Raw genomic sequence first — 110,173 nt, 5'->3', positions numbered from 1 at the left:
TTTTAACAACGCCGTAGCCGCATTTCATAGAATGAGCCAGAGAGTATGGCATCATGACGTTATTGAGTTATAGTGATAATACAAGGTGTCTTGATAAAAGTAGAAAAGAAGATCAAAGCATGTCGTTGTTTAAGAAGATATTAGCCTATTTCGTATAATTGGTGCATCTTTTACATGCCATTACCTCCAATTATACGGTACTGGCCTCTTTAAGTCGCAGAATCGTTTATCGGCCCTGGCTCGCGAGGGTGGGCAGAATCACAAAAAAGCGAAATTAGATAAAGTTGATATGGCAGTGCCGTAGACACAAATTATGTTTTAGGGGGCCCTATATGTTCAGTATCTAAGGAGACCCACTGGTTGCGGCCGACGAGCCAGGAAAATTTTGGGCTTTATACCCTCCAGATTGGCTAAAACTGCCTCTCCGAAAGTCGAAAGTCAATTTTCAGGAAAAGGCAAGTAGAAATTGCGTGCATATTAGTATATTTTCAAATCATAACACTATCTTCTTACATAGTTAGTAAATATACAGACACCGTTGATGAAATTTACACCTTTTTAAAAAAAATACCATAATCTAAAAAATGTTTTGGGGGGCCCAAGGCCCCCCGCCCCCCCCCCCCGGTGGCTACGGCACTATTATGGTACAGTATGATGTTATGACAACACTCGTTCCCCCGTCTCTACTTTAGATCGGGTATCAAGGCTTTACTGTCGTTTTATAAGTCTCTCATTTCTATTTCTATTTGGTTGAGTCGCAGGAGGCTTTGAGGCCCATTTTCGCAACTATAGACGCTTTCAATTAGCGCCCCGTCAGCACATTGAACTGACCCGAGCGAAGGTTCATTCACTTGCCAAGTGAATCGCTGCGAGTGGAAATCGAACCTCAGTCACCTGTGCAGCAACAAGGTCAATTACCACTATACCACAGCACCCATTTCCGTACTAAGATTCCTTTGCCACTTTTCTAGCGGAAAAAAACCAGGACTCCGGGTAGTTGAAAAATAAGCTTCGGAAAGTTAGGCAGTTTCATGATTTTCAGTACCTTTAGAAATAAGCCCTCCGGAAGGCAGGAAGAGTGGCATTGACAAGAATCTTAGAGTGGAATTGGGAAACTTATACACAAAACGACGGTATTTCATATCTGATTTTGCAAATCGCGTGGGAATTACTATATGTATATGTCACTGTAGCGAGGACCAAGCAAGGCCAAGTTTTTCAAAATATATCATTTTAACTAATTTAATCCTACTCGTATGACGATGGCTACCGCCGGGGCTATGCCCGGGTAATCTCATAACCGATCACCAGCTAGCTAAGGCAGATGAACCATTCCCTTTAGAGCGCATGCGTGGAATGCGTGGAGCACGAAGAGCTGCTTGGAGTTTAATGCCCGGGCGGCCAGTCGGTCGTCACGACGCCCCCCGGGGCCTTCTTTGAAAAATCTTTATTACGTAATCTTTTGCATCAGTTTTCTGGACGCCATTTTGAAAGAAACATGTGAAAAACTTTGGCCTCGTGAAAGTTCTGGAAGAAACAAAGATTGCTGAGATTTGTAAGTTCTTTCCTTACCATTATATTCCTATTTGCGATTAAATAAAAGACAGAGTAGCTCAGTGGCATTTTTATTGGCAATTTTAGTGGCAATCTCTCTTTATGGTACCGTGAGATTTGGTAACTTGCATCAGTGGAGGCTAACATGCATAGCCCTCCAAATGAAAGACCTGGCTGGTCATTAAAATACAAAGTTTTAAAAATCAAAACAAAAATGGTACAGTAGAGCTGCGAGCGGAGCTGTGTAGTTGTATTTTAATGACCAGCCAGGTCATTCATTTAAGGGCTATGCATGTTAGCCTCCACTGATGCAAGTTACCCAATCTCACGGTATACCGTGAAGCTGGGTAACTTGCAGTTGGGAGCGAGGCCAGTTTGCAAAAGCATCCAGCGAGGTTGCAGAGTATGGCAGAAATCATATCGAAATCTCGGGGGCAGAATAGACCTTTTTTTAAAGAGGCAGCCATGTTGAATAATTATGTACTCCAGCATAAAAACAATGATACAGCCATGTATAATTACTGTATCATGCATATTTAACAAATTATGCATGGCTGTATCATTGTTTTTATGCTGGAGTACATAATTATTCGACATGGCTGCCTCTTTAAAAAAAGGTCTATGTGTAGGGCAGGGGCAAATTTTTGATAATCTCTGGTCTCGGGCAAAATGACTTAAAATACACCGTTTAAGTTAACAGTGTCGACTGCGCACGCGTATGAACTAAGCACAAGTGTTACACGTAAAGCCAAAACGCGTATTACGAACAACCTCTAAATTGCCGAGTACAGGAGAAAAAAAATCGAAATTCAAAATGGCGGCCAAGCCCACGCTGATAACTATCAAAAATCTTCGTTTTTCATTCAGCTATCAGTGTGGCTCGAATCCTTCAGATCCTTGGTTAGAAAAAGCTATACCTGTTTACTTTTTTCTTCCCAGATTCAACAAGCCATCAACCAACAAAATTACCACTGACATCTGAAAATTCACACGACCTTTCCACTAGACACTTCTAAATTATCTGCCATTATGAAGATGTTCCGAAATTAACCAATCGGGTTTACAATCGGAATTCCTCTGGGAGTTAGCGAGTCGGGAAATGTAAAGTTATGTAATAGGTAATACATAATTTTTCCGGGGGTTAAACTTATAAATAAAATTGAAATGGTTTGTTTTTTTCTTCATTATATATTTAAGTTTTCATTATCAAAATTCTAGAAATGCTAGTTTGTAGACCATATTAGAAAATGGTTATATATTTCGCAAAATAAACACTTACAAAAGCTATTACTCACTATTTTTACCCCCGCTTTTTAAACAGCGTCTTCTGTGGGCGTGATATCAGGCGGAGACAAAACGCCCTCATCGTAAGATTCTCGGGTCGTCTTATTGTTTGTTCCTTTTGTCGAGTCTGTCGGTCCTATTGTTCATGCTGAATCCATACACGATGACGTCAATGTTTGGCGGCATACCTGAAAATAAAAACAAAAAGATTATATTTATCATATCATTTTTGCATGAATTACGCTACCTTATACGTCATTATAAAATTATACAAAACGAAAGGGAGTCTAGGTCGCCCGCCTAGAGCGCGGGCCCTAATATTTTTTCTCTCGCGGTCTTCAGGGGAAAACGAAAGTGATGGATATTCTTCGAAGGAAGAATTTGCCAAACAAACCCCTAGACAAAAAGATGTATTTTGAGGTTGGGAATGGATCCTGCGAAGATGAAAAAATTTTGACTAGGCGTTTTTTTTGGCAAAGCCAAAAACTCTAATTTTTTTTTTCCCTCAAGCTAAAAAGGTTACGGGTTTTGGGCAATCGAGGAAAAAATCAGCAAAAAGCTGGTGTTTTCCGTAAATCTGAGAATCGCGATAAGACCCTCACTGGCTATTGCAGCTCAATAAATCAATGAAATATTTTGAAATAAAAAGTAAACAAACCTTGAACCTTTCATGATGAATCCAAATAAATAAAGATTACATTTCAAAATAAAACGATTTCCAAACCAACCTAAAGTCAGTGTCTGCCAACTAAAAACTTATCTGCGGGGTCACTGACAAGGAGTTACGACTTCAGACTTTAGATTCCAATTCTTGTATAGGCTGCAACTACACTGCCAAATGATCTGTATTACAAAGACTTCCAAATGGGTCCATAAGTTAAGAAAATGAGATTATCATATAACACAGGGGTTCTGTTTTTAAAAACAAACTTCAAAATAAAATTGTTAATGAACTTGTTATTTACAGTTAGGAACATTTGGCGAGTTCCTGTACACGGCCGCAATCAAAAAAATCATAACATCACTCATTAAAAAATGGCGTTCGTGTCTTTTCGCATTTTTTCTAGCCTAGACGATCTAGCAAACATAGTAAGTATAAGCACACTGTGCTTTTAATTGGCTGAGATTTTTTTTGCGTCGGAAAAACTTTTTCAAACTTTCAGCGATGATTGACCAAACTGTTACAATGAAAATTATCCAGCGCATTTTTTATCTTCTTACCTTCTTCATTTTCAATGAAGCACTCAAAGTTTACTGAAGGTAAGCACATAAGATATTCTTATAATTAATGATATTCATTGAAACACGCTTCGTTGTGCGCTGCGGTGGAGTGCATGATGTAACTCGCGCGGCAATTAACTCGCCTTCTGTTGGAAGATCATATCGGGCGTTTTGGCGTTGCCACCCTCAAAGCAGCGGGCACCTTTGTCTTTCCGCAACTCTTTCCACCATTTTAGATGGCCTTAACAATAGATCCAAAAGGGCGCCATAATCTTGGAAGATAATTTGTTTTGGTCTCCGGCTTTGGGAAGTAGCAATGTTTTTGGTTGTTTTCGATGGAAGATGGTAAGAAACTTAAGTTACAAGTGTCATTTAGTTTTTGCTGGCTTGTAGAATGGCAGGATCCTGAATGGTTTCCCTAACTGATTTAAAATATCACTTACTTACATAATTCATTTATGATATAACACCCCTTTCTTAAATAAATGGCCTCTTAAAGTCTTTTATGTTTGCCGCAAGAAGGAAGAAAAATTTAATTTGACCCCCGGTTTTTTCTCTCGTTTTCTAGCCATTTCCCGCTTGTTAGTGTAGACACAACTTTAATCCGGGGAAATGAAGCGTTTTCATTGGTCTAAAATCACGGATGGTCACGTGACCAGAATTTTTATCCAGGGAAATGCCGTGGTCGCAATGTTTTGCTTTAGTGAGATTGACCATTTTGTTGTTTAGATTTGAGCGGGCAAAATTTCTGTACAAACCAAAATATGGCTTCGTTGGAATACCGGTTGAAACACTTGTGTAAGATGTTTAAACCAAATCCAGAATGGGCAAAGGTAGTCTAAATAGATTATGATAGGTGCCGTGGTATAGTGGTAGTCGACCTTGGCTTCTGTGCAGGAGGCCAGGGTTCGATTCCCACTCACGGCAGTTCACTTGGCAAGTGAACATTCCTTCACCCGGGTCAACCCATGCCATGTGAGGGAATTGGGTAAGTCATTTCATGCTGACGGGACGCTTTAGTAGCGTCTATATTTGCGAGAATAGCCTCTAAAGCCTCCTGCAACTAGAAATATAAAATGAACACAAATATGCGCAAATGCGTAAACAATTTGCCATTGTTTTGATTTTGGCAACCACGGGAAACTTCACTCTCCCCCGTAAAAAATGGTAGGTAAACATCCAGTTCTCATAAGAAAACCCAGCAGAGAAATGGTAGGTAAAGAACTCCTTTTAATCATAACTTCTTTTCCTCTAGATGAATTTTTTTGAAATTTTCAGGAGAGATACATAAAATTGTCATTAATATCATGTTCAAATATCTTAAAAATTCTCTTTAAAGGAAAGAAAAAAAATGGAAATGTTTACATTTCTCTAACCTTCCACAGTACTAAAGTGAGTATTTTTACCTACCGCTTCTACGGTGGAGATGCGCCAATTTTTGGCCAGCCAGACGATCTCAATCGAACAGAATCGACGATCGAACCAAATCGAACGCAATCGACCGATTGAAATTCAATTGTGGAACGCAATCGAATCTCAATCGAATGTCAAAATTCTGGGTAATATTCGATTGGTTCGATTGTTGTTCGACTGGTTCGATCTTCGATTCCGTTCGATTGAGATCGTCTGGCTTTATTCTTGCAGCTTCCCAACATCCCAGCCACAGGTGTTACGCGTAAGCCAAATCGCGTATTACGAACAACCTCTAAATTGCCGAGTACAAGAGAAGAAAAATCGAAATTCAAAATGGCGGCCAAGCCCACACTGATAACTATCAAAAATCTTCGTTTTTCAAAGCTATTGCAGCTCCAATAATTTGAAAAAAAATAAACAAATGAACCTTTATGATCCAATAATAAAGGTTTCATCTAAAGTGTCATTTCAAAAAAAAGTTTCCAAACCAACCTAAAGTCAGTGCTCCAACTAAAAATTCTCTGGGGGTCACTGGCAAGGAGTTACGACTTCAGACTTTAGATTCCAATTCTTGTATAGGCTGCAACTACACGCCAGATGATCGTTTACAAAGACTCCAAAGGGTCCATAAGTTAAGAAATGAATTATCATATAGCGGGGGGTTTGTTTTTTAATAACATTGTTAATGAAGTTCTTACTTAAATATCACTTACTTACATAATTTATAATATAACACCCTTTTCTTAAATAAATGGCCTCTTAAAGTCTTTTATGTTTGCCGAAAGAAGGGAGAAACATTTAATTTGACCCCCGGTTTTTCCTCTTTTTTTCTAGCTAATTTTCGCGCGTTAGTGTAGACACAACTTTAATCCGGGGAAATGAAGCGTTTTCATTGGTCTAAAATCACGGATGGTCACGTGACCAGAATTTTTATCCAGGGAAATGCCGTGGCCGCAATGTTTTGCTTTAGTGAGATTGACCATTTTGTTGTTTAGATTTGAGCGGGCGAAATTTCTGTACAAACCAAAATATGGCTTTGTTGGAATACCGGTTGAAACACTTGTGCAGCTCTCAAACATCACAAGCTGAATGAAATTACTTTCGATTTCCCGTAGAAATTATGCGATGAACAATCCGGGGGTCAATGAATTGACGATCGAACGCAATCGAACGCAATCGAACATCAATCAAACGCAATCGAATATCAATCGAATCTGAAAATTGCGGTAATATTCGATTGAGATTCGATTGCGTTCGACAATCGAATTTCAATCGGTCGATTGCATTCGATTTGTTTCGACTGGTTCGATCGTCGATTCTGTTCGATTGAGATTGTCTGGTTTTGTTACTTTTTCTGGGTTTTTAGCAGCCTTTTCTGGGTCCCATAATTTTCTTAGGACCCTGCCGACGCACCGGACTTTAACGAACACCGGACACGCGAAAGTCTGGTGTAAAATGATAATTTTTTTTACCACCGGACAATCTTTACACCGGACTTATGGAAGTCGGATATCCGGTGACGGAGAAGGATAATTTTTTCCACCAAACAATCAAAACACGGACATGACCAGTCCGGTGCGTCCAGTGTTTCTTAATTTTTTGTTTCATAAATGTCCGGCGTCCAAAATTCCCTGTATTTAACACCGGACTGACACTGGACTTATTGCGTCCGGTGTAGCGAAAGGATACTTTTTGCCACGGGACAAATACACCGGACAGTCCGGTGCGTCAGCAGGGTCCTATTTTCTTACGTGCACGGTAAACCTCTGAAGGCACTTGAAAATTATACATCTGAGGAAAATAGTCCTCCCGCGGAAAATTTTACAACAAGAATCTTGTTGTGCGCCAGAAAGTCAAAAACTGATACAGCGCCCTATTCATAAACACAATCACGTAACTTTGTTGTCATCCCCAGTCCTTTTAGACGAACGGGGTCCTTACGATTTCGAGATTGCATATTCGTCTGATTGTATGTTTTCACCCATCCCTTTAGAGCTTCAGCGTGGTGGGCAGTAAACAACCACAATCTGATCTCAGGTTATTTTGGGTGGGTTAGCAACTCCAGAAGATTTTTCAAATTTCAATTTCTTTTTCTCAAAACCTATCCTATCTTGTAGAGCTTTGAAAAAGAAAGAAAATGAGGGGTCATAGGCCTCCAGGATAAGTGGTTGTAAAGATATTCAAATTTTAGTGTCAAAAATTTGACTAAAAATGTCAAAAAAAAAGTTAGGAAAATAGCTTGGAAAAATTATTAAAATGTGTCAAAAAAGAAAAAAAAGATATTTCCCAGTCAGGCTTCTTTAATTTTGCATGTCTCTTTTTCTAGTGTAGCTAGAGACCTGAAATTTGGAGGGAGAATTCTTTGATGGTGTTAGAATATTATTATATAAAAATATTTGTAAAATATTTAGTATATTTATGAAAATAACGAAAGATATATCTTTTTTTGAAAAAAGAAGACATTGCATTGTTTTTTTTTTGTTTTTGAAGAAAATTAGCTTGGAAAAGGTTGAAATGAGTCTAAAAAGGCGATAGGACCCATTTTCAAGGGTCCCCTGGAAATGGAGGAACGAAAAGTTATAAATAAAGAATAAGTTAATCTGAAAGGAGAAACCCCAAATGAAAAAAAAATCCATTTTGGCAGAAATATAAAATAAATAAAGAATAAGTTAATCTGAAAGGAGCAACCCCAAATGAAAAGAAAATCCATTTCGGCAGAAATATAAACTTTTTTTGGGACATTCCCATGCTAAAGAAGCAAAAATAAAAAAGTTAAAAAAACTACATAAAAATGAAAAAACTAAAATTAGCGATTGTGATTTTTGAATTCCTCACCTTTTTTCTGATAAACATACAAAGTCAAGTACATTTTCCTCCATTTCCAGAAACATTTGTTCATCGATAGTTGCAACTTATTTTTCTCCCGTCGAAAAACAATTCTGAAAATGTTGCAAAAACTTTCGGCACTTTACCAATTTGCCTTCTAGCCCGAGTCCACAGTGTTATATACTGCTGGAAAGCTAAGATCACAGGCTTTCTTTTAGTAAAAACCGGAATGCTTTAGCATACATAGAAAACAAATTCGAAGGATTCAAAGTTCACGGAAAAATGAAACATTTGGTTTGACGTCAAGGAAAGTTGCCTGACTTCTGGAGTTGCTAGGTGGGTACACAAAGTTTAAGGGCAGGATTTCAATGGTATAATTTTTCCTTGGGGGCAGCCATGACATGCTCTGAAAACTGGGAGCGAGGGAAACTTGCATAGCCATCATATGAATGACCAATCAAAGCAGTAAAATTTTAAAACAAGTGAACTTCAGTACGCAGCTCCGCATTTTTGCTTTGATTTAACTTTGTATTTTAATGGCCAGCCAGGTCATTCATTTGAGGGCTATGCATGTTATCCTCCACAGATGCAAATTACCGGTTACCCGACTTCACGATATCAGTAAAAGTTATTGTGACATGTTATGACAGAAAGTATGATTGATAAACTTGGTGGAGTAGTTATCAAAACAAATTAGTTGTCAAAGAGATTTAACAGTAAGTAAAAATCCAGGGGGGACCCCCGTACCCGTACTAGGGTTGCGAGCTGACGGGGGAGGGGGTGCCGCCCGACTTTCGAACTTTGGACCCTTACCGGGACTAAAAAAGGACTAAAGTTTTTGTGCGCTTCCGTGCGATCAAAATATTGCACTTTGTGACACACTGTTTATTTTGTTCAATCGCAAACGCTTGTGAAAGCGCCAAATATTTTATCATCCAATCACAGCAATATCAATTGTTTTGTTGTCAAAAAATTGCCTTACAATTGTATAAAAAGTATCCAATCAAATGAAGGTAAAAGCGCTTTCATCCAATCGTAACAAATTCTTTGAAAAAATACCTTAAGGGAATTAATTTTAATTTGATAGGATATTACAAAATAAAATCAGTAATATTGGATTGGCTCATTAATTGGCTGTAATTTTTTTCTCCATAGATTAGTACTTTTTATAAATATGGAAGATTTACCTTTTGAGTTACTTTCCAAAATATTTAGCTTCTGTGGAAGTAAAGATTTGAAGTTGTTGGCATGCTGTAATTCTTTTTATAAAAATACTGTGTGCTCTGTTCTTTGGCATAGTGTGTGTTTACCAGTAAACTCATATGAGGAACTTAAATGTAAACCTCTGACAAATCTCTGTCACACCAGAAGGTTAACATTTATTGCTGACACATTCACAACCAATCAAGACTGTCAGAAAAGTTTGAAATTAGTCTTACCATTTTGCAAAGAAAGTATTGATGTTTTATGCCTGAGTTTAATTTATCTCGAGGATGGTACCTCACTAGCACTGTCCCATTTTGATCAAATCAACATGCTCCATTTTGATCGGTGCTACCTAAAAGATGGCAAATCATTATCTAAAGTGCCAATTTTTAATAAATTGAAATTCAAAAATGCTGATTTGGACAACCAATGGCAAGAGACTGATGATATAGATGATTGTAGTGGTTTAAAACGAATATTGAATGGTCAAAATAAAGTTACTGAGGTTTACATTGAGGAAGGATGGTTTGTTAACTCTGCATCACTCAAGATCCTTGGCAGAATAAGCACCTTAACTAAGCTGGAGCTTTGTTGTCATAACAGGGCTCATCACTCAGATCCTGAAACCTGTTTTGACTTTAGACCACTTCATATGTTGGTAAAGCTGAATTATCTAAAATTTGAGTGTTGTTATATTTCTGATGTATCATTAAAGAAACTCTGTGAAAACCTTGTTAATTTGCAAGTGCTTTTGTTTGATGAATCATCATTTGAAGATGGTGGAATGGAAAGCTTGTATATGCTTAAAAATTTGACAAAATTGGAGATATTGCCTCCACGGTATCACTATATGACAACACTATTTTTCAAATACTTTACACCTGTCATGGTTTTGAAAGAAATTACTTTTAATCATTCAATGTGCAATTTCAAAGAAGCAAAAATTCAAGTCGGGCAATTAAATTGTATTTCTACCTTGAGGAAGATAACAATATACAGCCCAAAAGAAAGTATTCATGAAATTACCCAGGAGCTTTCTTCTGATTGGGAGTTGTCAGACTGCAGAGAATCTTTGCGATCGCTTGGTAACAGCATTGGAAAAGAATACATTTATACCTTTGTCTCATGAATAAAGTTTACTTCTTTTTAACTAAAAGTCCCTTTAGCATTTGTAACGAAATGTAACTAAAGTAGTTTTCAAGAAAAATACTTTTCTATCAGCAAATTGATATGTATCAAGAATAATTTTCATAAGCATGAAAGGCTTCATTTCTAAATGAGAATCTTGAAAATTGAAATGTACTCGACCATTTCGAGAGAATGTTTGCCTTGTTTTCTATTTTCTTACTTGTATTTATTGGACCTACCTCCGGGTACCCCGGTGGAGGTTCTATAAATTAACCCATGTCCGTCCGTCCGTCTGTCCGTCTGTTACCAGCTTTTCTCAGGATTGGCTCATTAGTTTTTTCTGATTTTATGCCGGAAAATTCTTATTCGCCTTAAAAAACAGATTTTCGTATTTTAGGGGAAATTCCCTTTAACCAAATAAGAAAATATAGCTTTTCTCAATGTTGACTCATGATTTTTTTCTGATTTTTTGCACCATGATGCAAAATGGCAATGCCTAAAATGTTTTGGAGCCCGATTTTCGAAAAAATATATATATTTGGGCAAATTTGGGCCAAAAACTGCCTAAAAATAGGGTTATTTGGACTTTGTCCAAAATCCTGTCATTACTTTTTTCTGATTTTTTGTACAAAGATGGAGGGCAAGATTCTCTAAAGAATGGCTGAAGTGGTTTTTCCTGGAAAATTCTTATTCGCCTTAAAAAATGGATTTTTTGTATTCCCTTTAACCAAATAAGAAAATATAGCTTTTCTCAATGTTGACTCATAATTTTTTTCTGATTTTTTGCACAATGATGCAAAATGGCAATGCCTTAAATGTGACGGAGCCAGATTTTTAAGGAAATTTTTTTTGGGCAAATTTGGGCCAAAAACAACTTGAAAGGTTTTTTGGGCCTGAATGGTTTAAGTGATTTTCGTATTTGGGGAAATTCCTTTTACCATTTTACATTATTCAACACACAAGCTTTATTTTTGGACCTACCTAAGGTAGTCCTTTAAATTAACCCTTGTCCGTTCGTTCGTTCGTTCGTCCGTTCGTTCGTTCGTTCGTTCGTCTGTTGCCAGCTTTTCTCGGGATCGGCTCATTAGTTTTTTCTAATTTTCTGCACGATGATGCAAAATGGAAATGCCCAAAATGTGACGGAGCCCGATTTTCGTAAAAACAATTTTCCGGCCGAAAATGGCGGAAATATGCCGGAAAAACTGGTTTTTCGGCATTTTCTCGAGATTTCATCATTAGTTTTTTCTGATTTTTTTTCAAAGATGCGTATTAACAATGCCCAAAACATGGTCTAGTCCGATTTTTGAGAAAAAATTTTTTCCGGCCGAAAATGCCGGAAATATGCCGGAAATCGCCGTTTTTTTGATTTTCTGGATTTCATTTTTCCATATAATTGGTTGTTTTTTCATTCAAAAAGATTATCAATAGCAATGCCCACCATCAAGCATGTTTCAATTTTCAATAAAATTGATTTTTGAAGCCGGAACTTTCTAAAAATCGCCGGAACAGCCGATTTTCGCCGGAAAAACGGTATTTCTTGAATTTCTTGAGCTGTACTTTATATTTTTTCATGAAATTTTGCACACTGATGCAAAATGTCAATACCTAAATTGTGACGGAGCCCGATTTTCGAAAAACATTTTTTTCCGGCCGAAAATGCCGGAAATATGCCGGAAAAACCGGTTTTTTGACTTTTTCTCGAATTTTCAATTTTAGTTTTTTCTGATTTTTTGCAGAAAGATGCGTATTAGCAATGCTCAAAAAATGGCCGAGTTCGATTTTTGAGAAAAAAATTTTTCCGGTTGCTGGAAATCGCCGTTTTTGCAGATTTTCATTGGATTTTTTCCTTGTATTTCTATGTTTTTCACACAAAAACATTATTGATAACAATGCTCACCATCAAGCATGATTCAACAATTGTCAAAAAAACTGATTTTTGCGACCAGAACTTCCTATTTATTTTTCCCCTACAACCCTTCTCTCTCCCCCCATCAACAATCAATGATGAATTTATTGTGTTGTGTATTTTCGCTAAATGCTATATTTTCTGACTGATTTTTTTCATTTTTCTTTTCGCATTGCTAACTAACTTTCATCATCAGGTAGGTCCATTCAGCATGTTGCTTGTTCCATTCTGAATTTTTGTACAATTATTGTCACTTTTTTCTTATTTTCATCTGATGTTAATCATTAGGTAGGTCCATTCAGCATGTTGCTTGTTTTATCTTTTAGCTACCAGCTGCTACCAGTCCAACATTTCATCCAACATTATTTTCCAGTGTTGGATGAAATTTTGGATGAAATGTTGGATGAAAAACTAATAACGTTTATCTTTTGAATAGTAAGAATCTTTGATCTTGCCACATATGTCAGATCAAAAAGTGCTTTGTCAAAAATTTACATTAAGTTAAGGTATTAAGATATCGGTCAAAAACTGATTTTGACGTTATAAAATACATTGAAAAAACACGTCATGACTAAGATTCAAATGACTATTGATTATTGAAAAACGGCGATAACTTCAATTCTATTAATGCAATCAACACCAAATTTTGACGTTGTAAATCTACGATTCTGAAATATTTGTTAAAAAAATTTCAGAATATTTAAATGAGGTAATTTGTTGTCAGGAAAAATTAAAATACGTCAAAAAATGCTGACGTCATAACGTCAAAATCTTGAGATTGGCTTAATATCAATTTTTGACCCAGCACTTTTCGAAATCCTCTCGTTGATACGATTCTTTTGAGCTTTATATGAAAGTTAAGGGATAATGGGAAGTGATGCTCGTCATGCAAAATTTATTTTGGACATGCCTTGTTTCACCCGAGATGGTAAACAAATTTCATCCAACATGTTTTTTCTTCTTTTTGAATTTCCTTTTTTTTTAATTTAATTTTACATTGACACAAACCAGTTCAACATTCAGAAAATCACATATTTAAAGAAATGTTGGGTTGGTTTACCCTGGCCCTGGAGTGTTTGATTTGTTTGTTATTACTATTGCATTGGAAGCTATGTACCTGGATAATAGGTTTTTATGTGACAAGTCCTTAACAAAAAAAAAAAACTCCTTAAGTTTATTAGAATTAACTTTATAACTAAAAAATAATTTTTGTGTTTCTATGAATTTAAAAAGATAGATAGATAGATATGCCCTCCGATGCATCGGAATGGGTCCTACCCACGGTGGAGTAGGAATCACAGCGCAAGCAGACATTGCAACCCTGCAGATGCGAGCTGCCGAGCCATGGTGTATACCACGACACTCGAACTACACGGGAGAACGGATGTCCTCGCAGGTGTAGAACCTCCTGAGTGTCACGGCACACCACAATGTCTGAAATATCTACCCATACTCTTGTATCAGAGTTATGGTACCCAATTCCCCTCACATGGCATGGGTTGACCCGGGCGAAGGAGCATCCACTTGCCAAGTGAATCGTAGTGCCACGGTGGGTATCGAACTCGAGCCTCCTGGACAGAAGTCAAGCACGATAACCACTACACCACTACGCCATTTAAAAAGATTACATTAATTTATTCTATGTTAATTTCCTCTTATAGCTTGATAAAAATGGACCATTTACCACTTGAAATCTTATTTAAAATTCTCAAGGCTTGTTCTTTTGATGATATCCAACATTTGGCTTGTAGCAGTCAGTTTTTTCGAAAGACAACTCGCTCAATATTATGGAAAAAAGTGACTATACCACTGAATGGATATGCTGAATTAAAAGACAAACCTTTAGAAGCACTTCAAAATACTCGAAGTATAATCTTCAAGAATGATTTTATGACAATTTCACCTACTGGTGGTGTACAAATGTTGGAAAAGATTTTACCACATTGTAACAAATCAAAGATAGATTTACTATCTTTTAACAGCATTTTCTATAAAAATGTTATTCCATATACATTGGCTTATTTTGATCACGTAGAAACACTTGAGTTTGATTCTTGTAGTTATTTGAGAGATAATTGTCCACCCATTGACAGAATACCAACTTATAAAGTACTAAGTTTCAATGGATATACAAGATTCGATGAACAAATTATTCGACAAAATCATCATTTAGAAGAAATTATAATCAATCATGGATGTAGCATTGATACTGGTGAGATTCAAGTGTTGGGTAAAGCTACTTCACTAAAGAAGCTAGAACTATGTTGTGTAAATCAATATGAACACTCACAACCTGGAAACTATTTAAACTTCAAACCACTTGGACAGCTTACGAATTTGACATTTCTAGATTTAAGTTTTTGTTATATTCCCAAAGATTCCTTCCAGGAACTATGCAAAAAGTTGGCCAAGCTAGAAGTTCTGAAATTATTTCATTCTTCAACGGAGAGTGAAGCTTTGAAGAGCCTAAAACATCTTGAAAGTTTAAAAGAATTGGAAATCGTCCCACCAAGATATCACAATATGACTATCGAGTTCTTTAAATCTTTGAAGGCTTCTACAACGCTCCGAGAAATAACTTTTCATTTTACAATGTGCCGCGGAGAGGATAGGCAGTATGTTGCATGTTTGAATTCTTTCAATTCCTTAAAGAAAATCAATATTCGCAGCCCAGGTGAGATCATTGATGATATTATATTGGACCTTGATTCAGTCTGGGAATACCAAGAATGGACACACGCTGGCATGACATTCTGTAATGACATTGGCACAGAACTTGTTATCATGTTTGCAAAGGCCTAAGTACAAGTTTTAATAACCCCTTCTGTGAAAATGTAAGGGGGTTTTTGTTTATATACCGGGTGCACCAAACAAAGTATACAACTTTGTCGAGATATTGTGAGCTTCAGGATTTAAATTTTTTGTTCATTCTTTTTTTATCGCATAGAGGATGCTCTAACTTGAATTTTGAGCTATCATACATTAGGTTTGAAAAAGTAATTCGAAAATTATTTCAAAAAAACTTACTTTTTTTATTTCAAAAAATCATCGAAAACAGCGAGCAAACATTTCTCTTGACACTTACCTTCTTTACACATAAAAATACTAAAATTTTAAATACTAAAACTCGTTACAGAATTTAAGAATATGGTAAAACAAGCTATTCCCATGTGGAATAATATTTTTGGAAAAGTTGATAAAAGTTTTTAGAAATCTCCAAGAGAGGCTTTGATGTGTGCTATGTGAGAAAATCTTTGAAAAAATAGATCACCATTCCTCGACTAGTTGCTCAAAGAACTTGGGTCTGCATTGAGTTTACTGGTGTCGGAAATGTTCATGTCGTGCAAATAAGATGGAAAAACTGTTAGCAAAATGTAAGATAAGAGAAAAAAGAATTAAAAAAACAATGAAATTGTGTTTTTGTCATTTTGTCTTATTTATATAGCATGATTGCTGTTTTAATAATTTTTTGCAATTTCAAACAGTCAGTTTTTTGGAAATAACTTTCGAACTATTTTTTCAAATTTAATGTATAATAGCTCAAAATTCAAGTTAGAGCATCCTCTACACAATAAAAAAAAGTGAACAAAAAATATAAATCCTGAAGCTCACAATATCTTGACAAACCTATATACTTTTTTTTGGTGCACCCGGTACAGCTGAGAATAAACTTGTAGCTAGACTTAGAGATATACTATTATATAGAATTATCGTTTTTACAGTACTACACAGCTTTATCATAATAGACTTAGGAGAAATTGTGAGTATTTTATAGATTGTCATTTTCTATTCCTTCAGCTGTCTAGCACCGCCTTATTAGTTTTGGTATTATATGGTAAGTCCTTCTGAAGATGGTAGGAAAGTTTTTTGAAATTCAATTGTGTAATTTTTTCTCGATTACTTTTACTTTAGGTGATAAATAATCAATAAATATTAACAGAAAATATATAAATCAATTTGAAGAAAAGCGAAAGATGAGTGAACAGCAACAGAAGAAATTAAAAGACATGTTAAGTATGTCATTAAAATTGACGGCACAGGAAGAACAGTCATACGACGACGTCAAAATTGACGACGAGCGACGTAAATTTCTTGACAGCGCTATCAATGAAGTTCTTGAAAACGACGAAGGGCATCGTATCACATTGATGACTCAGCTCTTTTTAACGTATAAGCCGGACGAGAAATTTGGGGATGAAAAATTAGAAGAATTGCAAAACTTATATGAAGAGTTGAATTATTTAAATGAGGGTTTAGATATTGCAAAAGTCTTTACATCGAATGGTGGCATGAAACATAATATGGCTTTCCTCAAGAAAAGTCCTCATGAAGAGTTGAAAATTGAAGCAGCTAACTTGATTGGAAATTCTACGCATAATAACCCTGTCGTACAGGTTGCCATTTTGGAGCAGCATGGTATTATTTTGTTGCTTTATCATATTAAGAATTCAACAAATGATGGTTTGGTTGTGAAGTCACTTTATGCGTTGTCTGCTTTAGTGGGAGGCAATGATTATGCTGAAAAGGAGCTTTGTAAATTAATTGATGACACGTTTTTTATGAATATTTTTGATCGTGACAACGAAAAGATTCGTACTAAGTCTTCATTCTTGCTTATGAAGGTGGTCAGTAGTGATGCGTTATCATTGCATGCTGTTGAGAGATTAATCACTAATAAATTGGTCTTAAAAGTTTTTGAAATTTTAGAGTCACCTTTACAAGCTATTCATGGGCATATTTTGAATTTGTTGCTGGCATGTTTTGGGAAAATTGAACCTAAGAAATTGCTGACATCGATAGAGATTGAAAAGGGTTTTGAAATATTGAAAAATTCATGTCAAAGGATGAAAAATGAGGATAAAGAAAGCTATGAATTGGAACTTGAATCATGCAAGAAATTAATGGCTCAATTAAAATGATACTCTTGACAATATGAGAGTTTTATTATAGGAATATTTTCTTGAATTTTATAAGCGTAGAATATATAGCAAATTTGTATTTTGATACAGTTTTACACTTTTGAGCCTGGTTTCTTCAGACCCTGTGGGTGATAATTTTCCGCTAAACTACATAATATTTACTTCTAGGGGTCAATACTAAAATCTCAGACACTATGACGATTAGTGACGTGGTTATACAGAAAAAAATAAAAGAATCCATTTAACCTCAAGATGTGCTAAAAGCAAAAAAAATTGTGTACAAAGGATATTAGTTTATGTTATGACTAACAGTAGCCTTCTTTAATTTTCATAATTCTTTCAAAAGATAATATGAGATTTTTCCCTAGAAAAACGGTTTTAAATCTTTTTTGCACCTAAGATATCAAAATATTGATTTATCCTCTAATTGAGTTTTCTTGGGAAATTTTTCCTTGACTAAAATCAATTATCTCTTTTAATGTCAAAATGTATTAAAATACTAATTCTCTACATTAGGATAGTGGTACGCAAAAGAATCACTTTTGGTACCCATGTGTATGTCTGAGATTTTAATACCTCCCTCGAGTTTTTAATTTGATTTCTTTACTTCATCAAGTTTTGATGCCATACTTACTTACTTGAAGATTACTTGAAATTGATTTGTCTCAATATTGAGACCACCCATCTCGTTGAGACCACACCAGTGTTGTTGTAAGGGTGCCTTGACTGCCACTGTGTTTGATTCAGCTCAAATCAAGCCAGTGTAACCTGAAACGAGAGGTTCATCAGACACAGTACACAGGAATTTATCAAGTTGATGTTTGAAGTACATACAGTATCTATTTATTAATCACAAAGTTTTTAGCTGAATTCATGGTGAAAAGGTGCAATTTCTTAATTCACCGTAAATTCATCAAAATGTCAAATTAAGCATTTTCAATTAGTTCATGTGCTAGGTATTCAAAAGTATATGTTTTGGAGTTGTTTCCACTGTTTTGCTACGCTGTTTTTTTTCTAGCTTTATGATCTCATTTTTCTCATTACAGATAAAAGAAACAACAGAAAATTAAAATAAAATAAAAACAAAATGTCATTGGCAGCATCAAACAGACTTTTCAACATTCTGAGAATCACGACAAGACATTCACCAAACAAATTGCAATTTTATCGAGGCTTGTTGGTAAATACAACATTGAGAAGTGAAAGTGCGGCCAAGGAAGAAGAACCGAGTTCAGAGCACGAAAAAATTTTGGCTGAGAAAACCAAAGAGATTGAAGATGCCAAGAAAGAGGCTGGAGATTTTAAGGATAAGTATATGAGAGCGCTGGCCGAGAACGAAAACATCATGAAACGTAACCAAAAATTTTTAGCTGATGCTAAATTATACGCCGTTCAAAGTTTCTCTAAAGATTTGTTGGATATTTCAGATGTCTTGGAGAAAGCAACGGAGAGCGTTTCACAGGAAGAACTCAAAGCCAATAAGGAGCTGAATGATCTATACCAAGGGTTAACTATGACATATACGGAGCTTCATAAAGTTTTTGTTAAACACGGACTCGAAAAGGAAGATCCATTAGGACAGAAATTCGATCCTAATTTTCACGAAGCCGTCTTTCAGATGCCTGACCCTCAAAAGGAGAAAGGCTCAGTTGCAGTGGTACAAAAAGTCGGGTACCGGCTCCACGGGCGAACACTACGTCCTGCTATAGTGGGCGTCGTTCAATAAATAGAACCTTTTACAGATTATTTTTTGGTGCAAATTTTATATGTTATTGTTTTACAGCAATGTGATACTCCGAGATGGACGATTTTGTGCTCAAGTTTCCATTCGAAATCGTTTGGCTAGCACACATCTTTTTCCCGCTCGTAAAGTCAAGATAGCGATTTAATTTTGCATTTAACTTTTAGAAGTTCAGGTTTTTAAATAAAGTTGTTTGCTTATACATTTTTGCAAGAGAAGACATCAGCGACTTGCTGATTCGATTTTTTACAAAATACGAATTATTTAAAAAACCTCAAAAATTATTTCCCACAAGTGAAATCTGATGAAGTCATCATTACCGTTAGACGAATTTGAGAGAGTTTAGGTGGTACCATAATCTTGCTTTTGCTTTTGTAGAAGTATTTGTAGAAATTATAATAATATCTTTATACTTTTTATTTTGCAACTTGGATAGAATGTTTATAAGTTTTCGATAAATTTAATTTAGTCTTATCTGAAGATGTCGAATAATTTAATTCTACCAAAGGATAGATAGCCTTGAATTTATTTTCCTTCTTATTACTCTTGTCTCCCGAATAGACGGGGGGGGGGGGGGGGGGGGTCCGAATAAGCAGGGGGGGGGGTAGGAAAATTTTCTAATAAGCGGGGTGGATGGAATAAGGTAATTTGAAGACATAATTTTTTTTAACTGATATCAATTTCAACAACAAAAGTGAAACTTTAACAAATGAACATGTAAAATAAGAACCAATACTAACAAAAAGGAAAGTTTTAACAAGTTTAAGGTCTATCTACACTGTAATAGAAAATTTAATTATTCAAATTTAATTAGCGGGGGGGTCTTAATAAGAGCGGGGGGGATGGATTTTTTTTGCTCTTAACAATTAGCTGGGGGGACGTCTATTCGGGAGACAAGAGTATTATCATTTCGACCTCTACGGAAAACATTTCTGTATTTTCGAAAACTATTATGTAATTGGAGTAGACTGTTGCGTGGTGTACCCATCTAGGTGATTAAGTAATTTAAATTTAGATGGAGAAAAAAATGTAAATTACAGTCTTGTAAATCTATAAATTTATAATCAAATTACAGTCGAATAATATGCATTTTATCATTTTATAAAATCTTTGCGGAAAGAAGATTTTGCGAAAAAATCCTGTCAAATATTTTTCGACATTCACTATCGGCGGATTGTTTAGCTTTGAATCGAACAGGAGCAAGACACTAGAAAAATGGATACTTTTTGACTGTACTTTTTAACCTTTTGAAAACGCCAACCACACCCACCATACACACACATTGCCTTGGTAATTGGAGATAATTTGAATTTTTTTAGTTTCATTAGGTTAAACAAGTATAAGCCCGAAGGGCTAGAAGGGAATCTTTAAACTTTCTTAGGTAAGAAAAAGTGAAGCCTTAAAAATGTGTGCCGTATTTTTGGATGACGGATTGAATCTAGTGATTTCTTTGTTTTCGAGTGGAACATTTCTGAAAATCTCTTGGTGAACATTTCTGAAAACAAATTTCAGAAAAAGAATTTCAAAAAGAATTCGAATGGAGGTTTCGAAAATAAATTTCAGAAAAAAGAATTTCAAAAAGAATTTTAAAAAAATTTCGAATGGAGGTTTCGAAAGTAAATTTCAGAAAAAGAATTTCGAAACAATTTCAAACGGACGTTTCGAAAATGAATTTCAAGAAAATTTCAAATGGATCGAAAATAAATTCAGAAAAAAGAATTTCAGAAAGAATTTCAAAAAAATTTCGAATGGAATGGACGTTTCGAAAATAAATTTCGAGGAAATTTCAAATGGATCGAAAATAATTTAAAAACATTTTTGAATGGAGGTTTCGAAAATAAATTTCAGAAAAAGAATTTCAAAAAGATTTTGAATGGAGGTTTCGAAAATAAATTTCTAGAAAATTTCAGTGGATCAAAAATAAATTTCAGAAAAAAGAATTTCAAAAAAATTCGAATGGAGGTATCGAAAATAAATTTCAGAAAAAGAATTTCAAAAAAATTTCAAATGGATTGAATATGAATTTCAGAAAAAAAAATTCAGATGTATCGAAAATAAATTTTCGAGTGTTTAAATTTCACTTTAGAGAAGGAGATCTAGCGAGCACCTCACTAAAAACCGGGATTTTTCATCTCGTTTCTTAGTGAGTTCCACTTTGACGATTTTCGAAAAATAGAAGCCTTTCAAGTGCTTTGACGCAAATTCGAAAGTTAAAAGTGACGTCAAAAAATCGAATGTTAAGGCCGGTCTCCACTTGCGCGCGCTTCAGTCGCACTTTTCGAGTCAAGCTTCCACGCTATTGGTCAAAAGAAAAATGAAGCAACTCCATTGGCGCGATCTGACGTAACGGTTGAAAAAAGTTGAAATGTGTTCAACTTTTTTTTCGTGCGCGCGCTACATTTTTATGACGTAATCTTTTTTCCAACCAAAAAGGATTGAAGCCAAAAAGTGCGATTGCAGCGCGCGCAAGTGGAGACCGGCCTTTAGAGCCCGAAAACCTGGGCTCAAAACATTCGAAAAAGTCGCAAAGTGGAATAGACGTTAATTGCGTAAAAAAACGCGGGTGACGTTTAGTATAGGCTAAAGGAGATCAAACTTGATTAAATCATTTGTTTGGAAAATATTTTGCGAAACAAGTTTCTAATAATATTTACATAGTGTTTTGAACTCTCTGAAAAATGTACATTTAATTTTTGCAAAATATTCTGTTATACAGAAAAATTATTACGCCACACACTTTAATTTCCAAACACTAGAAAACTTGGGACAAGCTGGAGTTTTTACAAGCTCTTATTTGATTTGGTTGGTCGTTAAGATGTAATCAAAGAATCTTATTACTTTTTCTAAAGAACGCGTCATCTCTATCACTTTAAATGACCAATTAGTGAAGTATCTTGTAAAAACTCAAAGGCATTTCGAAAACTTCCAGATTCATCACGAACATCACTTGCATCGTATTCTAACAATTACCATGGTGATTAAGTCCCTTGAGACGTTAAATGATTTTTATATGAATAGAAAGTAGTTTTAATAAAATCGGCTGAGAATTAATCATCATGGCAAGTGATGTTCGTAACGTTATTTACGCTATGGGCAGTAGACGTGATGATTCAAAAATGTCCTTGGTCCGAAAATTTAAAGCGTGCTGTTCAGGTTAGACTACCCAACCAAGACTTCTATTAAAAGTGTGTCTTAATTTTGGGAATTAACCCTTAATAACATTAGAGTACCATAAATTAGATAAAAAATCTGAACTATAATATCATGTGTGTGAAAAAATTACGATCCCCAAAAAATACTTTCTAAAAGTGTTTTTTCATAATAGAAATAGGGTGAATTCTTAGGTGCATAATGCCGATTAAATAAAAAATGGAACATCGGTATTTTCATAGACTAGTAGTTACCAAAAGGAACACTTAGCCTTCGCGATCCAGCGCGAATGAGATAAAGTTTTCCGCTAGTCTATGGCTAAATTACAATGTTTCCAATTTTTACACATATTATTCATCTCAAAAATTTGAAATACACGCGCTAATATTACTAAAAATGTAATACCAAAAATATTCCCTGCCCGAACAGGGAGCTTTTTTCAATACAAGGAAAAAATCAAAACAAAATCGCAAAAACAAAATACAAACGAACTTGTCTCGACCTGCTGGTTGCAGGTGGGGCTAAAATCAATGAAGATGAAATTTAATATTAGTAAACTGAAAAAAGGAATCTCAAACGAATTGCAAACAAAGAAACGGCCAAAAAATAGAGAAAATTAAATAAAAAATAAGAAGATATGCTATAGAACTTCGACATTCTGTTGACCCAGGGCATCAACATCTTTAAAAGAAGATATACTTTCAGAAGACGAGCTAACACCAGACTCAATGCCACTAGACTCTTCCCTTGCATTGGGGTTAGACTGTGACGTCAAACGTTTTCGTTTCTGTAAACTACTCGGTTGGTTGCTATTGACACTCGAATCATCAACACTGAGCGAATGTTTATGATGATACCTAATACCAGATTCTTTCCGCTTGTCACGTGTGACGTCTATTGTGACATAAGGGCGGCCACGACTCTCACGCAGCAACGATTGCTCACATAAAGATGACCCACTTTTATAGTGAACCAGTACTCCAGAATCATGCTGATCTGAGCTCTCTTCGTCTGTCATGTAATCATTGTCTATTTGAGATTTTTGAAGCTGAGACGTCGTCACCTTACCTAAAGGCGGAGCATCAGTTTGCTCCCTTAAGTAACGTAGCGTGTCTCGCATCAATAGGTTCGCTTCCGGACAATCATCTATTTGTGTGTCGTCTTCGAAAGCGATACCACTTCGTCTCATTGAATGTTCTAGAAGTGGTTCTGAATCTGATAACCTTTGTACCGTATCTATAGCAGGTGTAAGTACGGGAGGCGTCGGTGATATCAGTTTACCGTTGCACCGTAATAAATAGTCTTTCGGTAGTTCAGGAACGAGACCTTCTTTGTACTGTGATAAATGAGCATGATCGTCTGTAGGCGCGCGAGATATTTCGCGTTCTTGTTTCCGTTTCCGTCGGCAATAACAAAACATCATGAACCATATGAAAGAAGTTACTGTGAACACAATAATAACCGTCATAGCTATAATGGCAACGTTCGGAGTAGCCTGTTCTCGTTCCGTTTGACTTAATTCTAGTCTAGCTGATTGAGAAGCAGAGCCGAGATCATTGGATGCGTGGCATGAATAAGAACCGACATCACGTTCATTGAAATTGTTAATCACCATCATTTGGTTGGAGAGAGTAATCGATTTGGAAGGTCGAAGCATATGGTTGTCTTTGAACCATTGAATGTGTGGACGGGGATTTCCGGAAATGATACAGTCCAGTACGGCAACAGTTCCGGGCGGTACTCGTTTGCTTTTCATTGGCCGGATGAACGACGGTTTAGCTGAAATTAACAAATTTTAAAACATTTTAAATATATATTGAAAAGTTGATTGCTATGATCAGAAAGTGAGACTTAAAGACCTAAAGAAGTTTTGCTAAATTACGTAACTTCCGCCATTATGGAAGGAAAAGGATTCACCTCTACAAATTCGAACGTTTACTTCCATGATAGCGTAAATAACGTGACTTGATAGAAAAAAATGAATAACCTCCATGTATTTGAGACAACTCCGATCAAAGGATATGAATGATGGGAGAGAAATGTGCCCGCAAAAAACAACAACAAAAAACACCTTTTTTTAATATGCCAAAAGAAAAACCATAAGGCAAATCTTTATAGTACCTTTGAAAGTCTTCATTTTAGGATTGAAGCAAAGAAGGAAGGAAGAAGCGAATCAAAGTTTCAAACGAAAAAAATTGAAATGAAGACTCTTTGCGAAGAAGGACACTCTTTATACTCATCCCAAAAGAAGTGTTATGAAGAGTTATGACACCCGTAACAACAAAAAATGACATGAAAAAACACGTCAGACACAGCTAGCAGCGAATTATAACTTTAAAACAGTGAAACTATGGCGTGACCTCGCAACATAAAAGGTCCCAAATCAAAAACAAACCCAAAATGTCAAAAGAGAGAGAGAGTTTTACGCAACAAAATATTAACATATCGTTTTCTCTTAATCACGTCCTTTTAAAGTGATGAAAAAAATATAATTTATGACGGTCTGACTGAGAGGATCCTAGCAAGTTCTTTCGATAATTTGGAGAATTAACATTCCATGTTATGTCCTAAATGATACCTGTTCAATAGACGTTCGAAAGCTTTCAGAATGAGACATCGAATAACATAAGTCAATAAACGGGCTAAACAGCAAAATTAGATGGCGCGTTAAGGGGTTTTATTTTATTGACTCAAAATTACGAAAACAATATTTGACCAGTGAAACGATTTGATTCGTTTCGGAGCAAGTAAGCTGATCTGCAAGCGTGAATTTTGTTTGACTAACGATGAAACAGAATCACTTTAATTCAAGGATTTCGTGGTCAATATCCTCACATAGGGTGAAATAAAAAAAGCAAGGAGTCACCTACCTATTACGACCAGCTGAACTGTAGCGTTCACTTTACCAGCACGACTCGACGCGGAACACGCATAAAAACCGCTATCTTCAACTTTCAAATCTCGAACAATAAAACTAAACGTCTCTTTCTCGTAGTGGATTCTCCGGTTGATCGTCGCATATTTCCACGCCGTTTCGTCACCTGTAATCTTTTTGAAGGAAATGAGTGGAGCCGGGATCCCTTCCGCAGAGCAGGGTAACCGGACATCGTCACCTGTCCGTTTAATGATTTTCGGTTGCGGGCGTTTGGAGATTGTTGGCGGCACTAAAATTAAAAAACGAAATAATACAAGGTTGAAAAATTCCAAAAAAATATTTTTTCAATAATTTGTTGGGAAAATCCCAGATCGAGAGGGATCAAAACTTCCTGAGTTTAAATTAATTACTCTGACTAAAACTAAAGGTCATAATGTTGTTGTTGTCTGGGGAAGAGGATTCAAACAAGAAAAGAGAGTACTATAACATCATAGAAAATAAAGGAATTTCTGAAATTTGATTATATTTTAAACAGGAGATATTCCTGTCGATTTTCAATTGGGTTGCAGTAAATCTTATAAGAGATTTCCATACGAATTTCTCCTGATTTCTCCCCGAAAAGGGATTCTTCTCTGAGGCACTTACCAACTATCGTGACGTTAGCTTCTTTCGAACGCCTGGAACCATAAATATTCACAGCATCACACCAATAACTTCCCCTCTCGTCATGTCTTATATCATTCAATAACAAAGTCGAAGACTTCTTGTAAAGATTCGCGCGGACGTATTGTAGCTTAGATTCCACTGTCTTACGGTGATGTACCGGCTGCCCGTCTAGGTACCAGTTGATGAGGATTAGATTTTCGACCGAGGAGGTGGCGACACATTCTAACGAGACGTTGCCGTGTATCTTGATGTATTTGGATGTTGGTTGGATAACGAATTTTGGACGAATGGTGTAGTCTTTGTTGTGTTTTACTAGAATAGAAAAATCATAAATTCAAATTTTGAAATAAGTTGAAAATTGCATCTTATTTTATCTACCGACTGAGCTACCAGGAAAAGTCGTCCTTACCACAGGTCAACTCGCTGTCCAATATAGTCATCGCGTTCTTGTTTCTCAACCATGGTGGAGATGCACAAACACCTGAGATCGATTTCTTGATCAAAGTGGTTTGTAAAGATAACCAGTCTCGAAACCAAGTGATTGAACAATCACAATCTAAGTCCCTTGTATCGATATTTCTGAGAAGAAAACAACAAGATATTTTTTATTACAATGTAAATTTGGATAAACAAAGAGATAAAGCCATGTTTTAATAAAACTGGGAGTTTGTCTGATAAAATTTTCCCGCAAAGTCCTGGTGGAATTTCAATGATTAAAGTACCGAATTACAGTGTTTGACTGAATACTATTTTCCCCCCTCTCTGTAAAACCGGAACATCGAAATGAAACACGTTATAGCAAGTTTCAAAAAGTTACGAATAGTTCGTGAGCTGGGCAAACAAGAACGTGAGTTATTGATAGGCTTGGTTTTCAAAGAGTTTACACAAGCATTACTTACAGCTCGACAAGATTTTTCAAATTAGACAAGGCGTTTCTTTCAATATATTTGATGTCGTTTCCAGCTAAGTCACTGAAGGGTAGAAAAAAAAGGGATGAAATTAATATGCTGAATAAAAATGTTACACGACATTGAATTATAATAAGTAGTAGATTTTTCGAAATTTTCTGGGTAACCATCTATAATATTCCCATATGTTTTTTATAAGAAAAAGCAAAATGGATGTTCTTAAATATTTTTGAGCTTTTGAAGTATGAAGATGTTCTTATTTTCGCCATTTGTCGAGGGTTTTTGTCCAATTTCATAAGAGTGTTAAATTATTCTTAAACCGATGTTCTTATAGTTTGCTCGTATAAAAATGTGTAATCCAAATGTGCTTTTAATTTTTGGTGCCTAAAAAGGCGTAGTATAGAATGCAAAAATTACCTCTCGAATTTCTTGATTCCAAGTAAATCAAAATAAGATCAGATTAGAACTATACAGTGTCCCCTTTCATAGAGAAATTAGAAAGGTTTGGAAAACCACTAATTAATGGGGTACTTACAGTACTTCAAGAGCTCCTAATCCAGGGAAGGAGTTTGTTGGCAATAGTAAGATCTTGTTTCGTCTGATATTTCTGTAGGAAAAGAAAAAAATGCAGATTACACTCTGTTGAGCTTTTTGAAAACCTTAGAAAATATGTGTAAGCAATTAAAACCTTGTGTAAGATAAGTAATAGCTATTGCACGGTACCAAGACCAATATGGAATATGTTTTAAAAAAAGAGATCTATCGTCAAATTTGCCAAGACTTGAGAAATATTGATTTCTTAAAGTAATACTTACAAAGTTTTAAGGTTTTTCAGCCACAGAAATACTTTATCAAATTCTTTCATGCCAACAGAGATATTGTTTGTGCTCAAGTCCAAGTATTTCAAGTTTTGAAGATACATAAATGAGTTCTCTGATAGGCTTCTAATATTGTTGTTACTCAGATTGCTACAATATAAAGAGAAAGAAATTCTTAATAATTTTTACTAAAAATCTTTTGAAGATTAGTTTTGTTGATTAGTGACAAATTGTATGTGTGATTGAACTGAAAGTTTAGCCAAGAAAACTGTCATTATCATAACTCAAGTCAATGGATGTGGGAACTTTCTTCTCAGTGGTAATCTAAATATCCCAACAAATCAAATTCTTTAAATTTTTCTGAAATTTCGCTGCATTTCGAGATGAAAGTGCCACCTGTTGAAACTTGGGACAACCTGATTTACTGAATAAACAACTTACAGTCGTGCCATTGCTTGAGTCTTGCTGAATAAATCTTTAGATGGGAATTCAATCTTATTACCAGATAGATCCCTACAGTGAAACAAAAGTAAACTTTAATTATAAATCAGTTTAACAATCAAACTATGTCGTCCCCAGAGAGGATTTACCAATTTTAATAAATTCAGTTCAACAATTACAAACACTATCAAAAAACCAAAGCCAATAATATTTCAGACAACAGTGTTATGTTCAGATGGTCTTGAGATATCGACGTTACAGTTCTGGTTTCTTGATAAAAATCTTAACTCCCCTAGGTTGTAATTTACCCGAAAACTACTTACATTTCTGTGAGTGATTCCAAGTAAAAAGCGTCATTTTTGAAAGTTTCTAACCGATTGTGACTCAAATCCCTATAAGAGAAGAATCGCATTTTGCGGAGATTAATTTTTGCAGTTTTGCCCTATTTCAGAGTAAATTTCTTTCATTTTCCTAGGGATTTTTCAAATCTTAATGACAGACGGCCAAATTTGTAATTCGCAGGTTCTAAGCTTTTATTTGAGAATTTCAAAGTTTCATTTAAGAAAATCCGTTCTAGATCAGAACTACTCACAGGAAAAAGTCATCAAATCACACCGGTGTGAAAGTGAAAATCACACGGTGTGAAAGTATACATTTCACACTGCTATCCCACGCGTGGGAATCGGTTCGTTTTTACGCCGGTGGGAAACGCTAAATCACACCCCTCAAAATCACACGTGTATAATTGAATTTCCGACGTGGTTAACGCAGGATCACACGCTTTAAACATTGAGTGCTGAATCGAACAATACACGTGTTAAATCGAAAATCCAACGTGTTAAATCGAAAATCCCACGTCGAATTTCGTACTTCAGGCCCTCTCTCCTCGCGTGTTAAATTGAAAATCCCACGTCGGATTTAGCATTTTACACTCGCTTATTTTATCGAAAACCACACGCAGAAATTTTGATTCCCCACCATAAGTTTTTGGAAAATGGCTTTGATTTGTATTTGATAAATTGTTAAATGTATTCGATCATTCGTGAGCATTGGCTCGATAGCTCCCATTCGTTCTGTCATGTACTTGCGCTACTTTGAGAATCCCGGCACTTTTGTCACAACAGTGGAGCTGCACTAGAGAGCCAATTTAATGACCTCAAACCCGTCTATCCACTGAGCCCTTGCGACGCAAGTCCATTGCGAACGAATGAGGCCGCCCTTGCGGGACGCCTCGCCTTTAGCGTTGTGTTACACACTGATCGAATACACCCTTATAATGTTATGATTTGAATGCAATCTGAACAGTTTTGGCCCAATTTTCACTTGTGGTTTTCTTTACGCATGCGTAGTACAAGGGTGGGAATTGTACCTTCCCACCGTGTTAATTTGACTTTCCCACCCGTGGGAACTAATGACTGTGATTTCTTGTTTCTATCTTGTCCTTCTACGTTTTTAGAGTTTTGTAGTGTAAGTTTTATACTTCTTGGACTATAGTTGCCAGTGTTTGACAAAGTGTTAAATTGGATTTCACACGCCGAATATTTATAGTGGACAACATACTGAAAAGTTTTATTTGCCTGCGGAAATTATATTAACACGTGTGAGTTTGATAAAGCCTTTTCAGCGAAGTTTTAAAGTGTTAAATTGGATTTCACACGCCAAACATTTAAAGTGTACAACATGCTGAAAAACTTTATTTGCCTGCGGAAATTAGAAATCACACGTGCCATTTCGATAAAGCCTTTTCAGTGAAGTTTAAAAGTGTTGAATTGGATTTCACACGCCGAATTTAAAAAAATAAAAATAACTATTTGAAAAATTCCGCAGTGTGATATCGGAAATCACACTGCCAAAACAATCACACCTTATCAGTTTATAAAATCACACGCAAAAATTGATTTTTGAAAATTACGGCGTCGGAATTTAAGTTTTCCCACCCGTGTGATCTGATGACTTTTTCCTGTGACTTCCTTTAAAAAAAGAATCAGAATTATTTACACAGAAAGAATTATTTTGTCACTTACAATTTAATCAGGAATCGAAACCACAGTTCAATAGATTTCAGCAAATTGTGATCAAGATATCTAAAAAAAAACAGGAAAGTGGTCAAATAGCTCTTGATAAAAGTAGCACCCAGAAGCAGTGCGATCCTCTTACATGAAAATCTAATGAAATAATACAGTGTGTCTGAAAAACAAGCAACATGCTGAATGGACCTACCTACTGATTAAAATCAGATGAAAATAAGAAAAAGTGACAATAATCTGTAATTCAGAATGGAAAAATAAAGCTTGTGTGTTGATTAATGTAAAATGGTAAAAAGGAATTTCCCCAAATACGAAAATCACTTAAACCATTCAGGCGGTAACAGACGAACGAACGAACGAACGAACGAACGAACGAACGAACGAACGAACGAACATGGATTAATTTATAGAACCTCCACCGGGGTACCCGAAGGTAGGTCCAAAAAGCTAGATAAATTTTTACTTACAGTTCTTTCAGGTTATTTCTTTGCACCAAAGTGATAAAATGCTCATTTGTCAGTTTTTGTAGTTTGTTGTACGAAAGAATACTAGAGGTGGAAAGGAAAAAAATCAAATATTAAAAAGCAGCATTACCCTAAACGAAAAACACATAAAGTAAGAACATGATAGTTGCTAACTCAGAGGTAATTTAAAAGCTTATATAAAACTGGTTGCTTCAGTAGTCAAACTTTTTATTAGGTCACATCGATTCTACGATTCTATTGTTCTTATAAACAAGAAAACAAAGCATAATTCATTAATTCTAATAATTTGGAATTTTTTTTACATCGTCTCTGTTGATGATAAGTGATCGAAGAAATACTTGACATAGGAAACTTCATTATTGTTCAATGCCCTAAAAAAGAAAATTACTTTGTTTTAAATGTTGAGTTGAAATAAATCAAATTTGTTGTTATAACATGGAGAAGCAATTTTGCTTTGTCTTTTTTCATCATATTCATATTTTTCTTGCAATCTTGGTAAAAAAGAAATCATGTATTATCTCTCTTCCGATAAAAAAAAACAGCTATTCATTGGTGCAGAAAACATGTTTTGGTTAGTTTAACTTTGTACAGTATCTAAACTTACAGGTACTTCAAGTTGGGAAACAGGCTGCGACTCCTTCTACGGGAACCAATCAGCTGTTTAATTTTATTGTGACTTGCATCCCTAAAATGAGACAATGATAAAAAGATTTAAACTGATTTTAGTGAAAGATTTGTGCACTGTTTTTAAGGGAATGCATGAAGTTTAAATAAAAATCTTGGGTAATTTCTCAGTTACTTCACAATCTACATCTACCAACATGCTGAAAGATCATCTAGTTAGATATAGTATTGGCTTAACTGAATCTTGAATTTTTTTTAAAACGGCGAATTTTATAAATACTAAGTTAGGGATTCATTCCAATTATACATTTTTTTACGATCTATCTAAATTTTTCAGCATAAAATCGTAGCATTTGATATTTATCATTTGATAGCTGACAATACGATAAAGATGAAAACTAAATTACTATCATTAAAGTACTATCATTAAAGTACTAATTCAAATTTTTTTTTCTTGTACACTATAAATACAGATTTATAAATTTAAGACTTACAAAGATTGAAGGTTTGGGAAGGAAGACTGAAAGATCTTGTCAATCTTCTCCAATTGATTATGACTAATAAATCTAAATTAAAAGCAAAACTACTGTTAACTTTTGAAACCAAATTTGGTTGTTGGTTAACATTGTATCTTCCCCTAAGAAGATATGGCTATCAACTTTTGTCTAGGAGGGGAATTGAATGTTTTCATCTTGATGAGGGGCTAAGCCAAAAATTTTAAATAAAGTGGGAAGAATTTAGGAGTAGAAAATGTGGGTTTTCTAGCCCTACAAGGGGGAACTAATTATTACCTGCAGGACACCATGGTTGACCTCAAGAGATAATTTTTGGCATATCAAGGCTTATCAGAATGTTAAATGAAAGTTAAATGATATTTTGTATTTTGTTAAAGGAAAGCTTACAATTTTTGTAGTTTTGTGAGTGTAGAATTGAACAATCCATCAAGATTTTCTAATTGGTTATGACTAAGGTTTCTGTAAAAGAAGCAAAATGTTCAAAACTATGGAAAATTTGACAGACACAAGATGACTATTTTAACATGAAAAGAATTGTACCCAAAAATTGTTTTCAATAATAGTTTTCATTATTATTTGATGACAAACAGGTCAGCACTATTGACTTCAAAAATAGAATGGACCATTAAAACTAACAGGAAGAGAATGTTATCTAAGGAAAACCGTTTCAATCTCTCAATGACAAATATAGCAAATTAAGAAAACAAAAAACAAGAGACCGTTTTACTGAACCAAAAACATTGTCTTACAATAACTCCAAGTGTAGAAAGCTTCCAAAGTTTTTGAGTGAAGTCAAAAGATTGTGTGATCTAGAAAGAGAATCAATCAAAAACATACATGAAGATATATAAATCAAAATTTAAAAATTGACATTAATCACCTTATTTAATTCTAATAAGGGTAATGTGACAAATTGAAATCTAGATTAGTTTTATATCTTAAGTTCATCTATCAAGTTAAGAAACAAAGCAATCATATATAACGAAAAACTATAATAAGAATAGCAAACTAAATTTCTTACTACTTACATTGATATGCTCTTCAAATTTGGAAATTTTTCAAGATTTGGAAATTCTGTCAGCTTATTGTTATCCAATACTCTAAAAAAGACAAAAAAAAAACACTTTAATAAAAGAAATCAATGGATCTTTAAAATGACTAAATTTAAATAATTGGAAAGATATTTTTTTCCTGCAAATCTAATGAAAAATTCAAGCAGATTGCCTAAAGCAAACTATATTCTGTAGCATGGATACTTCTGTAGGATCTATTATTCTCCAAAATTATGCTTTTGATTTTTTTCAAAATTTAAATTCAAAAACAATCGAAAATTAATATTATTGAAAAGTGTTTGATATAAATCAGAAAGGAATCTGATTTTTGATATAATTGTTACTCATATTTCAAATCAAATTAGAATATTTTGCGTGGGAAAATTGATGTGGCAAAAACTTTGTGGGTTCTTTTTTTAAAAGCAGAAAGCTTAAACTAGTGATGAATTCCTATTTAGAAAAAAAACATGCTTTATGGTATTCAATAAAGGTTGTTGTTCGAGGAGAATTAAGTTCTTAAATCAGTTACTATAGAGATGTGTGTATGATCTTACATTGATTGCATATTAAAAGCATTAAAAAAGTAGTAGGGAAATGAATTAAAATTCATCAACAGTTTTATACAGAAAGCAATTTGACATTTTTCTATTCTACCTCTTTAGAATCATTAATAATACAAAGGGGGTTTATTATATAGGAACATTGCTTGATATCTTTTTTGGATGTAAAATGAGATCACAGTTTCCTTGCTATTCATGTTATAAAAGAAGTTCATTTTTGCTTTATTTTTATTATAGAGTATATTAAAAATTTCACAAGTGACAAAAGAAGGGCAGAGCATTCAATGAAAAAATCTGCATTTCATAGACCAGGCTAAAAATCTTAGATATACATGTTATATTCATTGTTCTTGTATTCTAACCTTTATAAGGCTGTAGAAAATCAAAAGAAAAACATACGTGTGTGACACTGATTTTATAAGAATTCTTTTTCCCTTTATTTATCAAATCATAACAAAAACATTTAGAGTGTGACGAGCAACAGAGCTCTTTGACATTTCCTACTGTTTAGCATGGTATAAAACTCTCACTGAATACCTGACATAGTTATCATAATAAAAGAACTCTATAACGGAAACTGTGATGCCTACAAAGGTATTTCAGATGCAGATATAAAGCAAGAGAGAAGAGAGAGAGAGATTTATAATAAGAAATGGGAAATATTAAAATAATGATTCATGTCCCAAATACTAAATAAAAGCATACATTTTATTATCACCAAAATATCTTAAAATCTTAAAGGATTTAAAAACTTAAGTAGACTTAAGATACCCAATTTTTTGTATTTATAAATAAATAAATTTATAAATGATCAATTTTGATAATTACGAAACAAGGATCTTTCAAGTATTTAAGAAAATGAATTCTCCTAATTGAAACAAATTACTTATCCAAATTAGGTGTAGGGCAATCTTCAGTTATTGGAGGCACGTGTAACTCAGCTTAGAAAATTATTTCTGAAGATTTGATGCAATTAGTCACAGAAATTCAAGCATGTATCTCTTTGTATCTGGATATGCTAATTTTTAATACACATCTTATTCCTAAAACAGCTGAAGCGAAAAGGGGTGGCTTTTTTATTAATATCGCGCATCATTTACACATGACTAACTTGTTGAAATTTTGAAATTCTTTGAATTCAAAAGTTTTCTTACCAACTTTTAAAAAACTTTGATCATTTATTCAACAAAAAGATGATTCAGTGTTTCAGTTTTCACAACTCCTCTTGAGACAAAGGGCAAACATTTATTTTGAACTCAGGCTGGGGTTGACAAAATAATCAGCATGCCTTTATTCTTTAAAAATTAAAAGAATTGTGATAATTTTTGCAAAATTCACATAGGACAAGGATGGATTGTATAAAAGCTCATAGCATCATTGGGGAGAAAATAATTTAAGCTTGCATAGAGCAATTTGAGTTTTGAAAATAGAATTTCTCATGCAAACTCATCATGAACTGTTTTAACAACAGGCTTTTTACTGATAACCCTTTAAAATTTTTCCTTAGTACAGTCTTTAGAAAAACCCACCCAGAGCCCAGTTCCTTTTTGAGTAATGAAACAGGACATTTATCATGCAGAAAACACAGTTGGTATTTTACAATGCAAAGACCTCAGAATCTATTTTATAAGGCTTTTTCTCTAGTTCCATTTTTGATATAGGTTACTGACAGTGCTATTGGGAATTCAAAATGAATTGCTAAAAAATAGAAAAAGATTAGGGAAAAGGGAGAAAAATACTGTTCAATAAATCAGTTAAATATTTAATTACAGAGCTATAGATATGCTAAAATGAATTATTATAGAAAGAAGCAAGAAAAATTATTATTTCCAAAAGAGAGGGGAAAAGATGAATATATAATAGTAATATGTTTCAAAAAAAGACTTTCACAGAAAAACACTGTAACTGAACCTGGGGAAGTTTCATTATTTGATCTGCTATCTTTTAAGTCCCGACAAGAATTTTAAGGAAAAATACTGGAATTGTATATAAATAAAGTTTTACATTCCATGCTTTTGCAAGGTTAGGGTAGAAAAATGATTTTTTAAATGTGCAATTCAATGACTAAAGCATTATTAAAGGACTCAATTTTCTTTAAGAACAGAATCTGTAACAGATTTTGTTATAATCTTATTTTCCACTTTTGGAGATGTTTCAAGATAGAAGATAAGAGATACAAAAAACACTAAAAAGGTTAATAAGAAACATAATAAATCAACTGTAATTGTTGGAAAGTATCTTCCCTGAGAATATTTTAAAATGTCCTTGTTTAAAAAAAGAGAGAACTCACATATAAAACCTATCAATCATAAAGTTACTTTTAGAGTAGACTTTTGAAAAGAAATGAGATTTTCTCTTCAGACATGTACAGTAAAACCACAAATCTTGAGACAAAAAAACAACAACTTAAAGAAAAGTTTGTTATAACCTTCACACTTTATTTATCAATTAGAAAGCTTTAAATATAATCAAGGCATGAAGAAAAACTTGGCTCTAACAAGGATTCAGGACCCTCTTTTTTAGACTAGTATCATCAAGCTAACCACACGGTTTACTCTTTCTAAATTCAGACAACAGATAAAAAGACAAGTCCAACTAAACCATTCATCATCCCAAAATATTCATATGAGAAAAAGATAAGATTGTCAGAAAGAACTGATAAGATATTTGAAAAGAGAAAAAAAGTCAATCTTTAAAAGACGTGACAGAATCAATTAGTCAAACTCAGTTATCATAAATCTCTTCTTGTGCACACATAATATTATATTGATTAGGAGAGAGGAAACATTTAATCACTCATTTACTGTTGACATTTAATGTTATAATTAGGAGATTGGCATAGAGATTATAATAACTGGCGAAACATGTTTGTAATTGTTTGTAATCATTCAACAAGGCACTTAAAGCACTTAAAACTAACAAATGTTGTTTATTTTCTTATGATCCAGTTTGGCTTAAAAGCTTGATCAAAGCAAACAAGGAAATCATTGATTGTGGTTAACAAACCTCAGACAGAAGCTATAACAGAAAAAAAGCCACACAGCTTACATATGTTCTATGTTGGTGGGAAAAATTGTCGATTCAAACACAGTCATGTTCAGCTTTGTGCAGTCCAGTGTTTTCTCCTTAATTGTACATGATCTTTCTGCGCGGACTCCATCATTTGGTTGCAGCACATTGAAAATCAATATCACCACATAAATAAAGTTATAAATATCCATCTTTGTTTTTTTTCATTCTCTCACCAAAGATTTGACGATCTCATATTTTTAATGAATAACTCTTTTACTCAAACTTTTTTAATAATTTGAATTTTGTTTCTAACTGTAAAAAAAAAAAACCAACAAAATGATTTCCAGTGTGTTGTTGTGATAGCAAGATAGTGTTGAGAGAAATATAGTGTTGAATTTCCAATTATTTTTTCTTTCCCTCCTCTCTCCTTATTTTATCACATCACACAACAACACATGAAGCTACACTAAAACTGAATCACACACAAAACTGCAAAAACAAAACTTCAATTTTTTATGAAAATACAGTAATATTTTGGATTGTAAATTCATAAAGTTTAACTTGAATGTATGCTGTAAAAATATCAACTCGACAAGGTTTACAAAAGTATTGTGCTTCTTTCTTGTTATTCTATCTCAAAACACACTACCCATCATAGAAATGTTTTCTTTCGGTACAAAAATTGTCACCTCGCTGTGATCCAGTGTTTTCATCTCGACCATTTTTGTGACCCGGTTCAAAGATGAATACAGAGCTGGCCATTCATACAAAAATCGTATTAAACACTTTTCTTAAACTTAATTGTTTAAAAAATCATTGCTTTTATCATTAAATGTTAAATCCATTTCAAGCTAATTATATCATCAAATATCAGATGTCCTTTTATTAGTAATGTTCTATTTCATTTATAAGAACATTTGTCAAAAGTGATTACAAACACTTTTTAGTTTTATAGGCCATCCGAGTAGAAACTCAAACTCTCCCGGTCGAACAGTCCAACCAGCACTCTTTTCAAAAAAAATTTTAAAACATGTAGAGAAACTATTAATTAATATTTCAATACATTATTCAAAAATAAACTTTTGAGCTATTATGGATGGTTTCTATCAGCTAATCACATATATAATCCAGCTTGATCGATATTTGCGTTTAACTTCCATTTCTAGACTTCAAACTTAACTTCACTTACTTCACCATTCTAAACTTAAAATATAAAACTTTAAACTTTAAACATACAATCTTACATTTTTGGAGAAAGAATATATTCTATATAGGCAAGTTCCATAATAACTACTCAACAAGCAGATATACATCTACTTGTCATTTCATTCGTTTATTCTTTAAAGGGACATAACAGTACTTGCGAAATTTGTAAACAAACTGTATGCAGCAGATACAAAATCAAAACAAATGTCACATGTCAAAATAAAAAATCAAACCAAATATGGCTAATTTTGATTGTTCAATTGTTTTACAAGTTTGTTTTGGACACGTGATTTTAATTGTTCTCTTTAATGACACGTGGTTCACGCAATGTTTACATTTTACTACTTTAATGTCCCTTTAAATTCCTATAAAATAAACGAAATCCCTGGAAATTCATCAGCCCAACTCCTCATTCGAGGCCATTCGACTCGACTCTTCGATGCTACACCTCGTGCTTTCGTTCTGTTTGTTTACATTTTGAGGCCGCCATTTATAAATTGAAACATTCGAATCTTCAATTCGAACGTTTTGCAACACTCCTATTGGAGGAAATTCCCGAAATGTTGCATCGACCAATGAAAGCTCATAACATTTTCCCACGCTCATGGAAAATAAAGATAAATTGCAAAGAAGAAAAAAGGAAAAAAATGTATCAGCAATGACATCATTGAAAGTGCGCGTAGTGGTTCCTTAAGGCCGTTTTATTTTTCCATTCGGCGGAAATTCCGCTCGCAAAGGTTGAAAAGTTCTCTAGAGAACTACAAGACCTCTACAAAACCGCAGGAAAGTATCTAGGAAGAGCACAAATCCGTTAGTGGATGCCAGCAGCCTAGTATCCGGGGTCTGTGCAGTCTTATCGGCCCTTTTTACACCGGCCCTTATTGGCGTTATTTTTTGGCTCGTGGCGTAATAAGGGCCGGCGTACTTACGTACTTACCAGGGGGTATAGCCATTTGCGTACGCTTGCGTACAGGGGGAGCGGGTACTCGATTTTCGATATTTTAGTGCGTACGTACTATGTGGACGGCCCCTAAAAGCGGCGTTGACTTTTTTATATCATTATTTCTCAATTTAAAGGATTTTAGGTATAATTCGAATTATCCATTGTTTTACTCCATTTTTAAAACATCAGTGAAATATCTAATATATTTAAAAATCAGTAATTTTCGATGGAATTTTCAACAGTTGGCGTTTTTAACGGCCCTAATTGGCGTAAGCCCAAAATTGGCCTCTTGCGGAATAAGGGCCAGCGTGAAAAAGGCCGATAAAATAGTTATAAATTTCAGAAGAATTGTAAAAAAATCAGTGCTAATGATATAATCTGTTCCAGCCAATCTTTTACCCAGAGCCACTTTGCACCACATACTGTTTTTCTTGAGCGCTATCAGCAAACCAAGTGACTGGTTCGAGTTTGAAGTTCGACACGAGGATCATGTGATTGAGACACGCCCGATAAAATTATTTTAGTACGTCGCCACAGGTTAAATTTTAGAGAAAGTGATAAACTGGGATGGTCACCTTTTTGTACTCCCTCACTGTAAACCCCAACGTAATCTCCATTAATCGATCTTACATACTCAAACGAATTATACTCCAGCCCTTGAACACGACTCATCACCTCATCAAATTAATCAAAAAGGCAGTATATATATTGTCTGTATGCACGGAAAAACTCAAAATTTCATGTTTCGATAACTTTTCATGTTCCTTTGTTTACCCACTGTTCCTTCATTTAATATTTGGCTAGAACTCAATATTCAAAGGATAGGACCTTCCAAAACGAGTGTAGAGTATATATTAAATTGCTACTAGCGCAGCAGCGAGAAATATATCACTGACCCCGAAAATTATTTCTGACCATATATTTCAGGGACGCTAAAACATAGATGTTTTAAAAAGCTTGCCAATAAACTAGATGTACAAGAAACTGAAAATATCTTAAGTTAGACCCCCAAGTGCCAAGAAACGAAAAGTTGGCAAACAGAAAAGGCTCCAACCCCAAAAACTAAACCTAAACGAAGCACACTGAAAACAAAGTACTAAAAGACATACAGGATACGAAATTCCAACAAAGAACTTAAGCACGTACACAAACATAAGAAAATACTTACTAAAATACTCTAGTACTTTCGCCTCACCCTCACAACAGTCCTCACAACATACAACAGTTCAATAAACGACATTCAGGAATAACATTTCAAAACGCCTACAAAAATTCAATTAAGTGACGTCACAATACAAATTCGCAAGACAAAGACAATATACATATAACAAGACAATAGACGCGCCCCGTCAATAATCGACTCTTTGAGAGACTGAATTTCGAAAATCTTCTCTATTTTTCGACGTTTTTGCCACCCTTAGAGAGACTAATTCACCCAAATCGCCCCTTCAAATTGTCGTCCAAATTTCAAAAATTTAGGAGAGTTGATTTATGATTTTGGCAATTTTAGAATCCTTACATAGACCATAGACTGAATTGCGTTTTAATGGTTTTTTAGCCCTTTGAGGGAATTTCGGGAGTGTGAAAAAGGGACCCTTATGGCTCGCACATACCCGGCATCCATTTTGCCTAAGTACCCCCCCCTCCCCGAGAGGTGCACAAAACATTGAGATAAATATAAAATATACGTTACGGAGGAGAACCACATACTCCCGCGTAGAGTGGAGGTCTACTCGCACTAATGTGGGAACATATAATAAGTAAGACTGTTCCAAAACGAGAATCAAGAAGGGATTTTGAAAAAAACGTGTTTGTAGGTGTTTACCTCATCGATTTCAATGATTATGGTTACTCTCGGGTACCTAATAGCCGTCCCCCCGCTAATTAATTTTTCGAAAATTTTCCACCCAGGACATTCTTATTCCAACCCCCCCCCTGCTTATTAATTTTTGAGATTTTTTCCATTCCCCCTCCCCCGCCTATTAGGTACCCAAGAGTACTGTGCCTTCAACACTACAAAGCTTTCGATATAACATAATGTTATCTGACACTCAGATGCAAAAATTTTAATCCGACACGCTAAAGCTCTGAAAGTCGGAAAAAAATTCAACATCTGGAAGGTTTTTTTTTGCAGCGGAATGCCTGGTAACCCAGCCCTCGTTTTCAGGGAATTGGCGGGTCCAACCGAAATATTATTAGCTTTACGCACAAGGGTAGTTGAACCCGACTGGGGATGCGGCTCATCAAAGGCCGACTATCATTCCTCTCCGATGGGAGATTGGCTCGCTCCTTTAGAGCTTTAGCGTGGGCGGTCGCCAATCTGCCATCAGAATATCAGATAAGGCATAATGGGGCAACGTTACCTGGAAAATGTTCGTTCAAAAAATCGGGAAAAGCTAAGAAAGATACAAAATCCCTGTTTATAGTAATGATTACGTCACTCGAGATCATAACGTCAGATTTCATTTGTTCCTGGACTTACATTGCTGTTTACCTTTGTAACCTCAGATTTCTTATAGCGTATTGTTTTCAGAAAGTTTGTCTTCGCATTGAACAAGACCAGCTCGTCAGTAATGTAAATAAAGCCTATAAACGCGTGGACCATGTTTGGTACGTGGCCTAGAAAAATTGTCCAATAGAAATAATATTACAATAAAAATTAATTGTGTTCTTGATAAAATTAATTAACAATAATAATTGAATTATAATCTAGAAATTTGAATAAAATATTAAAATCTAAGGAAATAATTGAACAAATTATAACAAATAAATAAAATTAATAGTGAGGTCTGTTAGCACAAAAATACTTCAGAGGGTGATAAAGCATGAAATTTGGCACAGATAATCCTTAGAAGGTTTAAACCTTAATTTCAAACAGTAACACCTAATTTTGCCACCTGGCCACCTGCCAGATGACGTCATCAGGTGGCTGGGCAAAAAATTATTTTTTTGAAAATATTCAAAATCTGATGATTCCAGCGGAAAGAGCATGATATGCTAATGAAAATCGAGGTATAAAACAAACATTTTCCTATCAAAAGTTATGACGTCATCAAGCCTTTCCAGGCAAAACCTAAAAATCCCGTAATAACGGAACTAGTTGATCGAATTTGGTGTTTTATGCATGAATCCATGTCAAAATTCGAAGTTCCTTCTGTTTTCATGCTTTTATCACTATCTGAAGTATTCTTACGATTTTATGTGCTACCAGACCTCACTATAAATACATGTGAAAACCAAACACTACTTTGGGCGTAAAAACTTTCGCGAGCAGAAACTTTCGCGAGGACGAAAAATCGCGAAATTCACGAATTTAACGGAAAAATATTTTTCGCGAGCATAAACTTTCGCGAATCAAGACGAAAAATTGAGAATTTTTACATGAAAAAATGGCTTAACTTCTTGGATTGGCTTGAAACATTTGTCCTTGGACTTATTAGTCTTTTAGCAGGCTAAAAAGTGTCATAAAAGCTGCATTTTATTTAAAGTTTGAAGTTTTACAAATTTTCTATTTTGTCACGAATTTTTCGCGAGCATAAACTTTCGCCAATGGCCCCTCCAAGAATTTTCAAAGACATTTACATTTACTTTCGCGAAAAGGGTCAAAATTCGCGAAAATCGCGAAAGTTTCTGCTCGCGAAAGTTTGTACGCCTAAAGTACACTCTTTTTTTATAAGAACCAGTAGATTTTTGTTGAGGCTTGGCTGTTCTTATTTTTTTTGCACTTCGAGCCTCAAATTATTCTTATTCCATTCTTATTTATAGGGTGAAATTGAGCTATTTTAGGCTTTATACCAAATTTTTACTACTTGGATCCCTAAATTGCTTGAATTTTGAGTAAATTCCAGGCTCAGGCTTCTCCAGGCTCATTGTTCTTAAATTGTTTTCATTATTTGGCGATTTTGAGCCTCATTGTTCTTAGAAAAGAAAAAGAGTGTAGCCGAAAATTAAATCTTACACTACCAAAATAAGATCAACCTTCAATGGCCAATGCAATCAAAATAGGTTTTTCCATACCAACGACCAAGCAGATTTGAAATCTTTTGTAATGATTTCCGTTGACCGCTGGTTCTTAATTATAAGGAAGTTTTATGAATATCAGATGACGTCATTAGGTGGCTGTGCAAAAATAATTTTTTTGAGAATATTTAAAATCTGATGGTATCACATCAGCGGAAAGATCATAAAATTTAATGAAGATTCGTAGTATTGAAAATTTAAAAAATGCTAAAAACTTGATCAAGTTACTAGTATGGCCAGGAAATTTGAAAATTTATAATAAAAAACTTCTAAAGCACATTTAAAATCTGATAAAATGTAGTTTGATAAAAACCTTACATCGGGGGACGGAAAATAAGGATGCAAGGATATCGAAAATCTTTTGAAAAACCGTTATGAGTAGGGAAAGGTTTTAATGTCAAAGGAGTTTATTTGATGCAATGTGAATAAAACACGTGACCAGGGTGAGAATGAAATTGAAATGTCAAGGGGTTCATTGAAAAAATACCATATCCTCACCATCCCCCCCCAACTCCCTCTATAAACGGATTTTTTTCGTGGAAAAGCCCATTATTTGTTTAAAAAGTTTAGTAGCTATTTCAGTGACGAGGTTTAGAAAGCATCCCTCTCACAAAACAGTAATTTCGAAAACCCCTCATTCCTTTTCAATGCGCCCTTAAAATACTTGACTAAATTCCATGCTATTATCCAAACTGTTTTCATCACTTTCAATCAAACTCAACGTTGAATCGTTATCCTCTTCACTTTCGGACACTGTATCATCTTCATCTCCGGACGAAATATTGATGACGTCATCATTTTGAACATTTCGTTCAGCTACATCATAACTGGGATTTTCATTAACGGAATGGCCAAGCTCTGTTTTATTACCAAATTTTCCTGTTTCATTGAAAACGGAATACTGTACGGTCCTATTTGAATTATTAGTCGAATTAACAGATATTGATTCAGAATCACATTCGACAACCGTTACTCCAGCGCTTTTAACTGGTTTACTCGGTGATCGCTTTCGTCGTTCAATTTCGGCATTTGAAGGTTCAATACGATTGGTTTCATCTTCAGTAATTTCCGTATTTGTTATAGCGTTCGAGTAGTCTTCAGTTGACTGCGAAAAATTCTCTTCCGAAAAATCTTCAATCACTTGAGAGAACTGTTCTATTATTCGACGAGGAGAATTGTGTGAATATCTTATTGTTTTCTGAGAATCATCGTTGATCTTCTTCGGCGAATGATCACTATACGAGTTCTCACTAGCCTCCTCGATTGGAGATGATCTCTGCGTGGTATTAGAGTCTAGCGATTTTTGATATGTTCCTTGTGACCGCAGACTATTAGTTTGTTTTCTATCAACAACAGAGCATTCACTGTCCTCAATAGCAGAGAATTCACTGTCCTCGATTTGAGAAGATCCTTGAGCTGTTGTTCTCGTATCTCTGAAATATGGGGTCTTACATTTCTTTGGTGATTGTTCGGTGTAGGAATTTTCACTGTCTTCGATTTGTGACGACCTTAGAACGCTTTCTACAGTGTTTGTTTTAGCTTTACTTTCATTTTCACCACACTGAGAGTCTTCCTCGATAATTTGAGATGTCCTTTCAATAATTGTACAAAAAGGATTTTCCAAAATATGACTTTTATCCTGATTTTCTTCTAAAGCGTTTTCAACAAATGTTATAGGTACGGTTTTAAAATCATTCTTTTTGGATTTATTTTCAACTTGGTTACGAACATTCATAGGTTGTGCTTCATGGGGAGCATAATACCTTTTTTCAGCTTTTGTCAATGTTTTTTGTTGATTTGTTGATTTTGGTACTACCAAGTCTTGTGTTTCTTCGACAATTTGACGGCCCTCTTCGACAAAAACTATACCAGGTTCCTCTTTATCTTTTCTCTTTGGGGATGGACCAGCACGCTCGATTCTGTGAATAGGAGACTTTGATAAAGAAGAAACATCTTCTTCACGTTGTTTGAAGGGAGAATTTACCTTTCCTGTTTTGGTAGGATTTTCTTCTAGTCCTTTGGAAGGTGAGAATGATTGTCTGTCATCAAGGTTCTCAGATCTGGTGACTACAACGGTGCTAGATGTTTTGAGTGAAGCTACCTGGTCACAGGCTGAATCCTCTAAAGACGTTATTTTCTTTGAACTCCTGCTCTCATCCAGACTAAGTCTTTTAGACGAGGTGACCATTCTTTCGTTTGTATGGTTTAGATTCGACGCACTCGAACGTTTCTTTTTGCGTCTGGCGGGCGGCGGACTGAACAATGGGCTGGTGTTTTTCATCTGTGGCGGTGAAGTTACTAGATAAATAAAAGTTTTTATTTTTCAAGTGGTGGATAGTAAATGGAGGATTTCCATTTTTCAACGCACGGCAAAGTTGATGGCCACTCGACTAGCTTATTACACAAATATTACTAGCCAAGTATTCAACGGGTAGCTCAGTCGGTAGAGCATTTGCCTTACAATCTAAGGTTTGTGGGTTCGATCCCCGGTCACCGCCAACTAAGCGGATGAGTAGCTTTGATTTGGGTAATCTGATCTAAGCGGTAAGTTACTGGGAGCTGAGAGTAGGTGTGGCGCTCCACCTCAGCATTCGATCTCCCAGGTCTAGCGCAAATAGAAAAGATATAGACTCCCTCACTCCCGGCTCCGCCGACAACCACCAGATGAATATACTTACTACTTACTTACTATTCAACGGCCTTGAAATTAACACGCACAAAATTAACACGAATTTTATTTGCTTTTGCAAGGACATCACTGATGGTTTTAATTAAGGGGTTTTTTATTAACACGAAATTTTTCAATTCGTGTTAATAAAATGACAAGTGATATTCGTGTAATAAGGCATATACAGTGTGTCCCGGGAAAGCAGACATTTTATATCAAGTAAAATCCACATAACTTATGCCAAATTCTATGACTTGTGTACTCAATATTTCAATCTTAAAAACCTATTCAATCATCTTGGGGAAATCTGATATCTATTGGGTCATTCCATTTTATAGCTATACAGGGGGTTGAACGAACATTTCCTGGGGGTAAACCGAGAAAAATTTCCAGGGGGTGTTTATTCACTTTCCCAAGGGGGTAAAAAGTTATTCTAAAATTTCCAGGGGGTAAAAGTCTAGTTTTAGTTTGTCACTTTTAAGGTATGAAAAGAAATTTCCCAAGGGTATTTTTGCAAATTTTTTCATTTTCCTAGGAGGTAAATGATCCTAATTACATGGGGGATAGAATATTTATTGATTGATGATAAAATTTAAAGATATGAATTCATAGAATGTTTGAAGTGAAACAAAGAAACTTTCTAAAGAAACTCAACCTACTTTTAACTGGTTTTGCTCTCTCAAGACCTTGTTTCCAAGTTGTATTTTCTTCAATAGGTAATGACCGTTCAAGATTTGTTTGTGTACTATCATCCATAGTTTCGTTTTCTTTGCATTGTAAGTCTTGCAATCTTAAAAAAAATTCAAAGCAAGGTACCATTACTCTGATAAAAGAGTATGGGGAGTGTGCTAGGCATTGCATGTGGTGGGGTGACGATATTTATAGGCTCAACACCTGCAAAGATGTATGTCCTCCCGTGTAGTTCAAGTATCGTATTCTATACACCAATAACTCGCGAGCGCAGGGTTAGCAGTGTCTGGTAAGCGTGGTAATTTCCCTATCCTAGGGTATGTATCTATCCAGGGATAGGGCCCGTTCCGGATGGTTCACTTCTCTCTCTTTTCTTCTCTCTCTTTTCTTCTCTTCTCGTCTCTTCTCCCAAACAAGGATTAACTCTCGGACCTAATCGAAAGTTGACTTATGGGTGCTTGCGAGGGCAACGATAGAATCATTGGTTATATTTTGAATAAACTGGTGGAATCATTGGCGTTGATGTTTTTAACGGTGGAATCGATGGTGCTGATTGACAGTCAAGGAAATCCCTCAATTGCGGTAGTAATTTTTTATATTTTCACATTTTCACATTTTTCATGTACCGAAATTGCAGTATATACAAGAAACAAAATTTAACATTCAAGGTGAAAACAGACAATTTTTTACATATTTGATCATATCTTTTTAACGTACAGACGAAATATTTTTTTCGTAGATCAGATTATTTTAATAAAGACAAGCTTTCTTCTCAGACAATTTTTTACAGTCTTGTTTATCATTATCAACCAGCACAATATGTACTCGTTATAAGCCTGTATAGGCTGACCACAAATGAAAACTACCGCAATTGCAGTATACTGCAATTGAGGGAATTCCCTGACTGATTGATGCTTCAAAACTAATGCTAGAATCAATGCTAGAATCAATACTGGAGAAACAATGAAATCGTAGTATATTCAATTGTAGAAATAATGGTTCTGGAGAAAACAATGGTGGTAACATTAGGATATATAGAAATATTCAGAAATTTCACCATCTCTCTCTTTTTTGTATTTTATATGTCGAAATCGAGAAGATAAGCTTATTCGGATTAAGTTTTATTTTACTTCGGAAATGTAGAGTTTTAACAATAGACTTGACATACAGACATTCTAATTAGTTTAATACACCGATTAGCAGTGCTTGTTGGTCTTATTGGTTATCATTGATTTTATTATAGCATTCAACAGCTCCATAGATTCCCTGGCCTGGATATCAAGGCTGCAAAATCTAAGCAGATATTCAATAGGTAAAAGTTGGTTAATAAATCCAATAACCAACGAAAACCTATTGAATATATGTTTTATTATATACCTAGAGGCAAAAACAAAACATAAATTATGTAAATAGTCGAAAGATTCACATAAAACACTCCCATAATCGAACGTTCGAATGTGTTTTTTTTTTAATGATTATTTTTATTATTTACTTTGAGTCATAAAATTTGTTCATGAAATCGAAAATATATTTATTTTAATAAGTTTATTTGTTAAACAACAAGAGCGAGAAAAAAAAATAAACTTGGGAAAAAAATCTACCATGGCTGTTCAATGGCTGTTTTGCCTACAGGTATACAATGATCATTCTTATCATGGTGTTTCTGGTTTACCGCCTGGTCTTCCTAAATCGAACCTTATACCTTAAGGGAACTTATTTTGGCGGGAACTGAAAATCCTGAAAATTTTTAATTTTGACGAGAACTTATTTTGGCGATTGATGAATTTTTTTTAATTTTGGCGGGAACTAATTTTGGCGAATGACTAAATCTGTTCTATTTTGACTTATTTGAAGCTTTTTTTGTGAACTCAAGAAGTTATTTAGGCAAAATACTAAAACATTTAATTTTGGCGAGGACTTATTTTGGCGAGTGCGCAAAATATTGAATTTTGGCGGGAACTAATTTTGCCGAATTTTGTCTAAATTCGCTGAATTCGCCAAAATTAGTTCCCGCCGAAAAAAGTTCCCTTAAAAAGGTAGCTTATGTAAAAACATTGTACCTGTTATAAGCAACGATAACATCTTGACAATCAGCGGGCGGTACAAAAGGATAAATATTCTGAGGTTTCAAGTATCTCAAGAGTATTCGCATCTCGTTATAAGAAGCGTGCATTGAGTGAAACACCCTCCAAATATGCTGTTTAGCACTACAAAAGAAGAAAGAAGAAGTTTCGCGATTATCTTCAGGGAAGAAATTTTCGCGGAATTTAATTTCGCGGTTGAAGGAATTTTTTGTTCACAATATGGCCTATTTTGCCCTAAAAATACCAATTTTAAAGGTAATCCTGAAAATATTCGTGTTTCGTGGAAATCAATTTCGCGGATTTACCAAAAAACCGCAAAATTAAATTCTGAGAAACTTTATTCCACGAAAATTTCTTCCCTCAAGGTATTAACACATTCACTGGCTAGACGTTATGAACACTTTACTGAAAACGTTCCTAGTTTAATAACAAAAAGGGAACGGATCGGTAACGTCCAAGGAACATTCTAAAACATTTAAGGAGTGCTATGGATTTCGGGACGTTCCAAGAACCGTTTCATTCCATTTACATTTCAAATCGCTTGTGGTGACACATATAACATCGGCAAAAATCTAAAGAGGGACAACAAGAAGAACAGCTTATAAAAAATGAAGTGTTTCCGGAAACCGGCCGGGTGAAAAAAAGTAATTTTCTGACCCGGCCGCAGACTTCGTTAGTAGTTGATACATTGGTATTCAGGGCTTACTTAATACTGTTTGTACATAAAAGTTATTTTTAAAGTTCCATTTAAATGATCTTAAAATTTATCAAAAATAGCAAAAAAAAAAGGGCCGGCCGGCCGCATGAGAGTTTTTTTCCTTCACCCGCATTCCGGAAACACTACATTTTTTTTATTTTCGCCTAAGCTTATTTTTTCGCACAACAAATCTTTCTAAACCTAAAATCACTCTAAGGAGAGTTACCACATACTTCCAAATTTTGCCTTCCTTCGGGATTTCACCATTTTGAATGAAAATGAGGCTGGATGGAACAATGGTCAGTACTTTACACGGTCTTCCGTCAATAAAATGCATTCCACATGGCAACGCTTTGGCTGAACTGGTGCTCTGAAAAAGAACAAGAAGACAACTATTATGATTGACCTACCTGGAAATAAATCGGAATTTAATGGACCTACCTGGTGATCAAATAGATCCGATTAAACCAATCGGATCTGTTTGATAAATCCAATTCGGCTATTCCAGAAAGAATTTGTACCCCCCCCCTATGTTGAGGAGGTCTTTTTCGGGAAAGGTGACACCCTGGAGTTTTTCTCAAATTTTCAAGACCCCCCCCTGCATTTTTTCGACTACCCTGGATTTACCTCCTCCACTCAAAACACCGGACCACCCTGGATTTTCTATTTCCAACACCACCCTGGACGTCACACCTCCTCAACATGGGGGTGTAAACATGCCATTTCTTGGCACTCCCTAACGTACAAAAAAGACCATCCCCCGTCATGACTTTTGACGAGGCTCAAGTACATGTTGTTTTTTTATAAGCATATAACATTTACAGCATACTGTACTGAACCCTGGAATTTAGTGAAAAAATAAACTTAAAAATTAGAATTCGCAAAACTTTGAAACACAAAAATGACAAAGAAAATTTATCTTTATTTAGTCGAGGAGAGTTTCAATGCTGTATTTTGACTAATCTTTAATGGAACATAAAGAGATGTCTTGCTTACCAGTCTCCCATAGTAACAGCAGTGTATTTGAGTATGGTGTGAGGTAGTTGTGAAATGTTCCAACATGTAAGGTAGTTTTGAACTGAATTTCAATCTCCACTCATTCACGTGTAACTAGACATAAAAAGAACTAAATTAACATTTCTTGAATAAGAATTTTCATGGAAAGCACTCTTAGGTTTCAAATAAACGGGCCTCCCCCGCTTGTTAATTTGTCGAAATTTTTCCAATATCAGAACAATGTAACAATAGGGAGATACCTTCCTGATATGAAACACATATCTGATATGAAACGGGAACACTTATGTAAAAAAAAACCTTTAAAGCATAAATAAATTTACAACGGTAGATGAAATTAACGGCCTAATCCATTAAGACCCGGACTAAAATTTTTCTAACTTGCTTATTCCAGACGTCCGCGCTCGATAGGATCGATCATCGGAACGGCTCGATGACGGATCGATATGTGATCGATGGATTACTTAACGATCCGGATGGGAGATCGATGGAAGATTCAGCCATTAAAAAGTCTTGAGTATCGATCCTCTATCGATCTCCTATCCGGATCGTTAAGTAATCCATCGATCACATATCGATCCGTCATCGAGCCGTTCCGATGATCGATCCTATCGAGCGCGGACGTCTGGTCTATTGCATTATATCGTGCACGGATAGGAAGTTTTGCTTTTACAGCTCAGAGAAACGTGAAATGTATCGCTAAATCTATTGTTGTTGGTTCTGACCCGGTTCTGACCTATCCACTAATGCTCTTTTAAAACTATTGAGACCTGTTCGTTTCATAGCACTTTTTACCCTGTTATGTTTTGCAATCCCAAAGTCCTTTGAGCTAACAGAGCTTTACACACCTTTAGATTTTCTTCATCTTTCAAAAAATGGAATTTTTGTTCAATATCCCAACAACGTAGTGTACAAAGCGGGAGATCCAAACTTTATTTTTTTTAAAGCAAATTACACGCTTCTATTATCAGGTGATATAGAACTTAACCCAGGCCCAACTGTTTAAGGTTCATTTCACCAGGGCAACAGTAAATTTGGTGAGACTGCAGGTATACAATGGTCCTCAAATTGTTTTTTTGCTATTTGCTATGCTCAGTTTAGAAAATTATCGCTATGGAAGACTCATGATTTGGATTATGTTTTAGATCAAGGCGATTTGAATTTCAAAAAGTTGGGAATCACAGGACAGTCTCCATTTGTTGAAGAGTTTTCTAAGACAATTGACATAGGAGGTAGCACTTGTGCACTGAATTTCAATATTTTTGAAGGCTATTTTGAGACTGGTGATATTTCAGTAAATTTTGTTCAGGAGGAACTCTTATTACAACATTCTGGTGCAGTTTTAGTGATAGCTGGAAATTGCCTAGCTGTGATGCACTATAACAAAAATTATATTTTTTGACTCGCATAGCAGAGACGCCGAAGGCCATCAAGTTGAAGGCAGTATTGGAACTTCAGTTCTTTTAAAGTTTGACAACTTACAAGAAATTAAACAGTATATAAGATCTGAGTATAAGAACATAAATCTTTTCAATATCATTTATCTCAAAACTGATTTTCATGATCAGGAAAGTATAAAAAGTATTGTATCAAGGCAAGTATCACGCAGACAAAAAAATTGTTCACATAAGAGATCAGTTGAAAAGATTAAAGGTACTGATCAATATAAAGATTTATTGGAAAAACAAAACGTTGTTCAGAAAAGATCACGTGAAAAAATCCAAGGCACGGATAAGCATGAACAGGTAAAGAAGAACAAACGTATGTTTCGGGTTAATAAAGGATCAGAAAAACATGAGCAAGAAAAAGAACTAAGACGTAAGCATCGGGAATTAAATAAAGGATCAGAAAAACATGAGCAAGAAAAAGAACTAAAACGTAAGCATCGGGAATTAAATAAAGGATCAGAAAAACATGAGAAAGAAAAAAAAAAAAGCGCAAAGTCTACAAAGCTATAGACTGGGAATCCAGTCGTTTATAACGTTTTTGGGGAAAGCGAGAAATTTTTATGTCGGGATATGGTTAAAATAAACGACTGGGCTAAGGTGGTGTTCGTAGCTTACGGGAGTTCCAGCAGGGCCCGCAGATTTCTGCGGGGTGAGAAAACAATCATATACAACAAAATATATAAACAAATAAAAATTTCAGCCGATGAGAATTTCTAAGTGAAAGAAAATAAAAACAAACCAAAAAAAACCAACAAGACCCCCTGAAAATGTTATCCAAAAACATGAAAAAGAGAATTTTTATGAAAAGTTTGTTGTGCACAAAATATTCTAGACGACTATATTGATGCTCCTGTCAAGTTTTCTACTTCATATTTTTTACTGAGTTAAGTCGTCTAGCATGCTAGACTAACAAAGCTAACAAGAAACTTAATGTAGGAAAAAGGGTCGAAAACTTCCGGCAGAAAAAACGGGAGGGTCCTTCTTACATCTGTGTGATGTGTAACCGCAGTATGTATAAAAAATCTGTGTTTGGTTTTGATGAACAAAAGTACTCATTGATCAACTTTGAAGAAATAGAAAATTTTAATCCTGTAACCTCGTTCGATGGTAATTTCTACGTATGTACAACCTGTCATAGAAAATTAAGGAAGGGAGAAATCCCATGTCAGTCTGTTACTAAGAAGCTTCAAATTTTTGATCTCCCAGATGATCTAAATGATATACGAAAACTGGAAAGAATTTTAGTGGCTCAAAGAATTTTATTTTCTAAAGTCATGATAATGCGTAAAGGAGAATTCCCTAAATTACAAGGTGCAATATGCAATATTCCCATTGAAACACCAGGTGTATGCAAAGTACTTCCTAGAGGAAGTGATAGTAGCGGTGTAATAAATGTTGAATTAAAAAGAAAGATATCCTACAAAAACCCTGTTATTTCGCAGCAAGTAAGACGACAAAAAGTTTTTGAAACTTTGGACTTTTTAGTGAATAATAATCCTTTGTATCATAATATAGTTATTGATATGTCAATAATTGACCAAATGAATAATGATGAATATGTTGAAAAAGTTTTATCAAATAATGATTCCACATCAAACGCTCCTTCCAATGATGTAAGATTTGTAGATGATACAACAGTTAGTTTAATCAAGCCTTTTGAAGAGCAATTAGAGAATGAATTTGATTCTGATGATCCACTCAGTGCGTATCGGACACCAACATGTGAAACAGTTATTGTATCAGAAGTGCCAAACATTATTTTAGATGATGAAAATGCAATTTTAGCTCCAGGTGAAGGTCAAACCCCCAACTCATTAACACAAGATGAGTTCTGTGAAGAGCCTAGCCCATCCTCATCTTTTTCCTACTGGGAAATTTGGTTATAACGTAGAGCGAGATATAAAATTGTCCCCAACAAAGTACTTTAATCAACGTCTTTTAAATTACACTCAAAAGTTTGCTTCGGATTCAGATTACATTTTTTTTGCTCACAAAACTTTACTACAGCTTAATCTTAGAAGTAAAATCAATATCGCAATGAGAATTTCAAATTCCAACTTGACTGCGGGATTATTAGCAAATAATTTTAATGATACAATTCAAAATTGCGTAGCATCTGATAATGCATACAAGTTTATGAGTACTATAAAAGGAACCCCTGCATACTGGCAACATATGTTATCTGATGTTCTTGCAATGGTTAAACAACTTGGTGTCCCAACATACTTTATGACTCTCTCTTGTGCAGATTTACGATGGGAGGAATTTGTTACCATTATCAGACAATTAAGCGGGGATGCTGATACTGATCATGAACTTCTTGATTACCAATCTAGATGTGCCCTACTTAATAGCAATCCTATTGTGCTTGTGCGTCAATATCAATATAGAAAAGAGTTGTTTTTTAAAGAGATTATAATGGATGGCCAACTTGGAAAACTTACATACTATGCTCTCAGAGTAGAATTTACTTTCAGGGGTAGTCCACATGATCATTGCTTGCTTTGGGCTAAAGATGTCCCAAAACTTGAAAATGGAAAAGAAAAGTATATTGACCACATAGATAGTGTTATTTCTGCTAATGTTCCTGATAGAGAAGAAAGTCCTGAATTATGGAATTTAGTCACTAAGTATCAAATACACTCCCATTCAAGAACGTGTAGTAATTATCGCAAAAATGAATGCCGATTTCAATTTGGAAAACTTTTCTGCAAGCGTACTATTTTGTCTGAACCGCTTCCTGAAGGTTTACCTGAAACTGAAAAACATGATATTTTAGTTGCTAGAAATAATGTGATCCAAACTGTTCAAGAGTATATAGACACAAATTTGCATCCTAAAAAGAGAAACATTTTGGATCCTGATAAGCCTGAGTATATTCAAATTGGATCTATTGATACAATTTTGGATTCTTTAGGATTAAATTATGAAACATATGAATATTACTTATCAATCTCACCAGACAAAGATCAGCATTTGTTTCTAAAACGTGACCCATATTCTTGTTTTGTCAACAATTATTTTGCAGAAGGCCTCCTAGCATGGGAGGCCAACATTGACATTCAGCCAGTGTTTAATGCATACAAGGTGTGCCTATTTTTCAAAAAGTGAAGATAAGTGTTCAACTGCAATGCAAGAAGCATTAAAACAGGCCAAAGATTCAAATGACAGTCAGTTTGAGCAAATGTCTAAAATTGCCAAAGTTTACAACTCTAATAGAGAATGCTCAATCCAGGAAGCAGTTTACTTAACAATGCCCGAACTGTGGCTTAGAAAATGCTTTCCAGCTATTTCATTCGTTAACACTAACTTACCTGATCAAAGGTACAGAATTTTCAAGTCAAAAGAAGAAATTGAGGAATTGCCTGAGGATTCTGACCATCTTTTCAAACGAAATATGTTAAATAGATATATTGACCGCCCAAAAACAGGGCAATTCAATACTATGTGTTATGCCACATTCTGTGCAAACTATACATTAGACACAAAAAAAATACAAATGATGAAAATGATTGGCAGCCTACTGTACTAGATGATCCAACAAGTGCAGTGAATCATCAAGAACCCCAAACACTTCCAAAATCAGCCAAATTACTCAACAGTAAGGAAAAACTTAAGCTTCGTCAAGTTCCAAAAGTTTTGAGGTACTACACTCCTAACAAAAACAAACATCCAGAAAAATTTTCCCACCATATTCTAATGTTGTTTTACCCATTTAGATCAGAAGAGAATGATTTGAAACTTGATGGTTCATATGTGTTGAAGCTCAATTTAGATGAAGTCAATGCTTGTTAACGAGAACAAGCAAATCTTTGAACCTGATGGTCATCTTGTTGATTTAGTACTTCAAAACTATCGCAATGACCTTATGCATAATCAAGATGCCTTTGCTCAACAAGAAAATGATGAAGTGCAAGACCTAATGAGCAACTCATCAGACAGTGAAAATGATGATGAAAGTCATGGAATCGAACAAAATTTTGCACCATTTACTCAAACAGTTCATGGCTTGCAAACTGATGACCAAATCAATACCCATATAAGATCTTTAAATTCTAAGCAAAGAAATATTTTTGATATAGTACTAAATTGGGGAAAAATGTATGTGCAAAATTCCAAGTCCAATAATCCTGTACTACTAGAACCATTGAGAATATTTTTAACAGGTGGTGCGGGCGTAGGAAAATCTCACTTAATTAAATGTATTTACAATTGTTTGTCAAAAGTCTTAGGATATAAAAGTGATGAGCTAGAGAAGCCACGTATTATTAAATTGGCCCCAACTGGTATAGCAGCTATCAATATATCTGGCACCACAGTACACACAGGATTGAGTATTCCAGTTGGAAAATTCAGAAATATGGCTGACAAACAAAGGACTGCCATTAGAAATAAATTACATCATGTAAAGTTGATAATAATTGATGAAATATCTATGATTTCGTCGCAACAGCTTTTGAACATCCATACAAGATTATGTGAAATTTTTGGTGTAACAACACACAATTTGCAGGGAAAAGTATCATTGTTTGTGGAGACCTCTTTCAATTACCTCCAATTTTTCAAAGTCCAGTATTTTCAACTGAGGGACCTATTATTGGTGCATTCAAATTATGGCACCTATTCAAACTAGCTGAATTAGATGAGATCATGCGTCAAAAGGATGACTCTGACTTCATTGACCTCTTGAACAATGTAAGAGTAGGGGAATTGAATGATGAAAGTATGATTAAATCTAGACTGATAACACGAGAACACCCTGATTATCCAATAGAATCATTGCATTTGTTTGCAGAAAATGCTTCAGTACATCTTCACAATATTCAAAGACTAGATACTCTGCCCTTGGAAACAATAAATGTAGAAGCTATGGACGTTTATCCAAGGGATTTTACTGAATCTCAAATTACCAAGGTTAAGAACCTGACACTTAACGATACAGGTGGCTTATCAGTTCTATTTGATTTGAAAATAGGGGCAAGAGTAATGCTAATTAGTAATATTGATATAGAGGATAGGTTGATCAATGGTCAACTTGGAACCGTCACTGACGTAAAATTCAGAAACAATAAAGCAGAGCTAAAGTCTATTCACGATAAGTGTGCACTCTTTTTTCATTTACCTATAACTTTTGAAGGAATTCTTCAATCTTTATAAATTTGGTATCATTGGAAAGATATTACTGAGTGGAACAATTTAAAATAAAAAAGTTTTTGAAAAATCCTAAAAACGAAGATGAAAATGAAGAAGAAAAAAATGAAGATCTTGTAGAGAAGTGCTATAACTTTCATTTTTACTGGAGTGAATTTTTGATTATTGAACGTCATCACTGTGAAAAAATTTCTCAAATATAATCATTCAATCAAAAGATATCAAACAAAGTTATAAGCTGATTGACGTCTAAAAACCCTGTTTTCTGCTGTTTTCTGCTGTTTTTTGGGGTCAATCACTTATCAACTTTGTATCATAACTTTATATTGAATAAATATTTTAGTGAAATTTCTTCACAGCGATGACCTCCTAAGATCAAAGAATCTCTCCAGTGAAAATGAAAGTTATAGCACTTCTCTAAAAGATCTTCATTTTTTTCTTCTTCATTTCCATCTTCGTTTTTAGGATTTTTTCAAAGACTTTTTTATTTTAAATTGTTCCACTCAGTAATATCTTTCCAATGACACCAAATTTATAAAGATTGAAGAATTCCTTCAAAAGTTATAGGTAAAAGAAAAAAGAGTGCACACTTATCGTGAATAGACTTTAATTTATGTTAAACTAGATGATAAGACGGCTGGAATAAAAGCTCAAAGGAAAGACCAATATGCTAAGGCCACTGAAACTGTTCCTATTGAAAAGAGTGAGGTAAATTTTCCCTTTGACAAAAAAAACCCATTCACTTCACCTACCATTTCTCGGACACAATTTCCTCTTAAGCTAGCTTATGCTTGTACAGTGCACAAAGTTCAAGGATTGACTTTGGATTCTGTAGTCGTTAGTTTTGACCTTGCAAGGTAAAGAAAGTTCAATGCCGGTCAAATGTATGTTGCAATGAGCAGAGTAAAAAATTTAAATGGTTTGTACTTTACTGGTCAATATCGACGTAGTGCTTTTGTCTGTAGTGATAAAGTTAGTGAAGAATACACACGATTGCGTCAGAACAAAGTTGAACAGAGTTGCAGATATTATGAGGTGTAGTTCTAATTTAAATGTTTGCCTATTGAATTTAAGATCTTTAAAACGACATGCAGTTGATATTCAAAAGGACAGATTTTTGTATGAAAATGATTTGTTATGTCTGACAGAGACACAGATGAGTTATGAGCATTCTGAGGAAGACAAACAAAGTATTCATGAAAAGCTTCCTTATTATATTCTTAGTCATAATACTGACCAGCATAAATTCAACAGTATTACTGTCTGTAATTCTCCTTCTTTTATTGACATTGATGACTATGATCATTCATCATGCTTTTCTCTTGTAAAATTTAGAAAAGCTGAATTTACTGAAAAGGAATTTTGTGTTTTGGTTCTCTATAAAAGTTCAAGAATTCAACGTGATGTGTTCTGTTACAATCTTGCTCAATTTATTGAAAGATACACAATTGATATCATTTTAGGAGACTTCAACATGGACGGCTTTGAAATGGAGCATGATCAATTGTTGGCTGATATTCTCCAAGATTATGATTTAGTTCCGAACTTTCCAACACATATCGATGGGAAAATGCTTGATCAAATTTGGACACATAAGGAATTGGTGCACGAGTATGGTATTGAAGTTATTCGTAAATGTGTGAACTTATCCGATCATGATGGAATCAAATTATTGCTGACTTTGCTAGCTTAGAATACCCGTCAGAGGCGATTCCCAGTGGGACAAGGGGGGGTTCGGAAACTGGGGTGGTGGATGATCTCAACTTTCTGATGATTAGTTTTGAGTGGTCAAAATTGCAGGAAGTAAAAAAAATATCTCAAATAAAAAGGGTATAGTATCTTTTCTATTATAGCAAATTCTACCTAACTTAAAAATTAATCATCAGAAAATTAGCCAACGATTCAGATACATTTGCTTATGTTGTCATAGGTGCTTCTTTATGAACAGTTTGAATTGATCAAAGGAGATTTTTTGTGATAGACTGAGTAAACTAGGAATACTCTTTAAAGCAATGATGTTATCGAAAATCTGTTAATATGATATCAGTACAGGTTTGATTCTGGATAAAGAGTACCCCAGTGGTTTTCGTGATGGCCGTTTTTTCAACTTCGTGATTTCGTGATTTAAGATTTTAAAGTGCGTAATTGTGTGATCGGAGTGACCAACGTGATCAACGTCAGCAACGTGATCGTGATAGAAAGGAAATTCAACTCTTGATAACGTGATTTGGAAATTTTTTTGCGTGATTGCGTGATTTGGATGAAAGGTGACTGGTGGCTGAATTCGTTTTGGATGCCAGCAACCTATATGAACACAAACTGTCAAACGTGTTAACCGCACTGGCTCAACTTCAGTATCTTTTAAAATTACTCGTAGGTCCAATAGTAAACATAAAAAATAAAAATAAAAACACTGAAAAATTTTCGATAAAAGAAAAGTTTTAGCATCGATTTAGGCTAAACATTGTGACCACGCCCTACTGGCCTTTTTCAACAACCTTTTGTAAAACACTAAAATGTCTGTCTTAAGCGTCTGTCTTTCCTTGGACACAAGAACGTGGGAATAGTGCTTATAATAAAGAGCTCTTATAAAAAATAGAAATTGCCGCCGGAAAGTGGTTTGGAAAGACAGTATTCAGTGAACATATAGACATATAGAGCCAATTGCAATTTTAATCTGCAGCGAAATACAACGACGTGGTTTACTAGTCTTTATCTGCAGCGGTTTGAGAAATACTGATCGGATTCTTCAAAGAATAGGGTTTTCAGTTTTCTGTTGAAGCTCTTGGATCTAACATAAAATTGATGAACATTTTGTTTTAATTATGAGCTGGTAAACCAAACAGGTTTACCGTGAAAAGCACAAGCCAATATCATATATTGACCTGTGCCAACCAATCGAGATTCTATTCAGCGCGCAATCTACGCAGAGAAAAGTAACCATGACGACCATCCAGGATCTTGGGTGAAGTTCAAAGTTGATATTTTTTTTCCCGTCGTTGAAAACACAACTAAAAATGTCATTAATGCTTTTTAAAACGAGTCAATGATAGAGAATCCTAACATAAAGTCTGCCTATTATTGTGACATTTCCATAATTAAAAGTTTAGTAATTACTGTTATTAATTTGGGGATCATGTAAAAGATTTCTCTTGAAAGAACCTCATTTCAATTACACTTGGAGGTTTTTGGGGAATTCGTAAATAGTAAACTGCATACTGATACAATCTGCTAGACATTAATATGGTAATATTTGCTCTTCATCTTTGATTCTTTCTGCAGTGATTTTACTGACACATGCGCGATAAAATTTCTATTATTGGTCTTCAGAGGTTAATATATTCTTGAAAACTTAACCTCTGATACTCAGGGTAAAACAGGTTCGATTAGAGTTTTGAAAGAGGTCGTGTGAAACCTTTTAAAGCGCAGAAACTGTCCATTACAGTTAATAAACTATCCACCCTTTTTTAACCGGCCCGTTTTACATCGACCCTGATTCCCCATTTACAAATGACTTTCAAAAAGGCTACCACATCAGAGACCCGGGGGGAGTCGGATTTTGGACTGACGGTATGTGCGGGCTAAAAATTGGCGTTCAAAATCGCACCCTTACAGTGCAGTGGTTTTTCCCGAAAAATACACCCTTACAGTGCATTTTTCCCAAGTTGAATACCCATACAGTGCAGTCTAGTTTTTTTCCCTGAAGTGATTGAAATGGGTCAAAATAAAGATTTCGTTTGTGAATTTAAGTGTGATTCTTCTTCTATACAGTATATATTTATGTAATTTTGCATCTAAAAAGGAATCCAATACGTACTTGATCCAATATTTGAAAAGAATTAGGTAAAGGGGATTGAATCCCTTAAACAAACTTTGACTGGACAATTTAATTGTTTTTAGAATTTAGAAATTCGTACCCTTACAGTACAGGTGGTAAAAAACCCACCCTTGCATTTCGGATGCCTTGAAAAACACACCCTAAGTGCCCGCACATACCCGTCAGCCATTTTGCTTGGCTGCCCCCCCCCCCGGGCACAGAGACCAAACAAAGATAAACAATTTGAAAATCGTATTTTCTCTTTATGTACAGATTTTTTACAGAAGTTTCTTTCTATAGCCAGAAGAGCATTAATCGAATTTTGATGAATGTGACGTCAAAACTAAGTGCAATTTTTCTTATTTTGTATGTATTTTGATTCGCCAAGTTTATCCGTTAAATAGAATCTTTTGTTTGGGCATCTTCAATCTCTATTTCTGCAATCCTCTTGACAGCAGCCTCATATTTCGTTTGATATTCCTGATACAAGATGCAGCCAGGGCAGCTGTTTGAGCAAAGGTCCCGCCGCAGTAGCGAAGATTACGGAGCGCAAATTTTGTGTAGAAGGGCAGATATTTATGGTGCTGTAATTAACCATTCATACTTGCCACTGCAGCGAATTTCAGGGCGAGCGACCGAGGCAGCATAGCTTCACGCAAAATTTTTTGTCAGTATTTTTGTTCCGGTTCCGGTTGTCCCGTAATGTTTGATGCCGGGTTAGATTTCATAGTGTAAAATCTATCGCTAGATTCCAAAAAATGCAGTCTTATTATCTGTATTATCAAACAGCAGCCCTGACTGCTTTAATTTTTCGCGAGAAATAAACGATATATCACTTACATTGGAAAACAATAGATCCGTTTGCATGATAATAAGAAAGCAACGTGTCGTAATATAACCTTCTCCAAATAAGGTTAACGACAATCTCAAAAAACAAAACCTTTTAACGACCCAAAGTCAGACTTCGACACAACAATAGCTGGTCTAGCTGATTGATGTGTGCAAGAAAATACATTAATAGTTGTGTATTAATAGAACAAGCGTCCTTAAAATGTATACTCGTCACCATAGTTGTGTTGTGACAAGAAATGTGTTCGAAAAATTGTGAAGAATAATCTAATATTTTCTTAAATTGCCATAGATGTGTATTAGTAGGACATGCGGTTTTTCAAAATAGTCGAATGTATATATGTATATATGCATCCCCATGGTTGTGTTTTAATAAAACATGCGGTATTTTAAATAATGAATCGAATGATAATATTTCTGTCTATTACAGTATAAAACCAATCTTCCTATATTTAACGTGGAGACCAGTAATTAAAATACTTTTCTATCCTAACAAAAATCATAAAAAAGAAATAAGTTTATACCTAAACTAAAGTCTGTCCAGATATAATTGGCAGTGGAAACAAGAATGCTTGTCACTTTTGATAGTCAAATATAATTATGAAAATTTTTTTTGCTTGTTTTAGAGAATCAAAAGCGCTATATTTGAATGTATTTTTGGTTGAAAAATTCGCGATTTTTAGCGGTTTAATTTGCAATTGTAAAAATTGAGCTTTTTTTCTACTTATGCTATAACGTTCATTTTTACACCAGTGGTAGTTCAACCTTAGGTTAAGAAGTTTGTTAAATTTCAAGGCAAATAAAAGAGTCCTTCGGAAGATATGGGACCCGAAATACCCCTTGGTAGCACTTTTCTGTGAAATATCAAATCTCCAACTTATTACTAAAAACGGGGGTTATGTTATCTTTTTTGAACAGTGCAATTAAAAGTTGGAAAATGTTAAGTGTTGGTGCATTGGTATTATTGGTATCATTGATTATTTGGAAACGAAGTGAAATCATATGCAATATTATAGCCCTGCAATACAACTGTCAATCATTTTTTGAGAAAACTGATTGGATAATTGATGTCACGTGGCCGTTTAATATTTCCCCATAGTGACCAGTTATGAAATTGACATCTTTAGAATGTTAATTTTTACGATGTAGAACAATAGAATACACTTGTTAATTACTTTTATTACTTTATTTTGCATGGCTATAAATGGATTATTAACCTCAGTAAGCCTGTCTCTCTGGAAAATATTGACCTCGGGCACACGTGCCCTCGGTCAATATTTCCTCAGAGAGACCGGCTTTTCGTTTAATAATCCATAATAATTGTTTTTATTGAAAGGATAAGCATGAACTTATATTGCCTTTGTTATTTTTAAGTCATTAAAGAACTTTGCTAATTCCCAAAACACTAAACACAGTTTGGCTATGAGGTCATTAAAGAGATTGTAAAATGTGTTATGATCGAAAAACTGTTTCATCAATCATATCACTTCCCCCGTTTTTAGTAATAAGTTGGAGATTTGATATTTCACAGAAAAGTGCTACCAAGGGGTATTTCGGGTCCCATATCTTCCGAAGGACTCTTTTATTTGCCTTGAAATTTAACAAACTTCTTAACCTAAGGTTGAACTACCACTGGTGTAAAAATGAACGTTATAGCATAAGTAGAAAAAAAGCTCAATTTTTACAATCGCAAATTAAACCGCTAAAAATCGCGAATTTTTCAAACAAAAATACATTTAAATATAGCGCTTTTGATTATCTAAAACAAGCAAAAAAAATTTCATAATTATATTTGACTATCAAAAGTTACAGGCATTCTTGTTTCCACTGCCAATTATATCTGGACAGACTTTAGAAGGGACCGATGTTTAAGTTCAAATTAGAGAGAGAGTTGACTGTAGATTATGTTAAGCTAAAGTGGGTTTTCCATTTTCATAAAATTCATACAAGGGTGTGAACAAACTTTCTCAAGTAAAAATTATAATTCTTGAAAATGTATGGTAACCCCCTGGAAAATGGCAAAATTAGCAAAAAGCCCTTGGAAAAATGTTTCTTCATACCTTAAAGGCCTTAAAGGTTAGGGTGGACGAACTAAAACCATTCTTTTATCCCCTGGAAATTTAGATTAGTTTATACCCCTTATTAGAATAATAAAACAACTTTCCTTTTCCCACACTTAGGCCCCGAAGAAATTCTTTTATAGGGTTACCCCCCGGGGGGGGCAGCTGGGCAAAAGGACCGACGGGTATGTGCGGGCACTAAGGGTGTCTTTTTCAAGGCACCTCAAATGCACTGTAAGGGTCGGAAAAACTAGAGATGCACTGTAAGGGTAGAAATTTCAGAAAATTCTTGAAAAATCTAGATATTTTGACCAAAAATGCTAGAATTTTGACCATTTTTTGCACGAAAGGGATCGAAAATTTGGGGGAAAATGCACTCTAAGGGTATGATTTTCACTGATTTTTGCTGCACTGTAAGGGTGCAATTTTAAAAGCCAATTTTTGGCCCGCACATACCGTCAGTCCGCAAACCCAGTGCCCCCCCCCGGGGGTTACCCCTGGAAAAATACGTCCATCCCCTTGTGTGGATATGAGATGGAATGGCCCAATTAGTGATTGGACTAACTGGAATAAGCACAAATTTCAAGTTTAAATTTAAATTTTTTTGGCAAGAAAATTCGCGAATCACAAATATATAGTAAAATTTTTCCGTCTCGGAACGGCCAATATCGCGTGTTTTTTTAATATATGTAATAAGTTACACGAGTAAGATTATTTTTGAGCGCATTTCTTGTCACAACACAACTATGGTGACGAGTATACATTAGATTATTTTTACGGATGCTTGTTCTATTAATACTATTTGGATTTTCTTGCACACCTCAATCAGCTAGACCAGCTATTGTTGTTTCGACGTCTGACTTTGGGTCGTTAAAGTCTATTGTTCATCAAAATCTTTGTTATAACCTTATTTGGAGAAAGTTATATCATGATACGTCGCTTTCTAAATATCATGCAAATGAGGTCTATTGTTTTTCCAATGCCAGTGATTTTTCGACTATTTAAAGCGAATTTTTGATATTTTAAAATCACTCATCACCAGAACTCACTAGCATCAGCACTTACTCAAAGCATATTTGGTATGTAATTTAATTTTTCTTTTTTTCAAACACCTTTCTTTGTTTGGGGGCTTAATCAGAGATTTATAAAGCCCGAAGGGCTAGACTTCGTGTGCTTTAAGCTCTTTGAAGCAAAAAAAGGAATATTGCAAAAAATTATTGTTGCTATTGTTTTTGAAAATCTAGGAGGCTTCTGATTATTCCAGTGCTAAAATTCTATTGTAATGTCACATAACCTAGGTAGGATTTCCTATCAAGATATGGCACATCTGACCTGTGGGGGCATAATCTTTGGGAGGTGTAAGAAGTGAGTTAAGCTTTAGTTACAATTAGCTTTACCAGCTAAAAAGTGTATCATAAATAGTTGACTTTTTAGTTGAAAAAATTTACTAAATTTTATTTTGATTTTTAATTTTAATACGAAAAGTTCTGCACCACAATTCACTGTTCGAATATTGTTAAAATTGTTGAAAATTTGGGACTGACTTTAATTTTCTTTCAGGTTACAAGCAGAAATGATGAATATGAAATTTGCATTCGCCGTCTTCTTGATGGTTGCATTTATTAATACAGAAGTTGAAGGTGAGAGATTTTGTAAATTTTTATAATTATTAGAGTCTATTCGCTTTGTTAAATGTGTAATAACTAATAATGTAATCAACTTGAAGGAACCCTTAAATTCAAAAGTTTTCGAAATACCATTTTTATTAAAGTTTATAATAGTACTCGGAAACATCTTTTGAACCATACCAAAATTGCGAATCATATTGGTTGAGAAATAATGCACAAAAAAGGAATTAATGCCCACTTAAAACAAAAGAATCTTTTCAAGGGTTTATCTACCAAGAATTTCGACTTGCTTTCAGAATATTAAGCATAAATTTTTCGGTAAAAAAAAAATAACAAACTGATAGAAAAAAATTCTAACAATGCCTCTTGGCTTAAATTCTTCACATATAATTAAATCAACCACTCTTTTTAATTTTTAATAATTACTTTAATGATTTATATTAAGGCAAATCAAAGGCAGATAGGAAAGCTGCAGGAGAGGAGATCGAACGCCTCGTCACGATTGGAAAAAGTAACGATGTCGAGATGGGAAGAATTTCCAAACAAAAGGATTCTTTGGACAGCCAATTGCAACGAATGAATGCGAAGAGAGATTCTATCAAAGCTCAAATAACAAAAATTCTTGATGACAATCTTCCAATCAAACGTAGGTCACCCCTTTAGTTTGATAGAGGATAGAGCGATTCATGACAAGAAATCTCTTACGTGTTAATTAACTGAACTCAATTTCGCACATTAACAAGATTTAATTCGAAGAAAGCACTTTTGTTGAATTTTGCCATCAAAAATACCAGTAAAATAATTCAGCCGTCTCTAATAAGAGTTCGCCAAAATTGTGAAATTTTCTCGATGTAAAAGTTTCTGACATTTCTTTCTGTGGTTCTTTCTTTGATTAAGAGTTTGGAAACTATTCTAGTCGCGAGTTAGGGAGTTGCTAGTTTCGAGTTGGGGAGTTGCTAGTTTCGAGTTGGGGAGTTGCTAGTTTCGAGTTGGGGAGTTAAAAAATTACCGGCTAGCGAAAAAGAATAACATACATCAAAAGTACGATTTTGAAAGTAAATGTAATATGAGAGTAATATATAACACATATAATACGTATAATACATATACCATACCACTGCTGTAAAAGTGAAAGTTATATCGTAAGTAGAGAAAAAGCTCAATTTTTACAATCGCAAATTTAACCGCTAAAAATCGCAAATTTTTCAACCAAAAATACATTCAAACATAGCGCTTTTGATTTTTTAAAACAAGAAAAAAAAAATTCTATAATTATATTTGACAATCAAAAGTTACAGTCATTCTTGTTTCCACTGCCAATTATATTTGGACAGACTTTAAGTATTTTGGCTTTGCTAGCCAGCACCTTACCATTTTCATGATCTTAAAGTCAATAATATGTTTGGTACTGGCTAAATTGTACTTTTGGGCTACATTAGTTTAAATTAGGAAATTTTCGGTCGCCGTAAAGTTTTACAACTCCCCAACTCGAAACTAGCAACTCCCCAACTCCACAACTCACCAACTAGAACATTACCTAGACTCTTTGATTAATTTCCTCAGACGCAGTTTAAACATAGTTTTTAAATCTAACATGTCTCACTTATTGTTCTTTCTTTGTTAGCTGTAAAATTCAAGATTTACATCTTGTTTATCGAATAAGGGAAATTTCCTACTTTTCACTAGGCCAGCGTGATTGATAATAATCCAATACTTCTTGACAATGGAATTAAATAGCACAAACTGTTATTGAATTTTAATCTTTTTTTCTTTACAGGCATAAGCTCCCGTCGAGATTATTCATTTAGTGAAGATGAGAAGGAAATGACTCTAATATGTTGTCCATGGGTCATCTGGTGTTGCATTGTATAATTGACTTCGTGATAGAAGAGGGAAAACCTTTGTCTTTTATTAAGACACTTTAGTTTATCTTGTAGAAAAAAAGTATACTTTTGGGACTTGGAAAATTGGATTATTTTGATTTACAGTATATTGAGGTTAATTAGGATTATAGTGATAAAGTGGAAATAAAGAAGGTTTAATTCAAAAAGTCCGCTGTTTTACTCATTCCATTTGCCTTTTTCCTGGTCCTCGCCCTGATACATAAGATTTTGCAGATCATTTTCCGATCTGATTATTCTGTCCACGAAATAGTGAAATTCGAATCCAGTTCCTTAGTTCGCTTTTTATGATTCTGATAGTGCTAAATGTTTGATTTCATTACGTCCGTCAGTAAAGTTTTTCAGGTATTCAAATTGAAATTGTGTGAATATCATTGATGTAATATTATGCTGTGACAATAAATCTCGATTCTATTCAGCGGTTATTCAGCAACAACAAACAAGTGATACTTTTATGGACCTACCTGGTTATGCATTTAACACATAATAATTGATATCTACGTGAGCGTGACCATTAAACAATCATTCAGAACACAAATAGTGACGATCTATTAAAATTAGTCGTTTGTTTCTTATAAAAAAACGTTTAGAAACCAAAATTTCATGATCTTGAAATATTCTTTCATATTCAAGACTTCGTGAGCAAAAAAAACATACATCTCATCAAAAAATTGATTAATTTGGCTAAGAACAATGATGTATGCTTATTAATAGTGATTCTTATAGATAAAGATGCGTTTTTTGAGCCAACATAATTTTTTGGAAAAAATCTGCTTGAGCCATCTTTTACCTATGATGGTACCCTACTTTCATGCAAAAAATCAGAAAAAGTTAATGATCCAATTTTTCACAAAGTCCAAAAAACCCGTTTTTAGCCGCTTTTTGACCCAAATTTGCCCTTTTTTTCGAAAGTCGGGCTTCGTCACATTCGAGGTTTTGATAGTTATGCATCTTTGTGCAAAAAATCATAAAGAATCAAAGAGCCAATCTCGAGAAAAGCTAATAATATAGTAATTTAACTAAGAACATTGATGTATGCTTATTAATAGTGATTCTTATAGATAAACATGCGTTTTTTGAGCCCACAAAATTTTTTTGAAAAAATCTGCTTGAGCCATCTTTTATCTATGATGGTACCCTACTTTCATGCAAAAAATGAGAAAAAGTTAATGATCCAATTTTTTTTCGAAAATTGGGCTCCGTCATATTCGAGGGTTTATAGTTACACATCTTTGTGCAAAAAATCATAAAGAATCAAAGAGCCAATCTCAAGAAAAGCTAATACCTAAGTAATTGATAATGTGCTTATAAATAAATATCGAATTTGGCCAGTTTTTCTATAAAAACACGCCAAGAAACCAAAATTTCATGTGTAAAACACACATTCTTCAAAATTAAGCCCTCATGAGCAAAAAAAACATCTATCTCGTAAAAAAATTGAGTAATTTAACTAAGAACATTGATGTATGCTTATTAATAGTGATTCTTATAGATAAACATGCGTTTTTTGAGCCCACAAAATTTTTTTGAAAAAATCTGCTTGAGCCATCTTTTATCTATGATGGTACCCTACTTTCATGCAAAAAATCAGAAAAAGTTAATGATCCAATTTTTCACAAAGTCCAAAAAACTTGTTTTTTAGCCGTTTTTTGGCCCAAATTTGCCCAAAGAATTTTTTTTTCGAAAATTGGGCTCCGTCACATTCGAGGGTTTATAGTTACACATCTTTGTGCAAAAAATCAGAAAAAACTAATGAGCCAATCACGAGGAAAGCTAATAACGAACGAACGAACGAACGAACGAACGGACGAACGAACGGACAAAGGTTAATTTATAGGACCTCCACCCCACCGGGGTAGGTCCAAAAATGACCTTGCCAGTATTGAGGATTTTGAATAAAGGAAAATACAGGCCATATCAACCAGTCCCATGTTTCGACCAATCGTCCCAAGTTAGAGCAGTTGACGGTACAAAATTAGTTCCATAAAAATCGATCTTAGCAAAAACTTAATCCAGATATTGTGTCAACGGAACCTTATGAAACTTTTTGTAATCAAATTGTCGAACCTGAACGAACAAAATAATCGAACTATACGATTGACAACGCCCGGGTTAAGATATGCCATTTAACATAGGAACTCACCAAATGTTCCTAAATGTATATATTTCCAGGTTCGGGTTTTTTAGTTCCCCAGCCATCCAATTCCACGATCCTGGTAGGAAAAATCCAGCGTCCAAAAAATGTCATTCAAGCGTGAAAAATACATTCTTCTATTCTGTTAAGTAGATTTTGACTGTGTCAGATATTTGTTAAATTTCTCTGACCTGTACCATACACAGTTTATAACAAGCCAAGAGTTCACATGTGTAACGTTGGGGTGACAAAATGTGACATGGCATGGGACATACATTTCGTGGATGGCGCTGGTCTTCTTATCGTATATTATGATACACAGACAATCTGAAAATTTCATGAACAATTTCATATTTATAACCTCAATCCAAAGGGTAAGTATTAATCAATCTCCCTTTGAGTTCTGGTACGAAAGGTGGCCGTTTGCAGATTGTTCATGGCTTCTTCACAAAGACGAAAGACAGATCTGGACTTATTTCGTACTTTCCAGTCTCTTGTTCGTAGTTTTTCTGACTTTGTGGTTCTTTATGAGTTATTTTCTATGTTTTCTAACTTACTGAATGACTTACCGACAGATCGCCGCCGGTGGGATTCGAACCCACTAAATGCAAAGTTCAGATATTTTGAAACCCATTGCCTTATCCACTGCGCCACGGATTCATGCCAGGTTAATGCTTCTGACGGCTATTTATATTGTACAAACTGCAGATCAGACTGTATTAAGAGAAAATCACAAAAGAGTGCTTGTTTCGAGCTCCAACCCTAACCCTAACTGATAATAACCCAATTCCTAGCCAATCTGATACGTAACAACACCCAAACCACACCCATACCCAACCCTACCAGGTCGCCTGCAGGTCCTGACACTATTCCCGCATACCGGATCCGAAAAATAGATACATGTCTTTCGTCTTTATGAAGAAGCCTTCACCTTGCAGGTTTGCATCCATCGATTTTTAGCAAATTCCTTGTGTTTACACTTCTTCTCAAAACAAAAATCATTAACTCAAAAGAAATAGTAAGTATATAGACTTTCAACTTTGCTTTTCCAGTTCCACATAGAGTTATTTTTCTAGTGGATCTGTTTAAAGCACCTTTTTTGCCCCTTCACCTAAAAAGTGATTGAGGCATCTTTTCTTTTTTTTTTGCCACTTTTTTTCAGATTCATTCACTGCACTGAATCTGATTGTGGTTTTTTTTTCCCGCCCTTCAGATTCAAGGTCGAGACTCACCTCTGAATCTGATTGCGGCAACCCAAGGCCAGGGCAGGTGTGATCCTGTGCCTGCGACCGTATCGAGCTTGTGCGATATCGACAGCTCTCAAACAATTCAACTGCATTGTCAGTTCAAATATACAAAGCTGCACTATCAGCTCTTACCATTATAATTTTGAAAACAATATATTATTTGATTCTAGATACCTTTTATAAACAGCACTTAACTAGAAATTATTTCAGTCAGAGTAGTTTTTCTGCGTTGTGTTAAAGATGATATCTATTCTTATTGAGATTTTACGCCAAAGAGAGATTTCGTGCCTTTTAGCCCCTAATTTCGCAAATAGTCCTCGAAAAAACTAACATCATTGGTCTCGATCGTAGTAAACAGCTTCATGCTTAATTTCGGTAATTTTCATATTGGTCTATAGCGTCAGCGTTAAAACCCACCAGGGGTTCGTGGTTCGAGTTTCCACTTATTCCAATGTTATATTCAGTTAACCGAACCGGTTGCCCGTGGATCCCGTGAGCAATCGAAAGATTAATGGGTTATCCACATAAAATATTGACTCCTAACCATCTATCAAAAGACAAAAACCAGGGTCAAGTTTTTTTATGGATAGAACATACTAAACACCACCACCAAAGAATTAAGTGACGTGGAAAAGTTAAATCTGCAATAGTGAGGGAATTGTACAGATGCGATTATATTGCCTCTGTACTACGCCCAGAAACGCTATCCTTAACCGGAACGCCCTCGTTCCGGTTGAATATGAAATTGTAGATGTTTTGTCTCGCTTAGTTTGCCTGTTTGGAGCTTGAGATGGATTTGGTTGTTTCTGCGCGTAAGTTATAGGATTCTTTTTTACATAAGTGTTCCCGTTTTATATCAGACACATGTTTCATATCAGGACATTGTCTACCTATTGTTATATTGTGCTGATATAAACAAAAAAAAGGTTTTTCTTTTCATCTTTCTCACCAATCTTGCGCCGCATCCGTGTCAATTCAATATCAAAAAGCTTGTAAATCAAAATGATGAATGATCAAACGACATCACTCCTTAAAACAAAACCTTTAAGATTTATTTGAATATAATAGGAATAGGATGACTGTCGTACAGTAATGCACCTTGTCTCCCCATTTTCTATCTCCTGTCTCAGTAGTGAGTAAGTAAGTTTGCGACCGCAGTCGAGGGCGACCCGAAGGCTCCACTTTCGATAGCTGTCTACCCGAAGGTAGGGGAGGGCGCCACTCCTTTCCCTGGATTTCTCCACTTACCCTTGATCCGTCTCTTTAGTTGCTGAGCATCTAGCAGAGAGGCATCAAGTACCATTTTGGGAATCTTTGGTATGACCCGGCTGGGGATCGAACCCACAACCTTGCACACCGTAGCTGGATGCTCTACCTTCATGCTACGGATCGCTCTTCTGTCTCACCTAGTCCTCCACTATATTTAATAGTGTGGTGTTCGCCCCCATTGGATCTTCTGCGAACATCACACTACTGAGGTTAAGCATACCAGGATAATCACGACGACGGACAAAAAATGTAATAGGCTGGTGGAAATACGAAATTTGATTGGTTGAAACTCACTAGCCTGTTAAATTTTCGGTCGTCGTCGTGATTTTACCGATTTACTTAACTTCACTACTATCACAGAATCAAGAAAGACAGAAGTGCATTGTGTACCAAAGAAAACCTCACCCCAGTGAAAACCTCACCTTTGTTTTGAATTTCTTTGCAACTTCTTTCATAATATATTCGTAGCCGTATCTTCCTTTACATTTTAAATGTATCATGTAATTTGGTCCTTTCTCTATCCAACTATGACATGAAATAAAAATCTAGACTACAATCATGGTCGAAATATATTGAGATTTTAGTGTATTTTAACGTTTTTCAGAATTTAAAGTTCGGGCGAGAATTGCAATTTTAGCACTTCAATTTTCTTTCATTGAATATTTCGATTTTGGAGGGGTTCGGTGGCATCTTAGTCTACACAATAGACAGATCCAGGCTTTTAGGCCTTACTCTTGGTCTATAGGCACTGCTATAGGCGGCCACTAGTGACCCCCACCGGGAATTGCTTATTAATAGGTTTAAACATAATAGACAACATTCACAAAAGATGTTTATCAATAGAGATTTTAAATAAAAGAATGTTTAAAACACAGCTGATTGGCTTAGGTTTCGAAACTCTCTATTGTTTCATTAAAACCTCAGTGCGCATGCGATTTATCTGGAGAATTTCAATATTCAAAACAAGAGGAGTGCTCATAGCCCGAAGAGTAGGAGTTTTACGCTCGAAACGAAGGAAGATATGACGTAGCCTAGTGGCATCTAGGCTATATCCCAAGCCTTATTGGTGCAAATTTGAACTTTTAAATCCTGAGATCCTAAGATCCTGAGGTCGTAAGACTTGAGGGAAATCCCCTTTGTCTCAAATACCGGGTGCGCCAAGTTTCTCTCTTTGGAACTAATTTTCTCGAAATCTAAAAATTTTAAAAGAATCATTTCTATTTCATTGGAGAAAAGAAAGATAGACTTAAATTTTGATTGGGTCATTTATTAAATTTGATTCATTAGATCAAAAGTTATGCTTAATAAATAAAGAAGTTACTTTCAGAAAGTGCTCGAAAACGTTAAAATTTTACCTATCAAATTTTTATGTTAAATTTGGCAATCGCAATAGCCTTTACATGATTAAGAGCATTTTTCAGTAACTAAACACATAAATTTTGAAATCGAAGGGTCGAAAGGGTTTAAAATCTTCATCAAAATCAATTTAATTTATTTTTACCGAAATTATTCTCAGATTTTTGGTTCTAGACTGGATAAAGTCTATGTAAGACTGAATCCACCTCGAAACCCATATTTGATGTATTTTTGATGTATGTATAGTATTTTTATGAATTTTACCAGATTTTTCTGCCTTTTTCGACGAATTTTCTTCCTTTCATTGAAATTCAACCTTCCTTTATATAACAAAAGGTCATTTAGACAGCTAATTATCATTTTTGATGACTGAAACGAAAATACTGATGTATCATGTAATTATGCTTCTGTTCAATTTGATAGGTCGATTTTTAACGTTTTTGAGCATTTTCTGAAAGTAACTTTTTTATTAAATTGAGCATAACTTTTGAACTAATGAACCAAATTTTATAAATGACCCATCAAAATTTAAGTTTATCCTTCTTCTATCCAATGAAAAAGAATTGGCTGTTTCTAGATTTCTAGACCTCGAGAAAATTCATTTTAAAAAGAGAAACTTTTTTGTGGCGCACCCGGTATTGTAGGTTCTTATAGTCGCGTAAAGAGAGTCAATAAACAACAAAACCTCCTGAAAACGAAAGAAAAAATTACTGCGCAAAAAACCTTTACCCCTCGCTGTTTTTTGGATTTTTTGTCTGGTTTTGTTATTATAATCGATTTTCATTTTTATTATGCTATAAAATTCAAAAACAAAATCTTTGACGGAATTTGTCAAACAAAATATTCAACACCGAAGCAGCCGACGGGGCGATCTTTTATTCTGATGTGTTCTATTTTTGAGAGTATGTTTCAGCAAGAAATTTTGATCTGTTCTCATAAGGGCATCCCAGCTGGCACACAACGTTCTAATAAATAACGAGATTGCTCACGGGAATTTCTAGCCCGCGCGAGCAAACCCGCACCTGTCAATCATTTTTTAGCTCCATATTCAGTCAGTTTTGCTTTTATTTTCACTTGTGGTTCTGAAAAAAGTGTTTGCAAGATAATAAAAAAAAACGAAAGTCGATTTGTATGCATTTTTTTTAGTTGAAAGTTTTGGAATACTGGATTTTCAAGAGAAGGGAAAGTCATGACTCTTGACTCTCCACCCACCTGCTAACCAACCTGATCCATTTTGAAATACTGTACTTGAGTCAAACTGCACTGAGGTGACACTACTTACAAAATTTTTGTTTCTTAAAATTATAACGGGAATTTTTTTAAATTTCAATAAGAGAGCTCATAAAACCAGAAAAAGTTTGGTCAATGCTGACAAAATAACAAACTTCAACGCACCGTATAGGATTCGAACTCTCAAAAATGACACTCTCATTCATGCCAGATCAACGCCTTATCCACTAAGCCACTAGAGCTGATACAATGTGGGTTAACAATAATTAATAATACCATACTTTTATTTGCCATGACCTGTATAATTTTATTTACACTGTCAAGGTATTAACTTCTTAAACAAATGATTTTAGATCATTTCAAACATGCGGGAGCCGATCACTCATCGAAATTTTTAGGACTCTTTAGTTGAAGAGTGACTCTTCTTGACTTATTCCAATTCTGTAAGGCAGGGGACTGCAGCAAACGGGCTGTCGGGCTGTCGGGCTGTAAACCCTGCTAGTGCCTATGAAATTAGAATTTCCATCTGGGGGGATGGGACACTCTCTCCAATCTCCTTAAATTAAAGTCTCAAAAGACTGAAAAGAGAAGCTTTTTCTTACATACAGTACCCATATACAGCAGACAGAATTCACAGAGCGTACACGCGCGGGCGTTTGAACACGATCGCGCGGAATGCGGGTCAAAAAATTCCCGTGAGCAATCTCGTTATTTATCAAAAAGTGGCACACAACGTTGTTTCAACCTTCATCTAATGTTATATGGACGTTGTGAACGTTAGATAAACGTTGAAACAACGTTTTGTGCCAGCTGGGATCGCATGAGCTAGCTTATGTTTCTCATCAGCGAGAAATGATGCTGTGTTCTGATGGGGGGTAGCAATATAATCAAGAAAATATGATGCGTTCTAGATTTTCATACCACATTTTCAGTTCAATAAAAGTTTCCTAGAAAATTAGAACACATCATTTGTATGAAAAAAAAATCAACTAGGGATGAGAAATTTTGAGGATACAACAGAGCTAATGAAATTTTTACCTTTTAACGATTGAAATAATTGCTTCCGTAGTGTCAACCTAAAAATATTTATTAAAAGATGTTAGAATTAAAATGTAAAGTATTTTTAGACTAACTACACCGTCCCTCCTCAAATAAAAGTCTGCCAGGCTGGACTTGGTTGGTTTGCCGTCAGCCGACCAACTCTTCTCTAAACTTGCCGACCTAAAAACTTTTATTACTATTCAACGAAGAGAATTTTTTCTTCTTCAAAAATTACAAGATGTAGACAAAAATGGGCTTTTCCAGAAATAGTCTGTGCCCCCCCCCCCCTGTTGAGGATATCGGATATCCAAAGTGCTAACGATTTTTGTTCAAAAGTGGATATCCAGAGGGTTAAATATCTACAAGGGAGCGGATATCCAGGGGGTAAAGTGTCTTTTCAAGTAAAAAATACGATATTCAGGGGTAAGCATCTTTATAAGAGAGGATATCCAGGGGGTTGAGCATATTTTTAAGAGTAGATATCTTTACTAATAAAGTAGGATATCCAGGGGGTTCGATACTTCGAAAAATCAATATCCTTAACAGTGGAGGTAAATTTCTTTTCTGGAAAAGCCCAATTCCATGAATGACCAAAATAAAAAGAAATTTCGACCGACCAACCGACCGACCACCAAAATCTAGGGTCGGGTAACGGTAAACCAAGAATCTTTTAAGCCAAGCATCAAGATATTGCGAGCTTAAGATTTGAAATCTAAGCTCAGCCAAAGTTTGAACAATACCAAACTTAAAGTTAGCATTCACTCTAAACAAATTTATATTTTTATACTAAAATCCCGCTAAACGATAAAACAAGAAATACAAAGAACCGCTACTTACTCTTGTTGGAAAGTCAGGAACGAGTGGACAACAAAACGTAGTATCAACGTAAACGCTTTTGACATTGCAAAAACTAAAAAAAGGAAATAAAAATCATGATGTAGGATAACATCAGTTCCCTGCAAAACATTCAACAATAGACCTTTTCATAAATCACGTCACAAACATCACTTGCCTCGTATTCAAACAATTACCATGGTGATTATATCCCTTGAGACATCAAATAATCTTTTTATGAATAGAAAGTAATTTTAATAAAATCCACTGGGAATTAATCACCTAGGCAATAATTTCAAAACGAGGCAAGTGATGTTCGTGACGTAATTTATGAAAAGGTCTATTAAATATTCTTTGGCAAAAATGGCAAATGGAAGGGGAAAATTATCTTTTTAAAAATCAATGAAGGTTACTTATTTGTTTTGGGCGTACGACATTTCGGTATTGCAGAAATCGACCATTCATTTCGAAAACCTTACACAATCTCTTTGGTTTTCTGAACTCTGAAGTTAGTTATCTGTATCGGATATGGACCTTTTTTCTATAGAAGTAAATATTTTTTGATAACATATGCTCTAAATATAAATATTTATGAATTGTATTGATTATCTTTTTTTTTTTTAAAGCGTGAAATCTATTTTGAAACCTATTTTTACGTGGAAATTTCAATAATAGGAAGATTTCATTCTTAAATTTAATTTCGTCAATTTGTTTATTTTTTTCGAAAAAAGTTCCTAAATCTCTCAAAAATGTCGACTATTTCTCTCTCTCTATCTCCGTAATCAGAGTTTTGATACTTTCAACCTGAAATGTCGTTGCAAAACGTTATTTACTGATCAAATACAAAATATATACAACTTATTACAAAACTAATTTCATTTACACGCTTTTTTTTATAAGAATATTCTTTATAAGAATGTCCACGATGAAAAAAAAAAAAGCCAAAAAATCTATGGATATGATAAGAATATTGCCATCATGGAATTTAGCTACAAAACCTAAAAATGCCATTTCAAAGCATATTCATCTATAAGCTGTCAATTATCCCCGAGTAAAGCTCAACACTTTCACAAAAAAAACATTTTATGCTTCGAGTTTGAATTTTGACTCTCTTAACCTAAGAATGCTGTAAGAATATTTTAGGATGATTTTCCTCAAAAAGTTAAAAATATCCATTACGAAACGAAAAAACACTATCTTATAAAAAAAGCGTGTTGTAATTGCGTAAACCATGGCTGGTTCCCAGGATTTGTTTTTTTTCCAACATTTAGTTTGGGTGAAATTGGTGAAAATAGTTCATTCTTGGTATGATGTGGCTGTAAAACTGTGGTGATGATGGGTAAAGTGAAATTTTACAACCAAAATATAGGCCTCTATTTTTGTTATGATAATCGTGAAGTATAAGAACATCCAAAATTTTTGAAGCCTTTGTATGTTCTTAAATTTTTTTAGTTTTAAGCCTAAAAATGTTCTTAAACATGTTCTTATTTCCACCATTTTGGAGTATTTTTTTCCATTTTCCTAAGAAGTCTTTGTTTAAGGGTCCCAACAAGCCTTGAAATGTACTTATCTTGTTCTTAACATTTTGGCCATCGAAGCTTTATGTTCTTTATATAGTTTATCCTTATAAAACAATGTGTAGCTGACGAAATTGGTGTTTTCTTTTTAATTTCGTGAACCCCCCCCCCATATTTTAAGATCAATGACTTTTCAGCACATTTTACAATACTTTAGCAAACAAGGAAGATCTTCTTTGTTTGTTTAGTCTAAAAGTCATCATCGTGTTTCACAAACAACCTCAAGTGAGAATGTTATCACTGATCTTTATTTATCCCTGGACCGCCATCTTTAATCGGAGTTTTTTTAGAATTGGTACCCGAGAAGAAGCCATTGCAATGTTAATTAACGTCTAACGGCGCTACATGATCAAAAGTATTCGAGGAAAAGTAGATCCTAGCGCTATCGATGCATTTTCAAAAAACGATAAAAGATTTTTGGTTGGCCGGGATTGAGTACCTGGTCCAGGGATATATAAAGGTCAGTGGATGTTGTGCATTTTGTTTCTTTGAAAAAAGACTTTGATGGAATCCATATTTTTACATGGATAGCTCAGAATAATAGGACTTGACAGTTGTTTTCACAGCAGTAGCGTAGACAGGGGTGAAGAACGATCTGCATAGGAGAGCAGATTTTTATGGCAAAGCAATTACCTATTCGTGGCACAAAAACATAATTACTGTGTAGCTTAAATCTGCCCTCCTAAGCAAATGTTCCTTCACCCCTGTCTGCGCTACTTCACAGGGTCTGAACGAAATGGCCTACAATTTTAATGCATAAAGTAAATTTTCGCATAGTTTTTGCAAGGTTAGCAAACAGTTTCATATATGTATAATTATCTTTGATGATGCTAAAGTGACGTTAAATCTTTTTTATATCCACACCCAGAAAAGACTTTTCTGAGTTCAGCTCTTCATCCAATCGATTCATACAGATAATAGAATATAATGCAGAAAAAAATACTGAAAAATTGATCACTCTTTTAAAGTTTATATTGCTATTTTAGTGCTGGATTCAAATCATCAATTTAGTTTATTACTAAACATTAAGAAGATGGCCCATCAAGACCATTTTTCAAGCTGGGGAAAGCCAAACGCACAACATTTAGGCGCACATCCTTCAGCTAGCCTAGCCTCTCTACACGTTTTTTTTATAAGAACAAATTATATAAGAACATTAGGCTTCGATGGCCAAAATTCTAAGAACAAGTTAAGAACATTCTAAGGCTATGCGGTCTCTGAAACACCCAACTTCTTAGGAAAATGGACAAAATTGTTCAAAAAAAGGTAAAATTAAGAACATGTTAAGAACATTTTTACGCTTAAAATTCAAAAAGTTAAGGAGAACCAAAGGCTTCAAACATTTTGGATGTTCTTATAAAAATACGTGTCTGTTTGTGTACAACCCATACTGTTATTGTTTTTTGACCCCAGATTACAGAAAAGATATAGAGGAACCTTATGAAGAAAATGCTTCAGAACTGTTTCACGTTCCATCCGAACCAAACTAATGACCAGAATTATATTAAAAAGGAAACTTCAAAAAATGATAATGGACTTATGAAGATACAACATTGGATTTGGAAAGCATGTTCCATTTGTGTTTTCATTTCTAATTTGACCTTGATATTTGGGGTCATAAAGGCATACAAGAGACTTTCATTATCTCAGAAGCTTTATGTCTATCTGTCAATAGTAGATATGTTATACAGTATTGATGTCATGGTTGTAAGGGCGGTTTCTGGCAAAGTTGGCAATAGCCAATGCATATGGTTCAATGGTGGTCTTATAGGATTTGCAATCAGTTCATTCATGACCTTTAGTAGTATGGGTGCATTTTTATTAATTGTTATGATTCGAAGAACAGCTATTAAGAATCCATTAAAAACTATTAAAACAAAAACCGTTTGTATATTATTGGTAATATGGAATTTGAATTGTCTTGGTGGATCCTTTTTGACAGTTTATCTTTTTAGTAACCCTGGATATCTCACACCAAATGTGGTATTTTCCTGGTTGGTCGTAACTAGGATGTTATTTTTCAGTATAAATGCGACCGTTGTATATCTAAATCTATCATCCATGTTGTACTTAAGACGTTCACCAAGATTTGCTGGCAATGAGATTCGACTGCGTTCACAATATAAAGCTGTTATGACATTAAATTTCATCAAATTGACGCTATATTGTTCTTACCGATCCTTTCGTACTTTTTAGTAATGTCTTATATTATTTTAACCGTTGTTAAAGATTTATCAATGTTTCGAAGTCGTTTAAATTATTTCTACGTAGCTATGATACCGACCTTTTTATGTTGTGGAGTCAATTCCCTTGTCTACTTATGTCGTGATAAAGACACCATACGTTTCTTCACAACAATCACTGAGGAACCATCAAGACCAAGAGCACCAGTAGAACAAAATCAATAAAATTGTACGTGGTTTTTTATTTGAATATTTAAGATAAAAAAACCTATCTAGTTTTAGTGAAATAAAACATGAAAAAAATTTATAAGCGAAGCCACAAGTTTTTAATTAGGGAGACGAGACGGCAATGAGCAAGACAAATTAAAGACCAAAATAGGATGGTGTCTGTGTCAAAATTATCAGTGTTGCTGGTATGAAAGAATTCTTGCAAACCTTCGTACTGATATCTAGGAGATTTTAGTATTGTCTCTGATCAGAATGAGATATTAATACAAAATAAAAATTATCAAGTAACAAACCTTGTAGGGATTTTTGAAATTTCTTTTCCTCCCAATCGAAAATCACCTGTAAAAAGAAGTGAAGGGTAAAAGTTTCAAAATTCACAGCAAATAACACTGTAAACTATTTAGAACAGAGTTTCCATAGCAAAACATTTACTTTTCATGACGAACCACTGCAATGACTTCATGAATCTATGTAGATTTTCTTTTCTTTTCTTATTTTCTTTCTAGCCAAAACGTCACTTGCAACCAATCTGCTGTTTTACCAAAGACAGGGGTACATCCTACATTAAAGATTACTTTTAGCCTTTAGAGATTTTTACTTGCAAACATTTATAAAAAATGATGTGAAGCGGATATATGGGTTTATTTTGTTGCATCAAAATAAAAAAGCTTTAAGTCCATTTTTCGGAAAATTGAATTATGACCATACCGATGCTACCATTACCCATTTTTTATCGATTTTTTAAAGGTTTTAGAAAAATAAGAATTTTTCACTTTATTTTCAGGGTTAAGAAGCCTTGAGTCACATCAGTTTAGGGCAAAAAAGCCTTGAGTCCAGCGTGGAAACGTAAAGTTTTTTTAACACAAAAATATTTCAAAAATGTTAATGGTTTTTCAGGATTCAAGGAAAATAATTTAAAGTCGATTTTCTCAAAACAACAAAACTGGACTTAAAGCTTTTTTGTTTTGATGCGACGATTTACTCTAAAAAATTTACCTGTGTACAATACTTTACCACCTGATCCTTCGATAAGAAACCTAAAAGTATAGAGAAAAAAGAAAGATAATTCAAATTAATTCTGTCAATCACAGATTGAAATTATAACTTGGAAATTTATTATAAAGACAATTAAAATTAATTGATTAAAATTTATAATTCATAAAGCTTGATATTTCATTGAAGTCAGAACTTGAAAATTTATTATTAAGATTATTAATATTAACGGGTGAAAACTTCTTGAAGTTTGAAATTTCATACATGACAGATCCAACACAATGTCCAGCTGTCAATAAGGTAACAACCAAATTTTGATTCTGAAAATAAAATAAAAATTCTTTTAAAATTGATTCTTGAGATGTTTACGATGCAGAAAAATTCATGACATCATGATTCTTCACACATTTTAAATTATGATAAAAATTAACAGAAGCATTTTTTATTTTTGTTAAAAATCTATTACAAGACGTTTCGATGCTCTCCGAGCATCATCCTCAGTTAAAATGAAATTCGTTTCAAAAAACTTGATTAAAAGGTTAAAAAATCTGGTCAATTAAAAAGTCATTAAAATAAATACAAAGGTGCTAAATGATCGATAAAATATTAATTGTTTCTATTTAAAAAGTAACAAAGGAACTGATTTCTCTTGAACATTGAGTTTGGGATGTTTTTGTTTAATAAATAATGCCTCGGAGAGTTTTCTTTTAAAATTTGTTTTTATAGCCCGAGCCAATAATTTTCATATTTTGCATGCTTATGCGTGAATGACCGGTTTGTTTGGAGTGACGTAACAAATGTGAGTTGCAGTCCTTTTCAGCATGCTCGTTTGCTCTAATTAAAAATCTTCTTTCGGTTTCTCCAATGTAATTGGCGTCACAATCGGGACATTGGCCCTCATATACAATGTTATGTTTGTGTTGATTTTGAATTCTATCTTTGATAGAAAAATTAGAACTGAGTCGTGTACCTTTGAAAGTTACGCGAGTTTCTGTGTTAGGTAAACAGTTCTTTAAATAGTTTTTCATTTTCTTGGTAACGAGTTCACCTTTTTCTCCTTGGTAAGGTAAACAAATCTGCAATTTCTTTGTCGAATTTTCGTCAATATCTAAATCCGGCTGTTCGTCGACATTATCTTTCGCATTTTGGGTACAGACGAACGTTCTAGCTCAACCATGAAGATGTTGGCAAGTACTGGACCCAGTGGTGATCCCATGGCAACTCCGTCAGTTTGTGAGAAGAACATATTATCAAAGGTGAATTGGACTGATTTGGTACATAAATACAGCAGTTCTTTCATTTCTTTTCTTGGAATGGTAGTTTTGATCTCTTTTTTGTTGTAAATACGATTCAATATGATGTTTATGGTGGTTTCGAGAGGTACATTTGTAAATAAGCGATTAGAGCAAACGAGCATGCTGAAAAGGACTGCAACTCACATTTGTTACGTCACTCCAAACAAACCGGTCATTCACGCATAAGCATGCAAAATATGAAAATTATTGGCTCGGGCTATAAAAACAATTTTAAAAGAAAACTCTCCGAGGCATTATTTATTAAACAAAAACATCCCAAACTCAATGTTCAAGAGAAATCAGTTCCTTTGTTACTTTTTAAATAGAAACAATTAATATTTTATTGATCATTTAGCACCTTTGTATTTATTTTAATGACTTTTTAATTGACCAGATTTTTTAACCTTTTAATCAAGTTTTTTGAAACGAATTTCATTTTAACTGAGGATGATGCTCGGAGAGCATCGAAACGTCTTGTAATAAATTTTTAACAAAAATAAAAAATGCTTCTGTTAATTTTTATCATTAAGTTTCTGGCCCGATTGAACATATTTTTACATTTTAAATTATACTTTATAACGATTTTGATAAGTAGTCCAAAAGTTATGAGAATTCAAAGATTTTATTGATTTTACACGATTTTAGGTGTCAATGACCAATATTTTGCAATAACGACATCAACACCTTTTTATATGCGATACAGTAAGGCAAGGCAGACAAATTTGTGACATAGAAAAGCAAGGAACCTTGTTCTGATGATCTTTTACAGTGAGTACTTGTTGCTGGTGAATGGGCAAACCAATCTAAAAATGGTACAAGTAAAAAGACTGAATAAAAGAAAATGTAAAGAAAATTATACAAAAAAAGTGAATAAAAAAGTAAAATGTAAAAGCTTTGAATAGCTTTCCAGACTTTAAAATGCAGTTAAAACGAAAGATTTTTTTATAGCAAATATTAATAATGCAAATCTTACCGTGAATTCAAGCAAATGAACCATTTCATCATCACAGCTCATTAAATTTTTTGTTGTCTCTGAAGTGTAGAGCTTCACTGTTCTTCTACTATAAGCAAAATGAAAGGTTCATTCTATGTAAATATACAGGAAACTAATTCTTAATCGATTTTGCAAGTCGAAAACTAAAAATTTGTTGAAAAATTTTTGGGTTTCAAAAGGTCCCATTCTTGTGAAAGATATTGTGTGGACTAAGTGTCTAGAATAATTTAAAATGACTATTCAGCAAAAAAAGAAGTGTTGCAATTTACCTTTTCCGCAATACTTCAATAAAATCAATTGCAAGAAGTCCCTCAATGTGATCTAAGCAAAATAAAAATAAAACAACATGAAAATGAAAGACAGAAATTATTTCAACTGCAACTAAAGTAACTAATTAATTTTCTAGTGAACGTAAAAGTCAATGTATATTTGTGTCAAAAATTAAAGGTGAACATTAAAAACACAGTTGTGTATGCGACGTTTCAACGGTTGTCTTTATCAAGTTCAATTTTTAATTAATTTTCTATATAGAGACTAATTACTAAAAGTATGAAAAAATCTGCTCTCGTTATTTTGATGCTGGAAGAATATTAATTCAATATGACATTATGATAAGCAAAAGATCAATTGCAATTTTTCCAAAAGACAAAGTTGAAAGGTCCCCTGAAGACTTTAGCTAAATATGCCTTTGCTGTATCTCCCCATTGTATTTTATTCAACTGTTTACCAGTATCGAGACAGACAGGTTGAAATTGTATAGGTTTTCTTAGAGTCAATCTATGAAGCCTCCCTCCCTCACCCTCCCATCAGGATTGGACATGGAAGGGAAACATTGATAAATTGATAATGTGACTGCATGCATGCCTTATTGGAACTAATTTTTGCGAGAACTAATATTTGCGTTCGAAAAAGAATAGAAAAAATTACATTTCGAGGGTTTTAATTTTTGCAGTTTTGCCCTTTTTGGACAAATTTCTTTCATTTTCCTAGGGATTTTTCAAATTTTTTGATAAAATTGTTGAAAAAAATTGTATTTCGAGGGATCAAATTTTTGCAGTTTTGCCAAAAACCGCAAAAAACGCGAAAAATGCTAAAATTAGTTCCAATAAGGTATGTACAAATTTTAAAATTGCAAAAATTTGTTATCAATCACAAATTGCAGTAAAATTCTTTGATCTTTGTCTGTTTTCTTTTGTTTTATAAAGTAATTATTTAAAAAAATATTACTCAAAAGATCAATCAGTCCTTAACTGTTGTAAGAGTGGGGTGACTTTCATAGCCTCCAAACATTTCTAGTTCTCAATTTTTATAAAAGTCAGAAAGTTGCAACATGACTTGTTTACTTGTACATAACTATGTCATGTCTAATAGTAGACCTTTTTGCATTTTCATCCAGTTTTCGTAGTTTTTTAATTTATTCAACATGACATTGTGATTAACTCATGGCCATAGCTTCAGCCAGGTTTCTAGCTCCCCCCCAACAAAGTAAGGTCCCCCCAACAATTTAGCTCCCCCAAAAAATTGTCTTGTGCTAGGTCCCCTAACACTTCAGGTCCCAAGATAAACAAAAACAAAAACATTGTTCTTCCGTCCCCGTAGAGAGAAGTCAATAAAAAATATATGCGAGTACAGTGCTGATAAATGAAAACTAAATTTTACTAGTTTTAATAATTATGTTTACAAATCTTTTGCTTTTTATATTTTGATTTAATAGTAAGATAACAGATCTTTTGAATTTAGCTAAACAGCCCCCAGAGTCTCAGTCAGATCATCTAGGCTCCCCCCAACAATCTAGAACCCCCCAAATATTTTGGTAATTTTAGCCCCCAGGTTCTTTAAAGGCCAAAATATTTCTTAGCCCCCCGCCCCCAAAAAGTAAGGGGGGGCTGATGCTATGATGGCCTGAAGCTTAAAGGTAGTCTTGACCTATATATTTTGGTTTCTTTTTCGAATTTCAAGCAAAGGTCTTAGCAACAGGACACACGTACATAGTAACCCAACAAGGCGGGTGGGTAGAACAATCTAAACATAGAAATAAAAAAATCCCAATCATTATTAATGCATATTTATTTTAAGTGTGCATTCATCTATTCGCAACATTGTTTTAATGCTGGAGTTGTTGAAATTCAACATGGCATCCTAACCAGACTAGCAAAGGTTTATTGAATTACGAATAGTCCTTTGGGAGATTGCAACCGCCTGTTGAATAAAAAATTACTCCAGCCAGGTACAAATGGGATAAATTATCTTTTACCCAGATAGCAGCTTTGTTGTAAAAGATAAATCAATTATATGATATTTCATTTAAAAATTTTCTGTTGGAGAGTAATTAGTTATTCAAAAGATTGTTGCGTTCTCCCCAAACGAACCTATATAATTGAATCTCAATAGAATCTGAAAATTGCAGTAATATACTATTGAGATCCAACCCTGTTTGACAATTGAATTTCAATCAGTCGATTGTGTTTAATTTGGTTTCAATGGTTTGATTGCGGTTAGTGTAAACCGGAGGCTACAGGTTACAGATCACAGGTTACAGATTATAGGTCACAGGTCACAGGTCATACAAATTACAGACCGGAAAATTGTAGATATCAGACGGACGGGCGTTTTGCAAGTTCCGAGATTGGAAATTAGACAAGACTAAAAGACGGGGGCGTTTTAGTATATGTAATAATAATCCATCATTTCTTTATTTTTATTTTTCACGAATGCAAAATTAATTTTTTGTATTTTTTAATTAAGCAAATAAATGTATGTGTTATATTTGATTGTCAATGCCAAAAGATACTTCTTTACTTGAAGAATATTCTGTGGTACTTCGACACTTACCCCCAGACTGTTTAGTTGTTTGAAAAAAAAACACGCGTTTATATGATGAACCCGACGAATGTTTGAGAAATAAAAAAGACAACTTTTGTAAGGATGTTAAGTTTTTTGAATATCAAGGATTGTTACCGACAAGAGCCATTGTGGGACTATCTAACAGAACATGGGACAGCAATTTGGCCTCCATTTCACTGAGCCTCCAAAGTCATTTCACATTTGATTAACATAACCGCAAATCATATCAAAGAATGTGAATATATACACATTTTTTTTATAAGGAACCTTAACTTGGTTCCGAGCCTGGAGTGCCTTATTTTTCGAGAGAATTTCAGCCTCAAAGTTCCTTATCCAGTTTCCTTATTCACTAAGCTGCTAAGATTGGATTTGCTAAGTATGTGACATATGTATAAGTATAACAATGGACTAAAATGCAAAAAGAGAGGTTTATTGAACGTTGTTTCGTCAACATTTTGTTATCTTTGTGTTTAGGCTTTGTAAATGTGTGCAAATTCAAGCTTAACTCTCTGTGACTTGACTTGTTTTGTTATTCTCAGCCTGAGTAGTTCCTTAACAATTCCTAGTTTTTCGGACCATTTTGAGCCTCAAGTTCCTTATAAACATGTTCCTCATAAAAAAAACGTGTACGCTACTCTCACCAGGTAGGTTTTCACTCCCCAAAAGGAACAGATCTTTGTGACCAGAAACGTGTAAAAAGTGATTGCACACGTTTGCGCGTGCACCCCAAAACAGATTTTTAAAAAGTCTGTTCTGCCGCAGAAAATCGTGAGATCTTTATCGAAAACAGTACAGTAACTTCAATCACGCACTTTGGAAGAAAGTCTCAAGAGAGAGGCACACAAAAAGATGGCGCAAGAGGAGCAACGCGTGTAAGGCATTAGATTTCTAATTACTTCATTAAACCAGACCCGATCAATCGAACTTGTCGAACCAATCGAACAATCGGAGTAATTGAACTCCATTGAACGATTAAGGTTCGATTGAAAAAATTAATCAAACACTCACAATTTTTTAAGCAATAGCAGTTTGATTAGTTCGGTCAGTAAAAACTTCGATTAGTTAGATGATACTAAATCCTCATATCTTCCCTCGCTTGCAAAAACTTTATCCTACCCCGGGATCCTGCCACGCGATTGCCATTTCGACAGTTCCCGGACTTAACAGCTTAACGTTTATTGTACCTGGATATTTCTCTATCCGGAATACGGAAGTCCATAGCCCCTCTGTTGCAATTTTGCGCACGGCCGGGTGGCGGATTACTACACCCCAACAAACCGCCTCTGGCGCTAAAAGGATACAGGAAAAGTTTGTAATCCGTTATCGGAAGTAATTTCCCGATTTACATTCCGAATTTGGCTTTGAAAAGAAGCTAATATACGGTGGCGGCACAAACTTGTCGAACAAAATTGGTTTATCGAACAGATCGAACCGAAACCCATTGATCGAACTTAATGGAACACTCACAATCTTTTAAAAAATCTTAGAATTCGATTAAATTTTTTAATCGAACTTTAATCGTTCGATGGAGTTCGGTTAGTTCGATTGTTCGATTGGTTCGACAAGTTCGATTGATCGGGTCTGGATTAAATTATGTACTTATAAAAAAAAAATGCTTTTGAATGGATTTGGTTGTTGTGATTGTGGCATGGTGACTAAACTAAAGTTTAATTCATAAACCTGGTTGAGGTATCAACACAAACTTGTTGTCAAAGAGATTCAACAGTAAGTGAAAAGACCGTCCAGAAATCCCCAATTCCATGTTTCGACCACTCGTTCCAAGTTATTAGAGCCGTTGTCTGTTAAGTTGACGGTATGAACTGTTCTATTTTAGCATAATTCATGAGTATCTTCTGCTTTTTAGCCAATCTAGAAAGTAAGGCATGTACGCCGGATATCTCCGGCGCAGACTTTGGATTTCATAGGCTTACACAAAGGCTACGCCAAGAAATCTCTGGCGTAAATATTCTCTTCTTTCCAGACTGGCTTTTTAGTGGCAATGAAAGTTACCCTTATCTCTTCCGTATAGTAAAAATAAGCCTGACTAATGGTTCCTCTTGAGATAAACAAAACAAAAAAAATTCATACCTTTGTGACAATGTGACAAGAAAAATATTGTTGATGCCAAATTTTCACCATCAAATCTGTCAATGGAGGCGAATGGATATTCAAGAAGTTTTCCATTGAATGTTGACATTATTCAGCTATAATTGAATGATGTTACTTCCAAATATCTTCGATGAGCATATTAGTTTCAATGAAGTTTTTTGTTGGTTTCTGATTCAAAAAAATTATAAAATTTTCAACAATCTTCATCCGCCATCTTTCTTCAATGCTTTTCCCGCTCAAATGGCGTAACTTTCGATTTCAGTTTTGACTTTCGCGCGTTTTGAACGCGCTTTTGCCGCGCGCGATCGAGTGACTAATATCTTAGCAGATCCTGATTATTCCGCACACGGCACGTATTCACTCTAAGGCAATGGGAAATTCAAAGATTCTCAATGAGAATCCAAGAGACTCTACTGTAACTACTCAAATTTTCCTCTTTAATGTTTTTAAACCATTTCTGGGATATAAACATTGTTAGAACCCAGATCATAACCGTCATCACATTCGTCGAATGCCGTTATTGCCCCCGCAGGAGCGTAGCGACGAGGAGGCATTCATAGTTTCACGCTTAGATATTGGACTGGAATCTCTAAATTTTGTTGCGCGTGTTTGTTTGTTTTGTCGCCCGAACATCCCCGTAGTTAGTCTCTTCCGTAAATGTTCGGTTTTTTTCCGGGACGGTAGTATACATATTTTCATATTACGTTATATTACCATTATTACATATTACAATTTTAGTTTTGATTTAGCTTTGAAAAGCTGAAGCGAGTGTTATAAATGCAAATCATAACAGTGTATGATATAACACGAATTACAATATTACTTGTGCAAATCAAAACCAGCAAAATGGCAGACTGGTTATGATGATGATGAGCTGATTCATTGACTGGAAAAAGTGTTTTGTATGTCAAATTTTGTTTCTTGTCTTTGAAACTGAATACTGACTACTTTAATTTAGTCAGAAGTTCACTTCAGCAATGATTTCAACTCTTTTTCCGGAGTCTTTAAAAAAATTTGCTCAAGTTTTCAAATGTACATTTGATATTTTTGTTCAAACTCTAATTTATCTTTGTCTGTCATTTTATTGATAACTACCTTTATTGTTTATAGAGCTTCTCGAGCTTTAAATACCATCATATGGTCGTTACTCGAGAGAGTCCTTCTTAACTTAGTAAAACAACCGGCAAAGTACAAAAAAGTTGAATGTATGCATATGTAAAGTTGAATCCAAAAGTGGTTGAATGAATGTTGAATGTCAATCAATGTAAACAAACTTTTTCTTTTGGTCTTCAAAATAGATTTACCTCACTTAGAGTTTTTTCACTGTTTTTTCAGTGTGTTTAATCTATTTCAAAAACCTGCAAAAAGTTTGTTTACATTTGTTTAACTTTACATGCGCACATTCAACTTTTTCATGCAGTTGTGATAAGCCTAAATAACTTACGCTCCAGTGGTTTGGTGAAATAGCTCCAATTCTGGCTTTCCAAGTTAGGATGGACCTTCCCGAAGGCATTTAACGGTAGTTAGACTAGGGCCCCCCCCAGCGGTTTGCGTGATTGCGTGAATGGGTATTTTTGGTTGCGTGAATGCGTGAAAATTGAAAAAAAATGCGTGAATGCGTGAATTACAAAAACTTGCGTGAACGTGAAAATGTACTTTTCGATTGCGTGAATGCGTGAATCTGGGCTATTTTGTGCGTGAATACGTGAATTTTCCCTTTTTTCCACCAATTATGTGCAGTTTTCCCGATTTTCCAATGTTTCCCCGATTTTTCACAAAATACTTTCCGATTTCTGAAAAATCGGGTTATTGCGTGAAACTCGAGGAAAATTTGCGTGAATGCGTGAATTTCGAAAAAAAATTGCGTAATTGCGTGAATTGAGGGTCCGCTGGGGGGCCTCGACTAGGTACACAGACAGTCATACAGAAACACCATAAAGTGAAAGTATATATAGCTATAAACTCAAAAAGTCTAGCTTCCTGAAGGCACGTCTCTTCATTGTCTGCGCTGCGATCATCCTAATGGCTTCAATCATTTCAGCTTGGAGAAAAGATTGCATCATGAAAGGGTACTATGCACTTGAAAAAAAATTTAGGTGCATTTCAACTTTTCTCGAATGTACGTCTGAATGGACCACAATGGCATTTCTTTATTTTTCTTTTTACCAATAAAATAGAAGATTTTGTTTGAGAAGTGCAATCACAGCGTACGCAAGTGGAGGCCGGGCCTTAACTAGGATTGGTTTCTATTTCACCCTATTTAAGATGGCGCAGAACTTTTTGATAAATTTCATACGCAGTATCCTCTTGACTATTGTTTATTAGGCAAAGTTGCAATAGAGAATTATAGCAGCCAATGAAAAAAACAAGCTATTTCTGATTGGTTACCTTGTTGATTTATTCACCACTATATATTTTGCCTACAATCTAAGATGTCTGCGGCATTATCAGAAAAGGTCTATTTATGAATAATAATCACGATATATATTGTTGTAAGAAAGAAACTAGGAGAAAAAAACAAACAGGAGATGTGAAAACCTGTACTGTAAGCTAATGATACCATAATTTTTGAAATATATTTTTGAGAAGCTCTTCCAGCCAGTTCCAGCTTTTCTTTAAATTTTATTAAATTATCAAGCTGCGAATTCTTCAAGTATTTTGTTAATGGAATATAATTTTTTTTTCCAAGCAAATGTCTCAATCAATCAATCAATCAACCAATCAACCAATCAATCAATAATTAAATCAATCAATTATTCCTGATTATTTTTTAATGTTTTAATCTTTAATGCATTAAAGCTTTATAAGTGCTTGACATGATCTTTATGTGGGGGCATTTAGTGAAAGCTATGACTAGTTATAACAGACGCGTGATGTGCCCAGAATCTCTTAAAAGGCTTCTAATCTATATGGCTTATGGAGATGCATGAGTGTCAGAACTTGGTTTTCTTTAGATTTTTTCGCGCTAACTTTTAGCAAAAATACACGTTTTTTATAAGAATATCTAAAAAAATTTAAATTAAAGCCTTCGGATGTTCTTAACACCGACCAACACGCTCTAAAATGACTTTCTTCAACGAGGTCCATGCCACGCCCATGGAGCGTGCTCGTTTTAGGTTGGCTTATACAACATAAAAAATAATACTTCTTTTTATCAAAACGAAGGATGAGAGGAAAAAACCACAAAACAAAATGCTCGCTATCGAGAACAAAAATCATTTACTCAGACGCACACAACAATTTTGATGATGGTGTGATTCGAATTTTTTTCTGAGTTTTAAAACTGTTGACAAAGATGAAAAATTTTGTCCTGTTTCTGGCATTTGTTTTCATGACATTTTCAAAAAAAGGTAAGATTAATTTTAAATGAATATCTAAAATAATTTGATCAAACCATCACTGGTTAGATATCTATATTGTCTCCCCAATGTTGCTGCATTAGACATCATTCGACCCAATCTCGTACCCAAAGCCATTTGTAGTTTTTGTCCGACCCAACTTCCATGTAGTGCAACGATCATTAAGTGTATTTTCCCCCGATCTCATAGCCATGTGTTATTTGTTATGATTGTGCAATTTACCGTACTTACCGTACAACAACCCAATAGTTCCCTTAACAATCAAGAGCGCCAAAATCGCCAAAAAGTGGCTATCACAGCACTATCCGAATTTTTGCGATTTTGGCGCTTTTCGATTGTTCAGTGAACTATTGGTTTGTTATACAATAGGTAAGTACATTTTAAACAGTATGAACTGAACAAAACAGGGAATCAAAAGGGTTTAATGTTTTGGTAGTGCTTTAAACCCACCACAAACAAATTACCGTGTTACTTCAAGTGAACATCTCCTTCCTTTAAACGCCTCGTAAAACGCCTCGTAAAACGCCCCTCCTTTAGGGAAAATTTTCAATGGGTGCTTATGCGAAGGAATACGGTAATAGCGCTCCGCAACACATACGTCATAATTATTACTTTTCACTTTTTTTGACATTTGTACGAGTTGCAATCCCACAATTACGCAGCTCAATTAAAGATACGTGCAAGCTGTTATATATCTTTTGTCAAACGATGCAATAAACGTGCAAAAGAGATTAGCGCAAAGGTTGATGGGATTGGAACTCGTACAAACACATCGAGAGTAATGATTATGTCAAAAATAAAATCTATTTTTAGATTCAGCGCGGTGCGCTATTCAAGGTTAATGAATTTCTCCTCCATAGTTTATGGTTTACGTTGTCAACAATGTTTCAGTCAGAAATCAATGACCACCTGTTCAAGTCAACAATATGAAGCACATTGTGATGTCTCTGAAATGTGTTTTCAGGTTAAATTCTTACTTAACTTTTTGTAGTCAGTAGCATGGTAGCAGATATCATCAGTCATAAAGAGGAAAAATATCTAAAAATATTTCTACTCGCTTTGCTCACATAATTGTTCCAAAAATATTTTCCTTTAAAGGGGACACCAAAAAAAATAACCAATTTGGGAAAATTGGCTCATCAAATTGCCCCAATTTTGATCAAACCACTACGCTACCAACACGTAGAAATGAATAAATATGGTCAAAAATTGTCCCCCTATTAATTGGGCTTTTCCAGAAATAGTCTGTGCCCCCCTGTTGAGGATATCGGATATCCAAAGTGTTAACGATTTTTGTTCAAAAGTGGATATCCAGAGGGTTAAATATCTACAAGGGAGCGGATATCCAGGGGGTAAAGTGTCTTTTCAAGTAAAAAATACGATATTCAGGGGTAAGCATCTTTATAAGAGAGGATATCCAGGGGGTTGAGCATATTTTTAAGAGTAGATATCTTTACTAATAAAGTAGGATATCCAGGGGGTTCGATACTTCGAAAAATCAATATCCTTAACAGTGGAGGTAAATTTCTTTTCTGGAAAAGCCCATTATAGCTTATGAAACGTAAAGTAATTTCCAACCGAAATTCCGTTGTTGTTTAAAAAAACTTAGACGTAGAGCTCTTGAAAACTGCGGGAAAAACCTTTTTTTCTGAAACTCTTTTTAAACCCACCATCAAGGTTTGACGTCTCAAATTTTTAGAAGAATTATGCAAAAAGAAATTGCTGATTCGACAAAAAATCAGGCGCCGCAAAATTTAAGTTTAAATTGTTATCTTCCGTTAAATTATTACATTTCATATAATATTCTATCATAATTTTTAGGCTTCATGGAAACTTTTTAACGCCTGGCAATTTCATATGAAAGGTTGTACACCAAAGACTCAATGCAACAGTGACAAATTATGTGGATCAGCAGAGAGAGATTGTTTGGTAAGATATTCACATTCTTGATTGTAAGAGTTGAATAGAGTGACCTCTGAAGAGAAGATAATCTTGTTTTGTTTCACAGACTTGAACAATCTCATTCGTGGTCATAATTAGCTGGTTTTCAAGAGCCATCTAACTCCAGTCTGTTTCAAACTGTCTAATCAACATATATACACGTTTTTTTTTAATTAGAACCCAGTTTATAAGAACATTTAGGCTGAAATTCGTCGAAAAATTAAGAACATCGTAAGAACATGCCCAGCCTCAGTTTGGAAAAAAATGACAAGAAACTACAATTTTTCTTCTTTTCAAGCAGTTTTAACCCAACTTAGGCATGGATTTTCTAAAATCGAGAGTCAAATATTGTCCAAATTGTACCAATTTTATGTGCTCTTTATTTTGCCTGATATTGTCGATTTAGAGTAGTCTGAAAAATTAAGAACGCATTTAAGAACATTTAAGGCTGAAAATTGCTCAAAAAATAAGCACATCCAGGCTCAGCCAAATTTTAAGTGTTCTAATAAAAAAAAAAACGTGTACCCCCGGTATAACCACAAGTCTATAAAGCCCGAAGAGATAGGGGGGGGGGGCTCCAACGGGTATGTGACACGGGGATGTAGACAACGTAATTTTTAGTTGCGAAGACTGCTGCGAAAGATGATCCAGTCAGTATTTAATAGAGATCTGTGCATATAACAATTTTATTTTTTTCTTTCTAGTACAAATGCTGTGAAACAGACAGCTGCAATGGCTCGATGTGACGATAAAATGATTTATTTTTGATTTATTTTTGATTTATGATTTATTTATGATTTATTTATGATTTTTATTTTCTATTTATTTTTGATTTATCTCTATAATTTATGAATAGGAGTAATTTTATGGAATTTTTTTTTCAAATTATAACGAGCTGATAATCAAAATTATTTTCAAAAAATTAAAAAAAATCGAAAAAATCAAAAAAAGTTGAAAAGTCAATTTTTTTTCAAAAGATTTCATTTCTGATTTATTTTTGATTTATTTTTGATGTTTGATTTATTTTTGATTTAGTTTTGATTTATAAAATTATGTACAAGATTTATTTTAGTGATTTGCCCCTCGACATTTTTAACAAGTATATTGAAATATAATAGCCTTGTCATGAAAAATTGAAAAAAACTTCACATAATACGCCCTAATAAGCACAATACTCCAAACTTCTAGGGGAAGCTGCCCATAAAGCCATCGATAGATTTAAAAAAGAATTACGTGTTACGATTAGGAACCTTGTATCGATCATTTTGTCAGAGTATGAAAACCGCTACCCACTTAGACGTGAAGATTTTAAGATAAGAAACTTTCAATGATAATGTGATGCAGCTCTCAATGTTAACAAAATGCCAGCCCAAAAATGTGTCCCTATGAAATTAATATACTCTTTTAGTCTTACATCAGTTGAAACTATTTCGAATCGCATTTTAACAAGGATTTTCGGCAAAATTAAGTTTTTCAAAATCAACCAAACAGTCTCTTTCTGTTCTTATAAAGTTATAAATTGATCTTTTTTGCTTCCAATGATGGTACATCAAAGAAAAGCCGCTTTGAGTAGATTTATAAAAGATTTCAACGACCATTTAGATCATTACCGAGACGTTTTCTCTCCATCTATATCTTTATTACCTCCATGCTCAAACTTTGAGTCAAAGAGACTCTACATACTCAAGTTTCCCACTTTAATGTTTTTCATCCATTTCTGGGATATAAACATTGTTCGAACCAAAGGTCATTACCGTCATCACATTCGTTAAATACTGTTATTATAACAGCAGAAGTATGATGTGCTGAGCTTAGAAGCCCTTATGAGGCTTATGGTATGGAGAGTACAAGTACAACAACCAACACACCCCTATCATTAAAAGGATAATTTTGCAAAAAATAACATTTCAAATTTTTCAAAATTTTGCTGTCGTCAGCAGAAATCAGCAAAATACGAAATTTTGCAAAAAAGTGTTGATGTCAGCAAAATTTCAAGCATTTTTTTTCTTCAAAATGATCCTTTTAATGATGTGCAACTTTAGTCCAAATTTAATGTTTTTACCTTTAGCCAAACTTGAGTTATTCAAAAAACAAGTTTTGCTGACGTCAGCACTTTTTGGTTTTTGCGGTTTTTCGCAAAAATGAGGGCGTAAACAATTAAGTAACACCCCTACAGGGAATTCATCATGGTATCCTTCGTAGTAAATCATTGGTTTGCTCATTTTCTGCCGGCTAATGATCTTCAAAAATTATGGTAATTTTTAGGTTTTTAAGACATGCCATAACTTACCAAGTTGTCTCTAAACTATCTGCACCGTGCAGGTACCGTGAGTGTCAAACTTGGTTTTCTTTGAGATGTAAAGCATATAAATTTTTTCGCGCTGAACTTTCAGCAAAAATACACGGATGTTCCGATGTTCTTAACACCGACCAAAACGCTCTAAAACGACTTTCTTCTGCGTTTATTAGGTTTATAGCGTAGATTTTTTTGCGTCCAACCAATGGGAAGAAGGAAGAAGTCATAAGAGTGTGCAATCATCATTCACGATTACTCATGATTCTTTTGAACCTTGAAATGTCTTGCAACACCGAAATGCCAACACATTATTTTCAAGCACCTAAAACACTGGGTATCAATCATATTAAAAGAACTTATTATGACATTTTAGGACTTACATAAAAATAAGGGGCATATCATGCCCATGAAGCTTGCTCGTTTCAAGATATGACTTATACGAATAAGAATTTTTATCAAAACGAAGGATCAAAGGAGAAACCACAAAACAAAATGCTTGCTATCAAGAACAAAAATTTCGATGATGGTGTGATTTACATTTTATTTCGACTGAGTTTTACCATTATCAACAAGATGAGAAATTTTGTCCTGTTTTTGACTTTAGTTTTTATGACATTTTCAAATAAAGGTAAGATTTACTTTCTTAAATACTTTGATCGAACACATTACTCGTTAGATATTTATATTGTCTCTATCATATTAAAACCCCAATGTTGCTACATAAGACACCATATAGCCAACTTTTGTGCAATTTGTTATAATTGTGAAATTTATGAACTGAGCAAAACAGGTAAAGTTTTGATAGTGATTTTTAAACTCAACACAAACAAATAACCTGTTACTTCGATTACTTCTTCCTTGCAGCGCCTCGTCGAATAATGCCCCTCCTTTAGAGAAGATTTTCAACGGGTGTTTATTCGAAGTAATACGGTGACTCAAAATTAATGAAATCTCTTTTCCATAGTTGAGAGCTTACGCTGCCAACAATGTTACAGTCAGAAATCAATGACCACCTGTTCAAGTCAACAATATGAAGCACATTGTGATGTCTCTGAAATGTGTTTTCAGGTTAAATTCTTACCAGGGCTTTTGGGGCAGGTTTTAGACATAAAGAAGAAAAATCCCAGAAAGTTTTGTACTCACTTTGCTCACATAGTTTTTCCAAAAGTATTTTCCTTTAAAGGGGACACCAAAATAACCAATCTGGGAATTGGCTCCTCATATTGCCCCAATTTCGATCAAACCACCACGCTACCCTATCAACACGTAGAAACGAAGAAGTATGTCCAAAAAACGTCATCCTACTAGTTACAGCTCGAAACTTAAAGTCATATTTCCAACCGAAATTTCGTGTTGCTTTAGAAAACTTAGACCAAGATCTCTCAGCAAAAACTTCTGAAATTTTTGGCGTACCATCGAGTTTTCACGAATTACGCTGATTTGACGAAAAAAAATAGGTAAATCTTAAGGTTTAAGATATAATGCTTTATATATATTATATTCTAAGGTATAATATTTTATCCTAATTTTTAGGCCTCATGGAAACTTTTTAATGCCTGGCAATTTCATATGAAAGGTTGTACACCGAAAACTCAATGCAACAGTGATAAACTATGTGGTTCAGCTGAGAGAGATTGTTTGGTAAGATATTTACATTCCTGATTAAGAATTGAATAGAGTACACTTCCCGTACACTTGAATGCACATTTTGAAGAAAAGATAATGGGCTTTTCCAGAAATAGTCCGTGTCCCCCCTGTTGAGGATATTGGATATCCAGGGGATTAGAGTAAGGGTTAATGATTTTTGTTCAAGGGAGCGGATATCCAGGGGACAAAGTGTCTTTTCAAGTAAAAAATACGATATCCAGGGGTAAGGATCTTTATCAAAGAGGATATCCAGGGGTTGAGTATATTTTCAAGAGTTGATAAAATTTTTTCTGGATAAGCCCAATCTTGTTTGGTTTCTTAGACCACTCCTCAGACCTGGACAATCTCATTCGTGGTCATGGTTAGCTGATTTCTAAGAGCAGTCCAGCTTCAAGCAGTGATTCAAACCGTCCCATTAAGATAAGCCAGAACGGATAGATAAAGTACTTTGGCTGAAAAGTGAGCCGTGGTCAGTTAGGAAATTTTTTTCACGTAAAATTACAATAGAATTTCAACGATTGACCAATCAGAAGCTTCGCGGATTTCTGAGAAAAATAGCAACAATATTCTTTGCGATATTCACTTTTTGTAGCTTGGAAAAGCTCATTAGGGCTTTATAGATTTGTGGGAATAACGTTAAATGAACGCCGAAACAGACACCCCTTTCTCAGATAGAACTTTTTTCCTCAGTGAGAATGACAACTTTACCAAAATCCCGATGGAGATCAATAGTTTCAAGAGTGGATACAATGTTTTTTCTATCTAATTTCCAATGGGAAAAAAATTAATAGGGCACTTTCCCAACTGGGATTAATTTCTTCCGCTGGTGAAGATTTTTTGGCCAATTTTTTCAGTGGAGTGGGGGCTCTAACGGGTGGGTGAAACGGGGGTGTAGACAACGTAATTTTTAGTTGCAAAGACTGCTGAAAGATGATCCAGTCAGTATTAAACAGAGATCTGTGCATATAACAATTCTATTTTTTTCTTTCTAGTATAAGTGCTGTGAAACAGACAGTTGCAATGGCTCGATGACGATCATTTATTCAAAATGGTTGACGTGTTTTACATTTCTGATTGTTTTAATTGTCACTTTTTGGTATTAAATTTATTGTAGGACACCTGGTTTGTACAAAGTCCACCCCATAAAATCACTCATCTCACTAGATTCTGATTTCACACACCCTTTTCACAGACCCATTGCAAACCATTCCCACTAAAAAAGTTAACCAAAATATCGTCCTCGCCGGAAAATTTTCCTTAAATTTTTGTCCCCACTGAAAATAATCAAATAAACCAATCCTCACTGCAAAATACTTACTATTTTTCTCATCCCCACTCAATTTTCTGACTTGAAAACAAAAGAATTGAAATCCCCGGTCATAAAAAATATGAGAATATCAATCCCCATCGCGTTTCAGTCATTTATTTTTATCCCCACAAATCCTACCGGGTCTGTGAGAAGGGGATGTGATTTCCAGATAAGGTCGTATAGTATTTCCGAATAGAATTTTTGCGATATTTCAGATTTTTAAATCCTGCCTAGTTTTCAGAAACATGGATAATAGGTCGGGGGGGGGGGTACTTAGGCAAAAATAGGTGCTGGGTATGTGCAGACAGTAAGGGTCGGGTTTTTCACCTTTCAAAGTCTCTCTAAGGGTTACAAATATCAGGAAATTTCAAAGTAGTCTCTCTAAGGGTGGGAAAAATCAAGGTTTGACCCCTTCTGCAACTGTCGACAAAATTCAGTAGAAACAACACAGCATTTTTTGATGCATTGCTCTGATTACTCTAATGACAGACTTGTGATGTTTGACAGCCTTCTTCAACTTGACATAACCTTGTTTCCATTTAATCCCAAAACATTGTGTAGAATACTTCTTTATGGCGACCCCGATTTTAGCATTGTCCAAAATCACGATATATTAAGTATAACAATAAAATTTATCCGTGATACAAGCCGTTTTGGGGGACCGTTATTTTAGTCTTTTACTCTAACTGCTCTCCAAGCTCTTTTTGTTTTTGTTTTTTATTTTTTTGTTAGTATTTATCCTCTGTAGTAAGTTTTTTTTTTTTTCCCATGCATTTATCAATTGATTTATTAATTTATTGTTAGCTTAGTTTGGGTTCCTTCCTCCTGGCGGTATGATCTGGTGGTCCTTTTGCGGGAGGTTAGGAACCCTTAGTTTTGTACTATTTGTTCGTGTTACATATACTATAGATAAAAAAAAAAAAAAAAAAAAAAAATCAAGGTTTTTAGAAAAAAAATTTGATTTTGAGAGAAAAAATTACAAAAAAGTCTCACTAATGGTAGGAAATTTTTGAAAATCAGGGAAAATTTTTCGAAAAAGTCTCTCTAAGGGTCACTTTTTCACTAAAATTTGGTCTCTCTAAGGGTCGGTTTTCGGAGGTCCCGTCCGCACATACCCCTCATTCACCAACCCTAGTACCCCCCCCCGGGTAATAGGTGTATTTATGTGTACATGTGAATTTGGTTTTCGTCGGGATTTTCTTTTTATATTGATCATATTTTCATCGACATTTTAGACATATTGCATTGTTGTGAAAATAGGGTTTTTAGGGAAGTTATATATGGCATGGTTTTGTCCAGCTTAGAAGCAGCTTCGTTAAAACGTGTTTGTTCAATGTTAGAAGTTTGGATGCATATTCTGGTTGTTGTGTGGTCCTGGTTGCCTTTTGGGTGCGACACATATTAACAAATATTTTGTAAAAATACAATATTTATTTCACCCGCCTACAGTGCAATCGGTTAATATTTTTTTTGTCGAGAGTCTATATATTAATACGCTTAAACGTGTGTGTTTACAACGTTTTGTAAAAGGTTTTCGAAAATCTAACAAAGCTCTACAAAGCCTCCTCTTCATGGCCTTGAACCATCATCTTTTTGCACCTTAAGCAGATTTCCTACCACTAGACTAACTTTGAGACCCCAAGATACTATTTTCTATTCACCAAGTTCGGAGCTTGATGGGTTAAAATCAACCTTTTTCCCAATTTCTTTTTGTCAAGTCTTTCAAAGTCACCCTCGAATGTCCAACCACGATGGCAAGCCACGATGGCTAAGAAGATCTAAAATATACTTTTGCTAAGCCATTTATTTAATTGTGGTTAAAAATTGCAATGCAATGTTATCTTTTTTGTCCTTTATTTCCTAAAATCAAAATCAAATCATCAATCGGCGGCTATCTTTCTTCAGCTATAATTTTTGCCACCGCAGGAAGCCTAAAGCTTCCGAGGATGGCATTCATAGCTTCACTCGTGAGGGAAAGTTGGGAAAACATCTCATAATTTTGCGCGCGCGTTTCAGTATTTTAGTTCCGCTTAGCGGAACATTATCAATTAACGGTTATTTGATTTCCCGGAATGAAGAGCGATAAGCCGTGTTTTACAGGATAGCTCTTTTTTAGCTTGCGCGGCGGACGTTTGTTTCTTCCTATCGTGTCGGAGCTTTCAAACAATGTCAATTGAATTATCTGGTATTTCTTCTATTGACTATGTTTCAAACGATCAGCCGATGGCTCTGGCTTTAGGTATAAGGTAATGTCAGCGATAAAAAAGGAAAGTTGGTGGACCTGATGTGATGGTGGCAGACATCTTGAATTTCTCCCTGTTTCTTTAAATCTGTTTTATTCCAGTTATTAGCACAGTCCAGTAGTCCAATCGCACTACTTTTCTATAAACCCAACAATCCAGTGTGAGTTTGCTGAAAGGAAAACTAAACAATTTGAATCCTTTTTAGACATTGAGATTGATTTATATTTTCCAGCGAAACAGAACACAGACTGACAGAACAACAGTCTGACAGTTATTTATATAGTTTTTTCCATCATCGTTCTAACACTATTGATACAGAACAGCACACAGCTGACAATTAAAAGAATTTTTGAAACTGAACTAAAGTATAAAACAAGGCGCCCTATAAAAGGGAAATTCCATAAAGGAAAGTTTGCATTTTGCAAAAATCTATATATACAGTAGTTGACACTCTCTAATTCAAATTTCAAGGGATTCTCATCGAATACCACAGCATATTGAATATTGAGAAAGTCTCCCAAATCCCTAAAGTAAATATTGAATTATAGAGTAACACGGGAAGAAGAAGGCGAAGCGAAGGTTGATTATTGCGATTGGTTTTTGAACGTCGAATCAGTACAATAACCGAAGATCTTGCTGAAAATTTATATAAGTTTTTTGGAAGAAATCTTTGATATTTGCAATATTTGAGGAGTCAAATTTTGAGTTTCTAATTTGAACGCAACAAAATCGAACATTTGAATTTCAAAATATCTGGCATTTTTTTTGTTACTAGAAATCAAATAAGAGAGTGGTTTTTCAAAACCTTTAAAGTGACTTCAAATAGTAGAACGTCAAATTAGACAGTGTCAACTGTAATTACATTTTTTGCTTTTTGCTCCTAAAATAATTTGAAGATTTTTCACAGTATGGCAGAGGAAGACTTTGCGATTAATCTAGACACTGCATTGAATGTTGCACATTTCCGAAATTCAAGCAGGACAACTGGCAGTCGTACCTATTCTTGCGCTGTTGATTGCTTTCTTGAAATATGTTACCGCTTGCTTCTTCCAGAAATGAAAGCTAAAGTATCATATGAAAAATCAAGTGATTTTTTTAAGCTGCTTCAATTAAGTGGATCAATGGAAATTTCACTTGAAGATTACGATATGAAAAGTAATGCTTTTCGACTGCTGGATGAAATTAGGGAACCGGTATGGTCTAAGATTATTGAAAATTGTGGTACCTTTGTGAGAAGAAATAGCGACGCAGAGTTTCAAGAGATTTTTGGAAGTAATATTTTCAAAGAATTATCAGAAGAAGAGAGACATGTTTTTGAAACAAGTTTTGTAATTCAGGGTACTTGTAATAGTTGTGGTAGTGAGAAGGAACAAAGAGAAACGGGTAGCATTGTCAGTCTTCTTTCGCATTTTTTATATCCAGAGATTTTAGTTGATGCAAGTTTGTGGCCAAACTGTGTATCAAATTCTCTTAATCCAAGCTCAGAAATTAATTGTGATTCTTGCTCTGTCAACATACCAGCACAGATTCAAGTTGTCAATTTGCCTATTTTTCTTCTTATAGAACTCTGTACAACAGTATGTATAAACAATTGTAGATTTTTTGAGGAGATTATAGTAAAAGAAAATAGCTACACATTACATGCCATTGTAAGGAATTGTGGTGCCCATTTTGCATGTGGTATATTTATTGAGAATAAATGGATTTACATTGATGATTTAAATCCTGAAAAAATTTGTTTTCAAAACATTAATGAAATGTTTTCTGAAAACAAAGGAGGTTGGTTTTTTGCCTTTTATAGAAAATCTGATTCTGAAAAAATTGACTTTGTTATAGATACTACTAACCCTCTTAACACAGAATTGTCTATCAATAATGAAGAAAATGAGATCAAAAAAACATATCCTAATCGAAAGAGAAATCCAATAAACTATGAAGGTCTTTGCAGTACAAGCAACAAAAAAAGTAAATTTGATGATTTATTTGAGAAAATCAACCAAAAGGTTAAAATTTTGAAACGAAAGGAAGAAAATAAAAAATTTTACGACTCGCATTCTGTGAAAATAAAAGCAAATTATGACCATGAAAAGCGAATAGCTCATTACAACCCTGAAAAGCGAAAGCTAGTGTATGATTCTAATAAGCGAAAAGAACGATACAATCCAAAAGAGCGAAAAGAAAGATACAATCCAAAACAACGAAAAGAAATGTACAATTTAAACAAGCAAAAATTAAATTCACAGTCTGAAGAAAAGAAAGTCAACTACAATATATGTAGTGAAAATATGAAAAAATTTCAGCAGTCAATGAAGTTTATTATGGTTCAATGTCAAACATGTTTTGAAACTTGGCCTATCAAAAGCTGTACTCGCTTTGACATCCGCGGAGTACAGACGTGTCAAAATTTTTGGCGCTTAAAACACAACACACCTAGTTTCTCGAGCCAAATTTTGTTTTAAATATGTCTATCACAACAAGAAAGCAAAAGAATGACATTGCTGATATTATTGCTGAGATTCCTGATGATTATCCCACCCAACTGCAGACTCAAGATCCACCACCAAAGGAAGGAGATACATCAGTTGTTGATGGGGAAGTATATTATTCTACCTCTAAGTCTTTTTTTGATTTGGATCCCACACGAGAGATAACTTTGGAAATGATTTATTATGAGATGAGAATTATCAAACATGACATTGCTGAAAAGATCAAAGATACTAAGGATGAGATCATCATTAAACTTCAAAACGAAAACCTAGCTATGAAAGCAGAAATTGACACTTTGAGGCAAGATTTAGATTCAAAGTCCTTGATTATTGATGATCTCAAATCTGAATTGAAAAATATCTCAAGTGACTTATGTAAAAATGACGACATGATACAACTTGAAAGGGAATCTGCTGAGCTTCAACAATATACACGACGAAATAACATTGAAATAGCTGGTATCCCTGATTACGTTAAACAACAGGATCTAGAGGCAAAAGTTATTGAAGTTGCTAAAGCTGTTGACATTACAATCTCTTCACAGGATATTGAAGCCTGTCATCGACTCACTCAAAACAAAAATCAAAACGGACCAAAACGTACTATTGTCAGATTCGTAAACAGAAAATTTGCAGAAAAATTCATCAAAAAAGGAAAGGAATTCAAAAAGAGAGAAGTTTTGTCAAAAGTGAATCTTTCTAACACGTTGTATATTAACAATAACCTTTGCAGTTATTATCGATATCTTTGGGGAAAAGTCAAATCACTCTATAATAAGAATGCAATTGAGTCGTTTTGGGTCTTTAATGGGACAATTAACGTGCGTTTTGCTGACAATAACAATGAAGTAATGAAAGTAACACATCTGAATGACTTGATTGAATCTTTTCCTGATTATAAAGACATTTTCTATTCTTAAAAAGTAGATAATTCCCTGATTTTTGTTACGCATTTCTTTCTATTGTGATAGAGTATTCTCTTATTGATATTATATGACACTAGTTTTGGCTCGGGAAACATATCCCTTTGAACTTTGAGACACAAGATTAACAATTCTTCAAGCATGCAAAGTGCGAAGTGCACTGTTTGCCTAAAAAAAATCTCTAGAACCACTCAAATTTTTCATTTTTGTCCAAAATGTGAGGGACGATCCCATGCAAAGTGCCTCGGCGTTGAACCAAAATTTGTAAAAAACATCTGGCTCTGTAAACTCTGCAGGCAAGACGCTTTACCTAATTTTGAAACTGAGGATAAACTACCTATTGGTAAAGACATAAGTCATCTAAAATCCTATTTTAAACATCTCAACTCAAAATCTAATCATTTTTCTAACTTTGATTCTCAAGTCGACGATCAAGAAGACGATATAACTTATGACGATCATGTATCTCACTTTAATTGCAAATATTATAGTACTCAAGAATTTTCTTCTCTGCCTCTTAAGAAAAAATCTTTTTCTGCTTTCCATCTAAATATCTGTTCTTTGGAAAAACACCATGACAATCTTACAACTTTACTTTCTGATCTTAATCATAATTTCAGTATTCTCGGTATCACTGAGACAAGGCTCCATTCTAAAATTGAAGATACCGAACTTTCCATCAGCGGCTTCAATACTTTTGATACTCCAGCAGTCTCCACTGCTGGGGGTACTGCCCTTTTTATTTCTAAATCTCTTAAAGGCAAACCTCGTGAGGATCTTCAAATTTTTATTAATTCTAACAGCGGCAATCTTGAATCCACCTTTGCTGAGATTGTTTTGAAGAATCGAAAAAACTTCATCGTTGGTTGTATCTACAAACATCCTCTTCTCGATGTTGATCTTTTTAATAAAAATTTTTTATCTCCTTTGTTGAAGAAAGCCTGCCAAGAAAATAAAAATCTTATCTTATTAGGTGATTTCAACATCGATCTTTTAACTTGTGACACTGACCTTTCTCACTCTGCGTTTCTCGACAATCTCGGTGCCTACCAAATCCTACCAACAATCACCTTGCCAACAAGAATTACTGACACTTCGAGCACTCTCATTGATAATATCTTTACCTCTCCTGTCAACTGTACTTCAGTCTCTGGAAATCTTACTGTTGCTATTTCCGATCATCTTCCTCAGTTTTTGGTTCTAAACACAGACTGCGGTCCCGAATTTAAGCCTGAACTTCCTTTTCGTCGAGAATGGTCTAACTTTGATGAAGCCAGCTTCAAGGAAGAATTTGACAGTTTTGATTGGGAAAATCTTCTTGAAATCGACAAGGGGAATGTAGACTCATCTTTTAACACTTTTCAAACCCATTTCTCTTCATTGTATGATAAGCATGTCCCTTTGAAACAACTTACTAGGCGTCAAGCTGATCTCCTGCTGAAACCCTGGGTTACGAGTGGCATTCGTACCTCAATGAAAATCAGGGATAATCTCAAAAATGACTATCTGAGCGTTCCTGATTCTGCAAAGGATCTCAAATCTTTCCTTCGAGGTAGGTATAAATTTTATCGTAATCGAATAGTTTCACTCATTCGTGCAAGTAAAAAACTTCATTATTCTCGCTATTTTCAACAAAACTCTAATAACCTTCGTAAACTTTGGCAAGGTGTCCGGGAAGTCATATCTTCTTCGAATTCTAGGTCTAGTATTTCTCTCAACATCAATGACTCTCTTTCTTCATGCCCTCAAGAAGTCTCAGAAGGCTTCAATGATTTCTTCTCAACGATTGCTGGTAAGATACGATCAAAAAACCCTTTCACACGTCATCACTTTTCTGAATGGCTATCAAATGAACGTCGAAATCCTAATAACTTTCTCATCTCGCCAGTCTCCAAACTCGAACTCTCTAAAGTTTTAATGTCCTTGAGTGAGAACAAAGCTTCTGGTCCCAATAGCATCCCTTATCGTATTATTTCTTCTAACCTAAATAGTCTGTCTTCGATCTTCACTGACATCATCAATCTTTCTTTTTTTACTGGTGTTTTTCCAAGTCAACTCAAAGAAGCGAAAGTCATTCCGATCTTCAAAAACAAAGGATCTCCTTTTGATGCTGAAAATTACAGACCCATTTCACTTCTTTCAAACATCGACAAAATTTTTCAAAAACTTATGCACAAACGACTGATAAATTTTCTTGATCAGACAAATTCCATATATTCTTTACAATTCGGTTTTCGCTCTGGACATTCTACTGAGACAGCCCTTCTTTACTGTGTTAACCAAATCTCAAGTGCCTTGGATGAAGGTGATTTCGGTTGTTCCATCTTTATTGATCTGCAAAAAGCTTTTGACACTGTCGACCATTCCATCTTACTAGCTAAACTAGATTTCTATGGCATTCGGGGAAAATCTCTTGACTGGTTTCGTTCTTTTCTAACTGACAGATCACAGTTTGTTTCAGTTTCAGGTAAAAATTCTACATCTAGACGCATGCAACATGGTGTCCCCCAGGGTTCTGTTCTTGGCCCCCTTCTTTTCCTTCTTTATGTGAACGATCTTCATACTGCTCTTCGATATTCTCTTGTCAATCTGTTTGCTGATGATACTATGCTCTTTCTGAGAGATGAATCTTTAAAACCTATAGCTAAACGAGCAAATATCGACCTTAAGCTTCTCATGAACTGGCTGAAGGCGAACAAGATCTCGTTAAACGTTGGTAAGACTGAACTTATGATCTTTCGTCCGATTCGAAAGAAGATCAACTATGACTTAAAAATCAAAGTCAATGGACGCAAACTCATACCAAGCAAAGTTGTCAAGTATTTGGGTGTATATCTGGATGAACATTTGAACTGGAAACACCATATAAACTTTGTTTGTAATAAATTAAAGAGAGCTAATGGAGCTCTCAGTAAACTTAGGCATTATGTCGACAAGAAAACATTAACATCATTATATTATTCTATTTCTCAATGTCATCTTTCTTACGCAGCCCAAATATGGGGTCAACGGCAGACAATCTATGCTCGCAGGGTCCACATTCTTCAAAAACGAGCTCTTCGGATTATGACTTTCTCTGACTTTCGTGCACATTCATCTCCTTTATTTTTAGAATTCAAGATTCTTCGCTTTTTCGATTTTGTCAAATATCTAAATATTATCTTTCTTTTCAAGCACTTAAAAAACAAACTTCCTACTCCTTTATTGCAAAGTCTCGAGTATAAGCGATTAAATGATACTGATCGTCATGAAGTTATCCGTTCTAAGTCCGGACTTTTAAAAATACCCGAAGTAAAAACAGTGACTTATGGCAATTACTCAGTTTTATACCAATCAATTCTTGCTTGGAATGAAATTCAAGATTTCTTAACATTTGATGACAACTCCACACTTGCATTGGATCGTCTTAAGGACTTTCTTAAGTTATACTTTTTGTCTTCGTATACTTAGCTCTCGTTACAGTTTGTCTTCTTAGTTATTTGGTTATTTGAGTTGGTTATTTTATTTTTAAACTTTGTTTTTTTAAAGCATTTTTACGAAAAATTTCTTGTCAATTTCTACTTAAAATAAGACCTTTAAAATTATTCAATCTTGTAACTATATCGTGCGGCCACCTCCTTAGTTTAGCTTTTTTGTCTATGAGTGTGGTCGCTCGTCTCGCTTATTAGGACAAATAAATCATTTACTTACTTACTTACTTACTAAGCACGTTAAAGTCAGTTTGTAATTGCCACCGCAGGGAGCTTAAAGCTCCCGAGGATGGCATTCATAGCTTCACGCATAAGGAAGTTGGGCAAACATCTCATAATTTTGCGCGCGTTTTTCAGTATTTTAGTTCCGCTTAACGGTAGCATTCTTATCTTACGGTCTCCCTATTGTTTTATCAGCATCAAAAACACTTTTCTGGAGTTATTTTAATCTGATTACTCATTTTGAAATCTCAGTTTGTCTTTTTCTTATCCCTGGAGAGTTAATAAATCTAAGGAAATTCCCTTTTCTGGGAAATTCCCTTTTTATACCACAAGTAGTTATTATGCTCTCTTCATAGGTTAAAAATATTACTCTACTCAAAGTATTCGAACAGTTATGTTGCTAAACGTGTACATTAGTAAAATGACATATGAAGAGCAGCATCTTCAGATATACGCTTTTTATAGGAAAAACCAGTAAGTCATATGATTTTGGGAGGGTGGCCCTTGATTTTATATGAGTATTTCAGGCTTAAATGTCAATATTAATGAAAATGGAAACATGTACTTCTCAGTAGTTTCTGAAATCTGAGGCTCAGATTCTTCTAAATTTGTTCTTAGGTTTTGGCCAAATTTCAGCCTCGTATTCTTATGAAATTGTTCTTATAAAAAACGTGTAAGACAAGGTACGGATGTCACTCTAAGTAGATTGTAAATCACTCCCTTGACACATTTTTTAGCATTTGAAAGAATTTTGTCTCAGATGAGAGGTCACTCTTAACAAAAATTACTGGCTAAGATCATTCCTTTTGAACGCAAATTCAATATGTGTTCGTTTTGCTGCGGTGGCACCTTAATGAAAGTTATGGCTAGTTTAGATGTGTAGTGATTCACTGGATTGGGAATGCAGCGTGCGACGCTGCGCATACGGCTAGTTTAGTTTAATACAATTTAATGAAATTTCGATCCGGAGACGATGTGTTTTAATAAAGGGTCCTATTGGGTCTATGACAGAGGGGAATTATCTAAACTTTTAAAAGTCTGATAAGCCTTTAATAAGGGTGAAGAATTCAACAACACATCATAGACAGTCTTGAAAAACACAGTTAGGTTCTTGATTCTCTGCACGAAACTTGGCCTGATTATGCCAAATATCCTATATTGAAAGTCTTATGTTTCTGCTGATCGTACGGTCGCTTAAAGACTGAGTAAAAGCGAAAATATCGTTTACAATATTATTACACGTTTTTTTTTTATAAGAACGTCAAAAATTTTCGAAGCCTTCGGATGTTCTTAGTTTTTCGGATTTGAAGCCTAAAAATGTTCTTAAAATGTTCTTATTTTCAGCATTTTTTGAGCATTTTGATGTAATTTCTTAAGAAAATGCATGTTTTTAAGTCTCCAAAGCCTAAGAATGTTCTTAGAATGTTCTTAAATTTTTGGGCCTCGAAGCCTCGTTCTTATATAGTTTGTTCTTATTAAAAAAAAACGTGTTTGAACTTAAGGCTTATAAAAATGATGCAGAATAGAAGGTTTCACTGTCATGTTGATTCACATTTTTCAACCAGTAAGACACAGCATCATTATCTTTGGAGACGGTTACAAAATAATCAGTTTAACATTTCCTACAAAAACAATGAATTTTCAACTTGTGAAAATTTAAGCACGTAAAGAAATTTGGATGCAAAAAGCGAAACTTTGGTTATCCCCCTCCCTTTTCAAATGACGTAAATCATTAAATAAATTAGACATTAAAATATTTCCTTTACATTATTTTCCATCCAAAGTCCTAATTATCAGATGTAAGCAGAGCAGTGATTTTTGTGTGTGTCGCTACAGTAAATAACAATTGACGTCAAAGATTCCCAGAACAATCAAATTGCATGTGCAATGGCTTAACTCTGAGAAGGGTTTGACGCACAGCCTAAAGAATTGTATCGTTTTTTGCCAAAACCTTTTTTTAAAGCGGTAATAATGAGTCATCAAGCTTCATCTTTGTAACCTGATAACAGCTGGTCATAATTTTCTTACGCGCACAGTAAACCTCTAAAGGTGCTTGAAAATTAACCATCTAAGAAAAATATTCCTCCCGCGGAAAGTTCTACAACAAGGATCTTGTTGTGCACCGGAAAGTCAAAAACTAAATTTTCCTGATATGGAGCCCTATTTTCAAAAACAATCACGCAGCTTTGTTGTCATTCCCAGTCCTTTTAGTCGAACGCGGTCCTTACGATTTCGAGATAACATATTCTTCAGATTGTTATATTTTCACCCATCCCTTTAGAGCTTCAGTGTGGTGGGCAGAAAACAATCACAATCTGATCTCAGGTTATATCTTCGTGAATCGGCTTATCTTGTACTGTCAAATAATGTCAAATAAAGTTGTAAATAAACTTAAAATTTCGAACCTGAGAAAGAGGTTACAAGACTTGGTATTTG

The 110,173-nt window shown here is 34.6% G+C and overlaps 8 protein-coding genes across 8 annotated transcripts; 6 read left to right on the top strand and 2 right to left on the bottom strand.

Moving 5' to 3' along the window:
* The first annotated feature begins 1,472 nt into the window (after positions 1 to 1,472).
* Positions 1,473 to 15,414, top strand: LOC136809941 (uncharacterized). The gene is made up of 2 exons (XM_067066508.1): positions 1,473 to 1,555; positions 14,200 to 15,414. Exon 2 carries the CDS (start codon positions 14,210 to 14,212, stop codon positions 15,338 to 15,340), a length of 1,131 nt encoding a protein of 376 aa, XP_066922609.1. The 5' UTR covers positions 1,473 to 1,555; positions 14,200 to 14,209; the 3' UTR covers positions 15,341 to 15,414.
* A 999-nt stretch (positions 15,415 to 16,413) lies between these two features.
* Positions 16,414 to 17,552, top strand: LOC136809915 (hsp70-binding protein 1-like). The gene has a single exon (XM_067066486.1). It carries the CDS (start codon positions 16,513 to 16,515, stop codon positions 17,455 to 17,457), a length of 945 nt encoding a protein of 314 aa, XP_066922587.1. The 5' UTR covers positions 16,414 to 16,512; the 3' UTR covers positions 17,458 to 17,552.
* A 930-nt stretch (positions 17,553 to 18,482) lies between these two features.
* Positions 18,483 to 19,708, top strand: LOC136809906 (grpE protein homolog 1, mitochondrial-like). Its single transcript, XM_067066473.1, has one exon. The coding sequence runs from the start codon at positions 18,545 to 18,547 to the stop codon at positions 19,181 to 19,183; it is 639 nt and encodes a 212-aa protein (XP_066922574.1). The 5' UTR covers positions 18,483 to 18,544; the 3' UTR covers positions 19,184 to 19,708.
* Positions 19,709 to 21,798: 2,090 nt separating this feature from the next.
* On the bottom strand, positions 21,799 to 36,643 carry LOC136809838 (leucine-rich repeats and immunoglobulin-like domains protein 2). The gene is made up of 18 exons (XM_067066396.1): positions 36,368 to 36,643; positions 32,736 to 32,807; positions 32,457 to 32,516; positions 32,095 to 32,166; positions 31,687 to 31,758; positions 31,173 to 31,253; positions 30,871 to 30,939; positions 30,551 to 30,631; positions 30,081 to 30,140; positions 28,380 to 28,448; positions 28,057 to 28,128; positions 27,613 to 27,765; positions 27,333 to 27,404; positions 26,789 to 26,860; positions 26,299 to 26,468; positions 25,869 to 26,201; positions 25,219 to 25,512; positions 21,799 to 24,127 (listed from the first exon to the last, which is right to left on the bottom strand). The coding sequence occupies exons 1-18, from the start codon at positions 36,538 to 36,540 to the stop codon at positions 22,989 to 22,991; spliced, it is 3,114 nt and encodes a 1,037-aa protein (XP_066922497.1). The 5' UTR covers positions 36,541 to 36,643; the 3' UTR covers positions 21,799 to 22,988.
* Positions 36,644 to 43,155: 6,512 nt separating this feature from the next.
* On the bottom strand, positions 43,156 to 88,028 carry LOC136810194 (uro-adherence factor A-like). The gene is made up of 15 exons (XM_067066766.1): positions 87,821 to 88,028; positions 83,158 to 83,209; positions 82,868 to 82,952; positions 82,641 to 82,697; positions 80,864 to 80,919; positions 80,603 to 80,643; positions 79,900 to 79,945; positions 75,622 to 75,694; positions 74,782 to 74,819; positions 71,580 to 71,682; positions 49,636 to 49,749; positions 48,873 to 49,009; positions 47,919 to 48,065; positions 45,828 to 45,958; positions 43,156 to 44,798 (listed from the first exon to the last, which is right to left on the bottom strand). The coding sequence occupies exons 1-15, from the start codon at positions 87,927 to 87,929 to the stop codon at positions 43,156 to 43,158; spliced, it is 2,832 nt and encodes a 943-aa protein (XP_066922867.1). The 5' UTR covers positions 87,930 to 88,028.
* On the top strand, positions 63,675 to 66,656 carry LOC136809085 (uncharacterized). Its single transcript, XM_067065666.1, has 4 exons — positions 63,675 to 64,057; positions 64,539 to 64,618; positions 65,052 to 65,252; positions 66,384 to 66,656. Exons 2-4 carry the CDS (start codon positions 64,552 to 64,554, stop codon positions 66,476 to 66,478), a joined length of 363 nt encoding a protein of 120 aa, XP_066921767.1. The 5' UTR covers positions 63,675 to 64,057; positions 64,539 to 64,551; the 3' UTR covers positions 66,479 to 66,656.
* Positions 88,029 to 91,018: 2,990 nt separating the features above from the next.
* On the top strand, positions 91,019 to 94,025 carry LOC136809827 (uncharacterized). The gene is made up of 4 exons (XM_067066384.1): positions 91,019 to 91,191; positions 92,061 to 92,164; positions 93,022 to 93,129; positions 93,846 to 94,025. Exons 1-4 carry the CDS (start codon positions 91,137 to 91,139, stop codon positions 93,885 to 93,887), a joined length of 309 nt encoding a protein of 102 aa, XP_066922485.1. The 5' UTR covers positions 91,019 to 91,136; the 3' UTR covers positions 93,888 to 94,025.
* Positions 94,026 to 95,805: 1,780 nt separating this feature from the next.
* On the top strand, positions 95,806 to 98,461 carry LOC136809819 (uncharacterized). Its single transcript, XM_067066374.1, has 4 exons — positions 95,806 to 96,065; positions 96,402 to 96,505; positions 96,971 to 97,078; positions 98,077 to 98,461. The coding sequence occupies exons 1-4, from the start codon at positions 95,867 to 95,869 to the stop codon at positions 98,185 to 98,187; spliced, it is 522 nt and encodes a 173-aa protein (XP_066922475.1). The 5' UTR covers positions 95,806 to 95,866; the 3' UTR covers positions 98,188 to 98,461.
* The last annotated feature ends 11,712 nt before the right edge of the window (positions 98,462 to 110,173 follow it).

The sequence above is a fragment of the Clytia hemisphaerica genome, unplaced genomic scaffold (genome assembly GCF_902728285.1).
Source record: "Clytia hemisphaerica strain Z4C2 unplaced genomic scaffold, Clytia hemisphaerica genome assembly, whole genome shotgun sequence".
NCBI classification, from domain to species: domain Eukaryota; kingdom Metazoa; phylum Cnidaria; class Hydrozoa; order Leptothecata; family Clytiidae; genus Clytia; species Clytia hemisphaerica.
Note: the sequence above shows the minus strand (reverse complement) of the source record. Positions and strands in the feature narration are given on the sequence as shown.

Coding starts and splice junctions, on each gene's coding strand:
- LOC136810194 (XM_067066766.1), bottom strand. CDS start 87,929: ATGTCAACATTCAATGGAAAACTTCTTGAATATCCATTCGCCTCCATT. Junction 79,946..80,602: donor TGGTAAAGTATTGTACACAG/GTAAATTTTTTA, acceptor TTCTTTTTACAG/GTGATTTTCGATTGGGAGGA. Junction 74,820..75,621: donor TTCCTGACTTTCCAACAAGA/GTAAGTAGCGGT, acceptor AAATATTTTTAG/GTTGACACTACGGAAGCAAT.
- LOC136809915 (XM_067066486.1), top strand. CDS start 16,513: ATGAGTGAACAGCAACAGAAGAAATTAAAAGACATGTTAAGTATGTCA.
- LOC136809941 (XM_067066508.1), top strand. CDS start 14,210: ATGGACCATTTACCACTTGAAATCTTATTTAAAATTCTCAAGGCTTGT.
- LOC136809827 (XM_067066384.1), top strand. CDS start 91,137: ATGAAAAATTTTGTCCTGTTTCTGGCATTTGTTTTCATGACATTTTCA. Junction 91,192..92,060: donor CATGACATTTTCAAAAAAAG/GTAAGATTAATT, acceptor TCTCCTCCATAG/TTTATGGTTTACGTTGTCAA. Junction 92,165..93,021: donor TCTCTGAAATGTGTTTTCAG/GTTAAATTCTTA, acceptor CATAATTTTTAG/GCTTCATGGAAACTTTTTAA.
- LOC136809906 (XM_067066473.1), top strand. CDS start 18,545: ATGTCATTGGCAGCATCAAACAGACTTTTCAACATTCTGAGAATCACG.
- LOC136809838 (XM_067066396.1), bottom strand. CDS start 36,540: ATGGATATTTATAACTTTATTTATGTGGTGATATTGATTTTCAATGTG. Junction 32,517..32,735: donor AATTTGAAGAGCATATCAAT/GTAAGTAGTAAG, acceptor TTCTCTTTCTAG/ATCACACAATCTTTTGACTT. Junction 32,167..32,456: donor TTTCTACACTTGGAGTTATT/GTAAGACAATGT, acceptor CTTCTTTTACAG/AAACCTTAGTCATAACCAAT.
- LOC136809085 (XM_067065666.1), top strand. CDS start 64,552: ATGATGAATATGAAATTTGCATTCGCCGTCTTCTTGATGGTTGCATTT. Junction 64,619..65,051: donor TATTAATACAGAAGTTGAAG/GTGAGAGATTTT, acceptor ATTTATATTAAG/GCAAATCAAAGGCAGATAGG. Junction 65,253..66,383: donor TGACAATCTTCCAATCAAAC/GTAGGTCACCCC, acceptor TTTTCTTTACAG/GCATAAGCTCCCGTCGAGAT.
- LOC136809819 (XM_067066374.1), top strand. CDS start 95,867: ATGACTTATACGAATAAGAATTTTTATCAAAACGAAGGATCAAAGGAG. Junction 96,066..96,401: donor TATGACATTTTCAAATAAAG/GTAAGATTTACT, acceptor TCTTTTCCATAG/TTGAGAGCTTACGCTGCCAA. Junction 96,506..96,970: donor TCTCTGAAATGTGTTTTCAG/GTTAAATTCTTA, acceptor CCTAATTTTTAG/GCCTCATGGAAACTTTTTAA.